Consider the following 144179-nt stretch of genomic DNA (forward strand, 5'->3'; position numbering starts at 1 on the left):
TGAGGAATCTGGGACCCGCAGCCACTGGAAGTGGCACCTTGAAGACTGCTCCAGTCCTGTCCCTGCTGTGGCATTCTGTGCTGCACTTCACACCCGGTGTGATATATCTTTCCTGTCAGCCTTCCAGGCTGCCTTGGGCTGGAAATCTCTTTTACTCTGTTGTTTTATGGCTTTTGCTGCTCTAGAATTTGTTTAGAGTCATTTTTACATGTATTTTATAGGCTGTGGGAGGTGAGTTTCTAGAGATGTATCCTTCTACTCTGCCACCTTGACTCCACCATGAACTATTTTCTTAATGGTTTATTTTTACATTTCAATGAATTTTATTTTATGCACTTAAAAACATTCTGAAAGCAGTCTAGAGATCTCATAAGAGTTCCAGAAGAGTTCACAACATAAAAGCAGTTGAAGAACTGTTGGTTCAGAATCTTGAGAAAATGTTTGAATGAAAGAATCCGTCACACAAGAGGCAAATTTATGGTCACCTTATATGGTCACTAAATATCCTTCACAATGAAAAGAAAACTTAAAGTATAAGTTTTTGAAAACCTGCACACTAACAGCATAAATAACAGAATGATTACCTGAATGAAGGTGACAAACTCTAGCTTCTCTGCCAAAATACAAAACACTACAGCTGAATGAAATTCATAATTATTACCTTTAGCCCTTCACAGTGGATCAGTATGTTATCAGCTTTTTCTCTGATCCCATCTTTCTTCTGAGAAGGAATTTATTACCAGAAGACTAGACCAGTCACCCCTCCAAACGTAGGTCAATTATACATTTACATATGTTACACAAAGCATTTGTGGTTTTAGCACTCAAAAAATCCATAAACTTTAACAAGGAAAAAAAAAAAAAAACATTGGCTGATGAGTAATAAGAGTGTGCCAAAAAGTCGCAGAGATATAAAGAGCAACTCATTATTGATGCAATGATGATGGACGAAGCTATTCAAAAGGTTCATAACCTTGAAACTAACATCATCGACAATTACAAAGTCTTTGACTGAAAAGGACAAAAATATCAAGGGAAATAAGTTTTTAAAAACATGAAAAGGAAAAAGGTGTAGCAGTTTTAGAACTCAAACTAGACTACAAACGAATAATCATTGAAATGACTTGTTACCAGTTAATAATTAGAGAGATTGGTCAGTAGAAAAGATTAGATTTAAAACATACAAGAGAACAAGAAATTAATTGCTTCATGTCTGATAATCCACAAAAGCCCAGCTATTAAGTTAAGAATCACTATTCAATAAACCTGATGGAAACACCAGAATAAGGTATAAAATAAATTAGGTTTAAAACAACATAATACCATATACTAAGAGACATTCGAATTAGATTCATGATTTTCACAGAAAAATCATATTATATACAAATTAAAGAAGTAAAAAACAACTTTTGAGTATAGGGATGAGGAAGTGTTTATGGTCAATTTTTAAATGTATAAACAAAACCAAATGAGGCTTAAATTAGAAGCAAATTGGTGACTGAAAATATTTACATCAAATTTCTCTAAGAAAAATTTAATTTGCAAAATATATGAGAAATTGATTCAAATGTATAAAAAGAAGAGGAACTCCACAAAAAAATAAATGGTCAGCTGATATGAACAGCCAATTGTCAAAGGATAAATTACACTCTAACAGCTATGTTAAAAAATGCTTCAAAGCACTAAGAATTAGAAAAGAAAAGCAAATTGATATAATTCTGAAATTCTATCTCAAACCCATCAGATTGACAAACTGTGGGGGGGGGGGAGGGAGAGGAAAGTAATATGTTGGGTGATTGTAGGAAAACTACAAAAAACAATACATTATAAGTTAATCCATTGTGGAAAATAAATTGGAACTATTTCCAAAATTTTGCTTAATTTTGCTACTTAAGCCTACTATTAAATTGTCCTATACCCAACATGATGCCATTTCCTTTTGATTTTACCTTCTTAAAGTCTCTTGTACATGCTTCCTTCTCTTTGGTGACACTTTCTAGCATGAGGCAATCCTTCATCACCTAATTTCAGGACAATATTTTTACCTTCCTTTCCCACATGTCTTTTTCAGTTTCCTTTTAAGCTTTTTTGATGTCCAAGACTGTCTCTTTTTAGATGATAGATAGACAGACAGATACATACATACTTGCATACATATATAAGTACATAGATATATACATACATAGATACATAGATGGACCTAATCACCTGTTTATAGAGATATTGATGTATATTTCTGTATTTATTAAAAATAAACACTTCTACATATGTATATATGTGTACATGTGTGTATGTACACACAGAAATTTAGACATTTGTATCCTCAGTGTTGGAGCACCTAGGTGGAAAAGTAGAAAGGTCACCAGGCCTAAAGTCATAAAGGCTCATATAACTGAATTTAAATTAATCTCACAAACTGGGTCTGTGACCCTAGGCAAGTTACTTAACGCTGTGTGCCTCAGTTTCCTCATCCATAAAATTACCTCGAGAAGGAAATGGCAAAATATTACAGAATCTTGCCAAGAAAACCCCAAATAGGGTCAGAAAGAGTGGAAATGACTGAAAATACCTCAACCACAAACATCATCAAGAAAAATCTTTATAGTGCCTGTCACATGATACGTGGGTTTTTTAAATTTTTATTTATTTATTTTTAGTTTTCAATGTTCATTTCCACAAAATTTTGAGTTCCAAATTTTCTCCCCATCTCGCCTCTCCCCCCACCCCATAATGCCTTGCATTCCAATTATGCCTTCTCTCAATATACTCTCCTGTCTATCACACCCCTCCCTTTCCTTATCCCCTTCTTCTCTCTTATCTTGTAGGGCAAGACAGGTTTCTATTCTCCATTACCTGTATTTCTTATTTCCCAGTTGTATGCAAAAATAATTCTCAACATTCATTCCTAATACATTGAATTCCAACTTCTCTCCCTTCCTCCCTCCCCACCCATTCCCACTGAGAAGTCAGGCAATTCAGTACAGGCTGTATAAGTGTAGTTTTGCAAAAAACTTCCATAATAGTCATGTTGTGTAAGACTAATGATATTTCCCTCCATCCTATCCTGCCCCCCATTTATTCTATTCTCTCTTTTGATCTTGTCTGTTCCCAAAAGTGTTTACTTGTGATTACTCCTTTCTCCCACTTGCCCTTCCTTCTATCATCCCCCTCACTCCACTTGTCCCCTTCTCCCCTACCATTCTGCAGTGCAACATATACTTTCACATCAAACTGAGTGAGCATGTCATTTCATAAAGCCAAATGTGAAGAAAGTAAGCTTCCCTTTTTCCCGCACATCTTCCCTTTTCTCCTCCACTGAAGCTTTTTCTTGCCTCCTTGATGCATGATAATTTACCCCATTTCATTCCTCCCTTTCTCCTCCCAATATATTCTTCTTTCACCCCTCAATTTTATTTTACTGTTTTAGGTATCATGCCTTCTTATTCACCTAACCCTGTATTCTCTGTCAGTGTGTGTGTGTGTGTGTGTGTGTGTGTGTGTGTGTGTGTGTGTGTGTAATCCCTCCAATTACCCAAGTACTGAAAAAAGTCTCAGGATTTACAAATATCTGTGCATTAATGTAAACAGTTCAACTTTAGAAAGTCTTTTATATTTTCTCTTTCGTCTTTACCTTTTCATGCTTCTCTTGAATCTTGTATTTGAAAGTCAAATTTTCTATTCAGTTCTGTTATGCATGAAAGTTCTCTATATCATTGAACGACCATTTTCTGCCTGAAGTATTATACTCAGTTTTGCTGTGTGGGTGATTCTTGGTTTTAATTCTAGTTCCTTTGACTTCTGGAATATCATATTCCAAGCCTTTTGATCCCTTAACGTAGAAGCTGCCAGTTCCTGTGTTATCCTGATTTTATTTCAACAATACTCAAACTGTTTCTTTCTGGCTGCTTACAATATTTTCTTGTTGACCTGGGAACTCTGGAATTTGCCTATAATATTCCTAGGAGTTTCTCTTTTTGGATTTCTTTCAGGAGGTGATCAGAGGATTCTTTCAGTATTTATTTTGCACTCTGGTTCTAGAATATCAGGGCAGTAATCTGATGAAAGGTGATGTCTAGGCTCTTTTTTTGATCATTGCTTTCAGGTTGTCCTATAATTTTTGAATTATCTCGCCTGGATTTATTTTCCAGGTCAGTTGCTTTTCCAATGAGCTATTTCACATTATCTTCTAAATTTTTTCATTCTTTTTGTTTGGTTTTGTAATTTCTTGGTTTCTCATAAAGCCATTAGCTTCTATCTAATCCATTTTAATTTTTAAAGAACTATTTTATTCAGTGAGCTTTTGAACCTCCTTTTGCATTTGGCTATTTGTGTTCTTTAGAACATTGGTCTCTTCATTCACTTTTGAGGCGTTTTTTACCTTTTGAGTTAGCCTGGTTTTAAAGGTGTTAATTTCTTCTTCATTTTTTGGTCTCCTTTAGCAAGTTGTTGACCTGCTTTTTATGATTTTCTTGTATCACTTTCATTTCTCTTCCTAATTTTTCCTCCACCTCTCCTACTTGATTTTCAAAATCATTTTTGAGCTCGTCCATGGCATGAGACCACTGCAAATTTATTTTGGAGGTTTTGCACGCAGCAGCCTTGACTTCCTCTGATGTTTTGTTCTTCATCATCCAAAAGGATGAAAGAAAATAGCTGTTCACCAAGCAAGTAATCTTCTATAATCTTATTTTTTCTCTCTTTTTGGCCATTTTCCCAGCAGTTATTTGACTTTTGAGCCCTTTGTCAAGTGGAAGGTTTACTCTAGGGACCTGTAAGTTCTCTGTTCCTCCAAGGTGGCACTTTCAAGGGAGAGGAAATTACTCCTCTCCTAGCCTGAGAACTGGTCTGGGAGTAACCGCTAGCTTTTATGCCCAGGATCTATGAGTAGGATTCTGTCTCCAGAGCCTCCACCAGCTCCACCACACCAGTCCTGCTCCTTACCCCAGGACTGTCACCTAGGAGTGAGACTCAGATGAGCAGCCAATTCCCCTAGGGTCTTTATGCTCAGAGCTCCATAAATGGATGCTGCTGCAGCAATCACTTCTGCCCTGGTGCTGGCCCTGTGGCCAAATCCTGTTTCCTTCTCATCCAGGTGAAAGAGCTTTCTTACTGAACTTTGAAGCTGTGTTTGGCTGCAGTTGCTACCAGTGATTCTGTGCCCTGAAGCCTGCTCCAGTCCTGTCCCTGCTGCATCTTGTGGCCAAGGCTAGGCTAGGCTGTCATCTGTTCTGTGCCCAGTGTGATAGACCTTTCCTGTCAGTCTTCCAGTCTGTCTTGAGCTAGAAATCTCTTTCCCTGTTATTTTGTTGCTTCTGCTGCTCTAGAATTTATTTAGAGTCATTTTTACACTTATTTTATGTGCTACTGAGGTATAGGTAGAGCAGGTTCATCCTTCTACTCTGCTATATTGACTCCATCCCCCATCCTCGTCATCTTGTAATGGAGTTGTGTTGCTATACTATGCTATAGTTTGAGTCATACACGTTCTGCTGGGGTTACTGTTTTTTGTGTATGCTGGGTTGTATATTTCCCTCAATCTCTACTTCATTTCTGGTCTTTTTGTGCCATATACTGGGAAATAAGTGTAGCTAGGTGGAAAAGTGGAGAGAGAATTGAATTAATTGTCAGGAAGAACTGAATTCAAATCTTTTCTCAATCATTTATAAGTTGGGGAAACCTACTCAATACATGTAAAATTTTTAAGCTTCAATTTTCTCACCTGTAAAATTAAGATAACAATATTGCCTATCTGTCATAGATATTGTGAGCATCTAATAAGATAGCATAACTCAATTTCCAACCCTTCAGATGCTATATATTTTTAACAGAATTGTCACCAGGAATTGTGCCATATTGACAAAGTCAAGAAACACTCTGTGGGAGAGCTTCAAAAACTACATGGGGATATTACCATCGAGGTTATACTTTAGCTTCCTCTTCCAGTCAGCTGCCATCCTGTATGATTCAGCAAAGTCTTCTTGCTCACAGGCAGCCATTATTGATATCATATCTAATTCTAAGTTACTTATTCTTTTATTTGTCTTTTGCACGTCCCTTTGAGAGAATTAATTAATTTCTTTCTTGCTTTAATATTTTTTTTTATTGTCTTAAAGCACTCTGAATGTTCCTTCAGTTGTTTCATTTTAATTTGTGGAGTTATTGTTCACTTTACCTTCGTGGTACATTTCCTTTTAACTGGAGTTCTCTCTCCACTTAATGTTACTTCATAGTATCTATTCAAAATACTGAGGGCTCCTTTTGGTTGTTTCCTCTATGTCTTTTATTTAATCTTTCCTTCTTCATTTTTTAACACAGTTTATAATAGATAAAACAATTCATACTTTTGGTCAGGTGATATTTTTTTTAAAACATTTACAATATGGACCACAAAAGATTTTTTTTTAAAACATTAACCAACTGAGACACAAATAATATTTAAGTTGCTAACTTCACAAACTCTTGACCTAATTGTCTCCAGAGTATTGCTAAGAATTAAAGGACCCTAACTTATTGTTGTTGGTCTAAAGTCCTATTCCTAATAGCTTAACTTTAGACTTAACCTCGGATATTCCCCTACCAATAATCTATAATTGAGTAGATCTGGTTTTAAGCTTGCAAACCATTTGACTATAGGAAATTACCACCAATTGTAAGGACGTTGCAGGGATACAATATCTCCTCGACTTCATGTCAGTTTCAGGCAGGATTAGATTATCCACTTGCATTCAGGCAGGCTTAATGTCTGGCAGGTGTCAGTGGGGAAATTGAGTCAGGAGAATCCTACCTCAGCCAAGGCTGAACAGCAGCTCTCTCACCCTTCCCATGAGATCACCTTTTGCATTCATACCAGCATCTCACTGGTTTACTGACATCATGGGTTGGAGGCTCAGATAGCGTTTCCTGCTACCCATACCAGGAGTTAGACTCAGGAGAACAATCACTTAATAGTCCCATAGCATCTAAAAAATGGCAAGTTTCAATAACCAGGTTTCAAATGTGATTATAATTTTCACTTTGGCTAAGGAACATCTTTTCAGGCAAGTCTTAAATGGCTTGCATGTCTTTCTATACATGTTCTAGTTGCTGATTAAATAGCAATCATAAAATCAAATTTACCATTAAAACCTTTAACTTTTCCATCAATGCCAAATTTTACCCAAGGCTACCTTCCTCTAGGAAATTTAGACTGAAATTCTTTTCCCCAAACTAAAGATGTCATTGATTTATTCTCAGTAAATAATTCAGTCAATTGTTTTAATACTAATTGCTTTTACCTCACTTTGTAACATGTCCAATTTTTCTCCCCATCACTCCCCTTCAACTCCTTCTTAATACCTTGCATTCTGATTACTCCTTCCCTCAATGTACCCTCCCTTCTATCACACTCCACCCTTCCCTTATCCCCATCCTCCCTCTTTTCTTGTAGGGCAAGATAAATTTCTATACCCCATTACCTGTATTTCTTATTTCCTGATTATATGCAATAAAATTTTTCAGCATTCGTTTCTAATACTTTGAATTCCAACTCCTCTCCCTCCCCCCACCCTGCCCAGTTCCATTGAGAAGGGAAGCAATTCAATACATACTAAATATGTGTTCTTTTGCAAAAGACTTTCATAATAATCACATTGTGTAGTACGAATTATATTGACCTCTGTCTTATTCTATTTCCCGTTATTTTTGTCCCCTACAATTGACCTTGTCCATTCTTGAAAGTGTTTATTTCTAGTGACTCCCTTCTCCCATTTGCCCTCCCTTCTAACAATCCCCTCACCCCACTTGTCACCTCTTTTCCTTCTTTTCTGTTGTATGATATAAATTTTCATATCAAATTTAATGAGCATGTTATTCCCTCCTTCAGCCATATGTGGAGAGAGTAGCTTTCTTTTCCCTCCTCTCCCCTTCTCCCTTATTTCCTACGTTGAATAAGATTTTTCTTATCTCTTTTATGAGTTATAGCCTGCCCCATTCCGTTTCTCCCTTTTTCTTCTGGGAATTTTCCTCCTTCACCCCTTAATGTTTTGTTTTATTTTATTTTAATTTTTATCATCTCTTCTGATATAACACACCCTCTACCATCTGTGTATCTATGTATATCTGTGTGTGTGTGTATGTACCATCTCTCTGTCTACCCAAATACTGAGAAAAGATTCAAGAGTTAAAAATATTTTCTTTCCATGTAGTAAGGTAAACAGTTCAGCTTTAGAGAGTCTTTTATGATTTTTCTTTACTGTTTGCTGTTACATGCTTCTTTTGATTCTTGTCTTAGGAAGTCATATTTTTTCTATACAGATCTGGTCTTTTCCTCAACAAGAATGACTGAAAATCTTATATATCATTGAATGATCATTTTTTCCCTTGAAGTATCATACTCAGATTTGCTTGGTAGGTGATTCTTGGTTTCAATCCCAGTTCCTTTGACTTCTGAAATATCTCATTCCAAGCCCTTCAATCCCTTAATGTTGAGGCTGCCAGATACTGTGTTATCCTCATTGTATTTCCACAGTACTCAAATTGTTTTTTTTCTAGCTGCTTGCAGTATTTTCTCCTTGATCTGGGAACTCTGAAATTTAGCCACAATATTTCTAGGAGTTTCTCTGCTCGGGTCTTTTTCAGGAGGTGATTGGTAAATTCTTTCAATATTTATTTTGCCCTTTGATTCTAGAACATCAGAGTAGTTTTCCTTGATAATTTCATGGAAGATGATACCTAGGCTCTTTTTTTGATCATGCTTTCGGGTAGTCATATAATTTTTAAATTATTTCTCCTGCATCTATTTTCCAGGTCAGTTCTTTTTCCAGTGAGTTTTTTCACATTATCTTCTACTTTTTTTTATTTTTCTTTTGTTTACTAACTGCTTGGTTTAATTCAAAGTCATTTGTTTCCCTGAACTCAATTCTCTCTTTCAACGAATTATTTTGTTCAGTGAGCTTTTGAACCTTCTCCTCCATTTGGCTAATTCTGCTTTTTAAAACCTCCTTCTCTTCGTTGGCTTTTTGCACTCCTTTTTCCAATTGAGTTAACCTCTTTTCAAAGCTGTTATTTTCCTCAGCATTTTTTTGGTTCTCCTTAGTAAGCTGCTGACTTGTTTTTTAAGGTCTTCTATTTCCTGAGCTGAGTTTAAGTTCCCTTTGGAGGCAGGGGCCCTGACATCCTCTGACAGTATGCCTTGTTCTTCCTTATCCAAAAAGATGGTGGCAGAAACCTGTTCCTCAAGAAAGTAACCTTCTATGATCTTATTTTTTTCCCTTTTTGGGTCATTTTACCAGCTGTTTTCTTGACTTCTGAGTTTCCTCTCCACAGTCACCTTGCCTCCTGTTCTGCCAAGCCAGCACTTGGGGACTGAGATTCAAATGAGCTGCTTTCAAGTCTCAGGGTCTTTCAGCGGGGGCAGGGCTGCTATTCAGTGTGAGATTAAGTTCAGCTGCTTAGGTAGGGGCAGGGCCAGCCCCACAGGGCTCAGTTCCCTCAGGGGCTTTCTGATGACACCTTCAACAATGGATGCGGGTTACTGCCTCTTTTGAGAGCCTTGTCTGCTGCTGCCTCTGCTGCTGCCACCTGAGGAAGCCTGAGTTATGAGGACAGCTGAAAAGACCCTCTCACTGACCTTTGGAGCCTTTGGGTTGAGGGATCTGCACTGCTGCTGGAGATTCTGAACCTGAAGCCTGCTCTGATCTGCCCTTCTTGGTGCCGCATGGCCAAGGCAGGTTTGGGCTCTGCTCTGTGTCTGGAGCTCGACAGACATTTCCCATCAGTCTTTCAGGTCGCTCTGGGACAGAAATATCCACTCTGTTCTGTGGCTTTTGTTGCTCTAGAATTTGTTGACAGTTCTTCTTTACAGGTATTTAATGAGCTGTGGTGTAAGAGCCAAGCGCTTATGCTTCTTTCTACTCAGCCATCTTGGCTCTCGTCTCTCCTCTATGTCCTTTATTTGTTTCTAGATACTTCTCTAAAGTTTTCCCTGTGATGAGTTCCTTCTTCCTTCTGTTATATAATCTCTTATGTACAAGTGATTTAGACTTAGTACAAACTACCACTTAGCCACATCTTTCTAGAAGTTGCCTTATAATCTACTTATAAATTCAACATTGCTGCATTAAAAATAGCACAAGGCTGCAAACATGTAAGTCCTCTATAAGAAGAATAGGCACTGAGTATTATAGGAATTCAGAGGGAGTACAGCTATTATTTTAGGATGCACTCGTTAGAGAGGCTTCAACTGAACTTGATTTGGACCTTGAAGGAAAGATTGACTATCACTATTCAAACATTGAAAACTAAGGAACAAAGAGGGCATAAATCAATTGACTGAGATTTGAGTCTATGTCCGTACAACTTAAATGATTAGTTTGTGTCCTTTCAAATAAATGAAATGAACACCAATTCACCTATTACAAAAAAAAAAAAAATTCTGGAGTAGTTGCATAGACGCATGGTTCTGTATATTTGACAGCTCTGTGTGTTCTGAGTTTTAATTGCGTGTTTGACTCTGGTGAAGAATTTTCAAAAATATATCTACTGAAACCATGGCAGACACTTTCCATAAATTGTAAGCAGCCCCTTCCCTGCAAAAATATGTGAAATATTTGAGCCTCAGGAAGAATAAAATAAAAAAAGGAAAGTGTCAAACAGATGCGGAAATTTTGTTAAAAGAATTTATTTTCTTTTTGCTGCTAAGCATGTGCTTCTTATTTCTGTTCCTGGAAAAATGAAATGAACAGACAATTTGATTCTGAAAACACATCGTTAGTATTGTACAGAATTTCTCATTTTATTTCACATTGTTTCTCTTTTCATTAGATTTCTTTCAGTATTCTTGTCCTTCCTAGGCTCTAACTGTGCACAAGCATTATAACTATTGGCTGTTTCTGATCTTTTCAAATTGAATGAGTAATTTTTCATAGGTCAAACAGACATTCTATCATGACTCAATGAAACTTTTATTAATCTGTCATTTGTGTCTTACTTTAACACCTCTCTTCACCTATACTTTGATATTCTTATGAAGTACTCAAATCTGATGCCATCATTTTTAAAACATTATATTCTGTCTGGAAGTAGATGAATGAAACATTGAGTACTACAGGAAGGCTTATAGCTGAAGAGGAAAGAAGTCATTCAGGGAGATACAAGAACAAAAAGAAGCAAATATCTTACCCATGTGCATTTACTGAAGAATACAGGGTCTGTTTGATGAGTTGTTTTTTCTCAGACTCATTACCTTCTGGTGCATCATTTATTGGAACTGAGCATATAAGGAATTCAATTGCCAGGCAGGAGTGTTAAAAACTAGATAAATCCTATTATATTACAGGGTATCTTAGTTTTAAAGTTGTAGTTTATAATTGACAACTGAATTCTAGAAAAAAAAAATCAGTAGAGATTGAAAAAACTCAGAGAAGAAAATAACAAAAAAAGGGTATGATGCATTTGAAGATGGAGAAAAACAAGTTACTACTTCCACATTTGCATGAGGACATACAAGGAATGTACTTATTTCTGCTCTTCACATTCCCTGAATTCACAAGTGGTTCCAGAACTGGAAATTCTCATCTTCTTCTTTTTCAGAGAGCAAAATCGTAGTATTTTTTCAAAGAATTAAAATCATGGTGACAACACATAAAAGGAACACAAGTAACACAAAAAATCAAGGCTACCTGAACTTGAAAGAAAATGATTCATTTTCTTAGACTTTCAAGAGAAAATTAATGAAAGCACAATATTATAATTCCTCCTATTTCTACAGTTCCTCAGCTCACCATCTGAGTGTCATTCTTGACCGCACCCTGTTTTTCACACACAATCCAAGAAGGCCAGATAATTCCAAGGAGGATTTCTTTACAGCTACTCTAAATGACATCCATTAGTCTCTAGCACAATTAAACACCCTGATTAGGTTGTGTTTTTTCACTTGATGACTTTACTTTCCCTCTAAGGATAGCTAACCTCAGCTGTCTTTAACTAGTTAACTTCTAGCTTCTGGAAAAGATTCCTCCAGCAAGCCAGCTGAAAATTTTAGGCAATATTTTTTCTTAAAAATACACACACATACACATATAATTATAGTTATAGAGGTAGACATAGATATAGTTACATAGTGTATATATGTATACACACAAAAATGGTTATTGTAAACTTGATAAAAATAAGAAAAATGAATATGTGCCCATAAAAAGAATTACAAAAAAAGATAGTTTATATGTGAGAGAGTGAATCTCTATCATGTGCCATTTTTATTTGCAATTGAGTGTAATAAATACACTGAACTGTTTTAAAACTATAATGTTTATCTGTGCCTCAATCAACAAAGACAATGAGATTTCTTAAGCTTGGGAAGCAAAGAACCTAACTCATGTTGAAATCTCAGATGGGAGGGTAGAAGTTTTCTCATTCAGCAAATATGCACAAGTCTTAAGAACACTCAGGACAGCAGGAGAGAAAAAGAAGAGGAAGGTGGAGATCAAACTTTGGAAGCAGCCACACTGTGGTACCCAACATTGGAAACGTCTACACTTCCTTTCTTCAAGACTATTTGAGATGGGGTGGAGCCAAGATGGTGGAGTAGAAAGATGATCTGCTCTAGCTCTCCCCCAATAGCTCCTAAAATACCTGTAAAAATGACTCTAAACAAATTCTAGAGAACCAGAAGCCACAAAATGACAGAGTGAAAGATATTTCCAGCCCAAGAAGGTCTGGAAGGCCAACAGGAAAGGTCTATCAAACTGGGCTCAGAGAAGAGTGCAGACCAGCCTTGGTCATACAGCACTGTGGCAGTACTGAAACAGACTTTAAGGCAAGGAATTACAGGTAGCAGCTGCGGTTCCCAGATTGCTCAACCCACAAATGCCAAAGACAGCTTCAAAGGTCAGTAAGAAAGTTCTTTCACCTGGGTGAGAGGGGAAAAAAGTTTGGCTCTGGGGGCGGAGCAAAGATGGTGGAGTGAAAGCAACGACTCACCTAAGCTCCTGGACAAACTCCTCTGGATATCTCTGAAAGGAGAATCTGACCAGACTTTGGAGGTGTAGAATCCAGTGAGTGACAGACTTTGACAGATTCGGAGCCCAGGTTGGACTGGAAGGTCCACGGGAAGGATCTGTTCCGCGGGGGTAAGCCCCCAGCGCACAGCGCAGCACGGTCAGCACAGCAGGGCAGAAGGGACCTGAGAAGCCTGAGAGTGGCGGGCGAAACCAGTGGAGCAGGAAACAGGCCAAACCGAGCCGGTGAGAGCCGCTGAGTGCCAGATATCAGCGCAGCAGCCCTTGAAATCTTCAGCCTGAAGACTAAACTTCGGTAAGTCACCTACTGGAACTTCCGGGAGCTAGGATGGCGGAGAGATCAGTAAATGCACTCTCCTCCCCCCTGATGACCGTGAAAGAACCATAAAATTCTTCCGCAGATAAATCCTGGATCAGCAGGAACAGCAGAAGGGGGCAAATAGTCTCATAACACCAGAGGCTAGAAAAATAGCAAAGGGGGATTCTTCCTACTGTGGCGGAGGCGATCTGGAAGGACAGACGACCCAGGGCAGAGAAAATTCGCACTGAGGCCCAAGCAAGCATCAGAGCTGGGAGACAAGCCCCAGGAGGGGCGGGAACACGCATTAGCTTCTAGGCGTGCCCCAGCCCTCCAGGGGAAAAGGGAAGACAATAGGGAAGCTGGGATCACCATCCCCTGACCTTGCCTTTGCCTCAGGTCAGCTGAGGAGATCTCCTGAGACCAGACCACCCCTCCCACACACCTAACAAGCTAACCCCAGGGTTGATGTGGGAAACAAACAAAAAAAAAAGCCTGCTTTTAGCCTAGACACACATCAGCTCAACTTAAAGATCTGTACCTTCTGACTGAAAGAACCAGAAGCTACAACACTCAGCCAACATCATGAATCGGAAAAAGCAGACGAAAAGTGAAAAAACCATAGAATCTTTCTATGGGGATAAGGACCAAAACACAAACACCAAAGAGGTCAGAGCTGAGACTGTACTTCCATCTGAAACCTCAGATGGGACTATGAATTTCTCGCAAGCACAACTAGATTACCTGGAACATCTGAAGAAGGATATAAAAGAAAAACTGGCCAATGATTTTAAAATTATAAAAAAAGAATTCACTGATGAGAACATCACTCTGAAAAGGAAAATTGAATAAATGGAAAAGGAAGTTCAAAAATTAACTGGAGAGAACAATTCCCTAAAAGGAATAGTTAATCAAACAGAAAAGGAAACCCAAAACCTAATTGGGAAAATTGATCAGATGGAAAAGGAAACCCAAAACCTAACTGGGAAAATTGGACGAATGGAAAAAGAAGTACAAAAATTAAATGGAGAAAATAGCTCCTTAAAGGGAAAAATTGGTCAGATGGAAAAGGAGATGCAAAAGCTAACTGAAGAAAAGAATACGATGAAGATTAGAATTGGGCAAGTAGAAACTAATGACTCAATGAGGCAACAAGAATCAGTCAAACAAAATCTAAAGAATGAAAAGATAGAAGGAAATGTAAAATATTTAATTGGAAAAACAACTGACCTGGAAAACAGATCCAGGAGAGAAAATTTAAGAATTATTGGCCTGCCAGAAACCCATGATGAAGAAAAGAGTCTGGAAAATATCTTCCAGGAAATCATGAAGGAAAACTGCCCATAAGTACTAGACTCAGAGGGCAAAATAGTCATTGAAAGAATCCACTGTTCCCCTCCCGAAAGGGATCCCAAACTCAAAACCCCAAGAAATATAGTTGCCAAATTCCAGAGCTATCAAGTGAAGGAGAAAATACTACAAGCAGCTAGAAAGAAAGAATTCAAATATCAAGGACACACAGTCAGGATCACAGAGGACCTTGCAGCTTCTACATTAAAAGATCGAAAGAATTGGAACCCAATATTCCGTAAGGCAAAGGAGTTGGGACTTCAACCAAGGATCAACTACCCAGCAAAGTTCAGCATAACATTTCAGGCAAGGAGAAAGTCATTCAACGAAATAAGGGACTTCCAGAGCTTCCTGACCAAAACACCAGAACTCAATAGACAATTTGATGTTCAAATGCAGGTCTCCAGAGAATCATAAAAAGGTAAACAGAGGGGAAAAACAAAAACAAAAACTTGCGACTCAATTAGGGCAAACTGTTTACCTCCCTATAAGGGAAGATGATACCTGTTAATCTTGAGAACTGTGCAGCTATTATGATAAAAGGGATATATGTAGAGGGAACGGGCATAAAGTAAATGATGTCATGTCAAAAATATGATTTAAGTATGAGAAGGGATTGTAATAGGAGGTGTGAAAAGGGGGAAGCAGAAAATGGCAAATTATATCACAGGAAGAAGTACAAAACTATAGTAGAGGGAAGGAGGGGAGGGAGATGAGCATTGTTTGAGAGGTACTCTCATCTGATTTGTTCAAAGGAGGGAACAATAATCTTAAGTAGATAATCCTAAGTAGCTCTACAGGTAGTAGGAGGGGAAGGGGGAAGAAAGGGGAGGGTGGCGAAAAGGGAGGAAAGAAGCAATAAGAGTAAAGGGGAGTAAAAGGGAGGGGGGCTAAAAGAAGGAGGGGAAGGCTGCAGGAGGAGGGGATAGAAAAGTGAATACTATTGAGGAGGGGAAGGGAGATGAGAGAGCTAAAAGCACAAATGGTGGGAAAGAGGTTGGAGGGAAATACACAGATTTTAATCATAACTGTGAATGTGAATGGAATGAACTCTCCCATAAAACGGAGACGGATAGCAGAATGGATTAAAAGCCATAATCCAACAATATGCTGCTTACAAGAAACACATTTGAAATGGGGGGATACACATAGGATAAAGGTCAAAGGATGGAGCAGAATACATTGTGCTTCAGCTGATGTATAAAAGGCAGGAGTAGCAATCCTAATCTCAGACAAAGCGAAAGCAGAAATAGATCTAATCAAAAGGGATAAGGATGGAAACTATATCCTGCTAAAAGGCACCATAGACAATGAAGCAATATCATTACTAAACATGTATGCTCCAAGTGGTATAGCATCCAGATTCTTAGAGGAGAGGTTGGGGGAGTTGAAGGAAGAAATTGATAGCAAAACTATACTAGTGGGGGACCTCAACCTCCCCCTCTCTGAACTCGATAAATCCAACCTCAAAATAAACAAGAAAGAGGTTAAGGAGGTAAATAAAACTCTGGATTAGGTAGATATGATAGATCTTTGGAGAAAATTAAATGGGAATAAAAAGGAATATACCTTTTTCTCAGCGGTACATGGAACATTTACAAAAATTGACCATGTACTAGGACATAAAAATCTCACAATCCAGTGTAGAAAGGTAGAGATAATCAATGCATCCTTTTCAGATCATAATGCATTAAAAATTACATGTAAGAAAAGGCCATGGAAAGAGAAACCAAAAATCAATTGGAAACTCAATAATCTAATTCTAAAGAAGGGTTGGGTTAAAGAAGAAATCATAGAAACAATCAACAATTTCATTCAAGAGAATGAAAATAGTGAGACAACATACCAAAACTTATGGGATACTGCAAAAGCAGTTATTAGGGGAAGTTTTATATCTTTGAATGCTTACATAACTAAAATAGAGAAAGAGGAGATCAATGACTTAGGCTTGAAGTTGAAAAAGCTAGAAAAAGAACAAATTGAAAATCCCCAAGTAAATACCAAATTAGAAATACTGAAAACCAAAGGAGAGATTAATAAAATTGAAATTAAGAAAACTATAGAATTAATAAATAAAACCAATAGTTGGTTTTATGAAAAAACTAATAAAATTGATAAACCTTTGGTCAATCTGAGTAAAAAAAAATAAAGAAGAAAATCAGATTACTAAAATTAAAAATGAAAGGGGTGAACTCACCTCCAATGAGGAGGAAATTAAAACAATAATTAGAAACTACTTTGCCCAACTTTATGCCCACCAATTCGATAATCTAAATGAGATGGATGAATATTTTAAAAAATACAAATTGCCCAGATTAACAGAAGAACAGAAGAACAACCCCATCTGAGAAAAAGAAATTGAACAAGCCATCAATGAACTCCCTAGGAAAAAATCTCCAGGGCCAGATGGATTCACAAGTGAATTCTATCAAACATTTAAAGAACAGTTAATTCCAATACTACATACACTATTTTTGAAAATTGGGGAAGAAGGAGTCCTCCCAAATTCTTTCTATGATACAAATACGGTTTTGATACCCAAACCAGGAAGAGACAAAACAGAGAAAGAAAATTATAGACCAATTTCCCTAATGAATATAGATGCAAAAATTTTGAATAAGATTTTAGCAAAACGAATACAGCATCTTATCACGAGATTAATACATTATGATCAGGTAGAATGGATTCATACCAGGACTACAGGGCTGGTTCAATATTAGGAAAACTATTAGCATTATCGATCACATCAACAACAAAGCTAACAAAAACCACATGATTATCTCAATAGATGCAGAAAAAGCTTTTGACAAAATACAACACCCATTCCTACTAAAAACACTGGAGAACGTAGGAATAAAGGGAACTTTCCATAAAATAATAAGCAGTATCTATCTAAAACCTTCAGCAAGCATTATATGCAATGGGGATAAGCTAGATGCATTCCCAATAAGATCAGGGGTAAAACAAGGTTGTCCATTATCACCACTATTATTCAATATGGTACTAGAAATGTTAGCTGTAGCACTTAGACAAGATAAAGATATTGAAGGCATAAGAATAGCCAAAGAAGAAACTAAATTATCACTCTTTGTAGATGATATAATGACTTACCTAGAGAATCCCAGAGATTCAAGTAAAAAATTACTTGAATTAATAAAAAACTTTGGCAAAGTTGCAGGTTACAAAATAAACCCACACAAATCCTCTGCATTCCTATATATTAGCAACAAAGTCCAACAGCAAGAGATAGAAAGAGAAATCCCATTTAAAGCTAGGGTAGACAGTATAAAATACTTAGGAGTCTACCTGCCAAAACAAACCCAGGGATTATATGAACACAATTACAAGACAGTTTTTGCACAAAGAAAGTCAGATTTAAGTAAGTGAAAAAACATTAGTTGCTCATGGGTAGGCCGTGCTAATATAATAAAAATGACAATTCTACCTAAATTAACATACTTATTTAGTGCCATACCAATTAAACTATCAGACAATTACTTTCTAGAGCTGGATAAAATAATATCAAAATTCATTTGGAAAAACAAAAGGTCCAGAATATCAAAGGGACTAATGAAAAGAAATGCTTGGGAAGGTGGCCTAGCGCTACCAGACCTCAAACTGTACTATAAAGCAGCAATTATCAAAACCACTTGGTACTGGCTAAGAAACAGAGAGGTAGGCAAATGGAATAGACTTGGCACTCAAGACGCAGTAGGTAAGGAATATAGCAACCTCCTGTTTGATAAACCCAAGGACCCCAGCTTCTGGGATAAGAACTCATTGTTTGACAAAAATTGCTGGGAAAACTGGATAACAGTGTGGCGGAAATTAGGCATAGACCCATACCTGACACCGTACACAAGAATAAAGTCCAAATGGGTACATGATTTAGGTATAAAGATTGATACCATGAATAAACTGGAGAAGCAAGGAATAGTGTATTTATCAGATCTATGGAGAAGGGAAGAATTCTTTACTAAAGGAGAGATAGAAAGCATTATGAAATGCAAAATGGATAACTTTGATTACATTAAACTGAGAAGTTTTTGCACAACCAAACCCAATGCAACCAAAATATGGAGGGTTGTAGTAAATTGGGAAAGAATTTTTACAGCTAAGCTCAGGGATAAAGGCCTCATTTCTAGAATATATAGAGAACTGACCCAAATGTATAATCATACAAGTCATTCCCCAATTGATAAATGGTCAAAGGATATGAACAGGATATTTTCAGAGGAAGAAATTAAAGCTATCTATAATCATATGAAAAAATGCTCTAAATCACTATTGATTAGAGAGATGCAAATCAAAACAACTCGGAGGTACCACATCACACCTATAAGATTGGCAAACATGACAGAACAAGAAAATGATAAATGCTGGAGAGGATGTGGGAGAGTTGGAACACTAATTCATTGTTGGTGGAGCTGCGAGCGCATCCAACCATTCTGGAGAGCAATTTGGAACTATGCCCAAAGGGCTAAAAAAATGTGCATACCCTTTTACCCAGCAATATCGCTACTAGAACTATATCCCCAAGAGATCATAAAAATGGGAAAGGGTCCCACATGTGCAAAAATATTTATAGCAGCACTCTATGTAGTTGCCAAAAACTGGAAGTCAAGGGGATGTCCTTCAGTTGGGGAATGGCTGAATAAATTATGGTATATGAATGTAATGGAGTACTATTGTGCCATAAGAAATGATGAACAAGAAGACTTCAGAGAGGCCTGGAAGGACTTACATGACCTGATGCTGAGTGAAAAGAGCAGAACCAGGAGAACTTTGTGCACAGCAAAGACCACAAGGTGTGAGTTTTTTCTGGTAGACTTGGATTTTTGTAATAACGCAAAAACTTCTTATAAAAAAAAAAATCCCAAAGGTGGTTCTCAAGGCAAAATGCCTTCCACACTCAGAGAAAGAAATATGGAAGTCACTCACAAAATGTAGCAGATCATGTTTGTGTATGTGTATGTGTTTGTGTATCATGTTCTGATTTGTTATACGATTTCTTTCATTTATTTTAGTCTGACTACATAGCACGACTATAGTGAAAATATACTCAATAGGAAAGTACATGTAGAATCTATACAGAATTGTATGCAGTCGTGGGGAGGGAGGGGGGTAGTGGGGGGTAGGTGGGGGGGATAAAATCTCAATTGTATGGCAGTGATTGTTAAACATTAAAAAATTAAAAAAAATTAAAAAATAGTTTGGCTCTGGTCACAGGTTGGCAACAATGATGGCGACACAAAATCCACTTTTTGAGCCCTCACCCTCAAGACTCTGAGGGAATCAAGAGGTTGATTTGGATTTCAATTCTGAGAGTCAGTCCTGGGGAAAGGAAGAGTACTGGGTGACAGAGCTGGTGGAGGAACTGGAGAGGTGATTCTACTCACAGATCCTGGGCAGAAAAGATAGCTTATGGTTGCTCCCAGACCAGATTGAAGGCCAGGAGAGGAGGATATTCCTCTCCATGATTGTGCCACTTTGGAGGAACTGAGAACTTACATTTCCCTAGAACATTCTCTCCCCTTGCCAAAGGATTGAAAAGTCAAGTAATTGGCTTGGAAAGTGTCCAAAAAAAGGGAAAAATTAAGACTATGGAAGGTTACTTTCTTGATAAATAGGTATTTTATTCCATTATTTCAGAAGAGGAAGAACAAAGCCTAGCAACAGAGAAAGACATCAAAGTCAAGGCTTCTGTATTCAAAACCTCCAAAAATATGCAATGATCTCAGGTCATAAAGAGCTTTAAAAGATGAAAAGACCAGAACTGAATAGAAAATTTGACTTTCAAACACTAGAATCAAGAGAAGCATGGAAAGGTAAATAGGAAAGAGAAAACATAAAGCAGTTTCTAATATTGAACTGTTTACATTCCTATATGGAAATATATTATTGGTAACTCGAGACATTTTTCAGTACTTGAGTAGTTGGAGGGATTATACACACACACACGCACACACACACACACACACACACACACACACACACACACACACACACATGCTTTTTTCTATGCCTGGAATGATCTCTTTATTCTTCTGTATCTCCTGGGTTGCCTGGTTTCCTTGGATAGGGAAAATCTCATTTTTTTGTAATCCTTTCACAATTATGACCATTGTCAGTACCATTTCCCTGAGATTAACTTCCATTTACAATGTCCTCAACCATGGTTCCGAGAAGCTGTGACATTTACAGTGTCCAAATATTGGTATAACTCTCTTGGCAGAAAGGCTAAAAACTGTTGGGGATAAGCAAAGCCATAGGTGAGTTAGGGGAACGTCTACTGCAAGGATGTGAAGACTTCCCACAGAAAATGGGCAGATAAGAACAAAAAGTCAGGAAAGTGGCTGAAGCAGGTGCTGCAAAGTACTAGAGTATAGTCAGACATCAAAAACATCAAAGCCATTCATTGCATTCTTGGTCATTGCCAATCATCTTGACTTTTGTCTTGCCACTGGATTTTGATGACTCTGGAAGAAAGAGCGAGGCTGACAACTTTGTACAACTCTGCCTCTCTTAAATCAAATTCATGACCAAGTCATGATGTCACTATGATGTCACTAGCCTTCTTTGAAAATGAAGAACAAACAATAATATCTTATCCTTCAAGCATTTGGGAAGAACAGATGTTTTAGTAGAAAAATGATATGATCATACTTGTCTCTAGGGATGCTATTTTTAGAATCTATATGAAGGGTTGATTAGGGATAATATATTGTTATATATTAGATTGTAATTTCTATAATCTAGCTCTATATTATCTATGTACAAAATATGGGAAATATTAATATTGGAAGAGAGAATTATGAGAATAGACTACTTATGGTGCATTTTTGGCAGTGTTATCAATTGTTTCATCAATTTTGGAAAACAAGTGGATTTATGCAAAGTAGTTAAAATGTTCTTGTGCTTTGATTCAGAGAATCTTCACCTCTACATGTACCTGAAAGATATTATTGATATCAGGTAGGTTCCATATATACAAAATATTCATTATAGTAGCACTCTATGTGGTAGCAAATAATAGGGAAAAAATACTCATCACTTAGGACAATGGTTAAGCAAATTACAGTCTAATAATGTAAGAAATGACTGATACAAGAAATACAAAGAATCATCAAAAACTTACATGGACTCGTGCAAAATTAAATTAGCAGATGCAATGTAGAAACATGAGCATTGCCTACAACAATGTAAACAGTAAAAAGCATTAACCACAAAAGAACTGAAAATGAGAATTGAAAATTTACGAAGAACAATCTTGGCTCTAAATGAGAAATGTCCTCCTTTCTAGAGATGAAATCTCATGGATGTGGAACACTGAATAGTTCAAACACACACACACAGACACATACACACATACACCTTATTTGGTGGGAGTTTTTTTTCTCCCATTTTATATTTTTGTTTTAATGATTTTTATTTGTTTTGGGGATCCTGGAATAAAGAGAAAAATGATATTCAGTATGCAATAGCCACCTAGTGTGAGGACTTCAGAGAGGAAAAGAGAAAGCAATATTAACATCACAAGAAACAGGTGTCCCCAAAGTAAAGTAGTTGGAGCTATGGGACCCCAGCTAACATAGGCTATATCAAGTTTCCCAAAGGATAGAGAATGGAGAGAAATGTAACACAATTCACCTGTCTGTTGTAGACCTAGAGGGGAGGAAATTGATTCCATCTGTTGGAGAGTTGTGCACTTAATAGCAATAAGGCACAGCTGAGTGAAAGTTGTTGCAAAAGAACCCACAACACTTTCTCAGAGTAGAACAACAATGGGATTTGTTTAAAAAAAAAAAATTCATGATGACTTCAGGAGGTAGCAGCAAATAAAATAGAGTCGCAGAAAGACCTGAAGGGATCAAGAACCAGGTGAGAACTGCTACTCAAAATATGCTATGAGGTCCAAGTGGGAAATAGACAATACCAATTGAAGAAAAAATTAGAAGATTAAAAAAGAAAGTCATATGTGAATTTAGTTTTAAAGAATACTTACGAATTAAAGAAGTATTTGGTGGCATGGTGGATAGAGTGCTAGATTTTGAGTCAGGAAGTCTCAATTTTGAAACCTATCTTAGATTCTCTCTGTGTGACCTTGGTAAGTCATTTAATATCTGACTGACTCAGCATAACCATTTCTAAATAGCAAGGAGATCTACCTCCCAAAGTTGTTATGAAGAGGATGTAAAATAATATGTCCCAAGTGCTTTTTAAAGATTAGAATGCTATATAAATATTAGTTATCATCATTAATGGGGAAAGAGAGAAGGGTATTTTAGACATGTAATAAACAGTGTTTTGGAGACAGAGGGCCTGTTTTTCAAAGTTAGATATTCCACTTTTTACCCATTTGCCCTTGGTCAAGTTGCTTTTCTTCTGTGGTCCTCAGTTTCTTCATTAATAAGATGGGGAGGGGTTAGACTAGATTATCTCTAATGTTATTTTCATCTTTTATTTTATGATGATAAAGAATACATAAATGAATAGAATATATAACACTTTATTGCCTGTATACATGTCTAAATTACCTTAGCTAAGATTCATGATTAGGATGGTAGAGGCACAAAAACAGAGTATGTGATTGGAATATACAACATACAAATGGAAATGAATACTTAAGATAATAAGTGAATGAATTAATGAACAGTAAATTCATGCTATATGAATTCAGAAGACGAGAGGTCTTCATAAAAGAGAAAAGAGTATGAAGGAAATAAGATAGGTTAAACCTTAAGGGGTCATTATGATTTAGAGAGATATATAGATAATGGAGAACTGGCCTTGAAGTTAGGAAGACCTTAGTTCAAATCTTCTCTCTGATGTATTGTGTTACCCAGAGTAAGTCATTTAACTGGTGAATCTTCTAGGTGTATCAGTAAGCACACTGACATATACAGGAGGCCTATTATCACATGTTCTTAGATCTGCATTTCTAAAAGGAAAGGTAACTTTTGAGGGGTCAACAATCATTTTAATCAAGCACATGTATCATTCACTTAATTCAGGGGAAAAAAAACAGCATCATTAACTTCAGAGAAAATATAGAGAAATCTAAATCAGCAGACCAGACAGCACTTCCAAATTGTCTGACAATCAGCAATATTGCATCACAATTGACAGACAGATGCAACTGCCTGACCATACATACCTAGTAACCAGAGAGGGAAACATCAACACCCGGGTTTTCAAAGCCAGGGGCCTCTGTAGCAGCTTCCCAGAGTCTCATCTGGACAAACAAAACATTTCCAGTGAGTAAGCTCCAAAGCAAAACCACACCTTAGAGTCATTATACACTTTGTAGAGGCAGAGGGCATCAAAACTCTTCAGAACCAGTGTCTCATTAACAAAACAAAAACAAAACCTTTTCTACAAGTCTTCCCAGGACCATTAACAGGTGGTGAAGATCTTCTTTAATCACATTATTCAATAAGATGCACTTGATAATACTAAAGCAAAAACAGCAAAAGATTCTACTTTGTTTGTCCTTACGCCAGTCTACTCTCAAGGACTAAATTTTCTGAAGGCACTAAAGTATTTCTCTAGAGATCTTTGTTTGTTTTATCACAGCAAAATAAGTTTCAGACCCTATCCTTGCTCCATCCCTATGAATCATAAAGATTCAATTGACAGAGAAGATGTTTTGGTAAATGGAGGATTGCAGTAAGAGAGGGAGGATGTAAGGAGATGAGCACAATATGACCTAAACTGCGTAGAAAAAAATGGGCACTGTGATCCATGGAATATTTCAGTACAGAGGTGTCAAAAATGTGGCCAGCTGTCTAGAAATATGCAAGCAAAGCCTAAAGCAGATTAATATTTTAATTGAAAAATATTCAAAAGATTAAACAAAGTATATTAAATCATAGAAAATATTATGTTATAAAATGAAGTCAAAATGCAGCCCACAGAGCTTTTATGTATTGCATAAAAGCCCCCAATTCTATTTGAGTTTAACACGACTTGAGTAGTATAGGGATCAAATAAGGTAATATATATATAATTATTCACTGGCAATATTATTAGATCAGATACAAAATAGTACAGTGAGAGGTAATGTTTACAGTGGGGAAAGTATTAGTGATGAAGTTGACTGTGATGTAAAAAAACATGGTGGCTGTAGAAATAGAAAGGAGAAGAAACAAATGATGATCTGATAATAGAGTAAGTCTGAAATAGCTGTCTATGTCTAGCCTCTGTAGAAAAAAGCCACCTGATTACTAAATGTAACTTATATACAATCTGCCCACAGAAATTTCTCATCTAGCTATCCATCAGATTTTGATCATGAGTTCCGATTTCCCTTCTGCCTAATTTGATGGCAACATTACAGTGTAAGAGTTCTTTTATTCATCTCATCTTTAATTCAAGAATTTAAAACAAATCATCATAGCCCTTGGAAAGGCTGGGATAGAAGATATTTTTTCTGGCATTGTGGGCACTAATTTTTCAAAGAATTTAGTATTCTAACAGTCACACACAAAAAAAACTGAAAAAAGGGCTCCAATTTAATACATTTTAATATGTCTGTGGCTAATGCAAAGCCCAGACCTTCAATGAGCCCTTTTTATTTACTTCACTTTATATTTTTAATTCCTTGGCACATCCTTGTTTGGAAAATACCTACAGTTATTTAAGTGGAGTCATATATTTTGTTCTTTCAAAATATCATTCAAAGACATTGTTCACTTGCTACTAAGCTGGAGTATTTAATGTGAGTTAAAGGGAATCATTTTCCTAATATTTTAAGGAGTCTGTTTGGATATTCATCATTATCACTATCACCAGTCATTCTGGTGAGCACCAAGAAAGTTACATGTTAGTCACTCTGAAAGCTGTGAGGGTAAATGATCCATCACCCCTTTGCTTTTAACAGGTTTTTAAATAGGCATTGGTGTCTGGGGAAGACAAAATGGAGAAATGTTTCTTGCGTGTTTGGGAAAGTTGACTAATGCTTACCAAAGAAGGGATATTTTACTTTGATGTCCACAGAAACGCATGCTATGTAGACATACACATCATATTTATTATATCATTAACAATAATGCTTGGCATCTATTAGATGAAATACACACATATGTGTGGATAGATAGATAGATAGATAGATATAGATATAGTTTTTCAGGTTTACAGTTTTAGTTCCATTATACATTTTGTTAAAATGAATAGACAGAATGGTTATCATTAAGGCCTGTTCTAAGGGTTGCAAATCTAATTCAAAATAAGTTTCATTTAAAATGAGTAGCAATTGAAATAAATGCAAATATTCACTCCTGTTAAGATACCTGCATGGCAAGTGCCAAAATTCTGCTTAAGACTTTTTCTTCAAAATCACTCTGACCTTAAACTACGAATGAAAATTAAAACCTACCTAAGAATAAATTTAATGATATTCAAATGCACTCTTTGTAAGTCATACAACCTGTGTTTTCATCAGGAAATCTCCAAAAAGGAAAAATAAATTAGGACTGATTTACAACTTATGATTTTTGGTTATAGCTATCAGTTAAAATTCAGTTCAAGTCTGTTCAACATATATTAAATTTCTCTTTTTTGTAAGGCTCTGGATTAGTTGTTGAGGATGTAGGGACAACAATGAAAGAGATTCTCCTCTCAAGAAACTTAAAGTAACTCAGTTCCCTCAAGAAAGAAACTGGGGAAGGGATATACAGATAAGCAAATGCAAAATAATTTGAGAAAGTAGAGCACTAAAACAAGGAAAAATTGAGGTGTTAAATATTTGTATAGAAGCTTACACCTGATCTTAGCCTTGAGAAAAGCTAAGCTTTTTAAGAGCTAGAGGTGAGGAAGAGTCAACTTCAAAGAACTAGAGATAGCCTATGTGAAGGTATAGAGCTGGGGGATTAAACGTTGATTTCAGAAAATAATCAGAAAATTTGCCTGGAAATACAAAGTATGTGAAGAGCAGTAATAGGAAATAATTGGGAAAGTGGGAGACAGTCAGTAATAGAAGGCTTGTCAATGTCAACTATCAACTTGTCTACAGATATTATCTAAAGATATTTGGTTGGATTTGCAGGAGAATTCAGGCTTGTCCTTGCCTATATTCTGCCATCTGGTCTCTCCTTCAACTGTCAACTTGTCCACAATGTCAAATGTCAACTTCAGGAGCTGCATTTTATTCTTTTGCCAATAGGGAGTCACAGAAAGCTATTGAGTAAGGAAGTGACACCAGCAGATCTGTGCTTTGGAAATAGTGATTTAGTAGTTTTCTGTAAGATATAGTTTGGAAGGGACAGACTGAAAAGAGATACCAATTGGGAGGCTATTGCAATGTATGAGGAGACAACACAGCTTTTAAGAGATATGATACAGGAACAATCAAGGAGATTTGAAAATTGAATATGAGGGAATGGGGAAAGTCAGTAACACTGAAGTACTAGTAACCATAAAATATGGAAGGATAACGATACTGTCAGCAACAACAAAAAAAAAAAACAAAAAAGAAATGTTAGAATTATGATAGACTTTGGGAAAAATATAATGAAATAGATGTTAAGTCACTTTGGGTTTAAAATGCTTATCTAAAGAGAGATGTCCATTCAGGAGTCAGAAATTTTGGAGTGCGGATTAGGAGAAATATTGTATAAATTTGAAAACAATATGTGATTCTATAAATACAGTTTATTCACAAGGAAGAATTATTTCTTTTGAAAATCCCATCAATAACTTAGTCTATAATTCCTAGATTGTTCCCAAAGGAGAATAATTTTTAAATAACTTGATCAGGTCCACCTAGATAGTATGAGATGTGGGCTTTCACCAGATCTTCCTGAATCTAGCACTTTATTTCCCTATAATATACTGTTTCTTTTATGAACAACAGGGATGAATTTTAAGAAGATATTGGAAGTCATTAATTAAAGAGTACAATTATAGCCAAGGGAACTTATAAGATATCACACACACACATCCATCTATCTATCTGTCTTTCTGTCTATCATCTGTCTGTCTATCTATCTATCTATCTATCTATCTATCTATCTATCTATCTATCTATCTATCTATGTAATTACATTGTCACTATTTAATACAATAACAGAACAGCTACTTAACATTTTCTGAGGAGCTTCTCAAAGGAAAGTAATGATTTTTAGTACTAACTGAAGTTATGAAATTGGAACAAAAAACAATGGCAATGTTTCTGGACACTGTGGTGTAAGAGGAAGAACAAGGAACTGGGAATCAGAAAGCCTAATTTTAAGTGTTGGTTTTGCCATTATCTCTGATCTTTGGGAAGCATCTTTGAGCTTCTTTTGCCAGCAGAATGGTAATAATATTTGTACCAGAAATCTCTCATTGTAAAAAATAAAAGTTACTCTGCATATTCTTAAGTGTTACATGCATATGAAGAATTGAAATATAATTTATACAATTATAAAATTTCAGAGTTGGAAAGACCCTTAAAGAGCACCCCTGGATATGTGATACATTCTGGGTGTGTCTCCTCTCCAGCCATCTTGGGCATGTACTGCTGTTGAATGTAACTTGAGTCTAACCTACAAGATTCATATACGAATAATTTACTAGTGCAGATGTATGAGTAAAACTCTGATACTTTCATCAGTCACTTATACCTCATACCCTCTGCTTTTGGAGTGTCATGAAATTAAGAATACAACATGACATCATCACTAAGTTTAGTCATTACAGGATCCAGTGAATTGACTTTTCCCTGATAAGCAAACTCTCATCCCCTTTTGTCTTTATGTCTATGATTTAGGGTCAATGTTTGCTGAAACTAAAATTCTTTCTGAATGCTACCTACCTCTCCTTGTACTATGATTCCTATGTACTAAAAATGTACTTGCCCATAGTCCACATGTTCCTGTGCTTTTTTCATAGCCTTATGGAACCCCATTCTATTGTTTAAACAAGAAAACACCTCCCTTTCATCATTGATAACTTCAGTTCACACATTACCAGCTTCTGACAGTATTGTGGAAGGTACTGTATGACAAGGTATGCTCTCCCTTACTGGGTGATTCTTCTCTCATTTCTGTCTTTCCAGACTAGGACATGGCAAGGATCAAAAGATGGTCAAAGAGCTTTCTTCTAATGCCATTTCCATGACTTCCCTTGAACTCTGAAACTCTTCTCCTACTAGCTTCTCTCTGTTCATTTCTAATTCCTGGTCAAGATCTGTCACAGTTTCCTAGTGTCCTTGACTTCACCTATCTCTGCTTTCTGAAGTAACTCAGTTCCAGGGTTAACTTTACTTTTAATCTCAACCTCTGAGTTCATGCTTAAAGCCTTCAGTATACATACAGGCACTGCCTTCTCTCCAAGTTCATCTCCCTCAACTCTCATGGCCTACACTTCCACTTTATCTCAGTTATTTAGAGGGTTAGGTGTACCCAGGGTATGTTAGAGTCAGCTACTGTAATTCTCCCTTCCAGAGGCAATTGTTAAATTTTTATGTGAGCATTTACACTTCAGAAATTTTTAAATAATATAAATCAAGACTTGAGTCATTATTTTGTTGATTTCTAGACTTAAGAAAGTGAGAGGGTAACATGTTAATAATAAAGATTAAACTTAAAAGTGGATCAAGTGTACTTTTTTTCTGAGAGCCAATTTTTGAATAGTTGCCAAAATAACACTAGTCTTACCCTAGATCTCAACATCACCCATAACTATCCTAACTCTATAATGTAGAATTCTGACATTTCCCTCTCTGGCCTTTATTTTCTACAGCACTAATGGAAAAAGTCACAAAAGCATGTTGACTTAGTCCACCACAAATTTGTGTTATCTAATCTCAATTAGACATTTACTGATGCTTAGTAATCATTTTCTTCTTCCATGATTTGTTCTTTATCTCAATTTCCACAGTAGTTGTACAAAACTTTCTTTTTTAAAATTAAAGCCATATTTTTTACATGAACCATATCATACAAAATTCTCCACTGTACATCTCAGCAAAGGACCTAATACTTTTTTTCCTGAGCAGAAATTTTCGATTCATCACAAATTAAATTAACCCCTACTCCCCTTCTAATTTAAGCTCCTTTAGCATAGGAGCTATTTCTGTTCATTTTTATCATCAAGTCAGCACAGTGCCAGTCCCATATAACAAAAGAAGGAAGAAAAGAAGGAAACAAGTGTAGGGAGAGGAGAGAGGAAGGAAAGAGGAAAGGAAAGAGAGAGAATAGGGAATAAGCATTTATTAAGTACCTACTTTGTGTTAAGGGCTTTACAAATATCATCTCATTTGATCTTCACAATATCACACAACATCAGAACAACCCTGGGATATAGGTGATATATTATCATCATTTCACAGTTGAGGAAACTGAGGAAAATAAAGGTCAAGTGACTTGCCCAGGATCACATAGCTAGGAAATGTCTGAGCCCAGATTTGAACTCTGGTCTTCCTAACTTCCACTCCAGCATACTATGCACTGCACTACCTAGCTATCACCAAATGGCTATAAACCCCTTATCTATTTTCACACAAAGAAAATCATCTCCAAATAACTGGAGAAAAATATCAGTAAACCAAGTTAATATAATAAAAATAACAATTCTACCTAAATTAATTAAGTTGTTCAATGCCATACCAGTCAAACTATTAAAAATATTTTATAGAGCTTGAAAAAAAATAACTAAATTCGTCTGGAAGAGCAAAAGTTCCAGAATATCAAGGGGATTAATGAAAGTAATACAAGAGAAGGTGGCCTATCTGTACCATATTTAAAACAGGAAAATAGTATGACAAAAGTTAGGCATAGGCCAACATTTTACCATATCTTATGTATACCAGGGAAAGATTAAAGTGGGTACATGATTTAGATAGTAAGTTAGGAGTAAAAGGAATCATGTACCTGTCAGATTCATGGAGAACTGGTCAATTTATGACTAAATAAGTGATAGAGAATATTATGAAATGCAAAATTGATTATTTCAATCACATTAAATTAAAAAGTTGTTCCAAAGAGATCCAATGCAATCAAGATTAGAAGGGAAACAGAAAATTGGGAAAAATTTTACAACCAGTGTCTTAGATAAAGGCCTCATTTATAAAATATATAGCGAACAGAGTCAAATTTATAAGAATACAAGTAGTTCTCCAATTGATAATGGTTAAAGGATATAAATAGCCAGTTATCAGATGGAAAAATCAAAACTATTTATAGTCACATGAAAAACTGCTCTAAATAACTATTGATTAGAGAAATGCATATTAAAATAGCTCTGATGTACCACATCAGAACTATCAGATTGGCTAACGTGACAAAATATGAAAATGATAAATGTTGGAAAAGATATGGGTAAATTGGAATACTTATGCATTGTTGGTGAAGTTGTGAATTGATCCAACCATTCCAGAAAGCAATTTGGAACTATTCTCAAAGTCCATTCAAACTCAAAGTCTATTCTCAAAAGTCCATTCTCAAAGTCCATGCATATCCTTTGATCCAGCAATAGCACTACTATGTCTATATCCCAAAGACATCACAAAAAAGGGAAAAACGACCCTCATGTCCAAAAATACTTATAGCAGCTCTTTCTTGTGGTGGAAAAGAACTGGAGATTATGAGGAAGTCCATCAATTGAGGAATGGCTGAACAAGTTGCGGTGTATTACTGTAATGGAATACTATTGTTCTGCAAGAAATTATGAGCAGTCTGATTTCAGAAAAAAACCCAGAAAATATTTCATAAATTGACACTGAGTAAAGTGAGCTGAACGAGGAGAATACTTTACATAGTAACAGCAACAAGGTGTGATGACCAACATTGATAGACTTTGCTCTTCTCAGAAATACAATGATCTAAGACAACTCCAAAAGACTAGTGATGGCAAATATTATCCTCATCCAGAGAAAAACTATGGAGTCTGAATGCAGAGCAAACCATATCTTTTCTCTTTATTTATTTATATGTTTAATCCCTCATGGTTTTCCCTTTTAGTTCTGATTCTTCTTTTACAATATGACTAATATGGTAATATATTTAATTTGACTGTAAATGCATAGACTATATCAGATTACAAGCTGTCTTTTGGAGGGGAGGGGAGGGGCGAGTTTGGAGCTCAAAATTTTATAAAAATGAATATTGAAAACTAGAAATTAAAGTATAAAATTGCTTTATCTATCTAGCTATCTACCTACTCTCATTAAGGACACATCAATCTCAAAAATCTCATAGGTCCCCATTTTTTTTCTTTCTCTATAGTCATTGAGATTTCATCAGTTCTGAAAATTTTGATTATTTTTACGTGCAGACAATTCCATCTTTCAGCTCTATCACTACACAATAAATAACTTGTTCAATATCTATATCGGGATGTCCCGTGGAATTGCAAACTCAATTCATCTAAACTGTAACTTACCATACAACACAATCCATGTATTTGCTGGGTTTTTTTGTTGTCATTTTAAGATTAATTTTACTTTTGCCTTCTCATTAATTAAATATTTCATTGATAACAGTCTATAGTCTTACCTGAACTGATTTGTTTAACTGGAAGCACAGCTTTTGAGTCTTAATAGCTAACAGTTCCTCTCACCTCGGGTTTTCTCCTACTTCCCTGAGAATGAATTGTGTGGCTCTTTTCAGAGACTGATGCAATCTGTTGGCCTTGGTCTAGGTTTTAGAGAATGAGAAACCCACAGCATAAGGTAAATTCACTCTAAAATGCCACATACACACTCTGTTTATATTTATCTTTAAATATGATGTAATGTCCCAACAAAATATAACCTATTGAGGTGCTGGTACTATTTTTTTTTCTTTTTTCCTCATGCCTGACATAATGCCTTGGAAACGAGAAATGTATAATAAATGCTTATTCATTTGGAGACAGTGAAATTATTAAATAAAGATAAATAAATACCTGTTAAAAAATCTTTTATAAAATCCATGCTCCCACTATGGTCCCCAACTATTGTCTTTTATGCCCAATGAGGCAGCTGGTTTCATTTTTGGAAGCTATTAAATTAATGCGCTTCTTTATAAATTCCAGGAAAACAAAGTATTGCAAAATAGATGCTATCTAGTTATGGTGCTGGAGAAGATTCTTGAGAGTCATTTGGACAGAAAGGAACTCAAGTAAGTCTAAATTAAAGAAACTATTACAGATTTTCTCATTGGATGGAGAAATGCTGAAGTCGATGCTAAAATACTTAGGGTACATAATGAGAGACTAGAACTCATTGGAAAAGACCCTGGTGTCAAGAAAGATTGAAAGTGAAAGGGAAAAGGACCAGCAAAAAAAAAAATGAGGTGGATAGTCTCATGGAAGCAATGAACATAATCTTGAATGCATTTCCGAAGATAGTAAAGATAAAAGGACCTGATACCTAATGCACTATGGTCCATAGGGACATGAAGAGTGGGAACAAATGAACACAGTAACTTCCATCCATGTGCTTGGCAATTGGGATCATAAAGCTAGACTTTGAATGGGCCTTCAAAAGCACCCAGCTTAATTCCCACATTGTACAAATGAGGAAACTTATCCCCAGAAGATAATGGGATTTATTTGCTGCTCATGTATTTGTTGAATAAGGCTAAGGAGAATGAGTCTATTTCCCCCACATAATAATCTTCCACCTACTTTCTTATTTTCTTCACCTTATCCTCATATAGCAGAATTTCCTTTTCCTTACCAGAATCTTCATCCTCTTATACCAGAATTTCCTTCCATTGGACATTATCTCCCTTGTCAGTCTCACTTAAAATATAATTGTTAGTCTTCTCACATTAGTGTCATCTGAAATTAAATAATCATCATAATGGATGTTTGCCTTCTTTCCCCATTAGTGAACACTGAATTGTTCTTCTGGTTCTTAATCAAAATCCTAAAATAATAATTAAAAAGTAAACCTGAGAAAGTAACCAATGTTAAGCATCATGACATTTTGGATGCAAAATCATGAACAATATTATGTGAGCTATTTGTTTCTCTGCCCATTGTATATCATTATTTTCAATTTTTATGGTGGTGACTGAATCTAAACCTCTATATATTAATGTATTTCATAAATAATAGCTTTCATTAAGAGTGCTTTTAAGAGGCATTTCATGCATGATTTCATTTGGTCGCTATGAAGGAGAGCTGGGAAAAGTGATACTATCTCTTTTTAATTATGGGCAAACAAAGTCTCAAGTGTCGCTTTTTTAGAGTCAGATGGCTAGCAAGTGCCAGAGTAGGAGTTGTATCCGAGTCTGTCAGACTCTAAATATATTGTTTTTCCCGCATGATACCTTTGTGAATTTGATAACACAAACAATATTAATATAATTTGGCAAATGAGAAAAATAAAGTTTAGAGAGATTTGGTGCTTATTTGCTCAGTCATAGAATTAATAAATGAGGAAATTAGACTTTTAAACCAGGTTGTCTACCTCCACTGCATCATTCTGTTACTCTTCCTTCCAAACCCTTTTGTCTCCTTTCCTTTGAGCAGTTATCATTACTAAAGCAAAGGCTAAGACTAAGTACAACCATGAAGACTGACAAGTCTCCGGGCCAGTTGAAAACAAGAACTATATAGCAACTAAATATTGTACCTTGCCTTGAAAACAAGACAAAGTGATTGATTCTAGGAGTACAAATTTCTAGGAAATCCTAACGAAAGTCTTAATGAGGCACAATTGGAAACATGATGGATTTGTGCTCTAGTGAAACTGCTGGAGGTCATATTCTCCCCCTCAAAATAAAGTGATCTAAAAGAAGGATTTGTGCTTCATGAACCCTTTGACATTTTGGTGCAACGTATGTAATGCTTCTGAGAATCTTTATAAATACATAAAGTAAAGTATGTGACATTACAAGGAAAACCAATTATACTGAAATTCATTTATCAAAACATACTCAAAAAAACATCAAAAAATATTTCACGAACTCCAAGTTAAGGACCCCTACCCTAAAAGGATGATAACCGTACGTCCAAAGTTTCCTACATCTATAGTAAGCAACATTGTCCTCACAACTGCTCTTGAGTTCAACCTCGGCGTCATACGTGTCTTCTACCTCTTATCATCATGTAAATTTTACTCCATAATATCAAGCAAATTTATATCCTATATATTCATAAAGTTGCTACCTTGGTTTATTGTTATAGTCCATCTAATTCTCTTATCATGTTTCTTTTTGTCTCCAATCAAAATCCTTCATAACAATCAAAGTGATATTTCTAAAGCATAATCTGTCCATGTTACTCTCCTACTCAATAAAGTCAAGTGGCTTCCTATTATCTCTAGGGTCAAATTCCAATTTCTTTATATTCAACATTTAAAGTCTTTCCTGATATTGCTCCAAATTATTTTCCGAGACTTTTATTTTATTCTCCTTCACATACACCCTATAGTTCACTTTAATTGAGAGACAACTTGTCTCTATATGGCCCTGCACATCTGTGTACAATTAAGAGAGATCTGCTACCTTATTAACAAGTCTTATAGAATACAGATGGGTGTCAAGAAATCTGTTATCTATGTTTGACTAATGAGCAGATTGACTCTATCAATCAACCTTTCCTGATAGCAGGATGGAAGGAGGGATTGTTGATAACCACAAACGTCCAGTCAAACATATTGTTTTTGCTACCTAAGATATGATGCTGAAGGATTTCTGCACAGGAGCCTTCAGCCATCCCATCCTCAGTCTCAATCTTTTCTGAACTAACATAAGCCCCTGCACAGTTGGGGAAGTTTCAGCTGTGTATTTTTGACTTGCTATCTGTGTTAAAATAGGACTAATTGGTCATAAGTGGTCAAAGAAAACTCAGGAAATCTCCTTAATATATTCCTTCAAATGATATTCCTAGTTTACGCAAAGAGGGATGGAAGGGTAAATCTGAATGCTTGCAGAACTTTCTCTTAAACAAAGACTCCCAGGTTAAGTTGTATGATAAGAAAAGTCTCTCTTGTCACCAGGGATAATTTTACCCAAATTACTCTGTGCCAGGAGGGTTAAAACCCTTAGAGGAATATTTCCTACTTCAAGGGGGCTACTAGTCCAAGTCAAAAGGGAGGCATGTTTGAAAGGAAACTGGACATCTTCCAGTTGTTAAAAGTGGATGACTTAAATTAAAGCAAAATTAGTCTAAAATATATGACTCCTAGAATTTGACCTAGATATGAAACTTTAATTTGAGCATGCCAATATTATTTAGTATAATTCAATCTGTCTTGTCAAATCTGGGGCATGATGATTCAAAAAAATAAATGCCCCTTAAAAAGAATGTTTCTTTTTGAAGCTTTTTAACTTTAGCCAAATTAGAAGCGAAACAAGAAACACAGACGAGAAAGACATTATCTCTTGCCCAATTTACAGAAATTCATGACATCATAAACTAATTAGAAACTGAGTTTGTGACAAAAATATAATTTATCTAATGTGAATTTTTCAAGTGTTATTTGAACACTTTTTTTAAAAAGTAAAAGTTGAAATATTCTCATGAGTTTTGGATTAATATTTTTTAGAAATTATTTAAAGGAAATTGAGAACATAGCTGTGACTGTTACATGAATATATCAACATTCTTCCACTGCAAAGTGACAGATTTATTGTTTTAATGCAGGGGGAAAGTAATTTCATTGATTAGAGAAAAGAGAAACAAGCTAGTTTGAAATTGATACAAATGAGATTCCAAAGTGAAAAGAAAAGATAGGTTGGAGTTTGAATGGTTTTGCTACTTAGGAACTTTTTCTTGGTTCATGAAAAAGAGAAAAGTTTCTGTAAATCAGGGAACAACTAAAGCATAACTAAATGCCTTTGCCACCACCCTAGAAGCTTCTATAAAGGAGCAATTTGGAAATACATATTATTTTATTTTGAAAAATGCTTTGTGTTACTTCTGTGAATAATATAACAGTGCTTACTTGTTAGTTGGATACATCAGAAATTTGTAAGTTGTTAACTAGGGCTTGGAACATTATGGTACTCTCCCCTGTGCCTCAGCAAAAGAAACAAGCCACTACAGGCTTCCTGCCTTGTGATCTGTGTTATAGAACTACTAGACTTCTGGGTTCCACCATCTTTGCCCTACATTCTTACTGCTCCCAACTTAAGGGAAAAAAATTCTGAAGTGTCGTTATACATATATTAGAAATTGGAATTTGTAACTGAAGTGTAAGATCAGTATAATTAACTTCACATTATAGTTTAAAAGTTTTTTATAACTGCTAGAAATATTACTGGATTTTTGCAAGCTTGCAACTGAGATTAAGTTTAAAAACAAACAGCACAGATCGCTCTCCCCTTACTGAATGTGATGGGTTTATTGTTCTAGTTGAGGAGGCAATTTTAACTACTAGAGAATAAAGAGAATTGAAGCTAGTTTAAAATATTTGTCTGAGCAAATGAGTGTATTACTTGCCTGAGCTGTGATAGACCATGCAAATCAAGACGTGAACATTTCACAATTAGTTAGTTATCCATAAGGGAATCAGTCAAGGAAAAGTTCAGTGAGTTGAAGATGGGTTTTATAGTTAGTCTGTAGTAGGAAAAAGAAGTAGAAATCAAGTAGAGGCTGAAAGTAAAAGGAAAGGTGTTTTGAGCTTTGCAGAGAGGTTTGAGTGTTTTTTTTTTTTAATCTTTTGAGATACAAAGGAGATGAGAAACATTATATGGGTATTCTTTGCGATATGGAAACTACATTGAGGTATTTGTAATATAGAATAATTTGAATGTAGTATACTATACTCCTATCCTTTGGCGACCATTAGAAGGCTATATTTTAGTTGTTAAGGGAGGAATATAATATCCTCACGGATGCTAAAAAGTGGGATGGGTATGCAAGATTGACATTTTAAAGGTTTTCCAGTAGACAGAGTAGCAAGCCCCATAATATGAGGTTCTGGAAGTAAATTGTCCTTGGGGAAATTGAGGTTTTGATTTTGTAATTGCAAATCCAAATTTGATGTGGTACAATTTTATCTTGAAACTAAATTATACTGTAGCTGTCTTTTAAGGCAAAATGTTGAAAGAGCATGGATTAAAGAGAATAGTCATTAAGGTCCTAAATATGTATAAATGGGGGATGGGGCATGGGGTGGGGGACAGAGAAAAGATGTTGGAAAGAAGCCAGGAAATTGCCTGAGATCTCTCCAGTTTCCATCATAAATAATGAAAAATCAAGACTCTAATCAGATTCCAAAACAACAAAACCCACAAAAAGACAGTGAAAAAAAATTCCAACTTAAGATAACTCAGGGAATTTCAGAAAAGATCTGTCTCTCTTGGGTGAAAGGGGAATACAATCTGGTACAGATGGTGTCTGGACAAGTCAGCAGGAGGCTCTTAGTCACAACATACATTAGCAAATGACACCCCACAATCGTGACTCAATAGACTACAGGCACAACAGGCTAGCTAGGACGATTGCAGTCCCAATGGACAAGGCAAAGTGCCAGCCCAAGAACCTCATACAACAGGCATGACAAGAATGGGCCACCCTACCTCTGTGAATACACTGCTGGTACCTGAGGCCCCAAACTGGAAAGTGGAAAACCAGTGACCAGGCCCCTGGTTCTCAGCACAAGCAACTTGGGAAAGTGCCCCTATGCCACAAAAGTGGAGCACAACTCTAAAAATGAACAGCAACAACCAAAAAAAAGAGCCTCAAACAGAGAAATCTGCTATTATGACAAGGAAAATCTAAGCATAAACTCAGAAGATGACAGCATGTCAAAATGCCTATTTGTGAAGTCTCAAAGGGGAATACGAATTGGACTTTAGGTCAAAAAGTTCTCTTGAAAGAGCTCAAAAAGTTTTTTTTTTTAATGAAGTAAGAGAAGTAGAAGAAAAATTGGGAAAAGAAATAAGAATTTTGCTGGAGAATTATGAAAAAAAGAGTTAATGGCAGGGGAAAAGAAACACAAAAATTGACTAAAGAAAATAATTCCTTAAAAAATACAGTTACCTCAACATAAAAAAAAAATCCACTGAAGAACCAAGTGCTTTAAAATTAGAATTGGACTTATGGAAAAGAAGATAAAAAAGCTAAGTAAAGAAAATAATTCCTTAAAAATTATTATTGAGCAAGTGGAAGCCAATTACTGTACTGAACATAAAGAATCAATCAAACAAAATCAAAAGAATGAAAAAAGAGAAGGAAATATATAATGGATTATGGGAAAAGCAACTAACCTGGAAAATAAATCCAATTCAGGAATTACTAGGCTAACTGAGGATCAGAATAAAAAAAAGCCTGTACAACATCTTTCAAGAAAATATCAAGTAAAAGCTTCCTCAATATCCAAAAACCAGAGGCTAGAATAGTCACTCAAATAATCCATTGATCACCTCCTGATCCAATCTCCAGAATTATCATGTGAAGAAGAAAATACTACAAATAGCCAGAAAGAAACAGTTTGAATATCAAGGAGCCATTGAAAGGATGGCACTGGACTTAACAACTTCTATTTGAAAGGGAAAGAAAGAGTAGAATATGATATTCTGGAATTCAAAGGAGCTTAGATTGCAACCAAGAACAAAATACCCAGCAAGACTGAGCATAGTATTTCAGGAAAGAGTATGGAAATTCAATGAAATAGTGGAGTCTCAAAACTTCCAGATGAAAACACAAGAGTTGAACAGAAAATTTAATCTTCAAATGCAAGACTCAAGTGTAAATAGGTAAAGAAAAAAGATAATAAAAACATATTTTATTGATTTAAAACATTTCCCCTAGCGCTTGAGTACCATATCTACTGAGGCAGTAAGAAGGAGTACACAAGGCAGAGAATATGGGTGTAAGTTGAAGGTGACGTGATGTTATAAAAAATAAGGAATCAAATAAAAAGAATTGTACTGGGAAAAGAGGAAAAGGAGAGGCAGAAGATGGTGAACTGCATCACATAAAAAATCTGTTACAGTAGAGTTAAAGTAAGTACAGGGCTGAGCATTGTTTGAACCTTATTTTCATCAAATTTCCCTCAAAGAGAATATGCAGACCCAGTTGGGTACATAAATTTATCTGCCCCTATAAGCAATTAGAAGGGATAATTAGAACAAATGGGAAGGGAGACCTGGTGGAATGGAAGGCAGAGGTAGGGGGGAAAAGAGGAGAGAAAAGGGGGGTACTGATAGAAAAGGGTCATAATGCAAAAGTTGGTGGTCAGAAGCAAACCTTTAGTGTGGAGGGATAGGGGAAAGTAGAGAGGAAATTATAAACAAGCAGAAAATAGGATGGAGTGAAAAACACAATAGGTAATCATAATTCTAAATATGAATGGGAAGAACTCACTATAAAACAAAACCAGATACCAGAGTGGATTAAAAAAACAGAATACTTCAACATATACTTTACAAGAATCTCATCTGAAATAGAGATACACTCAGAGTAAACATAAAATACTGATAGAGTATACATAGTGTTTTGGACAAAGTGTTAAAAACAAGGTTATCATTCCTTATATCAGATGAAGCAAAACAAAATTACACCTAATTAAATGAGATAAGGAAGAAAACTGTATATTGCTAAAAGTTAACAAAGATAAAGAAGTTAATATAAACACTAAATATGTATTCACCAAGTGTTATAGAATCCAAACACTTAGAGAAGTTAAGCAAATTACAGGAAGAAATAGACAGCAAAACTATATTAGATGGGGACCTCAAGCTTCCCCTCTAAGAATTCGATAAATTTTGCCACAAAAATAAACAAGAAGGAAGTTAAGGAGATGTATACAATATAAGAAAATTTAGGTATGATTGACTCTGGGGAAAATTCAATGGGGATTGATAGGCATATACTTATGTTTCAGCTGTGCATCTCACACACACACACACACACACACACACACAAACTCATACACACCAAAAATTTTACCATGTTTTAGGTCACAAAATCTTCACAGCCTATTACAGAAAGGCAAAAATATTAAACTTACCATTTTCAGATTATGATGCAATAAAAACTAAGTGTAATAAATGGCCATAGAAAGATAACCTGAAATAATTTGAAAAATAAATAATCTAATGTAAAAGAATGAATGGATAAAACAAGAAATCATAGAAAATTAATAACTCCATCAAACAGAAAAATAAAAATGAGACAACATACTAAAACATATGGAATGGAATAAAAGCCGTTCTTAGGGGAAATCTTATATCTCAGAATGCTTTTATGAATAAGATAGAAAAAGAAAAAAAATCTCCCACTAAATAAAAAATTAGAAATTCTGAAAATCAAAGGAGAGATTAATTGAAATTAAGAAAATTAATGAAATAATAAGTAACACTAAGAGCTGTTTTTGTGGGAAAAATATCAAATAGATAAAAACATTAGTTGAGCAGATTTTGTAAAAAGACAGAAGAAAGCCAAATTACTGTATCAAAAGTGAAAAGGGTGAATTTGCTACCATGGAAGAAGAAATCAAAACAATGATTAGGAGCTACTTTACCCAACTGTATAATAATGAATCTGACAATCATAGTGAAATGGACTCGTATTTAAAAAATTTGATTTCCCAGATTAACAGAAGGGAAAAATCAATACTTAAATAACCCCATTTCATAAAAAAACACAAAACAATTGAACAGGACATCAATGAACTCCCTAAGCAAATGAATGGATGAAACAAGAAATCATAGAAAATTAATAACTCCATCAAAGAGAAAAACAAAAATGAGACAAAATACTAACACATACGGAATGCAGCAAAAGCTGTTTTAGGGGAAATCTTATATCTCAGAATCCAGGCCCAGATGGATTTACAAGTGAATTCTACCAAATATTTAATGAAAACATCAAATCCAATACTATATAAACTGTATGGAAATATGGTCAAAATCCTACAAAATTCTTTCTTTGATACAAATATGGTGCTGATACCTAAATAGGGAAGAGAAACAAACAGAGAAAGAAAAAAATCCCTAATGAATATAGATGGCAAAATTCTAAGTAGAATATAAGGAAAAACATTGCACAAAGTTATCAGAAAGATAATATATTACAACCAGGTAGGATTTTTATTAGGAATGCAGGATTGGTTCAATAGGAAAATTATCAGCATGATAGATCTTATCAGTAATAAAATTAACAGAAATCATATGGTTATCTCAATATATGAAAAAAAAAACCTCTTTTCACCAAAAGCAACATCCATTCCTGTAAAAACACTAGGAAGCACAGGAATAAATAAAGTTTTTCTAAAAATTATGAGGAGCATATATCTATAACCAACAGCAAGCATTAAATGTAAAGAAAATAAGCTAGAAGCATTTCCAATAAGACCAGGAGAGAAACAAGGATGCCCATTTTCACCACTGTTATTCAATATCATGCTAGAAATGTTCATTTTAGCAAAAGAGGAGAAGGAGATGGAGCCAAAATGGTAGAGTGAGAGCAACTACTCACCTAAACTCCAAGACAAATTCCTTCAGATACCTCTAAAAAGAGAATCTGAACAGATTTTGGAGGGACAGAGTCTAACTGGAGATAGGCAGTGGCAGATTTCCAGCCCAGGACAAACTGGAAGGTCAATGGATAGGATTTATTATGTGGAGTTTGAGGAGAGCACAGCACACAGACTGTACCACCACGGTCCCTGCCATAGCAGGGCCGAACAGGAAGCCCCAGGTGGTCTGAAGCTGAAGATTTGCTGTGGATTCTCAAACATATCATTTCAGGACCAATGTCCAATGGAACCAAGGGAGAGAGTAGCGTGAAACTCTAAGTAATTGCAGCAGCCACTCATGAGAATATCAGCCAGCAGATTAAATGTCTGTAAATCACCTACTTGAACTTCCGGGAGCCAAGATGGAGAAGTGATAAGTAATCATTATCTCCTTCCCCATCTTGATTTTGATGGGCCCAGGGAATATTTCCCCGGGAATAATCCTGGAACAGTGAGATCAGCCAAAGGAGTAAATGGTCTCTTAGCCCATGATGTTAGGAAAATCGCTAAGGAGGGTCGCTCTTACTGTAGTTGAAGAAGATCAGTGCAAGAGGGGAGCTGTCCCAGATAGTCCCACTTCAGCAAACCAGGAGTAGATCCTGAGCCCCAGGAGGTGGAGCCCTCAACTACCAACATTAAGATCCCAGGCATTTCTCAAGCATGCCTCCCGAGAAATCTAGAAAGACTTCACCTGGCCTATGCTTTCAAACACCAGCCAGCTCAGCACCATGTAAGTTGCAGGATTTTAGTTTCTACCTGGAAGAACCAGAAGCCATAACACAGAAAGCCTCAAATTCTAAGCATAAGATCTATTGGAATAGAGGCCCCTGTGTCCCAAAAACAGAGATCCACTTTGAAAGTCAGGTAAAGGGTGCTCACCATGAGTAAGAAGGAAAGCAGAAAAGAAGAAACAATAGAATCTTTCTATGAGGAGAAGGACCAAAACAAGAATACCAAAGAGGTCAGCATTGAGACTGTACTCCCCTCTCAAATTTCAGAAGGGAATATGAACTGGTCTCAAACCCAAACAGCATTGTTGGAAGAGCTCAGGAAGAATTTTAAAAGTCAAACTAGGGAAATAGAAGGAAAAAAAAATGGTCAATGATATCAAACATATGAAAAAAGAAAAATTTAAAAGGAAAATTGGACAAATGGAAAAAGAAGCACAAAACCTAACTAGAGAAAATAACTCCTTAAAAAGAAATATTAGACAGATGGATAAGTAGATGCAAAAGTTAACTGAAGAAAACAATTTGATAAAAAATTATAAAAAGGCGAGTAGGAGCTAATGACTCTATGAGACATCAAAAATCAATCACAGAGAATCTAAAGAATGAAAAGATAGAAGAAAATGTAAAATATCTAATTGGAAAAACCACAGACCAGGAAAATATATTAAGGAGAGGACATCTAAGGATTATTGGTCTACTGGAAAGCTATGATGGAGAAAAAAGAGCCTGGCTATTAGCTTGCAAGAAATCATCAAGGAAAATTGCCCAGAAATCCTAGATCCAGAAGGCAAAATAGACAAAAGAAGGATCCACTGTTCACCTCCTGAAAGGGATCCCAAACTAGAAACACCAAAGAGTATCATTTTCAAATTCAAGAACTATCAAGTGAAGGAGAAAATACTGAAGGCAGCCAGGAAGAAGCAATTCAAATCCTGAGGAACTGCAGTCAGGATCAAACAGGACCTTGCCCTTTCAGCTTTAGAAGATCAAAGGGATTGGAATATGATATTCCATAAGACAAAGGAACTGAGAATAGAAACAAGGATCAATTACTCACCAAAACTGAGCATAATATTTCAGGAAAGGAGATGGACATTCAATGAAATAAGAGATTTCTAGACCTTGCTAATGAAAAAGTTACAACTCAAAAGAAGACTCAATCTTCAAACAGAGGTCTCAAGAGAGATATAAAAAGGTAAACGGCAAAAAAAAATTGTTATTCAGTATGGGCAAAGTGTTTACATACTTATAATGGAAGATGATACTTGTTGAGAATTGCATAATTATTATGATACATAAAAAGGATATGCATAGATAGAGGGAGTGGGTATAAAGTAAATAATGTCATGATAAAAATATGATTTAAGTGTGCAAATGAATTTTAATGGGAGATGTGAAAAGGAAGAGGCAGAAAATGTAAATTACATCACAGGAAGAGAAACAAAAATATATTACAGTAGAGGAAAAGAGAGGAGGGAGATGAGCATTGCTTTAAAGTTACTCTCATCTTATTTGGTTCAAGGAGGGAACAATAAACTCAGTTAAGTATTCAAATATAAATAGCTCTATAGTTGGTAGTGGAGTGAGCTCTCCCATAAAATGAAGATGGATGGCAGGACCATAGTACAAACATATGTTGTTTACAAGAAATATATCTGAAATGGGTGCATACAAACAGGGTAAAGGTAAAAGGTTGGAGCAGAACATATTGCACTTCAACTGATGTAAAAAAAAAAAGCAGGATTAGCAATCTTAATCTCAGATAAAGCAGAAGCAGAAAGATGTCTAATCAAAAGAGACAAGGAAGGAAACTAGTGGGAGACCTCAACCTCACCTCTCTGAAGTTGATAAATCTAATCTCAAAATAAACATGAAGGAAGTTAAGGAGGACAGTTAAATTCTAGATGAGGTAGATATGATAGATCTCTGGAGAAAACTGAATGGCAATAGAAAGGAATGTTCATTTTTCTCAGTAGTACATGGCACATATACAAAAATTTAGCATGTACTAGGACATAAAAACCTCACAATTTGTTTCAGAAAGGTAAAGAAACCAATGCATCCTTCTCAGATCAAAATGCTATAAAAATTATTTGTGATCAAAAGGCATGGAGACATAAACCAAACATGAATTGGAAATTAGATAATCTAATCTTAAAGAATGAATGGTTTCAACAACAAATCATAGAAATAGTCAACATCTTCGTGCAAGAGAATGACAATAATGAGGCAGCCTACCAAATCTTATGGGGTAATGCAAAAGTAGCTCTTAAGGGAAGTTTTACATCTTTGAAAGCCTAAATGAATAAAATAGAGAAAGAGGAGATCAATGAATTGGCTATGCACCTGAAAAAGTTAGAAAAGGAAGAAATTGAAAATTCCCAAGTAAATACTAAAATAGAAGTACTAAAAACTCAAGGAGAGATTAATAAAAATTGAAATTAATAAAACTATTGAGCTAATAAATAAGACTATGGTTAGTTTTATTAAAAAAACAATAAAATTTATAAAGTTTTGGTCAATTTGATTAAAAAAAGAAAGAAAATCAAATAAATAATATCAAAACTGAAAAGGCTGAACTAACCTCCAGTGAGGAGGATATTAAAAGAATAATTAGAAATTAATTTCCCCAACTCTATGCCCACAAATTTGACAGTATAAATGAGATGGATGATTGTTTTAAAAAATATAAATTGCTCAGATTAACACAAGGAATTTGAATACTTAAATAATCCCACCTCAGAAAAAGAAATTGAACAAGCCATCAATGAACTCCCTAACAAAAAATATCCAGGGCCAGATGGATTTAGAAGTGAATTCTCTCAAACATTTAAAGGACAGTTAATTCCTATGCCATACAGACTACTTGGGAAAACTGGGGAAGAAGGGGTCCTATCAAATTCTTTTTGTGATTCAAATATGGTTCTGATGCCTAAACTAGGAAGAGCCAAAGCAGAGAAAGAAAATTATATACCAATTTCTCTAACAAAAATAAAAGCAAAACTTTTAAATAAATATTAGCAAAAAGAATATAGCAACTTATCATGAGTATAATACATCATGATCAGGTCAGATTTATACCAGGAATGCATGGCTGGTTCAATAACAGGAAAATCATTAACTTTATTGGTCATATCAACAAAAAAACCAACAGAAGCCACATGATTATCTAAATAAATGCAGAAAAAACTTTTGACAAAATACAGCAGCCATTCTGATTGAAAACACTGGAGAATACGGGAATAAATGGAACTTTTCATAAAATAATAAGCAATATCTACCTACAACCATCAACAAGGACTATATGCAATAGAGATAACCTAGATAGATTTTCAATAAGAGCAGGGGTGAAACAACCATGTCCATTATCAGCAAGGTTATTAAATGTGGCATTAGAAATGCTAGGTGTAGCAATAGGAGAAGAAAAAGAAATTGGAAGATTTAGAACAGGCAAAGAAGAATCTAAGTTATCACTCTTTGCAGATGATATGATAATATACTTGGTGAATTCCAGTGAATCAGTGAAAAACAAAACGAAAAAAAACTACTTTAAGTAATAAACAACGTTGTCAAAGTTGTAGGCTACAAAATGAACCCGCATAAATCATCTGCATTTCTATATATTACTAACAAACTCAACAGCAAGTGATAGAAAGAGAAATTCCATTTAAAGGTACAGTAGACACTATAAAATATCTGGGAGTCTACCTGCCAAAACAGACTCAGGGTATATATGAAAACAATTAGAACACACTTTTCCCAAAATAAAGTCAGATCAAACTAAGTGGGAAAATATGAGTTGCATGTGGATAAGCTGAGCTAATATAGTAAAAATGACTATTCAACCTAAATTAATTAATTTATTCAGTGCCATACAAATCCAGATACCAGACAATTATTTTCAAGAGCTAGAAAAAATAAAATTAAAATTCATCTGGAAGAGCAAGAAGTCCAGAGTTTCAAGAGAACTAATGAAAGGAAGTGCTAGGGAAGGTGGCCTAGCCCTACCAGATCTCAAATTGTATTATAAATCAGCAATCATCAACACTACTTGGTATTTGCTAAGAAACAGAGGAGACAAGTACAATAGGTTAGGTACTCAAGACACCGTAATCAATGAATATCACAATATACTGTTTGGTAAATCCAGGGACCCAGGGACCCCAGCTTCTGAGGTAAGAACTCACTGCTTCACAAAAATTTCTGGAAAAGCTGGATAACAACGTGGCACAAACCTGATGGAGATCAGTGCCTGACACCGTACATGAGAATAAAGTCCAAATGGATACATGATCTAGATATAAAGATTGGTACCAAAAACAAATTAGGGGAGCAAGGAATGGTGTATTTGTCAGATTTCGGAACAATGGAGATATTTTGATACAACAAGAGATAGAGCACATTATGAAGTGCAAAGTGGATAATTTTGATTATATTAAATTGAAAAATTTTTCCACAAGCAAATCCAAAGCAATCAAGATTAGGACGGAAGCAGAAAAGTGGGAAATAGTTTTTGCAACTCGTGTCTGTGGTAAAGGCATCATTTTTATCATATGTAGAGAACTGAGTCAAATGTACAAGCATAAAAGTTATTCCCCAATTGATAATTGATGAGAGAATATGAACAAGCAGGTTTCAAAGGAAGAAATAAAATCTATCTGTAATCATTTGAAAAAATGCTCTAAATCACTATTGATTAGAGAGATGCAAATACAAACAACTCTGAGGTACTACATCCCACCTATCAGATTGGCTAACATGACAAACCAGGAAGATGATAAAAGTTGGATAAGATGTGGGAGAGTTGGAACACTAATTCATTGTTGGTGGAGTTGTGTGCCATACCATTCAACCTACCAAAAGTTACTTTATAGAGCTAGAAAAAAAATCATAAGAAAATTTATCTGGGAGAGCAAATATTGCAGAATATCAATGGAATTACTCAAATGAAATGGAAGGGAAGGTGCCTAGCCATACTACATCTAAGACTAGATTATAAAGCAGCAATTATCAAAATCACTAGATACTGGCTAAGAAATAGGGTAGTCCATCACTAGAATAGGTTAGTTACACAAGACACAGTAGTCAATGACTATAGTAATCTACTGCTTGATAAACCCAAAGACTCCATCTCCTCGGATAAAAAAAAAATCAGCATTTGACAATACCTGCTGGGAAAACTGAAAATAATATGATACGAACTAGGCATAGACAAACATCTTATACTGTATTAGTTTAAGTCAAAATGGGTACACAATTTAGGTATAAAGAATGACACTATAAGGAAATTAGGAAAGCAACAAATAGTTTACCTCTCTGATCTATGGAGAATGGAATAATTTATTACCAAGCAAGAGATAGAGAACATAGCAAAATCCAAAATTTATAATTTTTATTACATTAAATTGAAGACTTTTTTCAAATTTATTTATTTAAGTTTTCAACATTCATTTCCACAAAATTTTGAGTTACAAATTTTCTCCCCATCTCTCCCCTCCCTATACCCCACAATGCCGAGCATTCTGATGAGCTCTACCACCAATCTGCCCTCCCTTCTAATATCCCTCCCTTCGCTTATCCCCATCTTCTCTTTTGTCCTGTAGGGCAAGATAAATTTCGATACCCCATTACTTGTATTTCTTTTTTCCCAGTTGTATGCAAGAACAATACTCAACAGTTTTTCCTAAAACTATCAGTTCCAACTTCTCTTCCTTCCTTCCTCCCCACCCATCTTCATTGGGAAAGCAAGCAATTCAATATAGACTATATATGTGCAGTTTTGAAAAAGACTTCCATAATAGTCATGTTGTGGAAGACTAACTATATTTCCTCCCATCCTATCCTGCCCCTCACTTCTTCTATTCTCTCTTTTGACCTTATCCCTCCCCAAGAGTGTTGACTTCTAATTGCTCTCTCTTCCCATTGCCCTCCCTTCTATCATCTCCCCATGCTGTTTATCCCCTTCTTCCCCACTCTTCTGTATTGTAAGATAGGTTTTCATACCAAAATGAGTGTGCATTTTAATCCTTCCTTGAGTCAAATGTGATTAGAGTAAACTTCACGTTTTCCCTCTAACCCCTCCCCTTTTTCCCTCCATTGAAAAGCCTTTTTTTGCCTATTTTATGAGAGATAATTTGCCCCCATTCCATTTCTCCCTTTATCCTCCTAATATATTCCTCTCTCATCTCTTAATTTTACTTTTTAGATATGATTCCTTCCTATTCAACTCACCCTGGTCTCTCTGTCTCTCTGTCTCTGTCTCTGTCTCTGTCTCTGTCTCTCTCTCTCTCTCTCTGTGTGTGTGTGTGTGTGTGTGTGTGTGTGTGTGTGTAATCCCACCAACTACCCAGACACTGAAAAAAATTTCAAGAGTTACAAATATTGTCTTTCCATGTGGGAATACAAACAGTTCAACTTTAGTAAGTCCCTTATGATATATCTTTCCTGTTTATCTTTTCATGCTTCTCTTGGTTCTTGTGTTTGAAAGTCAAATTTTCTTGTCACCTCTGGTCTTTTCATCAAGAATGCTTGAAAATCCTCTATTTCATTGAAAGATCATTTTTCCTCTGAAGTATTGTCCTCAGTTTTGCTGGGTAGGTTATTCTTGGTTTTAGTCTTAGTTCCTTTGACTTCTGGAATATCATAATCCACGCCCTTCTATCCCTTAATATAGAAGCTGCTAGATCTTGTGTTATCCTGATTGTATTTCCACAGTACTCAAATTGTTTTTCTCTAGCTGCTTGCAATATTTTCTAGAATTTGGCTACAATGTTCCTAGGAGGGTCTCTTTTTGGATCACTTTCAGGAGGTGATAGGTTCTAGAATATCAGGGCAGTTCTCCTCAATAACTTCATGAAAGATGATGTCTAGGCTCTTTATCGGTCATGGCTTTCAGGTAGTCCCATAATTTTAAAATTGTCTCTCCTAGATCTATTTTCCAGGTCAGTTGTTTTTCCAGAGAGATGTTTCACATAATCTTTCATTTTTTTCATTCTTTTTTTGTGATTTCTTGGTTTCTCATAAAGTCATTAGCCTCCATCTATTCCATTCTAGTTTTTAAAGAACTATTTACTTGGCTTTTGAACTTCCTTGTCCATTTGGCTAATTCTGCTTTTTAAAGCATTCTTCTCCTTTTTGGCTTTTTGAACTTCTTTTGCCAATTGAATTACCCTATTTTAAAGGTGTTATTTTATTCAGCATTTTCTTGGGTGTCCTTTAGCAAGTTGTAAACTCACTTTTCATGATTTTCTTGCATCTCTCTCATTTCTCTTCCCAAATTTTCCTCCACCTCTCTTACTTGATTTTCAAAATTCTTTTTGAACTCTTCCATGGCCTGAGACTATTGGATATTTATTTTGGATGTTTGGGATACAGAAGCCTTGACGTTTATGTTTTTTCCTGATGGTAAGCATTGTTCTTCCTCATTTGAAAGGATAGGAGAAGATATCTGTTCACTAAGAAAGTAACTTTCTATAGTCTTATTTTTTCCCTTTTGGGGGCATTTTCCCAACCACTTACTTGACTTTTGGGTCCTTTGTCAAGAGCAGGTTATACACTGGGGATCTCTAAGATCTCAGTTCCTCCAAGGTGGCACAATCAAGCATGTACACTGGTCTGGGAGCAACAAGAAACTTTTGTGCCCAGAATCTGGAGTAGTAGAGTTTCCTCTCCACAATCACCTGGCTTCCAGTTCCACCTATTCAGCACTGGGGACTGAGATTCAGAGAAGTTGCTCAATTCCCCACTCCTCCCCCCAGGGGCTTTCATCAGGGTAAGGGCCACCATTGAGTGTGAAATAAAGATCAGCTGCTCAATCCCTCCTGGAGTATTAGGTGAGGGCAAGGCCTCCACACAGGACTGAGGTAAGCATCAGCTGTTCAGTGCACCCATGGGTTTTAAGATCCAACAATGGATGTGGGCTAATGTGGGGGCTGCTGTGAGAGCTGCTGTGGGAGCTGCTGCTGCCGCCCTATTCGGCTTTTGCTGTGGAGGAAGGAGACAATCTAGACAGTAAAACACAAGTTGACTTTCTTGCTTTTTCCCTCTACTGCAAAAGGTGTCATTTTATGTGATGTGATTTACCCTATTCTGCCTCCCCTTTTTGTCTTCTCCCAGTTCAATCTTTTTTTACCCCTTAATAAAACATTTTTTGTCATCACACAAAAATCAATTTATATTCACACCTGCTGTCTACATATACCCCTTCTTAATGCCACAGTAAACATATAGTTCTTAGGAGTTACAATATCATCTTCCCATGTGAATATGCAAATGGTTTAAACTTATTCAATATTTTTTTACTGTTTACCTTTATTTCTTCATTTGAGTCTTGTATATGAAGATCAGATTTTCTGTTCAGCTCTGTTTTGTTCCTCAGGAATGATGAAAATTCCCATTTCATTGAAAGTCAATCTTTCTCTGAAAGATTACACTCAATTATGCTCAGTAGTTTATTCATTTTGATAGCTTTCCCCTCAATTCCATGTAAAGAAAATTTTGAACATTCCCTTTCAAAAGATTTTATTTTCTCGAATTTTTTTCTTCTGTCCCCAAGTTGTCAAGCATTCTATAATAGGCTACAGATGTACTATCCTATTAAACACATTTCTATATTAGTCATGTTGTGAAGCAAAAATATGAATAAAAGAAAAGAAAAACAAGAGAAAGAAAAAACAAAAAAGGTAAAAATTTTGTGCTTCGGTTTGCATTCAGACTTCAATGATCTTCCTCCAGATGTGGATAGTATTGTTCATCATAAGTCTTTTGGCACTGTCTTAGATCATTGTATTAAGGAGAAGAAACAAGTCTATCAACTTTACAATATGTTATTGTTACTGTGTACAATGCTCTGATTCTACTCACTCCACTCAGCTTCAGTTCATGCAAGTGTTTCTCTACATAGCATATATTTTAAGGGGTTGGGTTTCTGTCAGATGTTGAGAAGTGTGTATTTTAGTTAGTTATTCCCTCAAGGGCCTATGGGCTTGATAATTTAGTTTATACTATACTTTGCGTTTAGGTAATCAAGGTTGTGACTTTCACAGTGTCACATAGCTAATAAGTTTCTGAGGGCAGACTTGAACTGAGGTCTTCCAGACTCCCCAGCCAGACCTTTATCTACTGTGTCACCTAACTCTTCCTTACTCGCATATTTCTTACTGGACTACAAATCCCTTCATAAATTCTTAAGAGTCTCCATTGCATAGCTCCCCAGGACAAAGAGAGAGGCAGTTTGGGATAGTCAATAGAAAAACCAACTTTAGAGTATTCTTAATTGTGGTTCAAATTTTGATGACATATAGTGGTTATTTAGCTCTATGATTTTCCCCTTTTTCTACCTCCTGACTTCCTAGATTTCCTTCAAGTTTCACCTAATATTCTAGTTTCTAAAGAAATTTTTTCTAATCCCTCTTATTTCTAATATCTGTCCTCTTTTGATAACTTCCAGTTTGTCTTAGATATAGCTTATTTATTCATAGTTCTTTAAGGTATCACCCCCATTAAGTTGTGGACTGCTCGAAAACAGGATTTGTTGTTTTGTTTTTTAAATTTTCTTTGTATCTAGCCCTTAATATATTGTCTGGCACACAGAAAGTAGTTCCTAAAGGACTTAAACCTCTCAGTTCCCCCACAGGGGAGGCATCTATTTGTCTCTTGTTCCTCCTCCTTTTCCTCATACTCTTTCATTTCTGCCTCCTCAATAAAGAAATTTTTAATCCTTCCAGTTTAGTTGTCTGATCAGCTAATTATACTTGTCAATATTTTCTGCCAGGAACTTCCAAATATATACCTTCAATACACTTAAGTAATCTAATATCACTTACAAAAGATGAATCTATGTTTGGTAGATCACTCTGTTCACTTACTGAGATAGCTGATGGCCTGATAATTAGGCAAAGTAAGACTTCCTTTAAGGAGAATGTAGTATTATGTCTCAGAAAGATTTATTTGGCTTTGTTTGTTGAGGAGATATATTTTTCCCCATCAACTTCCTTTTCGAACAGCACAAAAATAGAGGAAAAAAACGTTTTTGTTCCCTAGTGATTGCCTTATGTTAAAGGAAATAATTTAAAGTGAAAGGAGCTAGACCATTTTCCAACAAAGTCACCACAAACGCTTGTTATTTTCCTGCAGATCTCAAGTAAATGCTTTCAAAAATACTTTAAAATTTATTTATTTTTGTTTTCAACATTCACTTATTTTCACCAAGTTATGAATTTCAGATATTCTCCCCATCTCCTCCCTCCCTTCACACCAAGCAGCACATATTCTGATTACCCTTTTCTCCAGTTTGCCTTCCCTTTTATCAAACCATCCCCTTATTCACTTCCCTCTATTTTCCTGTAGGGTAAGACAGAATTCTATAATCCATTGTCCAAAAATATTATTTCCTACTGGCATATAGAAACAATTTTTAACATTCATTTTTAAAGCTTTGAGTTCCATAGTCTCTCCTTCCCCCCTTCCCATCCATCCTCATAGAGAAAGCAAGCAATTTGATGTAAGTTACACATGTGTAGTCAGGCGAAACACTTCCATAACAGTCATCTTGCCAAAGACTGCATTTCCCTCTCTTCTGTCCCATCCACCATTTATTCTACTCATTCCTTTGACCTGTTTGTCTACAAAACTTTTTGGTTACAATTATCCATTCCACCAATCTTCCATCCCTTCTATTATTCCCCCTCTCTTATCCCCTTCCCTCAACCAATTTTCCCACAAGGCAGGATAAATTTCTCTACCTAATTGAGTGTGTATATTATTCCCTCTGAAGCCAAATCCAATGCAGGTAAAACGCACTTATTCCCTCACATCTTCTCCTTCTTCCCCTCCATTGTAAAAGTTTGTTCTTCCAACTTTTATGTGATATGATTATTCCACCTTTCCATTTCTCTTTCTCCTAGTACATTCCTCTCAGCTCTTAATTTTCTTTTTTCAGTATCATCCCTTCCTATTTATCTCCTCCTTTGCCCTCTGCCTGCCTTTCTCTCTTTCTCTGTCTCTCTCTGGATGATATATACATATAGGCAAATACGTATATAGGCATATATGTATGTATATGTGTATATGGTTTGTGTGTATGCATCCACATATATACACACACATATATGCATGTGCACATATATGCATGTGCACATAAACATGTGTATATATTTATGTATATGTATGTACACAGGTATATGTTTATATATGTATATGTTTGTATGTGTATATATGTTCACATGTGCATACACATAATGCATATACACACATATACATACATAAATATGTATGTGTACATGCATATATCTATAGACATCTGTATAACTATATTAACATCTATCTATATCTCTATATCTATCTATCTATCTATCTAAATATCTGTGTATCTATACATATAGATCTGGATCTGCACATATATTGTAGATCTAGATAGATAGATATAGATAGATATCTATATATCTCTCTATATGTACATATATACATATATATCTAGATATAGATGTAGATCTACTTCTTTGTTTATTTATTTATAGATAGATAGATAGATAGATAGATAGATAGATAGATAGATAGATAGATAGACAGATATATCTGTCTATCTAGATTTCTCTGGATAGATAAATCTATCTATATCTATAGATATATCCATATCAATATATAGTACTAGATATATAAGTATATATGTATATGTAGATCCATCTAGATCTATCTGTATATATGCATATATCTATATATCCATAGACATATCTATATATCCATCTCTATATCCATATCTACATCTATATATCTGTATAAATTTTATACACATTTATATGTATATATATATGTAATATACATCTATCTATTTATATCTCTCTATAGATAGATAATTACATAGATATGTATGTATGGATGGATATATATTATATTTATAAATAAATAATTTGTGTGTGTATATATACATATATACATTTATATATATATGCATATATGTGTGTATATATGTATGTATACTATGTCTATGTATACATATATATGTATACTATGTCTATATACTCATCAAGAGAGACAGAGACAGAGATAACGGCAGGATGATGGCACAGGGTGAGCTGAATATGAAGGCATGATATTGAAAAAAGAAAATTATATAATCCTGTTATACTGATTCTATTTCTGTAGTATTTGAATTGTCTCTTTCTGTCTGCTTATAATATTTTCTCATTTGGTGACAATTTCCCTAGGAGTTTTCTTTTGGAGATCTCTTTTGGGAGGTGATTAGTGGATTCTTTTCGCTTCTATTTCACTCTCTGATTCTCAATTATCAAGACAACTTTCCTTGATAATTTCTTGAGGGATGTTACCTAGGATCTGTTTTTTTGTAAGATTTTTCAGGTAGTCCAATAATTTTTTTAATTCTCCCTCTTGGATCTATTTTTAGGTCAATTGTTTTTTCACTGAGATACTTTACATTGTCTTCTATTTTGTAATTCTTTTGGTTTGTTTCATAATTTCTTGATTTGCCCTAAAGTTATTAGTTTCCATTTGGTCCATTCTAATTTTTAAGGAATTGTTTTCTTCAGTAAGCTTTTGGACTTCTTTTTGCATTTGACCTTTTCTGCTTTTTTAAACATTCTTCTTCTTATTGATTTTTTGGACCTCTTTTGCCATTTGGGTTAGTCTAATTTTAATGCTGTTATTTTCTTCATCATTTTGAAATGTTTCCTTTAGGAAGTTATTCACTAGAATTTCATGGTTTTCTTGCATCTCTCTCATTTCTCTTTCTCATTTTTCCTCTACTTTTCTTACTTGATTTTCAAAAATCCTTTTTGTACTCTTCCATGGCCTGAGATGAATTCATTCTTTTCTTTTAGTCTTGGATGCAGGAGCTTTGTCTTTGTCTTCTTCTTCTGGTTGCATGTTTTACCTTCCTCATCACTAATGATGTAGTAACATACTTCTTCACCACAAAAGTAAGAATTTGTCATCTGTTTTTCCCCATTTGCTCATTTTCCCAGACAGTTACTTGACTTTTGAGCTCTTTGTTATATGGAGGGCTCCAGAAGCAGCTGCCTCTTCTGCAGTAGCTACCATCATCCTGTGACTGGGGTCACAGCTGGGATTACAGCTAGTACTGGGATGGGGGCTGGGGTGGACTGTACCTGGGGCCAGATCATACTCCCTTTTCAGTCAGGAGAGGGACCCTTTCCACTGACCTTAGAAGCTATCTTTCACATTTGTGCTTTGATAAGTCTGGAAACCACTGCCATCTGCCAGCGATTCAGTCCCTTAATACCTGTTCCAGCACTGTCTGATCTTGTGCAGCCCATGCCAAACTCTACTCCCAGTCCAGTGCTATAGACCTTTCTTGATCATCTTCCAGATTGTCTTTGACGGGAAATTTGCTCCCATCTGTCATTTTGTGGCTTCTGCTGTTCTAGAAATTGTTTAGAGTCATGTTTTACAGGTTTTTTAATTGTTTGGGGGGAAAAAGCTCTAGCAGGTCTCTGTTTGTACTCCACCATCTTGTCTCTGCCCCCTCTCAACTAAATTCTTGTTTGATAATTTGAGTTGCATTACTGAAATGAATTCCACCTATTGTATTATAGTAGAAATCAACATAATTTACAGCAAATAAAACTGATTCCATATTTTCCTGATTAGATGACTAATGTGTTAATGCTAATTCTGGATGAAGTTCAAATCAGTAGAGAGAAAGGATGTTTCACACTCACACTTTAGCATTACATTTACTTGGTGATCCAAATGCAGAACTCAGAGGACACCTTGTCTTACATATGAACCACATCTTCTCTTCGCCATTGTGCCAAGCAGCAATAGCACAGCAGTAAGAATTTGCAGCCCTATGCTGATCTTGTGGAATAGTAGCTCTGCCTTGAATTGGTGATATTTTGTTAATTTGACTGACGTCATTCTTTTAGCAAGCTACTTATCCTAGATAACATTAACCACAAACCTGATAACTACCATAGTTGAATGAATGAGGGAAACTAAAACTCACTATCTTTTTTTTTTTTTTATTTACTAGCTGCCACTTCCATTTTCATGAAAATTAATTTTGGCTTTCTTTTGCTGTATTTTTTTCCCTTAAAAACAGCACATAATATTGCAGTTTGTGAAAAAAATTCTGAACATGGCTAGGTGGCTGTTGTTGAAATCTAAGAAGGTAGAATAAGAATATTAAATACAAGTATTTTGATTGACATCTTTGAATAATTAAATACTTCAAAAATCTGTGATTTTCTCAGTGAGAGAACTCCATCCACTAACAGAAAAAAACAGCCTCTCCATTTTTACTGACTGGTTAATGAATTCCTATGGAAGGGAAAATCATCATCCCATAGCTCATAGTTCAGCGTTGGGATTTTTACTATTTTATAGGTCTTTGACTGTATCATGAAGCCCATAGAACCCCTACGAATGATATTTTAAATGTTGAAAGAAAATATGTAGGATTATAAAGGAAATAAATTAAAATACAATCATTTTTAAAAAGAAGCATGGTAGTCAGGTGTCACATGATCTGTTTACATTTCCTTTCCTGATGACTTTTTATCTTGGCAAGACATGCCCCAGCCTGTCTTCTTTAGGTAAGGTTTTGAGAACTCAAGGAAACAGCCATGCCGTAGGGATACATGAGAGCAGAACCTCAGAGTTGTATTGAAATTATAATACAGTAGAAAGAGTACTGGCTCTGGAGGCAGGTATGATATGTTCAAATCCAAATTATTCACCCTGTTCAAACTTAGAAACCTCCTTGGGCTTCTGTTTACTCATTGTTAAAATGAGAATGTTAATATAAATTGCCATTGAGGTCCCTTCTAGTTCTACACCTGTGATCCTATGACTCCGAAAAAAGATAGTTCTTGCTCATGGTCACAGAACAAGTAAGTATCAAGACTGAGACTCTGATTCATAGGCAGTGGTGCTTCCATAACTACATGTTAAAGTTATGAACTTTTATTTTTCTGAAACATGATGGTATAATTAGATAAGTTGTACTTGTGCTCCATAACCAACTTTCAGATTATCTGCTTCTCTACAATGAGTACAATCTGCCGAGGTGTTCAGAGCTCCCTAACATTCTCATATGAAATACTTCTCTGTAGATAAAAGAGAATGGAAAGCAATTAGTAATGTTGGAGTTTAGTTTTGTGATTGGGACACATTGAGGTATATTGAAAATGTATATTTTCCTTATTCTTAATGTAATTTTGCTTCTTAATGGGAAGATCTTTCCAATCCATTAATAGGCCCATGTCACCTGCTTAAGTCACATGGAAACCTGTATCCCATAAATGAAGTCACATGGACGAAGCAGGGTTTGGACAGGAATGGTGGAACAGGAAGAGATAGAGCTATAGTGGAGCTCAGAGGAAATTAGTCAGAGAACAGTCAGAATTGAAGGACACAGGAAAGCAGGCAGCTGACTGAAAATGAGGAAAGGGCATTTTGTTTAAGGGAGCTTGTTTGTGATTTGTTTAAGGGAGCTGGTTTGTGGGAAGCCTAACAGAAGGAAGTCTTGGGGTTAGTGTTGCCCTCGGCATTGCTTCTGTGTATAGATTTCTTTGGTACTATGATGGATTTGGCTTTCTGATGTCAGGATTCAACTTTCTCTATTCTGAATAAATATTTTTCGTCCCTATCTTCCATGTGGAGAATCTGTTGTATTTCACAAATGAGAATTGTGCAATTATATTCATGGCTCACACAGGTACTGTGAATATCATAATGGTGCTACATGAGGTAATAATCTTGGTCTTTGTACTGCCATCCATGTAGTCTATGATTATTGTTTATCATTCATTTTCAAAGGGGACCAATGAAATCATGGTTGATGTCTTGACTCATATATGAACTGAATCTGAGTGAGGCAGAGTTGCTCAAAGTCATCAGGCTAACCTGACAAAAGTCAAGATGACTGAGTATGGCCAGGACATAGTGGATGACCTTGATGTTTCTGATATTTGACCAAGCTCTAATCACTTCACCATGCTTCCTTCAGTCATTTTCAAGGCTGTTTGAAAAAAAAAATGTTCTTGCCTGTTCATTCTGGATGGGGAAGACTTCATATGGTTACAGGTAGACATCACCCTAATTGATCAATAGGTTTGGGGACTATTGGTTATTCTAAATCTAGTTTGTCCCATCAGCTGATATAGTTTTATTTGAGTGTGACCACCGAACACGTTACAGTTTCTTCGAGGTAAAGGTGAGATTTAAGTGCAAGTCACACACCAAAGGTGGCTGAGCAGCTCTGAATAGGCTCTGCAAGCCCTCACAGCAAAAGTGCTAGTACTCCCTGATCACCCCATGCATCCCACTAGGCTATGATTAGTTATACCCCATTTGGCATTAGAAATGAGAGGGACTAGTGTAGAATAGCTCAAATGCCAACTAATATACAAATATCAGAATAAAATAGCTTCTTTCTTGTGTAATTGATTGCATTTTCAATTCATGGTGTTCTCAAATAAGTGTTGAATCTTAGATTGCCTAACCTAAGACAGAAATATCACAGACAAGCCTCATTACAAATAATCAATCTTCTGGTAGCTAGAGTAGCATAAGAATAATCACAAAGGATTCTTGAAATATAGTATACAACTTACAATAATGGTGCCCCAGAACAGGATGCTTACTCTTGGGGATAAAGATAAGTATTCTGAGCCAAGGACAGAAGCTCCAGACCTTGGGCAAAGCAGATGAAAATCACACACCAAGGAAAGAAGGCTTAAGTTTCCCCAAACCACATGGATGGTGACCAATAGAAGCTTAACAATTGGTTTCATTTTGATCATACTGCAAATTTAATACCGCATAATAGAAAACCCCAAGAAATTGTGATTATCAAATATATGGTGAAACCTGCTCCTCTGTCATGTTTAAAGACTCACTGTACTGGAATACATAAACAAATACAAGCAAAAATACAGATTCTTCATGCCAACGAGGAGCATATAATGCAATAGGGGAAGATGCAGTCCTGAAATATAGGAACATTAATAACAATCCTAACGAAAATAGGCAAATATAACTTCTTTAGCCTTTGTCCTACAGAAAGCCTGAATTTTAGAATATTTATACCTTTTACCTCAAACCTTAAATGAAGCATATCACAATTTCTAGAAAGCCAGCCTTAAAGTCAGGAAGTATAGAATTCATATCCCATCTTTGATATAGATTAGTTGTGATCTCTTAAGCTAATAACAACCTCTCCATTCTAGTTGTTGTTGAGTTGTTTCAATCATATTTGACTCTCTGTGACTCTATTTTGCGTTTTCTCAGTTTCTTCAATTGATGCAAAGCTACTGAGCTTAGCCCATGTCCAATATCAATGAAGACTTTGAAATGTGGAGATACTTTTCATAAGATAATTTTTTCTTGACTTTATTTAATTTAGATAGTTACATTGGAACCAACACTTATACTGCTTGGAGTGCATATTTATTAGGAAAAAATGGACTTCTCAAACATTTGAGCAAAGTGAAAGCACAAGGAAGAGTTATTATTTATTTTATAACATCAAGCACTAGCAGACAGATGCCAACAATTTTAATAAAAGTATACATACATTTTAAAGTGGGGGATAAACCAATATGTCCTTCAGAGGAATAAGTATCTTCAACACATTTAGTTTAAAAAAGATTTGCACAGGTATTTAGCTGCCCAAAAAGCTAATTATCCTCAGTATTGACACTTTTAGCTTAAGTGTCTCCAGGAATAAACATAAATAGGTGACTAATGTTTGAGAAATAAAAACATAAATAAATAAATGAGAGGAGCAAAGAAGGTAGAAAAAATGCAACGAGGAACCTGAGTTCACCAAAATTCCCCTTCAAATAACTTTATTTTATTTGTTTGTTTTAATTTTTCAACATTCACATTTATACAATTCTGAGTTCCAAATTTTCCCCCTCCTACCTCTCTCACCTCCACAAGATGATATGCAATCTGATATAGACTAAGCATGTACAGTCGTATTAAACATATTTCCATATTAGTGATGTCAAAGAAGAATCAGAACAAAAGGGAAAAACCGTGAGAAAGAAGAAAAAAGAAAATAGTATGTTTTGATCTGCATTCAGACTCCATAGTTATTTCTCTGGATGTCAGTAGCATTTTCAGTGAAGAGTATTTTGGAATTGTGAGATCACTGTATTTCTGAGAGGAGCTAAGAATTTGAAAAGTGGTCATCATGCAATGTTGCTTTTGCTGTGTACAATTGTCTCCTAGTTCTGCTCACTTCCCTCAGCATCAATTCATGTAATGTATTTCTGATATGTGCCTACTCATCATTTCTTATCGAATAAGAGTACTTCATTACACTCATGTGCCACAATTTGTTCACCCCTTTCCCATCTAATCCTAAAGAATGTATGGTTCAAACAACAAAACATAGAAATAATCAGTAACTTCATCCAAGGGAACGAACATAATGGAACAACATACCAAAGCTTAGAGGATGCAGCCAAAGTAGTTTTGAGGGGAAGGTTTATATTTCTAAATGCTTCGATGAATAAAATAGAGAAAGAAGAGATAAGTGAATTGGGCAGGCAACTAAAAAAGCTAGAAAAATAAAAAAAATTAAAAATACCAACTATATCACCAAGGAGATACCCACAGTGACAACTATTAATATGACAGCATATTTCTAGGTGTGAATTGCAATATATAACAGACTCTTTTCATTGAAGATAGAACCAAGATATTTATTCATATAGCAGGAAGGCAAATCCATCATAGTAACCAAGAAATCTATACATATTATCACTGCAAGGAGCACCACCATCCGCAAGCCATCCCTCAATCAGGCAGTTTCCCCTAAGCAAAATGACCTATCACCCATCCTAGTTGCTCTCTGTCTCTCTGCTTCCTGTCTCCCTATCCCCACGCTCCAACTCAGAGCAACCTCCTGCTCCACCCCGTCCTGCTCCTTTTGACTTAAACTCATGTGACTCTGGCTCCCATGTGACTCAAGCAGATCATATAGGCCCATTGGTGGATGGGAAAGATCTTCCCACTCCATTAACAATACATTAATAATACATGAATTAAACATCAGATTGGAAATTCTTAAAAAGAAAGGAGAGATTAATAAAATTGAGATTAAGAAAACTATTGAACTAATTAATAAAACTAAGACTTGGTTACATTTTAAAAATTAATAAAATAGGTAAACATTTGGTCAATTTGATTTTTAAAATGACAGAAGAAAGCCAATTTACCAGCATCAAAAATGAAAAGAGTGAATTCACCACCAATAAGGAGGAAATCATAACAATAATTAGGATTTATTTTAAATAAATGTATGTTCATAAATATGACAATCTTAATGAAATGGATGAATATTTACCAAAGTATAAATTGCCCAGATCAACACAAGAAAAAGTTTTAAAAACGCTTTTCAGAAAAAGAAGTTGAACAAGCCATCAATGAACTCCTTCAGAAAAAATTTTTTAGGGACAGATGGTTTTAAAAGTCAGTTCTATCAAACATTTAAACAAGAACAAATTCCAATACTATATAAACTATTTGGGAAAATAGATGAAGAAGGAGACCTACCAAATTCTTTCTCTGATACAAATATGGTGCTGATACAAAAACAAAGAAGAGCAAAACCAAAGAAAATTATACACCAATTTTCCCAGTGAAAATAGATGCAAAAATTCTAAATAAAATGCTAGCAGAGAGATTTCAGCAAGTTATGTTGAAGACAATAAATTATGATCAGGTCGGATTCATACCAGGAATGCAAGACTGGTTCAATATTAGGAAAACTATCAGTATAATTGACTGTATAAACAAAGAAACTAACAGAAATCATATGATCATCTCAATAGATGCAGAAAAAGCAACTGACAAAATACAACCGCATTCATATTAAAAACACTAGAGAGCATAGTAACCAGTGAAGTCTTCCTTAAAATGACAGGTAACATCTATCTAAAAGCATCAGCAGACATCGTATGTAATGGGGATAAGCTAAAAGCAGTTCCAATGAGGTCAAGGTGAAACAAGGATGTCCATTATCACTACTGTTATCCAATGTTTTACTATATATAATAGCTTTAGTAATAAGAGAAGAAAAAGAAATTGAAAGAATTAGAATAGACAAAGAAGAAACAAAGCTATTGCTTTTTGCAGATGATATGATTATATACTCAGAGAATTCTAGAGAATAAAATAAATACAACACTTGAAATAATAAATTTAGCAAAGTTTCAGGATATAAAATAAACCCACATAAATCATCAGCATTTCTATATATAATTAGAATAGCTCAATAGCAAAAAGTAGACAGAGAAATTCCATTTAAAGTAATTGCAGACATTATAAAATATTTTGGAGTCTAGCTGCCAAAAGAAATACAGGAACTATATGAACAGAATGACAACATACTTTTCACACATATTAAGTCATATCTAAAAAATTGGAAAAATACCTTTTGCTCATGTTTAGGCCGAGCTAATTTAATAAAAATGACAATTCCACCTAAATTAAATTTTTATTTACTGCCATTGCAGTCAAACCACCAAGCAATTATTTTATAGAGCAGGAAAAATACAAAATTAATCTGTAAGAATATAAGGTCCAGAATACCAGCAGAATTAATGAAGAGAAACACAAGGGAAGGTCACCTACCTGCATCAGATCTAAAATTGTATTGTAAAACAGCAATCATCAAAACTACATGGTACTGGGTAAGAAATAGAATCATGTATTAGTGATATAGGTTAGTTACATAAGACACAACAGCCAATGACTATAGTAATCTACTGTTCAATAAACCTAAAGACTCCAGCTTCTGACATAAGAACTCACTATTTAACAAAAACTAATGAGAAAACTGGAAAACACTATGGCAGAAACTAGGCGCAGACCAACATCTTACACCCTATAGTAAGATAAAATCAAAATGGATACAAGATGTAGATATAAAGCCTGATACTACAAACAAACTGGCAGAACAAGGAATAATTTACCTGTCAGATCTATAGAGAATGGAAGAATTTATGGCCAAACAAGAGATAAAAAACATTATGAAATTCAGAATGGATGATTTTGATTAGATCAAATTGAAAAAGTTTCTGCATAAACAACATCAATGCAAACAAGATTTGAAGGGAAGCAGAAATCTGTACAGCCAGTGTCTCTGATAAAGGCCTAATCTCTATAATATACAGAGAACTGAGCCAAATTTATAAGAATGCAAGTCGTTCTCCAATTGATAAAATTGAAATAATATAAACCTTCAGTTTCCAGATGAAGAAATTAAAACTATAGTCCTATGAAGAAATGCTCTAAATCACTATTGATTAGAGAAACAGAAATTAAAACAACTCTGAGATACTACATCCCATCTATAAGATTGGCTAACATGAAAAATATTAAAATGGTAAATGTTGGAGAAGATGTGGGAAAACTGAAACACTAATGCCTTGTTCATGTTGTAAAACATTCTGGAGAGCAATTTGGACCTATGCTCAAGGAACTATAAAATTAGTCATTCCCTTTGACCCAGCAATACTGCTTCTAGATATGTATCCCAAATGGATTATAAAACTGGAAAAGGACCCACATGTACAAAAATATTTATAGCAACTTTTTTGTGGTGGCACATAATTGGAAGATGAGGGAATACCTATCAGTTGGGGAATGGTTGAACAAGTTCTGATATAGAAATGCAAAGGAATACTATTGTGCTAGAAGAAATAATTTGAAGACGGAATTCAGAAAAACCTGGAAAGACTAATATGAACTGATGCAGAGTAAAAAGAACAGAACCAGGAAAACATTCCACGCAGTAACAAGGACATCGTTTGATGACTGACCTTGATAGAACTACCCATTCTCAGCAATGAAAGGAGCTAAGCACATTCCAAAAGTCCAATGATGGAAAATGTTATCCACATACAGAGAAAGATCTCTGGAGTCTGAATGCAGATGGAAGCATACTATTTGCTGTCCTTTTCTTTTGTTGTTTTGTTTTGCTTCTACTTTCTAATGGTTCCCCCCATTAGTTCTAACTCTCCTTTACATCATGACCAATATGAAAACGTTTTTAATATGAATACATAAGTAGAGCCTATTTCATATTACACACCATCTTGGAGAGGTGGGAGAAGGTTGGAGAGAAAATTCAAAACTCAAAATCTCATAAAAGTCAACGTTAAAAACTAAAAATATGTATTTTTTTAATCTTCCACCTTCTCTATTCTCTGTTTTCTTTCTTTTTTTTTGTTTTTTCTTCAATGATTTTTTTCCATTTTATCAATTTTATTTTTAAAATAACTTCAATTTTCTCGTGCCTCTGTAATTTGACTTTTAAAATCCTTCTTAAGCTCATAAGAATGCCTTTTGGGCTTAAGACCAGCTCATATTCTCTTTTGTGGTTGCAGATTTGGGTATAGCAATACTGTCATCTTCTAAATTCCTATTTTGATCTTCCATATTTCCATAGTAAAAATCTATGATCTTTGCTTTTCTAATTTCCTTTTTGCCTATTGTGAATGCTTTTTTCCTCACTTTTAAAATGTATCTCTGCTTATGGGATACAGGGAGCTCTGTCCTATGCTTCTTCTGCTGGGGATTGAAGCTCAGGCATGAGGTGAGGGGTGGTATGATCACTAGTTGTCTCTTAATCCTCTAGGCCTGTGCTGGATCACAGGAAAGTTCAGCCCCTGGTAGATGCTTGTTAAGACTTCTCTGTGCCGATTGCCCTGTCTGTGCAAAGCTATGCCTGTATTGGTATCCTGGTATTGGTGCTTGGCAGCTGTAGCACTCCAGGACTCAGGATCACCCACTGGTTGGCTGAGGTGGGGCTTGTTGCTAGTGTGCTAGTATAGCTACCGTCCTGTTCTTGTTCCCTTCAGCCACAGCAAGAGATTTATCTCCCTAGCCTCCCAAGATGAAAGACTGCCATGTCATTTTGATCAGTTCCACTATTCTGGGGTTTCTCAATCTCAACATATAGGGCTAAGTGCAACTACAGTTTACTCCACAAACTTGGTTCCCAGAGGTTTAAATAGGTGACTATTAAAGATTTAATCCTTTGGCTGATAGAGTAGCTGTTGCTGCTGCCACGAGAACAGGCCAGGACATATTTTCTGTTATGGTTGTGTTTTCTTTTAAGAGAGAGACTGTGATAAGACTATAAAGGCAACTAAAATGCTTTGTTTTCTTTTCCTCCTACTCTATCCCATTTCATGTTTGTCCTTGTAATTAAAGTAGATGCTTCCCGTATGATGTGAATTTTTTTGTTTAACTAAGTTCACTGAAATGCAGAAGTTGTTGGAACTGAAGAAGTATTTCTTAACGAGTTAAGTTTCAAAAGCACATAAGCTAAAAACTGCATTTAATCTCTTTGTACTTTACTATAATTACCCTTCCCATGAAAATTCCTACCCTGGTTTTTCGGACATGAAATCCCAGTAATCTAATATTCACTTTCCTCTTTAGGTTATATAAAGTGTTGTTCCTTTTTTTCTGGATTGCATACAAAATGGACATTGTAAGTAACAATTGACATGTAATATTTCTGTAAGAGAAATAGATGAATAAAGAAAAAAAAAACAAAATAAAAAATGGAAAGATTTGATCAGTTTACATCACCACCAAAAATGAATCAGTGTTCCAATTTTCACACATCTTCTACAAAATTTTGCTGTTTTGTCATGTTATCCAATCTGATAGCTGTAATGTGGTACCCCAGAGTTGTTTTGATTTGCATTTCTCTAATCAATACTGTTTTGGAGCATTTTTATATGACATTAGATAGCTTTAATTAATTCATATGAAAACTGCCAGTTCGTATCCTTTGAACATTTATCAGTTGGCTAACAACTGGTATTCTTATGAATATGACCCAGTTCTCTATATTTTTGAAATGAGGCCTTTGTCACAACACTGGCTGTGAAAAAAAAAAGTGTTCCCCACCACTGTGCTTCCATTCTAATCTTAGTTGCATTGACATTGTTGTACAAAAAGTTTTAAACTTCGATTTAATCAAAATTGTCCATTTTACATTTCATAATGTTCTGTATCTGCTATCAGGTAATACATTCTTTTGTTCTTCATAGATTTGAAAGGTAAACTATTACTTGCTTTTCTAGTTGGCTTATAGTATCACCCTTTATGTCTAAATCATGTATTCATTTTGACCTTATCTTGTTATATGGTGTAAATGTTGGTCTATGTCTAGTTTCTGTCATGCTATTTTCCAGTTGTCCCAGAAGGTTTTGTGAAATAGTGAGTTGCTACCCCAGAAACTGGACCTTTTGAGTTTATCCATTTTTGGAATTTTCTAAGAAATTATCAGTGGGTACTTTCATTTTTTTAAATTTTATTTAAATTCAGTGTTCTACAATCACTGCTATATAACTTAGATTTTTTCCCTCCCTACCCCTCCTTCCCACTTACTTCCCCTTTCCCTACTGTAGATGGGGTACAGTTTTATACAGGTTCTACACATATATCCCTATTAAATATATTTTCATCATAGTCATGTTGCATAGAAGAATTAAAATTAATGAGAGCAATCACATAACAAACCAAAAAGTAATACAAAAAAAAAAAATGATCTGCTACATTCTGAGACAGAATTCCATACTTCTTTCTCTGGATATGAAAGGCATTTTGCCTTAAAAGACCATTGGGAAGTTTTGAAGTTCTTCAATTGCAGAGAAGTTCTAAGTTTACCAGAAAAAATTCTCGCACACTGTGGTTGTGGTTGTGTACAAAGTTCTCCTGGTTCTGTTCCTTTCACTCAGCATGAGATCATATAAGCCTTTCCATGCCTCTCTGAAGTCTTCCTGTTCATCATTTCTTATGGCACAATAGTATTCTGTCGCATTCACATACCACAATTTATTCAGTCATTCCTCAACTGATGGGTATCCCCGTTATTTCCAGTTTTGGGTTACCACAAAGATTGCTTCTATAAATATTTTTGTACACCTGGGGCCCTTTCCCATTTTTAGATCTTTTGGAGATACAGTTCTAGAAGTGGTGTTGCTGGGTGAAAGGGTATGCACATTTTTGTAGCCCTTTGGGCATGGTTCCAAATTACTCTCCAGAATGACTCAATAAGCTCACAGCTACACCAAAAATGAATTGGTGTTCCAACTCTCCCACATCTTCTCCAACATTCATAGTATTGTTTTGTCATGTTAGCCAATATGATAGGTGTGATGAGGTATCTCAGAGGTGTTTTGATTTGCATCTCTCTAATCAATAGTGATTTAGAACATTTTCTCATATGAGTATAGATATCTTTATTTTCTTCCTCTGAAAATTGCCTTTTCATATCCTTTGACAATTTATCAATTGGAGAATGACTTGTATTCTTGTATATTTGACTCAGTTCTCTATATATTTTAGAGATGAGGCCTTTATCAGAGATACTAGTTGCAAAAATTCTTTCCCAGTTTTCTGCTTCACTCATAATCTTGGCTGCATTGGATTTGGCTGTGCAAAAACTTTTCAGTTTAATGTAATGAAAATAATCCATTTTGTACTTCATAATGCTTTCTATCCCTTGTTTAGTCAAAAATTCTTCCCTTCTCCATAAATCTGACAAATACACTATTTCTTGCTCCACTAATGTACTTATAGTATCAATCTTTATACCTAGATCATAAACCCACTTGGACTTTCTTCTTGCGTACAGTGTCAGGTATTGGTCTATGTCTACTTTCCACCACACTGTTACCCAGTTTTTCCAGCAATTTTTCTTGAACATTGAATTCTCATCCCAGAAGCTGTGGTCCTGGGTTTATCAAAGAGTAGCTTGCTATATTCACTGACTACCGTGTCTTGAGTACCTATCATATTCCACTGCTCTACCCTTTTGTTTCTTAGCCAATACTTAGTGGTTTAGATAATTGCTGATTTATAATACAATTTGAGAGCTGGTAGAGCTGGGCCACCTTCCCCAGCACTGATTTTCTTGAGTTCCCTTGATATTCTAGACCATTTTTTCTTCCACAAGAATTTTGATATTATTATTTCTAGCTCTACAAAATAATTATTTGATAGTTTGATTGGTATGGAACTGAATGAGTAAAGTAATTTAGGTGGAATTGTCATTTTTATTATATTGACTTGGCCTACCCAGGAGCAACTGATGTTTTTTCCACTTACTTAGATCTGAATTTATTTGTGCGAAAAGTAACTTGCTATTGTGTTCATATAGTCCCTGGATTTGTTTTGGCAGGTAGACTCCCAGATATTTTATAGTGTCTACCATAACTTTAAATGGGATTTCTCTTTCTATCTTTTTCTTTTGGACTTTGTTAGTAAGAAATGCAGAAGATTTCCGAGTGTTTTTTTTTTTTTTAACCTGCAACACTTTGCCAAAGTTGTTTATTATTTCAAGTAGTTTTTTACTTGATTCTCTGGGATTCTCTAAGAATATCATCATATCATCTGCAAAGAGTGATAACTTAGTTTTTTCTTTGCCTATTCTAATGCCTTCAATTTCTTTTTTCTTTTCTTATTGCTACAGCTAACATTTCTACTGCCATATTGTATAACAGAGGTGATAATTCACATCCTTGTCTCACTCATGATCTTATTGGAAATGCATTTAACTTATCTCCATTGCATATAACACTTGCTGAAAATTTTATGCAGATATTCTTTATTAGTTTATGGAAAGTTCCATTTATTCCTATACTCTACAGTGTTTTTAATAGGAATGCATGCTGTATTTTTTCTTTTTCTTTTTGCTTGTCATTTTAATTTATTTATTTAACTTTTAACATTCATTTTCACAAAATTTTGGGTACCACATTTTCTCCCCATTTGTCCCCTTTCCCAGCCCAAAAACACCGAGCATTCTGATTGCCTCTATCACCAATCTGTCATCTCTTCTAACATCCCTCCCTTCCCTTGTCCCCATCTTCTCTTTTGTCCTGTAGGGCCAGATAACTTTCTATACCCCATTACCTGTATTTCTTATTTCCTAGTAGTAAGAACAATACTCAACGGTTGTTCCTAAAACTTTGATTTCCAACTTCTCTTCATCCCTCCCTCTCCACCCATTTCCTTTGGGAATGCAAGCGATTCAATATAGGCCATATCTGTGTCGTTTTGCAAATGACTTCATAATAGTCATGTTGTGTAAGACTAACTATATTTCCCTCCATCCTATCCTGCACCCATTGCTTCTATTTTGTCTTTTGATCCTGTCCCTCCCCAAGAGTATTGAGTTCAAATTGCTCCCTCCTCCCATTGCCCTCCCTTCCATCATCCCCCCCACTCTGCTTATCCCCTTCTCCCTCACTTTCCTGTATTGTAAGATAGGTTTTCATACCAAAATGAGAGTGCATTTTATTCCTTCCTTTAGTCAAATGTGATGAGTAAAGTTCACGTTGTTCTCTCACCTCCCTTCTTTTCCCCTCCACTAAAAAGTCTTTTGCTTGCCTCTTTTATGAGAGACAATTTTCCCCATTCCATTTCTCCCTTTCTCCTCCCAATATATTTCTCTCTCACAACTTACTTTCATTTTAAGATATGATCCCGTCCTATTCAATTCACTCTGTGCTCTCTGTCTCTCTCTGTGTGTGTGTGCATGTGTGTGTGCGTGTGTGTGTGTGTGTGTGTGCAATCCCAGCAACTACCCAGATATTGAAAAGTTTCAAGAGTTACAAATATTGTCTTTCCATGTATGAATGTAAATAGTTCAACTTTAGTAAGTCCCTTATGACTTCTCTTTGCTGTTTATCTTTTCACGCTTCTCTTCATTCTTGTGTTTGAAAGTCAAATTTTCTATTCAGCTCTGGTCTTTTCATCAAGAATGCTTGAAAGTCCTCGATTTCATTGAAAGATCATTTTCCCCCTGAAGTATTATACTCAGTTTTGCTGGGTAGGTAATTCTTGATTTTAGTCCTAGTTCCTTTGACTTCTGGAATATCATATTCCATGCCCTTCTATCCCTTAATGTAGAAGCTGCTAGATCTTGTGTTATTCTGATTGTATTTCCACAGTACTTGAATTGTTTCTTTCTGGCTGCTTGCAATATTTTCTCTTGACCTGGGAACTCTGGAATTTGGCCACAATGTTCCTAGGAGTTTCTCTTTTTGGATCTCTTTCAGGATGTGATAGTTGGATTCCTTGAATATTTATTTTGCCCTCTGATTCTAGAATCTCAGGGCAGTTTTCCTTGATAATTTCATGAAAGATGATGTCTAGGCTCTTTTTTGACCATGGCTTTCAGGTGGTCCCATAACTTTTAAATTGTCTCTCCTGGATCTATTTTCCAGGTCAGTTGTTTTTCCAATGAGATATTTCACATTATCTTCCATTTTTTCATTCTTTTGGTTTTGTTTTGTGATTTCTTGGTTTCTCATAATATCAGTAGCCTCCATCTGTTCTATTCTAATTTTGAAAGAACTGTTTTCTTCAGTCAGTTTTTGGACCTCCTTTTCCCTTTGTCTAATTCTGCTTTTGAAAGCATTCTTCTCCTCATTGGCTTTTTGAACTTCTTTTGCCAATTGAGTTAACCTATTTTTCAAGGTGTTATTTTCTTCAGCCTTTTTTCAGGTCTCCTTTAGCAAGGTGTTGACCTGCTTTTCATGCTTTTCTTGAATCTCTCTCATTTCTCTTCCCAGTTTTTCCTCCACCTCTCTTACTTGATTTTCAAAATCCTTTTTGAGCTCTTCCATGGCCCGAGCCCATTGAATATTTATTTTGGATGTTTGGGATACGGAAGCCTTGACTTTTATGTCTTTCTCTGATGGTAAGCATTATTCTTCCTCCTCTGAAAGGATGGGAGGAGATATCTTTTCTCCAAGAATGTAACCTTCTATGGTCTTATTTTTTCCCCCTTTTCTGGGCATTTTCCCAGCCAGTTACTTGACTTCTGAGTTCCCTCTCCACACCCACCTGGGCTCCAGTTCTGCGACAGCTAGCACTTGGGGTCTGAGATTCAAATGCTGCTTTCCAGCCTTAGGGCTTCGGCAGGGGTGTGGCTTCTATTCAGTGTGAGATTAAGTTGAGGTGCTCAGGTGGAGGCAGGGACACCACACAGGGCTCATTTCCCTCAGGGAATTTATGCAGGGACCCTCAACAATGGATCTGAGCTCCTGCCTCCTTTGGGAGCCCTTGTCCACTGCCTCCTCCACTGCTGCCTCCTGAGGGGGCCTGAGTTATGGGGACACCCCGCTGCCCTCTCAGTCGAGCTGAAAAGACTCTCTCACTGACCTTTGGTGCCTGTGGGTGGAGGGACCTGTGTGGCGGGTGCAGATTCTGTCCCTGCAGCCTGCTAGGATCTGCTCCTCCTGGAGCCACGCAGCTAAAGCAGGGCTGGGCTCAACTCCGGGTCCAGTATGAAACAGACTTTTCATGCTGGTTTTCAGGTCTCTCTGGAACAGAAATCTGTTCCACTCCGTTGTTCTATAGCTTCTGCTGCTCCAGAATTTGTTGGGAGTTTTTCTCTACAGGTATTTCATGGGCTGTGATTTTGGAGCTAGCCTATGTGTATCTTTTTACTCCGCCATCTTGGCTCCTCCCGCCTGTATTTTTTTCAAAAGATTTTCATGCATTTATTGAGAAAAGCATGTGGTTTCTGTTAGTTTTTTTGTTGATATGTTCAATAATGCTAAGAGATTTCCTAACATTGAACCAGCCCTTCACTTCTGGTGTGAATCATACCTGACCATAATGTATAATTCTCATGATAAGTTGTTGTATTCTTTTTGATAAAATATTATTTAAAAATTTTGCATCAATATTCGTTAAAAATAATAGATCTATAACTCTATTTCTCTGTTTTGGCTCTTCTTGGTTTAGCCATCAAAACCATATTTGTATCATAAAAATAATTTGGGAGGACTACTTTCCCAATTTTTCCAAATATTCTATATAGTATTGGAATTAACTGTTCTTTTAATGTTTGATAGAATTCACTTGTAAGTCCATCTGGGACTGGAGATTTTTTTCCTAGGACGTGTTCAATTTCTTTTTCTGAGATGGGATTATTTAAGTATTCAACTTCCTCTCCTATTAATCTGAGCAATTTGTATATTTTTAAAATAATCATCCATCTGATTTAGATTGTCAAATTTATGAGCATAATGATGGGCAAAATGATTTCTAAATATTGTTTTAATTTCCTTCTCATTGGAGGTTAGTTCACAGCTTTCATTTCTGATACTGGTAATTTTGCTTGCTTCTTTCTTTTTTTTTTAAATCAAATTGACCAAGGCTTCATCAATTTTATTTGTATTTTTCATAAAACCAACTCTTGGTTTTATTTACTAGCTCAATAGTTTTCATAATTTCAATTGTATTGATAATTTGTTTGATTTTCACTATTTTTAATTAGTTTTATACTTGGGAATTTTCAATTTGTTCTTTTTCTGGATTTTTCAGCTGCATGCCCAATTCACTGATCTCCTCTTTCTCCATTTTATTCATGTAGGCATGCAAAGATATAAAACTTCCCCTAAGACTGCTTTTGTAATATTCTCTAAGATTTGGCATGTTGTCTCATTATTGTCATTCTCTTGAATGAAGATGTTGATTATTTCTATAATTTGTTGTATAACCCACTCTTTCTTTAGGATTAGATTATTTAGTTTTCAATTAATTTTTGATCTATCTTTCCATGACTTTTTATTACATGTAATTTTTATTGCATTATGATCTGAGAAGAGTGCATTGACTATTTCTGCCTTTCTGCACTGTGTTGTGAGGTTTTTATGCCCCAGTACATATCAAGTTTTGTGTATGTGCCTTGTACCACTGAGAAAAAATTATATTCCTTTCCATCCCCATTCAATTTTCTCCAGACATCTATCATATCTACCTCATTCAGAGTTTTGTTCATCTCCTTATCTTCCTTCTTTATTATTTTAAGGTGAAATTTACCAAGTTCTGAGATGGGGAGGTTGAAGTCTCCTGCTAGTGTAGTTTTGTTGTCTGTTTCTTCATGTAACTCCCTTAACATTCCTTCTAAGAATCTGAATGCTATACCAATTGGAGCATATGTGTTTAATAATGATATTACTTCGTTGTTTATGATGCCTTTTGGCAGGATATAGTTTCCTTCCGTATGTCTTTTGATTAGATCTATTTCTGCTTTGCTTTATCTGAGATTAGGATTGCTACACCTTCTTTTCTGACATCAGTTGAAGCACAATATATTGTGCTCCAACCTTTTACATTAACCCTCTGTGTATCTCCCCCATTTCAAAAATGTTTCTTTTAAACAACATATCGTTAGATTATGGCTTCAAATCCATTGTGTAATCCATCTGTCTTATGAGAGAGTTTATCCTATTCACATTCACAGTTATGATTACTGTCTGTTTCATTCCCTCAGTCCTCTTTCCCACCATTTGTGCTTTTAGTTCTCCCTTCTTCCTTCTACTCCACAATAGTTAATTTTTGACCACCACCTCCCGCAATCTTCCCTCCCTTGTTTCAGCCCCCCTCAATTTGCTCCTCTTTACTCTTACTACTTCTTCCATCCCTTTTAACCTTCCCTCCTCTTTCCTCCCCTTCCCCTCCTACTGCCTATAGAACTAGTTAGATTTATATAGTTAAGATTGTCGTTCCCTCCTTGAACCAAATCATGAGAGTACCTCTCAAACAATAATCATCTCCCTCCCCTCTTTCCCTCTACTGTAATATAACTTTGTACTTCTTCCTGTGATGTAATTTACTGTTTCCTACTACCTCCTTTTCACATCTCCTGTTACAGTCCCACACCCTTAAGTCATATTTTTATCCTCACATTGTTTACTTTATACCCGCTCCCTCTATCTGTATATATCCTTTTATATTTCACAATGAATATACAATTCTCAAGATTAACAAGTATCTTCTTCCCTTTTAGGGAGGTATACAGTTTGCCCATATGGAGTAGCAAGATTTTCTTTTGCCCTGTTTAACTTTTTATGCCTCTCTTGAGATCTGCATTTGAAAATCAAATTTTCTATTGAGTTCTGGCCTTTTTATCAGGAAGGTCTAGAAATCCCGTATGTCGTTGAATGTCCATCTCCTTGCCTGAAATGTTATACTGAACTTTGCTGGGTAAATGATCCTTGATTATGGTCTTAGCTCTTTTGCCTTATGGAATATCACATTCCAATTCCCTCAGTCTTTCAGTGTAGAAGCTGCAAGGTCCTGTGTGATCCTGACTGTAGCTCCTTGATATTTCAATGGCTTCTTTCTGGCTGCCTGTAGTCTTCTATCCTTTCTTTACTTAATAGTTTTTCAATTTGACAACAATATTTTTTGGTGTTTTCAGTTTGAGATCCCTTTTGGAAGGTGAACGTTGGATTCTTTTGATGACTATTTTGCTCTCTGCATCTAGTACTTCTGGGGCGTTTTCTTTGATGATTTCATGGAAGATATTGTCCAGGTTTGTTTGTTTTTTTTCATCATGTCTTTGTGGTAGGTCTATAATTCCTAAAATTTATCTCCTTTATCTGTTTTCCAGGTCAGTTGTTTTTCCAATTAGGTATTTTACATTTTCTTCTATCCTTTTCTTCTTTCGATTTTGTTTGACTGCTTCTTGATTTCTCTTAGGATCGGTAGCTTCTACTTGCCCAATTCTAATATTTATCAAATTGTTTTCTTCAGTTAACTTTTGCATCTCCTTTTTCATCTGTCCAATTATTCCTTTTAAGGAATTATTTTTTCCAGTTAGCTTTTGTGCTTCCTTTTCCATTTGTTCAATTTTCCTTTTTAAAGAGCTGTTCTGTTCAGTGAATTCTTTTTTTCATACTTTTAAAATAACTGGCCAGTTTTTTTTCTTTTATTTCCTTCTTCACCTCTTCCAGGAGTCTTCTTTGTGCACACAAGCAGTTCAAAGTCTCTTCTGAAGTTTCAGACGGGAGTACAGTCTAAATACTGACATCTTTGGTGTTCTTGTTCGGGTCCTTGTCCCCATAGAAAGATTCTATGGTCTTTTTCATTCTGCTTTGCTGTTTAATCATAATGATGATCCTTTGTGTATTGTGGCCTGTGGTTCTTTATGCTAGAAGCTAAAGAACCTAGTGTTGAGCTAGCTGGTGTGAGAAAGCAGGGTCTACGTGAAATCCTTTTTGTGTTTCCCTGAATTAGCCCTGGAGTTAGCTTGTTAAGTGTGGAGGAGTGGTGGTTTGATCACAGGAGTTCTACTTAGCTGAACTAGGGCCAAGGCAAATTCAGCAGCTGGTGACCCTGGCTGCCCTAGTGTCTTCCTGTTTCCCCTGCAGTGCTGAGGCACAAGTGGAGTTCTGGTGTTCGTGGTTGTGAGGCTCCACTACCCCTGCAACTCCAAATCTCCTCATGGTTCACTGAGGTGGGGCTGTCTGGCAAAGCTCCTGTCCTCTACCACAGTAAGTGGAATACTCCTTAGTCATCTTCCTTGCCTCTCGTGCTATGAGACTGTTTGTCTCTTCTGCTTATCCCACTGTTCTAGGATTTTTAGGGGGAATACTTTTATGGTTCTTTCAAGGTCAACAAGGAAAGGTGGAGAGAGCATTAACTGATCACTCCACCATTTTTGCCCCCAGAAGTTCAAGTAGGTAACTAACAGACATTTAATCAGAAGGTTGATTGTCTTAAGAGCAGCTGCTGCTGATACCTGGGGCATCAGGCTTTCCTTCACTTGGCTGTGCTGGACTCCTGCCCTGGGATACTATTCCAATGTGTTGCTGCTGCCTCAGACTGCCCCACGGCTTTCTTGCTCAGCCTTGTGTGACAGGATGCACTTCACTGTGTGCTGTCTGCTCCTCCACCCCTCTGGAACAAAGTTTTCCTGTCGACCTTTCAGCCTGTCCTGGTCTGTGAATCTGCTGCACCCTGTCTCCTTTTGGATTCTGCACCTCCAAAATTTGGTCAGATTCTTTTTTTAAAGGTATCTGAAGGAGGTTTTCTAAGAGTTTAGGTGGCTAGTTACTCCGATTCTACCTTCTTCACTCTGCCCTTAGATTCTTTCAATTATTATTTTCCCCTCTGGTTCGAGGATAGCAGGGCCATTTTCTTGAAACGTGACTCGTTTTTTATCATGTATTTTAGGTACTCCAACAACTCTTAAATTATCTCAATTGCATATATTTTCCAGGTGTTTTCTTTCCAATGAATGTTTTACATTTCCTTCTCTCTTTCCATTCTTTTGATTTTGTTTGACTGATTCTTAACCTCTCATAGAGTCTTTACATCCCAGTTGCTTAATTCTAATTTTTAAGGAATTGTTTTCTTCAGTTAGCTTTTGTATCTATTTTTCTTTTTGGTCAATTTTACTTTTTAAGGAGTGTTTTCTTCAGTGGATTGTTCCCATTTGACCAATTGTATTTTTTAGGGAACTCTTTTCTTCTGTCATTTTTTTTCCTACCTCTGTTAGTCTGTTCACTGTCTTGCACATCTCTCATTTTGCTTGCTTTTTTTTTTCTGCTACATCTTTTATTTGACTTGTAAAATCATTTTTAAGCTCTTCTAAGAAGGCTTTTTGGGCTTGAGATCAATTCTAATATTCCTCTTTGTGGTTTCGCATATGAGCATTATGACAATGTCCTCCTCTTCTGAGTTTGTGTTTTGCTTTTCTGTGTCACCATTGTAGCTCTCTGTGGTTAAGGATTTCTCTTTTATTTTTGCTCTTTTTTGCCTATTTCATTCTTTTTGAAGTTTAACTATTCTCCTGGGCACAGGGGCCACTGTCCACAGCCTCTTGTGACTGAGTCAAGTTATCTGGTCACTGGTTTTGTGAATTGGGGCTTATTGTGCTAGGAGCTTGCTCACTGTACTGGGGTGACCCATCTTGGTTGTGCCTGTTGTTACTTAGATTCTGGGGTTGCAAATATTCCTTCTTTAGTGGCAATATAGGCCTCACAGCCGTCCTGCTATGCCACTGATCTGTTTATCCAGAGTCAAGGGGCTTCATTTGCATCTCTATGCTATGGCTAAGATCCTTCCTTTGGCTTGTCCAGACACAGTTTGTGCTATGATGTGTTCTCCTTTTTTCCCAAATGAGACATACCTTTCCTAAAGTCCATCTAAGTTATCTTAAGCTGATAAAGTGTTTCACTTCAACTTCTTTATTCTTTAGGTTCTATTGCTCCAGAATCCAATTAAAGACTTGATTTAATGTTGATTCTGAGAGAAACTGAGGAGAGCTCAGAAAATTTCCTGGTTTCTCTCCACCATCTTTGCTCTGCTTCCTCTCCCTCCTTCCCCATCACAGTTTCACAGGTTAAAAAAAAAAGACTTCTTGTGGTTCCTTACAGATGAGAGCATAGGCCAGGAGACTAAAAAACATACCTCACCTTAGATCATACCACTTGGGAAGAACTGAAAATTTACAGACACCCACACTTATCCCTCAAAACAGCTACACAAAACACCATAAAGTGACACTCCAACCCTGGAAGAGAACCCAAGTTTAACATAAAATTAAGTCAGAGAATAGGCTGCAAAATGAAAAAAAAATTAACTTGAGTATTGAAAGTTATTATGGTGACAGGAAAAATCCAAACACAAACTCAGAAGAAGACAACAAAGTGAAAACTACTACATTCAAATACTCAAAGAAAAACTGTAAAGATCATTCAGGCCCAGGGCATACCTGGAAGAATTCAAACAGAATTTTAAGATTCATATAAAAGAAGTAGATGAAAAAATTAGGAAAAATGACAATGATACAAGAAAATCATAGAAAAAGAGTAAAGCACTTGGTAAAGGAAGCGCAAAATAACTGAAAAAATAGAATAGGAAAAATGGTGAAATCAAAAATAAAGCACAAATATAACTTTTTACAGGAAGTGTCTCTGATAGAGGAATCATTTCTAAAATACAGAGAAAACTGAGTCAAATTTATGAGTATACAACTCATTCCCCAATTGATAAATGGCCAAAGGATGTGAATAGGCAATTTTCAGATGAATAAATTAAATCTATCTAAAGTCATACGTAGAAATGTTCCAATTAACTCTTGGTTAGAGAAATGCAAATTAAAAGAACTCTGAGGTACCACATCACACCTATCAGATTGACTAACATGACAAAACAAGAAACTGATGAACGTTGCAAAAGATGTGGGATAATTGGAACATCAATGCATTTTTGCTGGCGTTGTGAACTGATCCAACCATTCTGGAGAGCAATTTGGAACTATGACCAATAAGTATAAATTTTTGTATACCATTGGAACCAGCAACACCATTTCTATATCTGTATCCTCAAGATATCATACAAATTGGAAAACAACCCCCATGTACAAAAATATTTATAGCAGCTCTTTTTGTATTGGCCACGAACTGGAAATGGAAGAGATGCCCATCAATTAGGAAATGGCTGAACAAGTTGTGGTACACGAATGTAACAGAATACTACTCTTCCATAAAAAATCCTGATTAGGCAGACTTCAGAATCTGGAAAGGCCTACTCGGACTGATGTTGAGTGAAATGAGGAGAACCAGGAGAACATTTTACACAGCAAGAGTAAAATTTTGTGATTAACAGCTTTGATAGACTTACGTCTTTTTAGCAATGCAAGGATCTAAGAATATTCCAAAACTTTCTTGATGGAAAATGCTGTCCACAACCAGAAAAAGATCTATGGTATCTGAATGCAAATCTAAGTATAATATTTTTTCTCCATCTTTTTTGTTTCTCTTTTCTTCTGTTTCTTTCCTTTTGGTTCTAATTCTTTACCACATTGATAATGCGGAAATACGTTTAATAAGATTGCTCATGTATGACCTATATCACATTACATGCTGTCTTGGGGAGGGGGTAAAGAAGGAGGGGGAGAAAATTCAAAACTTAAAATATTATAAAAGTAAATCTTGAAAACTAAAATTAAATAAAAATATTTAAAAAGTAAAAATCAGACCTGCACTTTTATGACAGAAAAATCAATTAATTTTAAAGCTTTTATAGCATTTAGGGGAAAATAGCTGATATTAAAATTACTCAATAAAGATAATCAAGGAAATAGCAAGGATAATCATTTCATTTCCCTACTCTCTAATATCTAATAAAATAATGAAAGCTAATATCTATGTGGTACTTAAAAATGAATACGACTACATACCTTATTTCATTTGATATGTTTAACATCCCTCTCAGGACCATGCCATTATTTCATTTTTATTGATGTGGAAATCAAATCTAAGAAATCCCAAGAGACTTGCAGTCACATATGAAGAAAGTGGTGTCCTAGGTCCGCTTTGCACCTATTTTATCCTGATTTAAAGTTCAAAGATTTGTCTACTATGTCAAACTACTTCTGTATGAGAGCAAATTGCACAACTGGAAATTTTGTAATGAAAACTGGAGCTCAGATTTCATTAATAATAATTTTTTCCCATCTTAACAGTCACATGATGGATTAAAACATAAGAGGAAATACAATATCTCAATGTATTTATTGTTTGTTAATGATAAGCATTTCATTTTATAAAGAAAAATACACCCTTCTCTTCTCCAACAATGTTTTCTATAAAATAGTTCAAGATTACATGATTTATTAAAAGATGTTACAACAATTTGGTTTGATTACCCTTTGATTATTAATATCAAACACAACATAAATATGATGACCTTAGTTTACCAAAGTGCTGGTTGGACTCCAGTTGCTCAGCTGCTTTAGAAGCACTTCTCTGAAGAAAACCGAAAATTGTGTAGACTAAATCAAATGCTGACATAAAAGAGGTAAAACTCCTTAAAAGAATTTTGCCAGCATTCAAAAGAGTTTAACTTAATTATTTCACAGAAAGGGAAAAATTGTTGGAAAAGTGAATGACTACTGCCACGACTAGTAGAAAGAATTATTTCTAGAGCTTGCCCGTGTGTGTGTGTGTGTGTGTGTGTATGTGTGTGTATGTGTGTGTATGCATGTAGGCATGTGTCCAGAAAATCATTGATGTATTTAATCCCTACTCTGTGCACAAAATTATGGTAGCATTAAAGGGGATTGGGAAGATCACCTTCTTTAGAAGGTGATCTTTTATCTAGAACTTGAAGGAAGGCAAGGAAATCAGGAGAGAGAGAGAGAGAGAGAGAGAGAGAGAGAGAGAGATATGAATAGTGAAGAAATTATAAGAACGGTGGAAAGTACAGACTCAGAAGCAGTGTCTTGTTCAATATGTGCAAGGAGGCCACTGTCAAAGGAGGGGAGTAAGGAATAAGAACACTAGAAAGGTAAAAAGGATAAAGGTTTTGAAAGAATTTAAACGTCTATCAAAAATGTTACACCTGATTGTGAAGTAATTAGTGAGCTAAGGAATTTTGTTATATTTTAGGAAGACAAATTTGTAGGCTAAGTTGAAGATGGCTTGAAATAATAAGTTAAGGTAAGAAGAATAATAGGCTATTGTAGTATTCTAGGCATTAGGTGATGAGGACTTGAACCAGGATGATATTTTATGTTAGAGGAGAGAAAGGAGTGCATACGAAAGGTGCTAAGAAGATAGGATCCAGAGTTTTTAACAAATAATTTTATATGGAGCGTGAGAGAGAGTGGAGACAGGAGGATGACAATTGGGTTGCAAGCTGGGATTAGTGGGAGAATAATGGTGCTGTGAATATTTATCAGAAAATTAGCTAGAGGGGAAGTTTGGGGAGGAAGTAGTTAAGGTAATGAGTTCAGTTTTGGACATGTTGAACTTGACATTCTTTATGAGATTCAATTATCTGTTAAATAGTTGTAAATGTGAGACTAGAATTGAGGATTAATGTTTTGACTGAATAAATAAATAAAGTTGAGAATCATCTTCATAGAGATGATAATTGAATCTCTGAAAGCATATGAGTTCATCAAATAAAATAGTAGAGGAGAAAAGATAAAAGTGCTGAGGAAAGAGCCTGGGAGACACCTATGTTTAGCTGGCATGAACTAAATGAAAATGCATGAAAAGAGTGTTCCAAAAAGTAGGAGGTGAACCTTATAGAGCAGTATCCTTCAACCCTATGGAGAAGAGGGTAACAACAAAAGAGAATGATTAATAGTATGAAATTCTACAGAAATATCAAGAAGGATAAGGACTGAGAAAATATCATTAGACTTGTCAGGTAGAAAGTGTCCATTGGTAACTTTGAATTAAGCTATTTTTGTTGAATGATGAAATTGGAAGCAAGACTGCTTAGATTTAAGAAGGCAGAGAGGAGAAAGGAAATGTAAACTCCTTTGTAGACTTTCTTCTCAATACTTTCAATCATCAAAAGGAAGAGAGAGTTATAGAACAATAACTCTCAGAGGTGGATTGATCAAGTGAGTGTATTTTGAAGATGTGGGTGGTATGGGCATGTTTGTATGTAGTAGATTGGGAGAAAATGAATATAAGTAAGGTATTGGAAATTGTAGAGGGGAAACACATCCAGAGAATATGGGACATAATGGAATCAAGTGGGAATGAGTTTGATTTGGCAAGAATAAGGGTCACCTCATGTGAAACAAAAGTGAAAGAGACAATAGGGGAAGGCATTCTAGTGATATAAGTTATGATGAAATGTATATGTGTATATGCACATATATGTATATATGCATATATATGCATATGTGTGTATATATGCTATGTACACACATATGTATGCAAAAATATATATGTACACATATCTACATATGTATGCATATATGTGCGTGCACCTGTGTTTCTTTGGTGTTAATTATTAGGTCAAAATTAGCATAGGCAGCAGAGAATTGATCCATACTTTGTTACATCTCAGCTTCAGAGAAATGACCTGGAAAAACAGGATGGGATTGATGGTATTTGGGAAATTCATATTTTTTTTATTCACCATAATATTGTCACTCCAACAAAAGTACAGATTACATTTTTTCTTCTCATGATGATACAAATTGCAAAATATAGCAGTTTATTTTTTTTAAGTTCTATGTTACCCAGAAGGAAATGGAGATTCACAAGATGGGCATGAGAAAACTGAAATATTTTACTAGTAAATGAAATGAAGAATTGCAAAGTAGAAGTAATATGAAAAAAATACTCAGGTAGAAGTTTGACCAGAAGAGAACGTGAGCCAGTAACGTTGATAGAGAAAGAGGTACCTAATGAATATGTAACTCATATGCTGTTTTGATCCAGAAAACTAGATGCTTTCAGTTTGTGTTTGTCCTTCATTCTCAAAAAGTATCATAACATCAGGGAGGTGATGACATGACTTACAGCTGACTTTAATTAGAATGAAGGAGGATTGGGCAAGGTCACCAGATTCACTTTCTCCTCCAGAGTCATCTGGATCCAGTGGCCCAATATTCATCAGGACATCAGGAGATGGTCTAGGATGCAATGGGACACCCCTGGCCCTTTTAGGCTAAGGTCTTTTCAGATTCTCATTTTGAGTGAGGTAAAGCCCATTCAGTGAAGAGGTATCTTTAAAAAGTGATTCAAGGGTGGCTCCTTGAATAATAATATTAATAATAAACATCAGACTAGATGGAGGAGACCCTCAGGTTTGTTGGCCAAAAAGAGAAACAGTAACTATTGACATTCACTCCGACCAGGAAGTCATAAAATAGCCATTAAGTGGTGATTGAGCAAAGACCTATTGTGGTACAATCTATGAGCTCCAGAGTGAAATGTGTTTAAGGTTTGGTCTTTGCAAAAAAAGATCTAGCCAGTAAACCACAACTAGGTAGGTTTTTCATTTTAGGTGAACCAGATATTGACTAATGATGGTAACTTATGGACAAGAGTTCTACAGGAAAAGAAAGTATGTACTCCTTTAAGGAATTTTCATCTAATATGATTGTGTGATGCCTTGGACTATCAACCTGAAATGAAGTTGCCATGAGGCAATCAATATAAGAATCAATCAATCAATAATTTTAGGTAAATTTTACTTTTATATCAATTTAGCAACCGGTCACTTACCTCAGACCTCTCTTTCCTCCAGTACCATCCTATGACACCTTTGTTAATCTGAGATCCCATCTAGGTTTACCCTTGGTCTCCACCCCTGAGCTTTACTTGAGAGCTTTACTAGTCCTATGTCAGCACATGATCCATCCACCCAACTCCAGCCTCAGTCTTTCATCCAGGGCCTTTCTAGCAAACTCTAGCTTTCCTAAGGAATTCTGGAAGCCTTTTATCAATGCAGATTCTCTTTTCATCAAAGCGTCTTCTCTAGTGCCATTCACAAACCAAATCTACTTCCCATTACCACTATCTGCCTCCTAAACATACCTCACCAGGCTATACCTTCCACTCTTATGTACTGTGAAATATGCCTTGTGTGTTTCACAGGATGCACCACCATGTACCATGAGATTTGCTCCACAAAGAGATACTTACAAATTCTATAATCACCCCTCTGAGTGACCTCTTTCTATACAGAAATACTCTGCCAAGTTAAATTTCTGAATAGTCTGGATACTTCCTATCTCCTCATACTTTCCTCATGGCATTGATTATAAACACTTGGATATTGATGGACAAACTTTTCTTCAACCCCAGCAGCCTGGACCCTTAATTGTACACTTCTCAATCATATGCAATACAATCTCTCCAGTTTTAAACACTCTTTTTATGGTACTGTCTACAAAGTGATCTCCATAGTTAGTAAACTTACTTTCATATTACATCTTTTCTTTTTTCAGTTATATATTCTGGGGTTCATTGAGAACTGGGTCCCATCAAATTTACAGATCACTTTTTTCAGTCTATCTAGTACTGATTGTCATTTGACTTGTAGCTCTCTGACTCACTGGTTATGGTAGAGAAGTTGGGATAATCCTTGATCCCTAACTTCCCTTAAAGAGTCTCTTTTAGCAACTCATCCTTTGATCCTTTGATATACATAGTATTCAGAGATATCACCTAGTTCACATAGAGGTGGTGACTGAAACCCAGCATATTCATCTCTCCTCATTTAATTCATTGTTTGGCTCACAGTCTTTCAGTCTACCACAAATTCTGTGTAGGGGGCTTGAAGTTGCATATTGATGTTCCCACTACAACTTTAATTTTCCTGTTCTCAGTCCACTCAGTTTTCAATACATTCTTCAATATCTACCTCATCTCTGCATTGAGTTTATCATATCCTTGATCTTGCCATCTTCCATAGTTATACTACTTCTCTGTTTATGCTCTGAAAAACTCTTCATATTGTCATAATATTTATCTTTTCATCTTTTCCTCTGTGTAAAAACCCTGAACCATGTTTTTTGACTTTACGATTACCTCCCAAACCTCCACCTCTCAGTTCTTCCCCAGGACATCATCCTCTCTGAAGTGTTTACATTTATTTTTCCTTCTTACCTCTATTGTTTGGTTAATCAAATTAATTCTACACTGCATTTTACACTTAAATCGCTTGCCTTAATTTCTTACTGCTGATTGCACCTTAGTAAAGATCAGACCTGGATTATGCCCTTCATCCAATTTCCACTCAGCTGCTGAAATCTACAACATAAATCTGACTTTATGAATATCCTACTCTATTCCATCATCTCCAGAGGTTTCCTATTATCTTTGAGTTTCAACATAAAAGGTTTTGGTTTTCATTTAAAAATTTTCAACACTTGATTTTTTCCTACCAGTTCAGTCATTGTATAGCCTATTTTCCTCCACAGACTGTACTCTAGGCATTCTGGCCTCCAGGCTTCCCTTAATATTCAACTCAAATTTTGATTACAGCAAAATATTTCCCCATGCATCTACTTCTGTGTCTGTAGACACGTCCTCACTCATGTGGACATTGCTGTCACCATCCATTTCTATTGTATGCATTGTGTATTGCCATAATTATTTTCATGTTATTTCCCACACTAAAATGTGAATTCCAAGGGATCAGAGGCCATGTTTTGCCTTTCCTTGTTTTCCCCTAACTTAGAAGGCTTGCTTTCTTGTACTTTGTAAGCATATAATAAATGCTCATTGACTGATTATTTGTCATTTCATATCATACTCTAATTGAAAAATCACTGATTTTTGTCAAGTAAGCACATTTCATATTGTGGTTCAAAATACTTCCATAAACCTCCATAAGACAGATACAGAGAAGGATAGCATAAGAAATGATCAAAAGAATGATGTATAAAAGGGAATAAACAACTCAAAAACTCTCATTTTTCAGAAATTGTAGGAAAAGACAAAGCAGTGTATCCTTTAATAATGAAATAAAATATACTAATTATAAATAATAACTAATTCCAAAGGTTAATCTAAATTTAAATATATTTGGGATAATGGTCTCAATTAACTGGAACAAAATTATTCTCATTAGAAAACAAAACAGACTTGCTGATCTCTTTTCTGGCTCTCAGTTTTCCTAACTTAACAAATGCTAAAATATTAAAACCCAGTTCATGATCAAGTCATAATTTAGAAGAATGAATGCATAATAACACTTGAGACTTTAATGGCACCTTACCAAAAAAATACATGTTTCCACCCTGGATGGTGATAATTTCACTGTCAGTTAGCTCAAACTATTAAAATCATTGATTGTCCTATGCATAGTGAAAATTTACTAATAATGAGATTGATTATATTCTATTTTGGCACTGACAGTCAAATTGCAATTGTTCATTGTGACTTTAAAGTAGGGAAACTTAGAAACATTCTCGGGATAGGATCTCCTGACTGCTCTTCACTAAGCTGTACAAAAGAGATTTAGTTTATTGGACCACTATAGCTTTAAGGGAGCAGTGTATGGGTAAGAAACTAAAGACCTTTCTATGACAGAAATTTATTATTGAAAATCATTTTTTGCACCACTGTAACCTCAAATTTGTAGAGGCATGCAGCTAACTGTGAGAATCCCAAAGAGGAAAAAATACACAAACAAAAAAACCCAAGAGAATTAAACTCGAATATTGCATGATAGTGCCTCTCTTGCATAGGAAAAAGCTTCCCATTGGTTTATCAACAGTCTTAAAACATCCAATACACCTCCAGTTATGTTAATAGCATGCCTAGGGCAGATATATGGTGCAGTGGATGGAACTCCAGTGCAGGAGTCAGGAGGACCTGAGTTCAAATCTCACCTCAGACACTTGACACTCCCTAGCTCTGTGACCTTAGGCAAGTCACTTAACCTCAACTGCCTCATTTTGGGTCATTTCCAATCATCCTGATGAATATCTGGTCACTGGATTCAGATGGCTCTGGAGGAGGAGTAAAGCTGGTGATCTGTATAGCCCTCCTTTACTCAAAACAAAGTCAAGTGCAAGTCATGTCATTATTTCTCTGATGGCATGATCTTTGACAACAAAGGATGAACACACAGACACACACAATAGCATGCCTATGGAGTCTCTTTTACTTCTTCCAAATATTTCTCAATGTGTATGTTCAGGTCTTTGGAAAGGTCATCGTTACAGCTATCATAGCTTGTAGCTTATGATTTGAAATTAAGAGTAAACATAAAGTTTATAATTTGTAGAATGTGAGATCTCATAAAAATATTCAATCCATGATCATACATATCTACATACACACACACACACACACACAAGTGTGCATGTGTCTCCGTGTATCTATCTATCTATCTATCTATCTACCTATCTATCTATCTATCTATCTATATATATATATATAGACATATATCTATGTCTGTGTATCATCTGGCTAGCTATCTGTGTATGCATGTGTATGTAACTGATGTTTCTAATGACAGAGTTGCAAAGAAGTTTATATAATTCTAATTTTTTGTAAGTAGAGAAAACTGATCATGGGAGTCAATATTTGATGAAGTTGAATTCAGCTTAGTCTCTCACAGCTTTATACAAAAATATTTCCTTTCCTCCTACAAACTACCTACTTAAAGGGGATATTTGGTAATATATTAACTTTATACATCAATAGTTTTATTATACTATATATTCATATACCAAAGCTTGTTTAGCCATTCCCCAATTGATGTGTATTCCCTTAGTTTCCAATTCTTGGCCATCACAAAAAGTGCTGCTTGTGGGATCTTTCCCCATTTTTGTGATCTCTATGTGATACAGACATAGTGGTGGTATTGCAGGATTAAAGGATATGTAAGCACAGTTTTATGGCTCTTTGGGTATAGCTCCAAATTGCTCTATCAAAGGTTTGGATCAATTCATAACTTCGCCAACAATGCATCAGTGCTCCAATTTTTCTGCATCTTCTATAACATTTATCATTTTCTTAGTTTGTCTTGTTAGCCAATGTGATAGTTGTAATATGGTACCTCAGAGTTGTCTTAATTTGTATGTCTCTTATTAATGGAGATTTAGAGAAATTTTCATATGACTATAGGTAGCTTTAACTTCTTCATCTGCAAAGTGCCTGTTCATATCCTTTGACCATTTATCATTTGAGGAATCAATAGTAGTCTTATAAATTGGACCATTATCTATATATTTTAGAAATGAGGCCTTTATCAAAGATACTGCTTGTAAAAGTTGTTTCCCAGCTTTCTGCTTCCCTTCTAATCTGGGTTGCATTGGCTTTGTTCACATAAAAACTTTTGAATTTAATGTAATTAAAATTATACATTTTTCATTTCATAATGCTCACTATCTCTTGTTTGATGGTAAATTCTTCTGTTCTCCATAGATGTGACATATACATGATTCCCTTTTCTCTTAATTTGCTTTTGGTATCACCCTTTATATCAAAATGGTGAAAGCAATTTAAAATTATCTTGTTATACAGTGTAAGATATTGGACTGTGCCTAGTTTCTACCATAATATTTTCTGGATTTTCCCAATATTTTTTGTAAGTAAGTGGTAATCCCAGAAGCTGAAGTCTTTGGGTTTATCAATCATTGGATTACTATAGACATTGACTATTGTACTTTGTGTATATAACTTATTCCACTGATCTATATTTCTATATTCCACTGATATATATATATATATATATATATATATATATATATATATATATATATATACATATATATACACATATATATATGTATATATATATATATATATATATATGTATTTTTTGTCAGTGTGAAATAGTTCTGATGATTTATGCATTATAAAAATGTTTTAGATCTGGTATGGTTAGGGCACCTTCCTTTTCATTTCTTTTCATAAATTCTGTTGATATTCTCGACTTTTTCTAGTTGAATTGTTATTATTTTTTTCTAGCTCTAGGAAATAATGTTTTGGTAGTTTTATTGGTATGAAATCAAATAAGTAAATTAACTGAGGTGTTATTGTCATTTTTATATTATAAGCTCAGCCTACCTAACAGAAACTGATGCTTTCCAGTTATTTAGATATGACTTTATTTGCATGAAAAGTGTTTCACAATTGTCCTGACAAGTAGACTTTCAAATATTTCATATTGTCTGCAGTTACTTTAAGTGGAATTCCCCTTTCCATCTCTTGCTACTGGGCTCTGTTAGTAGCACATAGAAATACCAATGATTTATATAGGTTTATTTCATAACCTACAACTGTTCAAAAGTTGTTAATTATTCCAAGTACTTTTTTTTGTTGCTCTAGGATTCTCATATCATCCATATAGAGTGTTAGTTTTGTTTCTTGAATTTTCTGATTCCATCAATTTATTTTTCTTTTTGCTAAAAGTAAAATTTCTAGTAAAAATTGATTAAAAGTTGTTATTATGGGTATTTTGGTTTCACCCCTGATTTTATTGGAAATGCTTCTAGTTTATCCTCATCAAATGTAATGCCTTTTGGTGGTATAACATGAGTGTGACTTACCATTTTAAAGAAAACTCCTTTGATTCCTATGTGCTCCAGTGTTTCTAATAAGAATAAATGTATTTTCATTTTATTTTCTACAGGAACTATTTGGTTTGAAGTAGTATTTTCCATGTCAGTGTATCTGTCACATAGATTTCCAAATAAATGGTGACAGAATTCGAGTGACCTTGGAAGGAGAATTTCAGGTCATTTCTGTGACTGTTCTTTGCAAAACTCCTAGATGAGTGTTGTCTCATTGAGAGTAACATAACCTATATATTTTTGTGCCACCAAATGCAGGAAAATTTATCAGTTGTGCAAATACGCTATTTAAACTGGACCATATTTGCCTCCTTGGTCCTACATAGAAGGGCTAATATTTTAAGTAGAAAATTTTGTTGTAAATTAATCCACCTTAAAAAGACTTTTTGTTCATTTGAATTTAAATTTGGTTATTGTACTTGTTAAATGATTTAAAAAAATAAAACTTAAAATTACAAAAGAATATATTTTATTAAATGCTTCTTCTGCTTCTATTGAGATAATCAGATGAATTTTGTAATTTTTTTTATTCTTATGGATTATGATGTTAGTTTTCTGAATGTTTAACTATATCTGCATTCCTGGTATAAATCTCACCTGGTTAAAGTGCATTATCCTGGTGAATAATTGCTATAATCTCTTTCCTAATATTTAACTGAAAATTTCTGCATCTATGTTGATTAAGAAAATTGTCTATAATTTTCTATCTCTGTTTTGGTTCTTCACATTTTAGGTATTAGCACCATATTTTCATCACAGAAAGAATTTGTAGGACTTCTTCCTTGCCTATTTTTTCATACAATTTATGTAGTACTAGAGTTAACATTTCTTTAAATTTTTTTTGTAGAATTCACTTGTAAATCCTTCTGATCCTGGAGATTTTTGCTTAGGGAGTTCATTATTTTTCTGAAATAGTGTTATTTAAGTATTTTATTTCTTTTTCTGTTAATCTGGGCAATTCATATTTTTTTTTATTTATTTTTAACACAGTTTATAACAGATAGAGCAATTCAAACGTTTGGTCAGGTGATACATCTTTTTAAAGCATTTACAATATGGACCACAAAAGAATTTTTTTTTTAAACATAAGCCAACTGAGACACAGATAATATTTGTGTTGCTAACTTCACAATCTCTTAATCTAATTGTCTCCTCAGTATTACTAGAATAAATAGACCCTAACTTGATGTTGTTGGTCTAAAGTTCTATGCCTAATAGCTTAATTTTGGACAGCCTCGGAAGTTCCTCTACCCATAATCTATAATTGAATAGATCTGGTATTAAGCTTACAAACATTTTGACTATAGGGAATTGCCACCAAGAGTAGGGACATTGCAGGGAAACAATATCTCCCCAAATTCATGTTTATTCGAGGCAGGAGTAGATCGGCCACTTATATTCAGTCAGGCTTAAAGTCTGCCAGGTCTCATTGGGGAAACTGAGTCTAGAGAATCCCACCTCAGCTCATGCTGAACAGCAGCTCTCCCACTCTTCCCCTGAGATCACCTATGCAATTCATACCAGCATCTCATGAGCATACTAGCATCATATAACTGAGGCTCGGATCACCTTTCTTGATTCCCATACCTGGAGTTAGACTCAGAAGAATAGTCATTTAATAGTCCCACATCATCTAAAAATGGCAAGTTCCTATAACCAGGCTTAAAATATGATTATAGTTTCACTTTGGCAAAAAAACATCTTTTAAGGCGAGTCTTAAGTGGCTTACATATCTTTCTATACATGTTCTAGTTCCTGATTAAATGGCAATCACAAAATCAAATTTACCATTAAAACCTTGACTTTTCCATGAATGCCAAATTTTATCAGAGGTTACCTTCCTCTTGGAAAGTTAGACTGAAATTCTTTTCTCCAAACTAAAGATGCCATTGATTTATTCTCAGTAATTAATTCAGTCTATTGTTTCAATACTAATTGCTTTTACCTCACTTTGTAACATGACGAATTTTTCTTCCCACCACCCCCCTCCCCCCACTTCCTAATACCTTGCATTCTGGTTGCTCCTTCCCTCAATGTTCACTCCCGTCCATCACACCCCACCCCTGTCCTATCCCCGTCTTCCTTCTTTTCTTGCAGGACAAGATAAATTTTCATAACCCTATCCCGGTAATTCTTATTTCCCAATTATATGCAGTAAAAATTCTCAATATTTGTTTCTACTACTTTGAATTCCAACTACTCTCTCTCCCCCCCTCCCTCACCAGCCCCACTAAGAAGAGAAGCAATTCAATACAGACTAAACATGTTTTGTTTTGCAAAAGACTTCCATAGTAATGTTGTGTAATACTAATTATATTGCCCCCTGACCTACCCTATCCCCCTTATTCCCCCCCCTACAATTGACCTTGCCTCTTCTCAAAAGTGTTTATTTCTAGTGACTCCCTTCTCCCATTTGCCCTCCCTTCTAACATTCCCCTCATTCCACTTGTTGCCTTCTCTCCTACTTTCCTGTGGCGTGATATAAATTTTCATATCAAATTTAATGAGCATGTTATTCCTTCCTTCAGCCACATGTGGGGAGAGTAGCTTTATCACCCCCCTCCCCTTCTTCCTTATGTCCTCTATTGAATAAGATTTTTCTTTTCTCTTTTATGAGTTATAGACTGCCCTATTTCCTTACTCCCTTTCTCACCCCTTAATTTTTATTTTATTTTATTTTGTTTTTTATGTGTATGTGGATATCATCTCTTCTGATATAACACACCCTTTACTCTCTTTCTGTCTATGTGTATGTGTGTGAGTGTGTGTATACAATCTCTCCAACTACCCAAATACTGAGGAAAGATTCAAGAGTTAAAAATATTTTCTTTCCATGTAGTAATGTAAACAGTTCAGCTTTAGAGAGTCTTTTATGATTTTTCTTTTTCCTTTTTTTCCCTGTTTACCTTTTCATGCTTCCCTTGATTCTTGTCTTAGGAAGTCAAAATTCTAAATACAGATCTGGTCTTTTCCTCACCATGATATCTTCAAATTTGTCTCTATCACTGAATGTCCATTTTTTCCCTTGAAGTATTATATTCAGATATGCTGGGTAGGTGATTCTTGGCTTCAATCCCAGTTCCTTTGACTTCTGGAATATCCTTCTCCAAGCCCTTCAATCCCTTAATGTTGAAGCTGCCAGATCCTGTGTTATCCTGACTGTATTTCCACAGTACACAAATTGTTTCTTTCTAGCTGCTTGCAGTACTTTCTCCTTGATCTGGGAACTCTGAAATTGGCCACAATATTCCTGGAGTTTCTCTGTTCTGGTTTCTTTCAGGGGGTGATGGATGAATTTTTTCAATATCCATTTGTCCTCTGTTTCTATAATATCAGGGCAGTTTTCCTTGATAGTTTCATGAAAGATAGTGTTTAGGCTCTTTTTTTGATCATGGCCTTCAGGTAGCCCAATAATTTTTAAATTATTTCTCCAGGATCTATTTTCCAAGTTAGCTGTTTTTCCGAAGAGTTCTTTCACATCATGTTTTATTTTTTTAAATTTTTGTTTTGTTTACTAACTCCTTGGTTTAACTCATAGTCATTCTTTTCCCTCGACTCAGTTCTTTCTTTCAGTGAATTATTTTGTTCAGTGAGCTTTTGAACCTTCTCCTCCATTTGGCGGATTCTGCTTTTTAAAACCTCCTTCTCCTCATTGGCTTTTTGGACTTTTTCCAACTGAGTTAGCCTCTTTTTAAAGCCACTATTTTCCTCAGCATTTTTTTGGTTCTCTTTTAGTAAGCTGCTAACTTGTTTTTTAAGGTCTTCTATTTCCTGAGCCAAGTTTAAGTCCCCTTTGGAGGGAGAGCCCTTGACTTCCTCTGGCAGTATGCCTTGTTCTTCCTTATCCAAAGGGATGGGGGGAGACACCTGTTCCCCAAGAAAGTAACCTTCTATGGTCTTATTTTTTCCCCCTTTTCTGGGCATTTTCCCAGCCAGTTACTTGACTTCTGAGTTTCCTCTCCACACTCACCTCACCTCCAGATCCACCCAGCTAGTGCTTAGAGGCTGAGATTCAAATGCTGCTTCCCAGCCTCAGGGCTTTGGGTGGGGGTGGGGCTGCTATTCAGTGTGAGATTAAGTTCAGCTGCTCAGGTTGGGGTAGGGCCTCCACACAGGGCTCAGTTTCCTCAGGAGGTTTATGCAGAGACCTTCAACAATGGATCTGAGCTCCTGCCTGCTTTGGGAGCCCTGTCTGCTGCTGCCTTAGCTGCTGTCTCCCCAGGGGGTCTGAGTCATGGGGACACCCCTCTCCCCTCTCAGCCAGCCAAAAAGACTCTCTCACTGACCTTTGGTACCTGTGAGTGGCGGGACCTGCGCTGCTGCTGGAGATTCTGTCCCTAAAGCCTGCTTGGATCTGCTCCCCTCAGTGCCCCACAGCCAAGGCAGGGCTGGGCTCTGTTCTGGGTTGGGTGTGTGACAGACCTTTGGTGTTGGTTTTTCAGATCTCTCTGGAACAGAAATATCCTCCACTCTATTACTGTGTGGCTTCTGCTGCTCCAGAATTTGTTGGGAGTTCTTCTTTACAGGTATTTTATGGGCTGTGGGTTAGGAGATAGCATATCTGTGCCTTTCTACTTCACCATCGTGGATCCTCTGGCAATTTATATTTTTGTAAGTATTCATCCATTTTCCTTAAATTGTCAGATTTATTTGCATACAGTTGTACAAAGTCATTAGAAAATGATTTAATTTTCACTTTGTTGTGGGTACATTCATGTTTTTCATTTTTGATGCAGGTAATTTTGTTTTCTTCTTTTTATTTTTAATAAAATTAACCAAAGATTTTGTTTTATTTTTTTTTTTGTTTTCAGAAAAGCAGTTCTTAGTATTATTCATTAGTTCAATAGTTTACTTAATTTCCATTTTATTAATCTCTCCTTGGATTTTCATTATTTCTAATTTGGTATTCAATAGGCTAGAGTAGGTTAATTTGTTCTTTTTCTAGCTTTTTAGTTTCATGCCCAAATCATTGATCTCCACTTTCACTATTTTATTCATGGAAACATTCAGACATATAAAATTTTCTCTAAGAACTGCGTTGATAGTGAGCTTGGTCAGGTAAGAGGAGAGAGGATTCAGGCAGGCAGACAGGTGCAGCAAAGCTCAGGCTCATGAATGTTTGCTTGTGAGAAGGTCCCAGCAGAGGGTGGGGAGACTTAAGAATGACTTTGTACTCTATAGTGATCATGTTGATTAAATTCTTGGTCACCAGGACGGATTTAGCTTTCTGGTTCTGGAATTTGGCATTCTGGTGTCTAAATAAATGTTTTTCTTCTACCGTCTTAGAAAAAAAAGAATTATTTTGGTTATATCTCATAAGTTTTGGTATGCCATATTGTTATTGTCATTCTGTTGGATGAAGTTATTGCTTTATTCTTTGATTTTTTTTCTTTGACCCACTCACTCTTTAGGAATATATTATTTAGTTTTCAATTAATGTTTAGTCTGTCTTTCCATGGCCCTTTATTACATGTAATTTTTATTGCATCATGATCTGAAAAGGATGAATTTAGCATTTGTGCCTTTATTCATTGGATTGTGAGGTTTTAATGTCCTAGTATATGGTCAGTTTTTGTATAGGTGACATGTACCACTGAGAAAAAAGATATATTCCTTTCTATTCCTATTCAGTTTTACCCAGAACTCTAAAATATCTACTTTCTTCTAAAGTTCTATTCACCTCCTTAACATTTTTTCTTGTTTATTTTGAGGTTAGATAGTTCAGAGACAGGGGGGTTGAGGTCCCCCACTAGTACAGCTTTACTGTCCATTTCTTTCTGCAACCCACTTATATTCTAATAATTCAGATGCTTTCTGACTTGATGCATACATGCTTAGTATTGATATTATTTTATTTTCCATAGTACCTTTTATCAGTTTGTAGTGTCCTTCCTTTTCTCTTTGACTTAGATCTATTTTTACTTTTTTTTGTTCAAGATCAGGATTGCTTCCACTGCTTTTTTTTTTTACTTCAGCTGAAGTATAGCATATTCCACCCTAGCCTTTTTCCTGTTGTTTTGTGTATGTCTTTGCTTCAGATGTGTTTCTTGTAAACAGTGTATTGTAGGATTATGCTTTTGATCCATCTACTATCCATTTTTGTTTTATGGGAAAATTTATCCAATTCCCATTCCCAGTTATGATTACTAATTGAGCTTTTCTCTCCTTCCTATATTTTCCCCTATTTATACTTTTTCTCTCCTTTCTCCCTTTCTCTTCTCATCTGTGGTTGGTTTCTGACTGCCACCTCCTTCAATCTGTCCTGCCTTCTATCATTTCCACTCCCTTTTCTTTTCTATTTCACCTCCTACTTTCTATAGGGTAAATAAAGTTCTATACCCAATTTAGTATGTGTGTTATTCTCTCTTAGAGCCAAATCTGATGAGAGTAAGGACCAAACAATACTTGCCTCCCTCCCTTCTTCTTCTCTACTGTAATAGGTCTTTGGGCCTGTTCCTGTCATGTAATTAACCATATTCTGCCTCACTATTTCATCTTCTCTCAGTACAATCTTTTTTCTACCCCTTAATTAATTTAATTTTTTGTCACCAAATAGTCAACTCATACCCATACCCTCTATGTATGCCCCTTCTAAATGTCATAATAAAGATACATTTCTCAAGCGTTACAAGTATCATCTGCCCATGTAGGGATGTAAGAAGTTACACCTTATTGGATAATACTGTTTTTCTTTTCTTTTCTTTTCTTTTCTTTTTTTTTTTTTACCTTTTTAATGCTTTTCTTAACACTTGTATTTTCAATCAGTTTTTCTGCTCAAATCTTTTATTTTTCACCATGAAAGTTTAGAAGACTTTTGTTTCATTGAATTTCCATCCCCCCCCTCCAAAAAAAAAAAGATTATTCTCAGTTTTGCAGAGCTGTTAATGGTTGGCTGTGATCCAAGCTTCTTTGTTTTTCCTAATGTCAAGCTGCCAAGTCCTGCCTAATCCTGACTTGCAGTTCCACGATATTTATATTATTTCTTTGTGGGTGCTTGCAGTATTTTCTCCTTCACCTGATAGTTTTGGAATTTGGTTACAATATTCCTCTGAACTTTTATTTTGGGGTCTCTTTCAGGAAGTGATCGGGGAAAACTTTCAATGCCTATTTCACCCTTTGGTTTTCAAATTTCAAGTAAGTTTTCCTTGATATTTTCTTTTAAGATGCTGTTCATGTTCTTCTTTATAAAAAACATTTTTTCAGATAGTATCTCTCCTGAATCTTTTTTTACAAGACAATTGTATTTTTTCCCAATGAGTTATTTGATTTATTTTTTCCTGTTTTTTTTTTTTTCATTCTTTTGATTTTGTTTGACTGATGCCGGATGTCTCATAGAGTCACTAGCTTCTACTTGCCAATTCTAATTTTTAATGAATTGTTTCTTTAGTTAGCTTTTGTATATCTTTTCCCATTTGGGCAATTTTAATTTGTAAGAAGTTCTCTTCTGTGAGCATTTGTGACTCCTTTTTCCATTTGACCAATTGTATTTCTAAGGGATTTGTTTCTACAATCAAATTTTGCCCTTCCTTTTTGAAACTGATTACTATCTCTTGCATACCTCTCATTACTTTCTTCAATTTTTCTCCTACCTCTTTTATTTGACTTTTAAAATCCTTCTTGAGGTGGAGCCAAGAAAGTGGAGTAGAAGGATGGACTTGCTCTATCTCTACCCTCAAAGTCCATAAAATTCCTATAAAAGTGACTCTAAACCAATCCTAGAGCAGCAGAAGCCACAAAACGACAAAGTGAAAGAGATTTCCACAACAAGGCAGCCTGGTAGGTCAAAAGGAAAGGTTCATCACACAAAGCATGGAGTGGAGTGCAGACCAGCCTTGGCCAGGCAGCATGGCAAGGACAGGACAAGAGCAGGTTTCAGGGTGTGGAATTATGGGCAACAGCTGTGGTTCCCAGATTCCTCAGCATACAAACTCCACAGATGGCTTCAAAGGTCAGTAAGAAAGCTCTTTCACCTGGGTGAGAAGGGAACAGGGTCTGGCAGTAGCCCCATCACCAGGGTGGTATAAATCACTGCAGTATCATCACCTTTTAGAGCCCTCAACTTAAAGACCCTGGGGGAATCAAGCAGATGATCTGCATCTCAGCTCTGAGCAGCAGTCATGGGGTGAGGAGCTCAGGTGTGGTAGAGCTGGAGGCAGTTGTGGAACAGGAACCTAACTTGCAGATTCTGGGCAGAAAAACTTGTGGTTGCTCCCAGACCAGAGCACAGGACAGGAAAGGAGTAAACTCCCCTCCCTTGCTTGTGTCACCTTGGAGGAACTGAGAACTTACAGGTCCCTAGAGCATACTTTCACTTGACAAATGACTCAAAAGTCAAGTAACTGGTTGGGAAAATGCCCATAAAAAGGGAAAAATTCAGACTATAGAAAATTACTTTCTTGGTGAACAGGTATTTTCCTCCATCCTTTCTGATGAGGAAGAATAAATCATCCGATCAGAGGAGGACCTAAAAGTCAAGGCTCCTGCACCCAAAACCTCCAAAATAAATTTGCAATGATTTCAGGCCATGGAAGAGCTCAAAAAAGATTTTGAAAATCAAGAGAAAAGGAAGAAAAATTGGGAAGAGAAATGAGAGTTACACAATAAAATCATGAAAAGTGAGTCAACAGCTTGCTAAAGGACACCCATAAAATGCTGAAGATAATAACACTTTTAAAAATAGGCTAACCCAAATGACAAAAGAGGTCCAAAAAGCCAATGAGGCGAAAAATGATTTAAAATTCAGAATTAGCCAAATGGAAAAGTAGATTCAAAGGCTCACTAAAGAAAATAGTACTTTAAAAATAAGAATGGAGCAGATGGAATCTAACGATTTTATGAGAAACCAATAAGTTACAAAGCAAAACTATAAGAATCAAGACATAGAAGACAATGTGAAGTATCCCATTGTAACAACGTCTGACCTGGAAAATAGATCCAAGAAAGACCATTTAAAAATTATGGGGCTACGTGAAAGCCATGATGAAAAAAAGAGCCTAGACACCATCTTTCATGAAATTATCAAGGAAAACTGCCCTGATATTCTAGAACCACAGGGTAAAATAAACATTAAAAGAATACACTGATTACCTCCTGAAAGATCCAAAAAGGGAAATTCCTAGGAATATTGGAGCCAAATTCCAGATTTCCTTGGTCAAGGAGAAAATATTGCAAGCAGCAAGAAAAGAAGTAATTCGGGTACTGTGGAAATAGAATCAGGATAACAAAATCTATCAGCTTCCACATTAAAGGATCGAAGGACTTGGAATATGAGATTCCAGAGGTCAAAGGAACTAGGACTAAAACCAAGTATCACCTACCCAGCAAAACTGAGTATAGTACTTCAGGGGAAAAAGTGGTCATCCAATGAAATAGAGGACTTTCAAGAATTCTTGATAAAAAAGACCACAGCTGAACAGAAAATTTGACTTTCAAACACAAGATTCAAGGGAGGCATGGAAAGGTAAACAGGAAAGAGAAATCGTAAGGGACTTACTAAAGTTGAATAGTTTATATTGCCATGTGGAAAGATAATATTTGTAACTCGTGAGCTTTTTCTCCATATGTAGGAAGTTGGAGAGATTATATACATATAGATAGAGGGCACAGGATGAATTGAATATGAAGGAATTATATCTAAAAATATAAAATTACAGAGTAAGAGGAATATATTGGGAGCAAAAGGGAGAAATGGAATGGGGCAAATTTTCTCTCATAAAAGAGGCAAAAAAAGCTTTTTCAGCAGAGAGGAAAAGGGTGAGGTGAGTGGGAAAAAGTGAAGCTTACTCCCATAACATTTGTCTTAAGGAGGGAATAACATGGACACCCAATTTGGTCTGAAAATCTATTTTACAATACAGGAAAGTAGGGGAGAAGGGGAAACATGGGGTGTGGGTAATAATAGAAGGCATGGCAAAGGGAAGGGGGAGTAATTAGAAGTAAAGAATTTAAGGGAGGGACAAGGTCAAAACAGACAATAGATTGAATGGGGGACAGGATAGGATAGAGAAAAATATTATTAGTCTATCACAACATGACTATTATGGAAGTGTTTTGCATAACTACACACATATAGCCTACATTGAATTGCTTACCTTCACAGTGGGGATGGATGGGGATGGAGGAAGGGAGAGAAGGTGTTTTAGGAAAGAATGTTGAGAATTTTTTTCTGCGTGCAACTGAGAAGTAAGAAATACAAGGTAATGGGGTATAGCTTTCCCTACCAACAAAAATAGAAAATGGAGATAAGGGAAGGGAGGGGTGTGATACAAGGAAGGGTGGATTGGGAGAAGGTGTATTTAAAATTCCTCTTGTCTTGGGGTGGGGGGAGGGGAGAGATGGGGAGAAAATTTGGAACTCAAAATCTTGTGGAAATGAATGTTATAAACTAAAAATAAATAAATTTAATTTTAAAAATCCTTCTTGAGCTCTTCCATGAAGACTTTTTGTTTTGAGACCAGTTCTTATTCCCATTTGTGATTTCAGATAAGCATATATTGATGGTGCTATCATCATCTGAATTTGTGTATTGATCATTCCTGTCTCCATAAAAAGAGTCTATGGTTATTCTCCATTTCTGCTTTTTGCTCATGATATTTTATTATTTCCTTGCTTTTAAAGTTGGGCTCTTCTGCTAGAGTACATGGGACACTCTCTTAAGCTTTTTGTGCTGAAAGCCAGTGATCTGGTAACTGACTTTGTGTGCTGAGGCCTCAGGTGCTAGCACCTGGAAGCTATAGGTGTATGACAGCTTATTGCATGCTGAGCTATGGTCCTAGTTGTGGTATGTAGTGCGTGCTGCAGTCAGGTGGGGTATTTTTGCATTTCTCCATGGCTACACTTATGCTTTCAGAGAAGAGGTAAGGGTCTGGCCCAGAAAGATGCATGGGGAGGTTTACTTACTGAAGAATGCCTGCCCACCTGGATTTGATTTGATGTATGGAGAGATCCAAACTGCTGGAGGATGTCTTCCTGCCAGTACATGTAGTGATTCACCATGCTAGAGTCTGCCAGTTCCTCTGGCTGTGCCATGGCACACAGTAGTCTCAGTGTTGACATTTACCTGCTCCACCATCTTGTGTCTCAGGATCTCCCACTGGTTTCCTGAGGTGGCAGTTGCAACTAACCAGGACATGTCCCATCCTATACTCTCCCCTTCACCAGAGCAAATCCTTTCCCCTTTAATTTACCAGTGTTCGCAGGATAAAAGACTGCTGCACCCCATCTTTCTGCTGGCTTTATTTTGTAGGATTTTTCCTGTTACATCATTTTCTTGGGTTTTTGAGTTCAGTAAGGGAGAGTATCAGTGACTTACTGGTTATTCCAACATCTTGGCTCCTAGAAGAGTAATCTACTGTTCAATAAACCCAAAGCCTCCGGCTTCTGGGATAAGAGCTCATTATTTGACAAAAACTGCGGGGAAAACTGGGGGAAAATATGACAGAAACTAGTCATAGACCAAAATTTTACCCTATGTGCCAAGATAACCTCAAAATGTGTATATTGATTAGACATAATGGGTGATACCATAAGAAAATTAGGAAACCATGAAATAGTTTGTCAGATTTGGGGAGAATGGAATAGTTTGTGACCAAACAAAAGATATCATATATTATATAATATAAAATGGATAATTTTGAATGCATTAAATTTAAAAGGTTTGACACCAACAAGCCAATGCCACCAACACCATAAAGGAATAGAAAGCTGGAAAACATTTTTCAGGCAGTTTCTCTGAGAAAGATTTTATTTCTCAAAGATATAGACAATTGAATCCAATTTATAAGAATACAAAACATTCCCAAAATAATAACTTGTCAAAGGATATGAACAGGCAGTTTTCAGAGGAAGAAATTGAAGCTATCTATAATCATATGAAAAAAATATTCTAAACGACTATTGATTAGAGAAATGCAAATTAAAACAACTTGGAGATAACACATCACATCTATGTGATTGGCTAACATGACAAAACAGGAAAATGATAAATTGAGATTTGTCAGAATTGGAAAATTAATGCATTGATGGTGGAGTTGTTAACTAATCTACCCATTCTGAAGGGCAAGTTGGAGCTATGCAGAAAGGGTTACAAACTCTCCATACCCTTAGACTTAGAAATAATATTTCTAGCTAGGCCTGTATGCCAAAGAGATCATAAAGAAGGGGAAAGGATATTTACATTTATAACAGCTCTTTTTGTAGTAGCAATGTGTTGGGAACATAGGAGACGACCCTCATTTGAGGGATGGCTGAAGAAGTTGTGGTATATGAATGCAACAGAAGATTACTGTTCCTAAGAATTTATGAGCAGGAAGATTTCAGAAAATCTTAGACTTGAATGAACTTATGCTGAATGAAATGAACAGAACCAGGAGAATATTGTACACACTAATATTGTTTGGTAAACTTTGATAGACTTAGCTCTTCTCAGCAATATTGTTACAAATCTGTTGCAATTCCAAAAGACTCACAATGGAAAAGGTTTTCCACATCCACAGAAAGAATTGTGGAGTCTGAATACTGATCAAAGCATACTAGTTTCTCTCTCTCTCTCTCTCTCTCTCTCTCTCCCTCTCTCTCTCTTTCTCTCTCTCTCTCTCTCTCTTTCTCTCTCTCTCACTCTCGCTTTCTTGTCATTTTTTCCCTTTTTCACAACGTGACTAATATGGGAATATGTTTAATATAATTATACATATGTAGCTTATATAAGATTGCATGTGACTTGGGAAGATGGAAAGAGAAGGAAGGGAAAAATTGGAACTCAACATTTTATAAAAGTGAATGTAGAAAACTAAAAATAAATTTAAATATGATTTTTAAAAGGAAAAAAATTGAATCTGAAGTGAAGTCAAATACCAACCGAAAGTGATTATTCTATATTGAGATAACATCATTAAAAGTCTAAATTTGACACTTCACCAATTCAGCCCATTATTTCCATTTCTCTTCTAGTGCAAGAAGCACATATTTCAGCTCTCTTCTATACTATATTTCTTCAGTTCTTTGAAAATAGCTACAAAGTGATCTTCAGATTGAACTTTCTAAGTACCTATTTTGAAATAACATCAAAACATTTGTTTTAGAAATCAAATACAACCATTTAATAGAGATATTGAACACTAGAGAAAGCAGTAGTCAAAAATAGTTTTAAACATCCTTTTCTGATTGCTTTTTAACTATTAAGTTAGATCACATATATTTATGATAATTTGAATGATGAAGAAATTAGGGACAAGGATAAACCAGAAGACCTCAAAAAGTTTGTTCAATTGTTTAGGAAGAGTCCATATTTAAAAATACTTTAATATTCACAAGATGCATTACAATTTCTTTTTTTTTTTATTTAACTTTTAACATTTATTTTCACAAAATTTTGGGTTACAAATTTTCTCCCCTTTTATCTCCTCCCCCCCAAACCCAAGCATTGTAATTGCCCCTGTAACCAATCTGCTCTCTCTTCTATCCTCCCTCTCTGCCCTTGTCTCCGTCTTCTCTTTTGTCCTGTAGGGCCAGATAGCTTTCTTTACCCCTTAACCTGTATTTCTTATTTCCTAGTGGTAAGAACATTATAGTTGATCCTAACACTTTGAGTTCCAACTTCTTTAGCTCCCTCCCTCTCCACCCCTTCCCTTTGGAAGGCAAGCAATTCAATATAGGCCAAATCTGTGTAGTTTTGCAAATGATTTCCATAATAGTTGTGTTGTATAGGACTAACTATATTTCCCTCCATCTTATCCTGTCCCCCATTACTTCTATTCTCTTATGATCCTTTCCCTCCCCATGAGTGTCGACCTCGGATTGCATTCTTCTCCCCATGCCCTCCCCTCTATCGTCCTCCCCACCCTGCTTGTGCCCTTGTACCCCACTCTCCTGTATTGTGAGATAGGTTTTCCTATCAAAATGAGTGTGCATTTTATTCTTTCCTTTAGTGGAATGTGATGAGAGTAGACCCCATGTTTTTCTCTCGCCTCCCCTCTTTATCCCTTCACTAATGAGTCTTTTGCTTGCCTCTTTTATGAGAGATAATTTGTCCCATTCAATTTCTCCCTTTCTCCTCCCAATATTTCTCTCTCACTGCTTGATTTCATTTTTTTTAAGATATGATCCCATCCTCTTCCATTCACTCTGTGCACTCTGTTTCTATGTATGTGTGCATGTGTGCATGTGTGTGTGTGTACTCCCACCCAGTACCCAGATGCTGAAATGTTTCAAGAGTTACAAATATTGTCTTTCCCTGTAGGAATGTAAACAGTTCAACTTTAGTAAGTCCCTTATGACTTCTCTTTGCTGTTCACCTTTTCATGGTTCTCTTCATTCTTGTGTTTGAAAGTCAAATTTTCTTTTCAGCTCTGGTCTTTTCATCAAGAAAATTTGAAAATCCTCTATTTCATTGAAAGACCATTTTTTCTCCTGAAGTATTATACTCAGTTTTGCTGGGTAGGTGATTCTTGGTTTTAGTCCTAGTTCCTTTGACTTCCGGAATATCCTATTCCATTCCCTTCTATCCCTTAATGTAGAAGCTGCTAGATCTTGTGTTATCCTGATTGTATTTCCACAATACTTGAATTGTTTCTTTCTAGCTGCTTGCAATATTTTCTCTTTCACTTGGGAATTCTGGAATTTGGCCACAAGGTTCCTAGGAGTTTCTCTTTTTGGATCTCTTTCAGGCGGTGTTCTGTGGATTCCTTGAATATTTATTTTGCCCTCTGGTTCTAGAATCTCAGGGCAGTTTTCCTTGATAATTTCATGGAAGATGATGTCTAGGCTCTTCTTTTGATCATGGCTTTCAGGTAGTCCCAAAATTTTTACATTGTCTCTCCTGAATCTATTTTCCAGGTCAGTTGTTTTTCCAATCAGATATTTCACATTATCTTCCATTTTTCCAATCTTCTCACTATGTTCTGTGATATCTTGCTTTCTCACAAAGTCCTTAGCGTCCATCTGTGCCATTCTCGTTTTGAAAGAACTATTTTCTTCAGTGAGCTTTTGAATCTCCTTTTCCATTTGGCTAATTCTGCTTTTGAAAGCATTCTTCTCCTCATTGGCTTTTTGAACCTCTTTTGCCAATTGAGTTAGGCTAGTTTTCAAGGTGTTAATTTCTTGAACATTTTTTTGGTTCCCCTTTAGCAGGGAGCTGATCTGCTTTTCATGCTTTTCTTTCATCCCTCTCATTTCTCTTCCCAGTTTTTCCTCCACCTCTCTAACTTGATTATCAAAATTCTTTTTGAGCTCTTCCATGGCCTGAGCCCATTGGGTGGGCTGGGACACAGAAGCCTTGATTTCTGTGTCTTTGTCTGATGGTAAGCATTGTTCTTCCTCATCAGAAAGGAAGGGAGGAAATGTCTGTTCTCCAAGAAAGTAGCCTTCAATAGTTTTATTTCTTTTCCCTTTTCTGGGCATTCTCCCCAGCCAGTGACTTGACCTCTGAATATTCTCCTCACACCCACCTCGCCTCCTGGTCCTCCCAGCCAGCGTTTGGGGACTGAGATTCAAATGCTGCTTCCCGCCTTAGGGGTTTTGGCGGGGGCAGGGCTGCTATTCAGTGTGAGATTATGTTCAGGTGGTCAGGTTGGGGCAGGGCTGCCTCTCAGGCTCAGTTTCCTCAGGGGGTTTATGCACAGACCTTCCACAATGGATCCAGGCTCCCGCCCGCTTAGGGAGCCCCTGTCTCCAGCCGCCTCTCAGCTTCTACCTCCCGCCCCAAATCATGGGGGCACCCCACTCCCCTCTCGACCAGCCAAAGAGATTCTCTCACCGACCCCCGTCACCTGTGGGCGGAGGGACTTGTGTGGCTGCTGGAGATCCCGTCCCTGAAGCCTGCTCGGGTCTGTTTCTCTTGGTTCTGTGGCCGCAGCAGGTCTGGACTGGGCTGGGCTCCGCGTCTGCAGCATGACGGACCTTTTGCGAGAGGTTTGCAGGTCCCTCTGTGGGTGGAGGGACCCACGTGGCTGCTGGAGATCCCGCCCCTGAAGTCTGATCGGATCTTTTCTTCTCGGTGCCCGCGGCCGCTGCAGGGCTGAACTCAGCTCCCAGTCCCGGCGCCCAGTCCACAGCGTGAAGGACCCCCCGCGAGAGGTTTGCAGGTCTCTCCAGAACAGAAATCTCCCTCGCTCCAATATTCCATGGCCTCTGGGTGCAGAATTCACCGTGAGTTGGTCCCCTGTAGCCGTTCTGTGGGTTGTGGGTTTGGAGCTATGTGTATGTGCATCTTTCTACTCTGCCATCTTGGCTCCGCCTCTACAATTTCTTTAAAACAACATTTCACTACAAGTCCCCTGGCAATACACAACACTTATTACTTTAGGGCATTAAGATTCTATGCTTTAAATTACCTGACATTACTGGAGCATTTAGTGACTTAGTAAGGAAGAAAAAGAAGATATTACTGTCATTACTGATTATCCAGATAAAAATAGATACTACAAGAAGAAAAAAGTCATTTTGATTGAAACTGTTAGATTGGTTTACGTGTTACCAGGATCTGAGCATGAGCAGAAAATATTCGCTAGCTTTCTATTCAAAGATGTTCCTAAGTTACTTTTTAGAGAGACAAAGGAAATAACTACCTTTTCTATATTTTACTTTTGATAGTCGCTGATAGTTAAATTTGTTTGAAACAAGTTAAATGGGTGAATAGAATAGATATTTGGAACTGATGTCAATCCAAAAGAATAATGAGAATGATGGGTGAGATATTGAACTGTCACATGAGGGGAATAGAAACAAATTAAAAGGCTAAGCTCATTATGTTCTTTTTCTCAAAACAAAACTTAGTTTAACAGAGGATGAATAGAGTATATCCCTTTTTAATGTAAGTAGTCTTGGCTACCAAAAGAAATGTATGCTTTCAAGTTCTTAAAACAGTGTGTATGTGTTTGTATATGTATGTATATATATATATATACATGTATGTACATGTGCGTATGTGTATATGATTCTGTGTGTATGTATATACGCATGTGGATATATGTACATATGTGTTCATATATATGTTGTATGGGTATGTATGTATGTATAAGTATAATATGTGTGTATGTATATGGGTAGGCATGTATGGGCATATGGGTATCTGTGTGTGTGTGTGTGTGTGTGTGTATTTGTGCAGATAGACAGATAGATTGATGGATAGCCAGACAGACAGACAGAGGGCACAGGTTGAGCTGAATATGAAAGGATGATATCAAAAAAATAAAATTTACTCTTGAGTGGAATGTACTAGGAGTAAGAGAAACAAAGGTAGAATGTACCAAATTATTTCACATAAAAGAGGAATGAGAGTTTTTACAATGGAGGGGATAAGGAGAGAGATGAAAATGAATCTTACTCTCATGGCATTTGGTTTATGCAGGGAATAACACAAATTCAATTTGGTATGGAAATCTATGTTACAAAGCAGGAAAGTGGGGGAGGGGTGAAGCTATAGGAGAAGCAACATAATAGAAAGGATGGTAGATTGGGGGAACTAGTAAACAGCAGGAAAGACTATTGTGGGGGGGACGGGTCAAGGGAGAGAATGGAATAAATGGAGGGCAGGAAAGGACATAGGGAAATGTGATAAGTTTTTCTCAACATAACTGTTATGGAAGTGTTTTGCATGGCTGCACATGTATGACCTATACCTAATTGCTTGCTTTCTTAATGAGAGTGGGTGGGGAGGGAGGAGAGGGGCCAACAGGTATCATTTTTGCATGCAAGTGGGAAATTAGATGTACAAGCAATGGAGTATAAAATTCATTTTGCCCTACAGAAAAAAGAAAGGATGGGGATGCAAGAAGGGGGACAGAATGGAGGAAGGGGTGGATGGGATGCAGGCTGTCATAGGAGGGGAGATATGAGGAGAAAATTTTGAATGCAATTTCTTGTGAAAGTGAATGCTGAAAACTGAAATTAATAAATTTTATGCATTTTTAAAAGAAAATTATTAGGAGAAAAGTGATGAAAAGGACAAAGTTAGATGATAGTCTTTTTAAAATCATTCCTGTTTTCTGATTTGTGAAATCACATGATATACTTGGCCAGCTCCTGCCTAAGTTCTTAAGTAGGCTGAATATCTGTGGGGGCTGGAGTGAAGTGGAGACAAAACAACAGGTGATTCTTTGGGAGGAATGACAGTTGGACAACATAATCCAATGTATTTGTTGGGAGTTATAGAATTTGTGAGAATATATTGAATTATTATTAGTAAAATATTACTACAATCTTCAATGCCTTTTACTTTTGACTACAGAGCAATTTCTATTGAAGGAGTAGGAGAGACCATAAGATTTTGTTGAACTGAAACGTCATTCTTAGTCACTAGTGTGATATGGCCAAGAAAAAATAAAGTATTGCAGCATTAAACAATACATGCATAGTAAGGGCACCCAGGATGAAGAAGGGAGAAATCTCTTTGTACTCTGCTCTGGTCAGCAAGGATATTGACAAACTTTAAATAGATGCAGGGCATCCAGAATGGTGAAAAGCTTCATGTTCATGCCATAAAACAACATAAGAGAAATGACTGAAGTAACTAAGAATGTTTAATGTCGTAATGTCTAAGGGAAAGAATGGGAGGTAATGCTTGATGAGATTCTGTACTAGGAAGCTATATTCAGGCTAGGAAGCTAGCCTCTCTCCTGAGCCTCAGTCCTATAGTATTAAGGCACTTTTAGCCATCTTAAACTGGATATAAAATAGGCATCTTGAGTTAGCCTGGGATTTCAGGTTCTGGGAGCCAAGATAGTGCAGTGATCAGTAACTGCTATCTCCCTCCTCTTGTTGACCTTGACCAACCCAGAGATTAAAAACCCTGGAACAGTGGGAGCAGCAGAAGGGGTAAACCAGACCCTCAGCACAGGAGGCTAGAAAGATCGCTATGGAGCATTGCTCTAGCTGTGGTCAAAGGTGACCAGTGCAGGATCAGAGCTGTCCCAGACAGTTCCACCTCAACAAACCAAGAGAAGATCCTGAAGTTACCCTGGATGTAGCATATTAAGTGTGGGGGAGGGGTGGTCTGGACACTTGAGGCTTCTCTGCTGAGCTAGAGCATAAGCAGGCTCAGTTTTCTGGGCTAGTGGTTTCCTGATTTCACTGGCGTGCTGAGGCAGTTGCTGGCTTTACGCCTCTGGGGTTCAAGATCTTCTTCCAGCAAAAGGAACCTTCCTTAGCAATCTTTCTAGCCTCCTGTGCTGAGAAGCTGTTTATCCCTTCTGCTACTCCCATTGTTCCAGGTGTTTTTCAGCGGAAATAATCTCTGGGCTGGTCAAGGTCAACAAGGGAAGTGAGATAGCAGTTACTGATTACTCTGCCATCTTAGCTCCTGGAACCAGAAAATTCTCAAATTGTATTATAAAGTAGGAATTATCAAAACCACCTGGTACTGGCTAAGAAACAGAAAGGTAGACCAATGGAATATGTTAGGTACCCAAGACACAGTAGTCAGTGAATACAGGAATCTACTGTTTGATAAACCTAGGTACTCCAGCTTCTGGGATAAGAACTCACTGTTTAACAAAAATTGCTGGGAAAACTGGATAACTGCATGGTGGAAACTAGGCATAGACCAAGGCCTGGCACCATACACAAGAATAAAGTCCAAATGGGTACATGATCTAGGTATAAAAACTGATAATATAAACAAATTAGTGGAGCAAGGAGTAGTGTATTTATCAGATTTATGGAGAAAGAAAGAATTTTTGACTAAACAAGAGATAGAAAACATTATGAAATGCAAGATGGATAATTTTGATTACATTAAATTGAAAAGTTTTTGCACAAACAAACCCAATGCAACCAAGATTGGGAGGGAATTAGAAAACTGGGAAAGACTTTTTGCAACTAGTGTCTGTGATAAAAGCCTCCTTTCTAAAATATATAGAGAACTGGGTCAAATGTACAAGAATACAAGTCATTCCCCAACTGATAAATGATCCAAAGATATAAACAGGCAGTTTTCTTAGGAAGAAATAAAAGATATTTATAGCCATTTGAAAAAATGCTCTAAATCACTATTGACTAGAGAGATGTAAATCAATTTAACTCTGAGATGCCACGTTACACCTCTCAGATTGACTAACATGACAAAACAGGATGATGACAAATGTTGGAGAAGATGTGGGAGAGTTGAAACACTAATTCTTTTTTGGTGGAGCAGTGAGCTGATCCTGCCTTTCTGGAGAGCAATTTGGAACTATACCCAAAAGCCTACAAAAATGTTTATACTCTTTGACCCAGCAATACTGTTTAGCCTAGGCCTGTATTCCCAAGAGATCATAAAAATGGGAAAGGGTCCCACATGAACAAAAATATTTATAGCAGCAGTCTGTGATGGTCAAAAACTGGAGATGAAGGGGACTCCCATGAATTGAGGAATGGCTGAATAAATTGTGGTATATGAATGTAATGGAATACTACTGTGCTGCAAGAAATGATTAACAGGAAGGGTTCAGAGAGGCCTGGAAATGCTTACATGATCTGAAGCTGAATGAAAGGAAAAGAACTGGGAGAACTTTATACACAGCAACAACCATAGTGTGAAGATGTTTTCTGATAGACTTAGAACTTCATTTCAATGTAAGGACTTGAAAAATTCCCAGTGGTCTCTTAAGGCAAAATGCCTTTCTCATCCAGAGAACAAACTACGGAATTCGATAACAGAATGTAGCAGAACACTTTCTTTTGTATTATGTTTTGGTTTTTTTTATTATTTCTCCCACTCATTTTGATTCTATGCAACATGAATAAGGTGTAAATATGTTTAATAGGAATGTATGTATAGAGCCTATATAAAATTTTTTGCTGACTTGGGGAGGGAGGGCGAACGGAGAGGGGAAGGAGGGGGAGGGAGGAGGAAAAATCTAAGTTATATGGAAGTGACTGTAGAACACTGAAGACAAATAAAATAATAATAATAAAATAAAATAAAATAAAATAGGCATCTTGAACTAAATATGTTGAAATGGCAATAATTGTTTCTACCTTTTCTAAGTAAACTATACTCTATTTTTAGCCTCTCTAGCACCATCCCAATGGTCATGACAATTTCATGAAGAATTCTGCATTTCTACAATCCTACTCTTGTGCCTCATGATGCCACATTAGTCACCCTGGGTTCTTAAAGGTTATGCCAATAGAACACATGCTCTCGAAGGTTCATCCTGGCTAGATTCACGTCAAGCTTTGGTGCAGCAACACATTCAATTTGTTTTCCATGGTTAAGAGTAGGACTATGCATCTCTAGTTTCTCTCCTGAGCTCCAGCCCCATATCAGCAAATGTTAGATGTCATGTATGTATCAAAAATTCAATCTAGATAAATGTAAAATGATAATCATCAGTGTCTAGTCACTCGGTGATGAATTCTTTGGTCACGTAAATCCAATATGAAATAAATTAGAGAGAAATAAATCAATACGAAATTACTGCAGTATCTAAATATGAAATATTAATACAGTGTTATTCCAAGAAAATATATAGAAAATATGATTACCCATATACGACAAAAAATCACTCTCTAAATATTACGTTCTGGATCTACTTCCTTGGATTATGGATAAACAAAACCAATCTGTGAAACAATGAAGATTTATCACTCAGCATTAAGAGCTGAAGTGGATAAATGAGTCAATTTAACCAACATTTTACTTACAAAACTATAAGTTTAATATTCATCAATAATGTTCAGTATTTGCAAGATAACCTTAATTGCAATTTTTTCACATTATGCTATTAAAATTCCTATTAAAAGGGCATTTTTATAATGGCTTGGAATCTAAGGAAAGATAATGATTCTCTGATTTTATGCCATACATAAATAATGCCTAGAAAAGTTAGTATTTTAATATTGTTCTAAAAAATCCTGAACACAAGGCCATAATTTTGTTTGCTATTTCTGCTTAGTGTCTGATTGACAAGTCCTGAGAATTTAATAAATATTGGGAATAGTGAATATTAGTCATATTAATAATAATGTTAATAGTGTTTTTCCATCACAGTGGGGTTTGTTTTTCTTCAAATTTTCTTTACAGTGCTGCTTCAAGTTGAACAAGAAGTGTATTCATTTAATCATCTCCTTTTTAATTCCCAATTCCTATATTCATGTCTAAACACATAAACATTTTTCAATTCAAAGTTTTAGAGCAATCAGACTTGGAACATAATCAGGGCTTATGCTTAAGCTGTGTCCTTCTTCATGTGTAACTGATATGTGTGTTTGGGGGAAGAGAGAGATTGACTGAGTGATTAAGTCATTCTATACATATACGTGCTAGTACTGTCTGCCATCCCCTCAGTATCATATTAAGAACAGCTTTTAACGTATCAGTGCCCTGTAGCATCAGCAATAAGGTGATTGTTAAGTCATTATACCATCAAAGCTTTGATATAACCACAAATTTTATCATCCTCATTTCTCCTTTATCTCAACCTACCTTTCATTTATTCCATACTATTTTTAAGCCCTATGTGTAATACAAAGTCCTATAACAAATGCTCTCTGCCCTAAACGTCTACATAAAGCACACATACACGTATAAAACGTTGGATAACACATAGAATAGCATAAATGTTCTGACAAGTAGTGTGTGATTAAATAATTAATGAAGAGTACAATGAGTTCCATGAATTTTGGAAGTCAGAGAAATTGCAATGTATTCACAATAGTCAGAGAAGATTTCATAATGGTAATGATAGTAAGATCTTGAATGATGGATGTCTTGGATACACAGAAAAGAGTGAATTCCACGTTAATGCAATCTGGGTAAAGACACAGAAACCCAAATGACTATAAAATTCTTTAGAGGGTAATTTTTCCTATTAAGTCATAATTCAGAGTTTTGGGAGAAAAATGAGATATATCTTCCTTATCATCAAAGAGCATTTGTTAAATCACATGTAAAATGTGATGCAGACTGTAAGCTCCTTGAGGATAAGTCAATGCTTTTCCATCTTTACATGTTCCACAGCACCTTGCACAATGAGTTGTACAGACTAAATCTTTATTGAGTGAATTGCTAAACAATGTACTTGTAAAACAGCATTCATTATCTGTCTTCTAGAAATTAACAATTTAGTTTGTATTCATTCTGTAATTTTTGCTTAAATATCTGCATTTTAAAATTGGCATAATTTTTTTTAACGTTTAATTAATAATTCACAATCATGGAGTTATACCTTCCTCTTCGAAATCACACTTCATGAGTATAAGTAACATGGTTAGTTGATAGAAACTGACCATTTTTTTTTTCTGATCTGGTAGGGACAACAGGCACATGTCATCTTTCGAGCATTTCTTAGCAGGAACCTGACAATGAGATAACATTAATGTAGATGGGCATCTGGCCCTGTTTCTCACAGCTCCAAGCAGTAGCAATCATTTGTCCAGAGACGAGTACTATAAATTTGCAGTTATTTATTATGGTGTGGCATCATCCAAACAGCTAAACTCCTTCCTACATTACTGACTTTCTCAGGATATTCCTATATAGAGAAGTTAGAGTTGCAGAACATATCAGAACCCTTTGTACACTAAAATGTTCATATTGAAAGTCAAGCTCATCTGAAATATGGGGTTATGACAAAATATAGTTGTTTGAAACTGATGTTTGATCATTTAACTAGGGGTTGTCCAATATGGGACAGAAATAAAAGCAATTCTATTTTTGTTCTGTCTTGTAATAGTATATGTACTGTTTATTATGAGTGTGTGAGTTCTGGGTTTAGGTAGTGGGAAACAAAGATTTTTTTCATGTCATTTCAGAGTTTCTACTCACTTGACAAATTTAATCCTAGAGGGAAAAAAATCTGGATTAAAGAAAGTGATTTTAGTAGCAGGATGACTATAGCACAGTAATTCCCCTCCACTCTGGACTAGCATTTCTGAGGCAGTGAGTGAGCTTTTACAGACATTGATGTTTTCATTTGCCTCATTAATAAAGAAGACTTTTATGTAGTAATTTCAGATAGGCCAGCTTTGCAAATATTTTGCATTATTGAGATAGGCTGATAGAGCTCAGTAAGAGAGGGAGGGAAAGTGTTTAGAAATCTAATTAACAACTGGTATTGGAAGCTATCTGATTAAAAATGGACACCCAAATATAGGAAGGATACTACTTCAACTGAGAATTCACATAGCCTCATTTGCAAGGGGAAGGAGGGTGGTAACATTCTGAATTGGATTATTTTTCTGAGGTTCGAAGAATTGTAGTGACTATATTAAATGGGAATGAGATGGGTCCATACAGAGGAAAATGTTACTGCTCTGTAAGGATTCACATGAACAAGAAGACACACACAATCATGATCTTATTATGTGTTATGCGCTGTGCTTAGCCCTGGGGATATAAAGAAAATCAGAGAATGTTGTCTCTGCCCTCAAGGACCTCACATTTGAATAAGACAATATATAAATATCCATGTACATAAATAGAATAGATGGAAGATAATTTCAGAGCAAGGCATTACCATTCTAGGAGTAGGAAAGGCCTCTGGCAGAAGGTAGAATTCTGTTATACTCCCATATCAGTAGCAAAATGAGACCTAAAGTGAAGTATACCTAAAGTGTATTTCACAGCAGAAGGATCTGGGCAATGAAGAAATGATCTGAGGAAGAATAAAGTTAGCCATATTCCCACAAAAATGTCTTAGAGGATATTCTCCGTTGAAACATTTTGATTCATTTATGTGAAAAAGCCTTTGTGTAATGTCAATGGAAGGAAGTTGCAAAGTAACATGGCGATGATTATAATTGGGCATCAACATTATGTAGAGTGGATAGTTAGCTAGTCTCAGAGTCAGATAGACCTTTCCTCAAGTATTGCCTCTGACACATAATGGCTGTGTGATATTGGACAGTTAACTCAGCCTCTCAGTTCCTCCAGGAAGCTCTCTAAAAGCAGGTGTACATCTGCATTTGTAGAAGTAACATCTTCACTAATTTCTCATAAAAATTAATTTAAAATATTTTTCTTCCTCTTTCCCTCCTGCTTTCTTTCTCTTTCTTTCTTTTTTCTTTCCTTCTTTCTTTTCTTCCTTCCTTCCTTTCCTTCTTTCTTTCTCTTCTTTCTTTCTTTCTTTCTTTCTTTCTTTCTTTCTTTCTTTCTTTCTTTCTTTCTTTCTTTCTTTCTTTCTTTCTTTCTTTCTTCCTTCCTTCCTTCCTTCCTTCCTTCCTTCCTTCCTTCCTTCCTTCCTTCCTTCCTTCCTTCCTTCTTTCTTTCTTTCTTTCTTTCTTTCTTTCTTTCTTTTCTTTCTTTCTTTCTTTCTTTCTTTCTTTCTTTCTTTCTTTCTTTCTTTCTCTCTTTCTCTCTTTCTTTCTCTCTCTCTCTTTCTTTCTTTCTTTTCTTTCTTTCCTTCTTCGTTTCATTCTTTCTTCATTTCTTTATTCCTTCCTTCCTTCAATACTTAGTACTTAGGAAAATATCTGCCCATAATAACTTAAAAGTGTTTATTATTAAATGATATTATGACACTATTATCTAAATGTGAATTTTAATGTAATATAATATGAGCGGCATAGACTTATTCAGTGAGCCCTATCAAATAATTCCAGGTATGATGTTTCTGTTCATATCTAAAGGTTCAACTCTGAACTGAGGTCTGGAAGGAAAGGTGAGAATTATCTCAAGCCATCAGAAACAACAATGTGTGGGAGAGTATATCACATTTATGTACCTATACCTACTTTTTTCCTCCCTTCATTGCTGATTTCTCTTCGTAGGCCTCCTACATGAACTAGAAGATTCTACGGTTCACTTGAGGTACTGAAACAAAATAATATTTTGTCCCTTCTCAGCATAGATTTGAGTTTCTGAACAAGGAGTAGGGTGGCATGATCCACACTGAAGAAGTGACTGACAAAACTTTATGTTACTCACAGAGAGGTACAGGCAGACTTTTATTCTGCTTGATGACTTTTGTAGCTTTGAATCAGGTCCTAGCTGGTACCTTAAAGAAACTGTCAGTTAAAGACTAATCCTTGAGAGGAATGTGTCTTCTGAATAGTCTTTTCTGCATCCCAAAATAAAATTCAATGTGTCACTGAATTATACAGAATACGTGATCAAATATTGTTTGCAAGCTGAATAACAGGGTGAAAAGAAGAGTTCTGATTATTTTTAGAATGATATTATTAGTTCTTGAAATCTGATCTTCTAATTGGTAAGTTTCAGGTGAATATTTACCACAGTTGGAGAATAACAATATGGAAATATTTGCAAACATGTGGCTGTTTATGCATCTTGCAGCTTGGCAAAATCAAAAACAGTTCCTTAAAACAGCATTTCTGACTTTACAAATCCATATTGAGGGAAAATCTACTACAATATAATTCAGAAATCATTGATTCTTAAGATGGAAGGAGTTTTATGGAATTATATAGTTTAGTTTTCTGTCTGTGGGCTTGTCTGTAATACTTGTATTGATTTTTCAAATGAGATAGTCAAAAGTTAAATACTACTGGTGTTTAACTTGTAAACATCCTCACATAATTTTGGTAATTAGGAAGAAATAAATCCCCCCCCCCCCCCAAATGGTACAGCAGAATTGTCCAATTCATCCCCCTGAGGTTGATGACTTCTTTGTAGAATTTCGTACATGAAAATAAAACAAATATGAAGGGAAGTGGGGAAATCTATTATCAGCTGATGTGATGCATTTTGAACAGTAACCTTACTGTGAATGACCTTTATTGCTATGAAAATCACTTAACCTCTCTGAGTCACCATTTCCTAATCTAGTAGAAAAATGTAAGATTTTGGGGATTATGCCATTTGGAAAAGTCGGAAATGTTTTGCAAAATTAGAACATTCTCTTAGACCCAATGGGGGGGGAAATCATAAGCAGTTAACAATTTATACAATAGCATTTTTAAAAGATATTACAACTCTTTTTCCATTACATTGCTGAATTCTAGCTAGTATCCTTAATCAGGTTTGCTACTAATATTTGAAAGATATGTCTGCATATATTGTTACGAAGTATAATTCTTGTCATCTCTAGGGATCCTAGAGAATTGAAATCATAAAATCTCATAGGAGTTAGTAAAAGAAATAAATATATGTAATATCATATGGGTGAGTATATATTCAAACTCAAAAAGTGATAGTTATGTATATATGTATGTATGTATGTAGGCATAGGTATGCATACAAGTATATGTGTATGTGTGTGCACATACACACTATATATATATACATATGTATATATATATATATATATATATATATATATATATATATATATATATATATATATATATACATACAAGAATACATCCATCCATACATACGTATATACACATATATTTCCAGAGCTCACAGTGAAAAGAAGTATTCTATCAGTGCTGAAGTGTGGAAAGTGCACTGGGGTTGGAGTGAAAAAGACATGTTTCAATATAATCTCAGATAATTGTTTCCTTTGGCAAGGCACTGAATCTCTTTGAAATTCTCTTTCCTCTTTATGATGGGCATAATAACAGAAACCTTGCAGGGCTGTCGCAAGGATCAAATTAGATAATGTCTGTAAAGCATTATGTAAGGTTTAATGAGCTATATAAATATAAATGTGTATTTCCTTGCAAAAATCTGTATCCATTAGTAAGTCTAAGTTCCTAGAGAATTACATTTCCACATTATATGGTGTAAGTGTGTTGTTCTTGCATTGCTGCCATAAACTCCTCGATGTCAACTCAAATGTTAAGTTGGCACTTCTTTAACTGACATATTATTAATATATTCTTAGAAATATTACCCATGTAAGACCTGTTGGTTCTGATCTTGGCCATTTCATAGATTTTATCAGGAGATAAAACAGTATTGCAAATTCTTGATAAGTCTAGTATAGTATGTGTATTTCTGATCTTTACCATGTTTTAAAGATTAACTGAATGAATAAATTAATACATGAGCATTTTTTGTCTTTGTTATTATCCTCAACTTTTTTTGTAATCATTTTTTATAGCAGTTCAGTAGCAGTCATTCAAGGACAAATATAATTCGACTTTTGTTCTTTTATATTTAGTGTTCTGAAGATACGTGTGTGTGTGTGTGTGTGTGTGTGTGTGTGTATCTGTGTGGATAAAACTTTTCCTTCCCTCCTTTCTTTGAGAAATGTCTCCTGAAATAATTTCGAAGTTACTTCCTTTAATTGTCTCTCTTTTTGTTTTAATAATGCAAAATGAACCAATAATCCATCTACAGTCTTTTTCCTTACAGTTGTCATGGAAGGGAAAAGTGTTGATATTGTGGGTCTTTTCCCTTTCAAAGTGTTTCAGAATAGTACAGAATACATATATTTCAGTCTCTTGTTGGTTTGTTTTATGAAACCCGACTTGATTTTTTTTATTAATGTGTTCTGTTTTGCTTCCTTTGATATATTTTAGTTCTTTTCTTTGAGATAGTTTTGTAAAAGGAAATGAATGTTACTAGTAATTTGCATACAGTTATATTTTACTAGAAGTCTGTCATCCTCTTTTATTGTTCAGATGAGAACATACATGCAGGTTTGGTGAAATGCTAGTAACTCAATGGTAGCTAGTAGAAGAGATAGTTCTCTGCTTTTAAATTCAATGATATTGTCACTACATTGTAACATGAAAAATAATTAATACTTAACTGGCATTTCTCCATCTCCAATTAATACTTAACTGGCATATCCTCCTCTTGAAATATTGCGTTCACTGTAAAAAATATTCAATAAAATTGAATGTATATGGAATGAGATTGGATTGGGGGGAGCAGAGAAGGAACAATAAAAGGAATGAGCTGAATTCTACTAAGCCTTTTTTTTTTTTTTTTTGGCACATGAACCAATTATAATATAACAAGCTCAGAGACATCCTCCTGTTAAGCTGCTTCAGCACCTCGTCAGCACACTAAGCAAAACCAAATTCAGGAATGTTTGACTGGAACGATTGTACCTGGAAGTGCCAAGTATAACTAGTTTTATGGTCACTCCTGTAATAGTATCAAACCCTAATAGGAAAAAGGAATTTTAAAAAATGGTGGCATTCAAGACTGAAAAGCCTGAATGGCATTTTTTTGTAAATCATTTACTTCCAAAGCCAAATTGAAGCAATCACAGAAGGAAAATAAGAGCTTCCAAAAACAGGGATAAACAAAGCTATATGCGTGCTGCTCCCACTTCCCTTACTCCTTATGGGTCTCTTTACCTATTAAATGTTTAATTTTGTACAGGATACTATACTGGGCCCATATAAATATGTTACTTTTTCATCTAAAATCAATCATTTACCACACAATGTTACAGAAATAATGAGAAAAAGCCACCTCTGACCTTCATTACTTTCTTTACTCCAGTCCAAATGTATCTTCCTCACTAACTCACAGCACTCTGCAATTACATCCTTGAAAAACGACATTTTTCCAAAGCAGAAGAGAGAAGTCAAACTTAGTCAAAATGATACCCTAAAAAGATATTAAGGGAGAATTTTTAACTTCCTAGATTAGGGAATTATTTTGGTTCACCTTCCAAAGCATAAAGGCCAAACCCTAGGAATAATTATCTAGGCTTGTTCTTCCAAAGAAACTTAGTACTTCACTTTCCAAACAGTTGTAGTTTCATTTTTCAAGAAGTTTCCATTGATAACATATCATGGTTTCTAAGTCCCAATAATTTGCCCTATTTATTAAATTCTGTATAAATTATGACATAAAACATGATCTTTGTTTACTTATCTAGATGCAAGTTGCAATCCATGAAACTCACAGATTATATTTATTATTTGGTTTCCCTAAAGTAATAGAGTATTCCATAATTTGTGTGTAATGGTAAAATTATATAATTTTTAGATGTGGAAGACTGTACTTTAGCTTGTTTTGTATGACCTTCCATTAAAGAGAAATATAAGCGTGGATTACAGAAAGGCTAACATGAACACTCTATATTAAGCTCTGCATTTTTTGTTTCATGCACTAAATTGAAAACATCTGTTGTTTCCAGTGTTCTTAAAATCACTTGCTCATAACAGGGAGTCAGAAACTCTACACTTTTTCAGGTAAAAAGTGATACTTCTAAATAATTTATAATAAATCAATGCAATGTTAGTGGATATTTGTCAGTTTTAGCAACAGTCACACCAAGTATCTTTTTTTCATTGATGTGTATTGATTGAGACCTGTACTTCTCCGTATCTTTCATCTATTAAGAAGTTATTCAGTGGATGACGACATATGATATGTAATGAAATATTGTCTAGTTTAACATCTACTTAAATTCCTTTTTTATACAATTGGAATATATTACCTGTCTTTTTAAATTATCATTTTGGCTTTATATTTCTAGTCAACAGCGCCACAGAATTTCTGTTTCTTCTCTATATAAATACATGCTGACTGAAGGAAAAGATAAACCAGTATTTCTGACTAAGATAAAGATAAATTCTAAGCATATTCTGTATGGTAATAAATAAAATACTCTGCCTTAATATTTATATATAATAATTTTGAATATAGAAATTTTACTTTCAATATAACACCTCTCTAAATATAACTGATTCAGAGGAAAGTCACTATTAATATATTAGTAATTTAAAGAGGATAAAAGGAATGCCAATGTTTTATTGTCAAATACATAGTAGTATAGTACTGCAAAAGTATAATCTGTCTTCTTTGACTAATAGAAATGTTCATTTGAAAATAAGAACATGGATTTTCTGTATGACAATATCCTCAAATAAATAAATTCATTGATTAAGTAAGAAAAAGTGCTCCATCTCCACTATATTTATTTTCTATTTCCTTAGCAAGTCTATTTACATAAAAAGTGCAAAAGTTAATGTCCACTCAATGGAGTCAAATAAGCCCTAATTCAAAATCAGAAATCTTAGCATTTACTTATCTTCTCAATACAATAGGGTATAGCAGGTTAAAGTATAAAAGCAAACTTTTTTTTCACAAGCAGTGTCATGAATTATTGATAATCATTTAAAAGAATGCTCAACCTCACTAGCAATCAATGAGATGAAGACTACAAAAACTCTGAGATACCACCTCATACCATTAAATACACAACTTGATGATACTGTGAACCAGCAGATATACTAGTTTACTGCTAACAGAATTGCAAAGTTGTAGAATTTTTTTTTGTGAAAATATGCCCTGAATGTGCTGTGATAAAATAAAACAAACTTTAATAACAAAATAAATATTTGCTTGAAGATTATCAAAGCATTACTACTTGTACTATTAAAAAAATGGAAGTACTGAAAACACTAAAGCAAACAGAATAGTTGAATAAATAATGATATAACAGAAAACTATCATAACTAAGACCAATAACTAAGGGAGCTATAGAAAAATTATAAAATTAATAATGTATATTTAAAAAGAAGACAAGAGAGTGCAAAAAGAGCAAAGTTCATATAAGGAAGAAAATATGGCATATTTTGGAAAAGCAATGCATCTGACCTCAAACACTTACTAGCTGTATGACCCTACCCAAGTTGTTCAACCGCATTTGACTCAGTTGTTAGTCTGACAAATGAGCTGAAGGGAAAAAAAGACAAAACATTTCATTATCGTAGCCAAGAAAACCCCATATGGAGAGATTTATCATTGTTCAGTCATTTCAGTTGTGTCCAACTCTGGGACCTCATTGTTGGCAAGAATACTGGAGGGTTTTGCCCCTTCCTTCTCTAGCTTATTTTTCACTTTTTTTTTCATTTTAGATACTAGAAATTTGATTTTCTTTTTCTTCTTTAAAATAAAATTAACCAAAGGGTTAACTATTTTATTTTTTTCAGAGAAATATATTGGGAGGAGAAAGGGAGAAATGGAATGGGGCAAATTATCTCTCATAAAAGAGGCAAGCAAAAGACTTATTAGTGGAGGGATAAAGAGGGGAGGTGAGAGAAAAACATGAAGTTTACTCTCATCACATTCCACTAAAGGAAGGAATAAAATGCACACTCATTTTGGTATGAAAACCTATCTTACAGTGCAGGAAGATGGGGGAGAAGGGGATAGGCGGGGGAAGGGGGATGATGGAGGGGAGGGCAATGGGAGGAGGGAGCAATTTGAATTCAACACTCTCGGGGAGGGACTGGATCAAAAGAGAGAATGGAAGCGATGAGGGGCAGGATAGGTTGGAGGGAAATATAGTTAGTTTTATACAACACGACTATCATGGAAGTCATTTGCAAAATTACACAGATATGGCCTATATTGAATTGCTTGCCTTCCAAAGGGAAGGGGTGGGGAGGGAGGGAGGAAAAGAAGTTGGAACTCAAAGTTTTAGAACAACTGTCAAGTACTGTTCTTGCCAATAGGAAATAAGAAATACAGGTAAAGGCGTAGAGAAAGTTATTTGGCCCTACAGGACAAAAGACAAGATGGAGACAAGGGCAGAGAGGGATGATAGAAGAGAGAGCAGACTGGTGATAGGGGCAATTAGAATGCTCGGTGTTTTGGGGTGGGGGGAGGGGACAAAAGGGGAGAAAATTTGGAACCCAAAATTTTGTGAAAATTAGTGTTAAAAGTTAAATAAATAAAGAAAGAAAAAAAAGGAAAAAAAAATCCACCCCCTATTTTTATATCATCACACTAAAGTCAACTTATAGCCATGTACACCCTTCTAACTGCTTTAATAGAGATGCAGTATTCAAGAGTTATAAGTGTCATCTTCCTCTGTAGGGAAAAAAGTTAAATCTTATTGAATAATGTAAGGCGCCTACACCAGCTGCTTCTCTTAAAATATGCTTTGGGATTTTAGTTGATTGCACTTCCCCTGTTGTAACTCAGCCATTTAGTTTCATCTTTGTTTTATTTGATGCCTCCCTTTGTCAGTTGTGCTAGCTGCAGATTTCTGTGTGAATGAAGTCTTGTTGTAAGGTACTCATATGCTAAAGGCCTTCCTAATCCACTCAGCCTCCAGCCACTGTTTGCTCTAGAGCCAGGTGCGCTCCGCGCATAACAAAGAAGGGGATATGTTGGGACTGGAAGCTCAATCCGTGTGGACAGTCTCGGGCAGGTAAAAGTGGGACTTCTAAATCTTAGAGTCTTACGAGGCCCTCCATGAACAGCGGGGGTTCGAGAAGGTCAGACCGAGCTAGCTCGGCTAGCTCGGGTATTTCCGCCTCTCCCCCGGAGATACCTGATGGGTGGAGTCTCCCTGCCCTCGAGGTCGTCCCGGATTGGAGCACACCTAGTTACCTAACAGCACGGTATTGAGATGCAAACTGTGTGGCTGAAGATTAAGTAGGATTGAGGAAGCCTAAAAGCTCTTAGCACGTGTGGAGCCAAAGAGAAAAGTAGGGCTCCGCTTCTTTTCTTTCCTCTCTCCCCTCCCCCTCTCTCCCCCGCTTGTACTTCTACTTCCATTCCCTTAAGCTTAGCCTTCTTAGGAAATCTCCCCCTCTTCGTCCTAAGAAAGAAGAGCCCCTGCACTTGTAACCGAAACCCTGTAATAAAGCTCAACCCCTGTTTGACTCTGGAACGTCCTTTCTCTCATATGTGCATCCGGCGTGGCCAGCCGAAGACCTGGACAGGTAAGAAAGACTCGGGTAGCCCAATACAGGCCTCTAGGCTTGGCAGAATAATATATTTTTCTTATTTATATTTTGGGGGTTTTTCATTAGTCGTGTCTTTGAAGATCAAATTTTGTTTTGAGTTCTGAAATTTTCATCAAGAAACTTTGAAAGTACCCTATTTCGTTGAATACCTGTCTTTTCCCCTGAATATTATGCACAATTTTGCTGGTAGTTGATTTTTAGTTGTAATCCAAGCTTCTTGGCCTTCTGACATATTGCGTTCTAATCTCTGCAATCCTTTAACAATGAAGCTGCAAAGTCCTGTATAATCCTGACTACGAATCCTTGATATTTGATTTTTCTTCTGCCTCCTTACAGTATTTTCTCCTTGGTATGTTAGTTCTGGGATTGGATACAATATTCCTTAAAGTTTTCATTTCGGGATCTCTTTCAAGGGCTGATTGGTGGATTTTTTTCAATCACTATTTTATCCTCTGGTTCTAGGATATCAGGGAAGTTTTCCTTGATAATTTCTTCAAAGATACTCTCCAGCCTTTTTTTTTTTTGATTCATGACTTTCAGGTAGATTAGTAATTGCTAAATTATCTCTCCTGTGCTTATTCTACACCAGTTGTTTCTCCCATGAGCTATGTTAGTTTTTTTTTCTATTTTTCCCTTCTTTTAATTTTGTTTTATTGTTTCTTGATGTGTTATGAAGTCATTACTTTCCAATTGTTCAATTTTAATTTTTAAGGAATTATTTTCTTTTGTGAGTTTCTGCACCTCCTTTTTTCTGTAATCAATTCTATTTTTAAGGAGTTCTTTCCTTTTTCAAAATCATATTCATTTATTATTAATTTTCAACATTTGATTTAAACAAATTTGGAGTTCTAAATTTTTCCCCTCCCTGCTCTACCTTTCTCCATGGTGGTATGCAATTTGATATAGGCTATATATGTACAATCATAATAAACATACTTCCACATTAGTCATATTTTGAAAGAAGAATCAGAACAAAAGGAAAAAACTGTGAGAAATAAAAATAAACAGAAAAGGAAAAGAGAAAATATTATGCTTTGATCTGCATTCAGATTCCACAGTTCTTTCTCTGAATCTGGATAGCATTTTCCATCATGAGGCTTTGAAATTGCTTTTAATGATTGCATTGTTGAGAAGAACTAAATGTATTGAAAATGGTCTTCTCACACTGTAATTGTTACTATATACAATGTTCTCCTGGTTCTTCTCACTTCACTCAGCATCAGTTCATGTAGGCCTTCCAGGTTTTTTTTCTGAAATAATCTGTATGTTCATCATTTCTTATGGAACAACAGTTTTCCATGACATTTATATGCCACAGTTTGTTCAGGCAATCCCCAATTGATGGACATTCCCTCAATTTCCAATTCTTTTCTACCACAGAAAGAGCTACTATGAATATTTGTGTATACACGAGTCCTTTCCTTCTTTGTGTGACCTCATTCTGGCACACATCTAGCGTTGCTATTGCTGAATCAAAGGGTGTGCATAACTCTTTGATCATAGTTCCAAGAATGGTTGAATCAGTTCACATCTCCACCAACAATGCATTAGTGTTCGAACTTTTCCACCTCTTCTCCAACATTTATAATTTTCCTGTTTTGTTATGTTAGCCAATCTGACAAGTGTGATGTGATACCTCAGAGGTGCTAAGGAGTTCTTTTGTTCAGTGCATTTTTGAACTTATTTTTCTATTTACCCAATTTTGCTTTGCAAGGCATTCTTCTCTTCTCTTGATGTTTTTTTTTTTAACTCTGACCTGTTTTTAGGAGTTATTTCCTTCAATTGGGTATGTATCCTTTATTATGTTTTTGACTCATTTTTCATGATTTTCTTGCATCCCTATCATTTTTCTTCCTTATTTTGATGCTACTGCTCCTTTCTTTTGTCACTCAGGCTTTAACCTTAGCTTTATCATACACTCCTCAGTTTACTGCACTCTGTGTGTCTTATCCCTTGAAGCATCTTCTGGTTTCCAGTTGTGCAACATCTCTCATATTTGTCCTCTTGCTTCTTTATAAACTGCAATCACTTTTATTCAGGTTCTCTTCACCTTTAATCTGAATAAATGTCATACCTTTCTGCTGGCTATTTCTGCTGTATTTCTCTTTCTTCTAATATAGGATATTAACCTTATTTTCTTAAAATACAAATAATTTTGTTGTTGAGCTGTGTATGGACTTTTGTAAACACATTTGGAGTTTTCTTAGTGGTTTATTTCTTTCTCCAGTTCATTTTGCAGATGTGGAAACTGAGTCAAACAGATTTAAATGTCTTTCTTATGATCACACAGCTATTAAGTGTCTGAAGACAGATTTGAACTCAGCAGGATGATTTGTCCTGACATTCAACTCACCAATCTATCCGCTGTGCCATCTAATTGCCCTCATGAGCATGTTACTCTTCTACTTAACAACGAAGCCTCAAGTCTTTGAGCTGTCTGTAGGAGAAAATATGGACTTCCCTTCATTTGAATTTAAAACTCACAACCTAGGTGTAACACAAGATGTGCAAAAACATGAAATATTTTATTGGATTACAATACACTGAAGAGTATTTTGAAAGTTAAATGAGATAATGGATGGGAAGATTTTGCTAACCTTAAAGAGATATATGTATGAGAATTTTGATTGTTGATAATAATAGAAATTAGATAGATAGATAGATAGATAGATAGATAGATAGATAGATAGATAGACAGACAGACAGACAGACAGACAGGCAGATGGTACAAAGAAAATAGATAGATTCTATTCATGTAGTCAGGAAGACTGGAATTGAAATCTGACCCCAGAAATTCCTAGTTGGATGATGTAGGCAAATAATTCAAATTTTGTTTGTCTCAGTTCCGTTAAGAATAAAATGAAGATAATAATTATGATACCTACTTAACAAGGCTATTAGAGGATTGAATGAGACAATATTTGTAAAATGTCATAATCATAGTGCCTGGTACTTACCTCATGTGGAAAATGAGGATAAAAGGAAAGGTGAAAGTTAAAAAGAAATATTAATAATTCTAATAAAAACTTATAATTTCATTGACCTAGGGCAAATCTTTTAACATTTCAGGCTTTAAACAACTCTCTATGGTTATAAATTACAGAGAAGATTACCCCCTTCCCTTTGGATCTCTTTTACCATGTTACCTAGTCTGTTTTTTAATATGATATTTTCTTCAGTAATTTTTGTGTCTCTTTTAACAAACTGATGACTTGTTTTTCATGATTTTCTTGTATCACTCTCATTTCTCTTTCCAATCTTTCCTCTACTTTTATTACTTGATTTACAAAATCCTTTTTGAGCTCTTGAATGGCCTGAGACCAATTCATATTTTTCTTGGAGGTTTTGAATGTAGGAGTATTTACCTTGTTGTTTTCTTCTAAGTGTGCTTTAATCTTCATTATCACCATAGTAACTTTCTAGAGCCAGAGGGTTCTTTTTCCTATTGCTTGCTCTTCTCTCCAGATTATTACTTGATTTTTAACTTTGAAACTTGGGCTCTCCTTCCTGGATGGAGGGCATAATTTCTCAAGATTCAAGGCTTTTGTGTAGCTGTTTTCCAAGATACTCCTAGGGGCATCTAAGTTTCCAGTTCTTCAAAGGTGGTATGATCTAAGGAGAGGAGTTTACTCCTCTTGTAGCCTGTCCTGTAGTCTGTGAGTAACCACAAACACTCTTTTCTGCCCTGGCAGTCATGAGGAAGGTTTTCCCTTTATTGTGGCTTCAAGCTCTATTATGCTAATATTCCTCCTTGACCTGGGACTGCCACCCAGTACTGAAACCTGGATCTGAGTATGGGCAAGGCGACAGATTACTATGATAGCACTAGCAAAAAGGACCCCTGTAATATCCTTCTGATCCCCTTACAGTCTGTGGGCTGAGAGCTTAGGAAGCTGCCACTGCTGCTGCTGATTCAGTCACTACTAAGGCTTGCTCCTGGTTTTCTGGAGCTGGGGTTATTTTGGGGTTTGGGCTATGTTGGTGTGGCATGAACTGCACTGTACTCCACTCTCACCAAAAGAAGGGCAGACTTTTCCTGTTATCCTTCTAAGTTGTATTTAGCATCTGTTGACTGAGAGGTCTGGACACCACTGACATTGATTCAGTTGCCCTGAGGCCTTATCCAGCTTTACTAGGGCTGGATCTGCCATGGTGCAACCTGGGCTGGACTGTATTCCTCTCTCACCCTGATGCAACAGATATTTCCTACCAACCTTCCAAGTAGTATTGGACTGGAAATTTGTTTTATTCTATCTTTCTTGTATATTGTCCTGTTCTAGCATTTGTTTGGAATCATTTTAAGAGTATTTGGTAGGTTGGAGGGAGAGCTCAGGTGAATTCTTGCCTTTACTCTGTCATATTAGCTTCACTCCAAAAATAAAATATTGTTTTTAAGTGGTAAAGGGAATAGGAAGAAAGGTTCTAGTCCTATCTCTATCACTTACTCACTGCATGACTCTAAAGAAGTAAAATTTCTTGTAAAATAAACAAATTGTACTAGAAAATTTCTAACATCTCTTCCCATTCTCAGAGTTGGTGATACTAAAAGCTGGATTACAATTGTTTTTAGTTTTTTTTCTATGTAAGCATTGAAACAAATACTCCTTTACTGGGTTCCCACTAGATAACAAAATATATTTTATCAGATGCAATCAAAACTTTGAAAGAGCCAAAGAAAGATTTTTTATGGGTTTTATTTTCAATTGCAGGTGAAATTCTATTTAAAATCTAATTGTTATTTTTTAGTATTTTATACTTGTGGGATCAAGCTTTTGTATTCAAGCTCCTTTAAAGTGCTGAAGATATTTTTAATTATATGATTTATAGAAACTATTTTAAATGAAACTATTTCAACACTAAATACCCATTAAAACTAAGTGAGACCTGCAAGGACAAAGAAATAACTTGGGACTCATTTACAGAAATTCCTTATAATCAGACTGCTCTAGCAACATTTATTGTTCTTTCTCAACAAAAATGGGAATTTTGTGAAGAGAAATTTTCTAAAACAAGACCACAGGCCATATGTCACACTTTCTTAATGCTTTCACTAAACCAATAATGCTTACACTGTTTCAGAAGATGTTAACCACATTAATCCAACTTTTCCATGAAGTTGATGGATGTTTTAAACTAGACTTCCTCTATAGACTAATGATTATAGTCAATTGTTATTTGATTCTAGTTATTAATCAGACCATATAGAGTTAATTCAGTTCTTAGATACATTAATTACCATTACATGCAAATATATGTATGTATTATGTGTGTACATACATGTGAGTGTAGACACACATATATACATATACATATATGTGTATATATCTATATGTATACGACTATGTATATATTGTATATATGTATATTTATGTGTATGTGTGTATACACACAAATGTTTACTGTCACAAAGTGATTGTTTTATTTGAGCCAGTGCTAACATAATAACAATGTGAAAGAATTATCCTATCTAGTTTGCAGATGAGTAAACTGAGACTACAGATCACTGTTGATACATTTTCAGCAAAAAAGGAAAAAAAATACAAAGCCTCTGATATTGAATAATGCTTCATCTATTTTTTTTATTAAAGGGAGATTCTAGATATTCTTTGTCCAAATTGTTCTCCTTATTGTAACATGATTAGTTAACCCCACTGATGTTTAGTTCAATGTCAGATAATAGAGAACAAGTATAATATGGAGAAACCTACACAAAACATATATCTATTTATATAATCTGAATGTACTTATAAATAAGTTTGAGTGTGTATACACATGCATATTAATCAGTTTTACTTGGGGAACAATGTCCCTAAGCCAATACAAGTCATCATCTGCTCATCAATCTCTAGGCTAAATTTTTGCCAGCAGCATTGAGAAACTAAGTGACTTGCTCAGAGTCATGCACCTATTAAGTGTCAAAGGCAAGTTTAGATCTCATATCTTTCTTAATCAGAATGGCTTCCTATCTGCTTCCTTATGCTCAATCTCTAGACCTAGAATATGACTAGGAGCTCTCATTGCCTTACATTAATGTACAGAAAATGAATTATGGTTATTTATTTTGCAACTACAAATAATAATGCCAAACAATTAACTAGTCATTAGGCATTTTAAGTACCTCCTATGTGCCAGGTATTGTGTTAATTTGGGTTTGGGAGGAGATTAAAAAGACAAAAATATCAAAATATCATCCTTAAAACAGTTCCATTTTTATAACACACATAAATAAGCAAATGTAGAATAAATGGAAAATTATTACAAAGTAGTTCATGGAGGGTTACACTAGTAACTTCTGGGATCAGGAATCTCGTGCATATAAACTTAAATTCGTATCAAAATCTCAAAGGAAGGATTCTTCAAGGTGTGTTTAACAGCATATTTACATTCCAGCATGGTTGAAAAGACGTTGGTTTGTATATGTGTGTATGTCCATATTAAACTTGTTCTTTGCTAAGAGTGAGCTGAAAACCAAGGAAGTGAGCTAAAAGCCAATGAGGTAAGAAAATACGGATCCTCAATAACTCTTATTGGAAGAAAAAAAAAACAGTTTGAATGCAAGTAAATATTAGTTCTGCCTGCAACAAAGAAACAGAGGAAGCACTAATATTAGGATCTTTTTATTATTTACTTTTTTGCTTGTGGAAATCAATCAAGGAGATGGAATTTGCAAGGAACAACATGATTATTTTGGCTAGAATGTTGAGTGCAGAAGGAAGAGTAGTATATTTAATAAAGCTGGAAGGTTTGGCAAATATGAGAAGGGTTTGAACATGTAAACAAAGGAGTTTATATCTTTCTTAAAGGCAATAGATAGTCACCTGTATTTTGTAAGAAAATGATGTAGTTAGACTTTGTGCTTAAGGAAAATCACATTGGCAGCTTCTTGATGGACATTCTGTTACTAAATAGCTTTAGAATTTTTCTTCTCTGAACCTCACTTCATCTATAAAATGAGATGTATGAAGTAAAACATTTCTAAAATACCTCTTCACATAAAATCCTGGAATCACATAGGACAACTAGACCACAAATATAGTGCTATCAGAAGCATTATTTCTACTATACCTAGGATAACAAGTGTAGTGTAATGTTAATTTAAATGGGATGATCTTTCCCATTCATTAATAGGCCCATGTGACCTGCTTAAATCACATGGAAGCCTAAGTCTCCTGTGGTGGGAGGAGCTAGCTAAAAGGGTGGAACAGGAAGGGTAGAGCAAAGGTGAAAGGAAGCTGATCAGGCTAGTCTCAGCTCAGAAGGACATAGGTAAGCAGGCATGGCCAGGCTCCTGAGTGTTTGTTTGTAGGAAGGCCCCAGCAGGGAGGTTGTGGGGAAGTCTTGGAAATTCCTTAGTTCCCTGCAGTGCAAATGCACATTGACTTTTTGATTACTATGACAGACATGACTTTCTAATGTTAGGATGTAGCTTTCTGATATGTGCATAAGTGTTTTTCTTCTGCCTTCTGTATGAAGAGTCTGTTTTATTTGGTGATTCAGAACTCTGTTGGCGTGTTCACAGTCACCCATGGAGATGTGAATATTGACTGAGTATTACAAAAGGGAAAGGAATTTAAAAGCCTCCAATTAAAACCAAAATGAAAATGATTTGTGCTCTACGGTACCATTGTAATTAGGTTTCATTTGTAGGACCAACCTGGTCCTACATATGTGAGTAACATCAACTGTTATTTTGATGATATTTTCAAAAACACATGAAGTGCTAGTAATTATCATTAGTATAACTATAGCAACTAATACAACTATGGCTACTACTACTTTATCCAGAAAAATGACATTATCATTGTTTTGAAACTCAACAAACCTAGACAATTGCTAGTTTTGTAAAACATCTATTTCCAAAATTAAAATGATCATTACATTTGTTCATATATATATATGTGTGTGTGTGTGTGTGTGTGTGTGTGTGTGTGTGTTTGTGTGTGTATGTATATGTATGTATGTATATATATATATATAATTGCTTTCTAAAATTATTCATTTTAAGCAAAACACATAAAGACAAAAAATAACATTTCCATGTACCCAACATAGCCTAAAAAGAGGATTCTCTATAAAACTATGAATTTGCATTTCATACTATTTAAAAAAAAACTATATAAGTACTACTCATCTTTTTTAAAGATAACGTTCTTTCTATTCTTCCTTCTACATTTTCCTTTATTCTCTTCTGGGCAGTTTTTACATTTTCCTTCTCCCCTGCCCTAGAGATATTTATCATTAGACACAAATTTGTATGTATGTATGTATGTGTATCCATATATATCTGTGTATATATATATATATATACATATATATACACATATATGTATGTTTATATATATGTGTGTGTATATATATGTATATATATACAGAGAAATATATACAGATACATACACATACATATGCATATGTGTGTATCCATGTATATATATATATATGCATATATATCTATAATCATGTTTATATGTGTGTGTTTGTATGTGTATATATATATGCATACACACATACATATACAAAATAATTTTATACATACTTCTATTTATCACCTCTCTGGAGGCAGATAGTAGTAATTAATTTGGGTTTTTGCAACATTCCGAAGTGACTTAGTTCCTCAAAGTGGTTAAAAAATTATCACTATATACTTTGTTCTCTTCCTTCTGCCCATTTTACTTTACATTATTTTATGTAATATTTTCGTGTTTTGTCTTCTAAAAGCAATGAGTTCATCAAGAAATAGAGAGAATTGTTATGTATGAAAGGGATAATTTCAATTACATTAAATTAAACAAGGTTTTGTACAAATAAAACCAAAATAGCCAAGATAAGAAAGAAAGAACTAAACTGGAGCAAATATTTTAAACAGTTTCTCTACTAAAAGTCACCTACCTCAGATACATAAATGACTTTGTCAAATCCATAAACATATGAATCATACCTGTATTGATAAATGGTTGAAGGATTTGAACAGGCAGTTTTCAAATGAAGAAATCAAAACACTATATGGCCACATGAAAAAAAATGCTCTAAATCATTATTGATTAAAGAAATGCAAATTAAAACAGTATTGTGATATCATTCTCCTCTTATCAGATTGACTAAAATAATTGAAGAGAAAATTCACAAATGTGGAGCTGTGAATGAGGCCAACCAGTTTGGAGAACAATTGGAAATTATGCTTAAAGGGTTACTAACCTGCCTCTACCCTTTGATCCAGCAATATCACATTTAAGTCTGTTTTCCAAGATGACTGGGGAAAAATGGAAGAACATATATGATCTAAAATATCTATAGTAGCTCTCTCTTTTTTTATATTATGAAATATAAAAGGGATATACATAGATAGAGGGATTAGGTATAAATTAAGTGATACGATGATAAAATTGTGATTAAGGGTGTGAAGGGATTATAATGGGAGATGTTAAATGGACGAGGCAGAAAAAAATAAATCACATCGCAGGAAGAGGCACCACAATATATTACATTAGAAGGAAAGAGGGGAGGGAGATGAGCATTGCCTGAGAGGTACTCTCATCTGACTGGATTCAAGGAGGATACAACATACTCAGTTAAGTGTAGAAATACAACTACCTCTATAGGCAGTAGGAGGTGAAGGAGGAAAGAAAAGGGAGGGGAGGCTAAAAGGGAAGGAATAAGCAGTAAGGGAAAGGGGGATTAAAAGGGAGGGGAACTGAAAGGGAGGGAAGATTGATGGAGGGAGTGGTAAAAAAAATTAAAACTCTATTCTAGGGGAGAAGGGAGAACCACAATCATAAATGGGGGAAGGGGATGGAGGCAAAGACACAGATAGTCATTTTAACTGTGAATGTGAATGGGATGAACTCTCCCATAAAACGGAGAGTGATAGCAGAATGGATGAAAAACCATAATCCAACAATATGTTGCTTACAAGAAACATATCTGAAATGGGGGCATACACACAGCATAAAGGTAAGAGGCTGGAGGGGAATATTTTGTGCTTCATATGATGTAAAAAAAAAAAAAAAAAAAGCAGAAGTAGCAATCCTATTTTCAGACAAACCAAAAGCAGAAATAGATCTAATCAAAAGAGATGAGGAAGGAAACTATATCCTGCTAAAAGACACCATAGAAAATCAAACAATTTCATTACTAAACATATACGCTCCAAGTTGTATAGCATCCAAATTCTTAGAGAAGAATTTAAGGGAGTTACAGGAAGAAATAGACAGGAAAGCTATACTAGTGGGAGACCTCAACTGCCCCTATCTGAACTTGATAAATCTAACCTAAAAATAAGCAAGAAAGAGGGTAAGGATGTGGATTATACTCTGGGTAAGGGATATGATAGATCTCTGGAGAAAACTGAATGGGAACAGAAAGTAATACACCGTTTTCTCACTGGATCGTGGAAAATGTTCAAAAATTCACCATGTACTAGGTCATAGAAACCTCACAATCCAGTACAGAAAAGCAGAGATAGTAAATGCTTGCTTCTCAGATCATAATGCAATAACAAAATATATGTAATCCAATGCTATGGGAAAATAATGCAAAAACTAATTGAAAAATAAACAATCTAACCTTAAAGAATGAATGAGGTAAACAACAAATTATAGAAATTATGGAACAACTTGATTCAAGAGAACGACAGCAGTGAGACCTCCTACTAATCTTCTGGGATACTGCAAAAGTAGTTCTTAGGTGAAGTTTCATATCTTTTAATGCCTACATGAATAAAATAGAGTTAGAGCATATCTGTGAATTGGGCATGCTGCTGATAATGCTAGAAAAAGAACAAATTGAAAATACCCAAGTAGATACCAATTGAGGAATATTGAAAGCCAAAGGAGAGATTAATAAATTTGAAATTAAGAAAACTATTGAAATAATTCATAATAATATTATATAAATTATTAAAATTATTATAAATTATTAAATTATATAATAAAATAATAAATTCATAATAATAAGGATGATAAATAAATCAATTTCATTTAAAAAAGAAAGAAGAAATCCAAATTAACAATATCAAAAATGAATATAGTTTTTCTAATATTGAACCACTGTACATTCCTGGTATGAATACAAGGCTGGTTCAATATTAGAAAAACTATTAGCATTATTGATCATATCTACAACAAAACTAACAGAAAATACATGATTATCTCAATAGATGCAGAAAAACTTTTGACAAAATACAACACCAATTTTTATTGAAAACACTAGAAAGTATTGAAATAAAGTAGCTTTCCATAAAATAATAAGCAATATCTACCTTACACCATCAGCAAGCTTTATATGTAATGAGGACAAGTTAGATGCATTTTCAGTAAGATCAGAGGTGAAACAAGGATGTCCATTTTCACCACTGTTATTCAATATAGTATTAGAAATGCCAGCTGTAGCAATAAGAGAAGAAAAAGAAATTGAAGGAATTAGAATAGGCAAAGAAGAAATGGAGTTATCTTTGCAGATAATATAATGATAAACATAGAGAATCCCAGAAAATAAAGTAAAAACTACTTGAAATAATAAACAAATTTGGAAAAGTTGTAAGTTGCAAAATAAACCCACATAAATCATCTGCATTTCTATATATTACTAATAAAGACCAACAGTATGAGATAGAAATAGAAATCTAGTTTAAAGCTATGGTAGAAACTATAAAATATCTTCGAATCTACCTGCCAAAACAAAATCCGGAACTATATGAACACAATTACAAAACACTTCTGGCACAAATGATGTCAGATCTAAGTAAATGGAAAAACATCAATTGTTTGTGCATAGGCCAAGCTAATATAATAAGTATAACAATTCTACCTAAATTTATTTGCTCATGCAGTGCTATACCAATCACAGGATAATTATTTTCTAGAGCTAGAAAAAATAACATCAAAATTCATCTGGAAGTACAAAGGTCCAGAATATCAAGGGAACTAATGAAAAGAAGTTGGCTTAGGCCTACCAGATCTCAAATTGTATTATAAAGCAGCAATCATCAAAACTAGTTTGTACTGGCTAAGAAACAGAAGGGTGGACCAGCGGAATTGGTTAGGTCCTCAGGGCACAGTAGTTAATGAATATAGTAATCTACTGTTCATTAAACCCAAGGACCCCAGCTTCTGAGGTAAGAACTCACAAAAATTAATGGAAAAACTGGATAACAATGTGGCTGAAACTGGGCATAGATCAATGCCTGACACTGTACACAAGAATAAAGTCCAAATGAATACATGACCAACGTATAAAGATTGATACTATAAAAAAAATTAGGGGAAAAATAATAGTGTATTTTTCAGATTTATGGAGAAATCTATGATCCAACAAGAGATAGAGAACATTATGAAGTGTGAAATGAGCAATTTTGAATGCATTAAATTTAAAAGTTTTTAAAGAAACACAATGCAACCAAGATTTGAAGGGAAGCAGAAAAGAATTTTTTTCAACTAGTGTCTGTGATAAAGGACTCATTCTAAAATACACAGGGAACTGAGTCAAATGTACAAGTCATTCCCCAATTGCGAAATGGTCCCGGCATATGAACACGGAATTTTCAGAGGAAGAAATTAAAGCTATCTATAATCTTATGAAAAACTGCTCTAAATCACTGTTGATTAGAGAGATGCAAATCAAAACAACTCTGAGGTACCACATCCCACCTATCAGATTGGCTAACATGATAAAACAGGAAGATGATAAATGTTTGAGAAGATATGGGAGAATTGGAATGCTAATATATTGTTGGTGGAGCTGTGATCTGATCCAATTATTTTGGAGAGCAATTTGGAACTATGGTCAAAGGGATACAAAAATGTGCATATTCTTTCACCCAGCAATATTCCTTCTGCAACTCTACCCAAAGAGATCATAGAAATGGTCAAGGGTCCCACATGTACAAAAATTTTTATAGCAGCTCTCTTTGTGGTGACCAAAAACTGGAAATCAAGGGAATGGCCATCAATTGGGAAATGGCTGAACATGTTGTGGTATATGAATGTAATGGAATCCTATTGTGCTTTGAGAAACGATGAACAGGAAGACTTCAGAGAGACCTGGAAAGACTTATATGAACTGATGTTGAGTGAAAGGAGCAGAACCAAGAGAACTTTGTACACAGCAGACAACCACAGTGTGGAAGGAATTTTTCTGGTGGACTTAGTATTTCTTTGCAATGCAAGGACTTAAATAATTCCCAATGGTCTCTTAAGGCAAAATGCTTTCCACATCCAGGCAAAGAAATATGGAATTCATTTCCAGAATGAAGCAGATCAATTTCTTTTGTATTATGTTTTGGATTGTTTTGTGATTTCTCCCATTCATTTCAATTCTTCTATACAACATGACTAAGGTGAAAATGTATGTAATAGGAATATATGTGTAGAACCTATACAAAAATGTATGCTGTCTCAGAGAGGGAGTGGGGAGATAGGGGGAAAGGAGGAGAGAGGGGAAAAATCTACGATATATGTAAGTGATTGTATAACACTGAAAATAAATAAAATAGGAAGAAAAAAAGAAAAAGAAAAAAACATGATGCCTTATTTTTAAACTGTATTTTCTTGCTTTTGAAAAAAAATTCCCATTTTAAACAATGATCTAATAGATAAGGAAAAAAGTTATATAAATTGAAATAATTTTAATATGTAGTTCAATACTTTAAAAAATGTAATTCTCACTATTTTATAGCACTATCTTATATCAATTATTTGGCATAGCTGTTCATGGGATAATTGATGTGTTTGAAATAACCTGAGAGATCATTTCAGCATAGAATCATAGAATTTAAGCGTTGAAAATGATTTGAGAGGCTATCTTTTTCAACCCATGCATATTGAAAAATCTCCTTTAAAGCTTTTCCAACCAGTGTTCATCTAAGTTATGCTCAAAAACATCAGATAAATATTCTTACTAACTCCTGGAGCAAATGGATTTCTTCTTTTTTTAGCTTTAATCGTTCTCAACTTTTTCTGACGTTATAGGTAAGTTTATCTGCTTTCATTTTCTACCACTTGATTCTAGTTCTTTCATCTATGGACAATCCAATAGAATCTGATGAACATGATTAATCATTTACTATTTGTAAAACACTATGGTAGACTCTGAAAATATAAAGACAACATTTTATGAAGAATGATCCCTTAGGACTTTGGATGGGGTGGGGCAAGGGACTAAGTCATGTAAATAGATATATCTCTTCAGAATGATTTAATTAATGAAAGGATATATAGAAAAGAAAGTTTTCTCATTTGAGTTCCTGCATGAGCTGAGTCTTGAAGGAAGCTAGACATTTTAAGAGTTAAATAAAATTATTAACTATCCCAGATTGCTTTCATTATTCATTGAGCCTTATCGTTTATCCAATTCAAAAGTCATATAGTTTTATTAGCAGCTAATCCACACCTTCCCATCTTTCTATAAGTGAATTAGATAAGGGGATTTTTTGAATATTTCAATTAAATCTAAGGGCATTTATTTAACAGCAATCCCCTGATCATCCAATTTAGTAATTCCCATTTTACCAATGAAGAAACTGAGGATTAGAAAAGCTAACTTACCCAGAATAAATTGGTATAAATTTAACAATGTCAAAATGTGAACCCGTTTCCTTCTATTGTAAAGTGCTTCCACCATACCGTGAAACATTACATTACTTATAAGGTTCTTGAAGGGTTAAAAGTATATCACATTTTTTAATACGGAGCTCCACTTTACCTAGTGGATGGCACATAAGAGATGATAAATACTTGATTGAATTTTAATACACATTTTAATTAAATTGAACGTTTTTGACCATGCTGATTCTAAAATAAAATTGTAATACTAAATTACAAAGATAGTTAAGTACCTGGGGAAAATGTCTGCTAATGTATGTGACCTTGCTCAACAGAAGTACAGAGAGAAGCAGGCTGCTAATTAACAATTTTCAAATTGATGTATCACCTCCATGTGGTTCTCCCTTAAAAGTCTACAGCAAAGGTGAAAGCTAATGACAATATGACCAGAGATGAATGGTAGCATAGATCACAAATGCCATTTGCTGTTCACAAAAACAACGTCATCAAAGACTGCTATGAAATTTGAGGAAAAAAATGAAACTTTGCAAGTCTTAGAATTTCTATTCATTATGTGCTTAACTAAACTACACGACCGGGGTGAGAGGAAACTTTAGAGATAATAAATCATAACTTGTAATTATTTCCTTACTTGTTTTTAAAAGCATTATGGAAAAATAAATTTATTTTATGAATATTTTTATAAAGTGCGAGTAAAATTGATTGTTAAAAGAATACACTGATGAGGGTTTCTCCTAGATCCAGTAGGCAGAACAAGAACTCTCCTGATTGATAGATGATCTGGAAGATAGTTTTGCAAGTCATCATTTAAATTATTGGAGATTTCTTCCAAAAGTGGGGTTTGTTATAGAACCAGGTGAACAGATTGGGAGTTGTATGAATACATTTCCATTCCTGTTTTATTATTATTTCTCTCTTTGCCCTTTTCCCAGCAGGAGTTGAGGAGGTAGAGCATTCCAGTCATGGAGGACAGCCAGAGAAAATGCACAGAATTAAGAGATGGAACATCTTGTCCATGAAACATCCAGGAGGCCAGTGTGACTAGATGGAAGTGATGGTGAGGAAAATGTATGATGATTTGAAATGTCTTCTAGTACACATCAGTGTAGTAGAAAATTTCTTCTTGTGTAGTTATTTGTAAAGATGATGTCACAGATCTGGATATCTGTTTTGCTTTTTCTTTCCTGTTACTTTTTGAAAATATTTTTCTTTAATATAAAATTTGTTTTTAATTTTACGGTCTTAACATTCACTTCCAAAAGAATCTGAATTCAAAATTGTATTCCCATCTCTCAACAACACCCATCCCACAACATCATCCACCGCATCCACCCCTTCCTCCAGTCTCTCCTCCCTTCTATTACCCACCCTTCTTCCATTCCTCTTCCCCTCCATTTTCTTGTAGGGCAAAATAGATTTCTGTACTCTATTGCCTGTAAAGCTTAATTTCCAGCTGCATGCTAAAGCGATTTTTAACTAACATTCATTCTTAAAGCTTTGCATTCCATAATCTCACCCTTGCTCCCCACCCACCCTCATTGAGAAAACAAGCAAACTAATACAGGTCTTACATGTGTAACAAGGCAAAACACTTCCATAACAGTTATGTTATAAAAGGTTAACCACATTTCCTTCTGTACTGTCCTGATGTTCATTTATTTCACTCCCTCCCTTGTCCTGTCTTGCCTCAGTCATGTTTGCTTTTGATTATCTTTTCCCCCAAATTGCTGTCCCCCCTATTATCTTCCCTCTCCAGTCTCCTTCCCCCTTGCTTTCCTGCAGGGTAAAATAAATTTCCACTTCCAGTTTCCTGTGTGTTATTACTTCCTTACCCAAATCCCATGAGAGTAAGGCTCAGTTATGTCCTTTTATCTTGCCCCTCTTCCCCGCCATTGTAAAAGCTCTTTTTTCCTTCTTTTTTGTGAGAGTATTTTCTACATTCTACCTCTCCTTTTCTCATACTCCTAGTACCTTCTATTCAACAGTAAATTTTATTTTTTAGCTATTGTCCCTTCATATTGAGCTCACCCTGTGCCCTCTGTCAATGTACACCCCCCCACACACATATACACATTTATAGATATATAGATATACACACATATGCACATACAGCCATGTACATATACGTACTTAGACATATATTATATGCACATACATACATACCCTCACACACGTACACATGTATATTCCCTCTGACTAGCCTAATACTCAAAAAGGTCTCATGAGTTACAAATAAGATCTTTCCATGTAAAAGTGGAAGCAGTTCTAATTTAATGATTTCCTCAAGGTATCACTTTCCTGTTTACCTTTTCATATTTCTCTTGATTTTTGCATTTGACAGTCAAATTTTCTATTCAGCTCTGGCTTTTGCAAGAAGAATGCTTGAAAGTTCTTTATTTCATTAAAATTCCATTTTTTCCACTAAGGTATTATACTCAGTTTTGCTGGGTAGGTGATTCTTGCTGTTAATCCTGTCTCCTTTGACCACTGGAATACCATATTTCAAGTCCTTTGATCCCTTATTGTAGAAGTTGCTAAATCTTTTGTTATCCTTCTTGTATTGCCACAATAATTGAATTATTTCTTTCTATCTGATTGGAATATTTTGGCCTTGACCTGAGAACTCAGAAAGTTATATACAATATTCTTAGGAGTTTTCCTTTTGGAATCTCATTCAGGACGTGATCAGTGAATTCTTTCCCTTCTTATTTGGCTTCCTGGTTCTAGAGTATCAGGGCAATTTTCCTTAATAATTTCTTGAAATATGATGTCTAGGCTCTTTTTTTGATCATGGTTTCAGGTAGACCAATAATTTTAAAATTATCTCTCCTGGATCTATTTTCCAGGTCAGCTGTTTTTCTTTTCTTTTTTTTTAAATATTAATAATTTTATTTATTTTCAGTGTTCTACAATAACTGCCATATAACTCAGATTGTTATTTTCCCCTCCCTCCCACCTACCTCCTCCATCTCTCCTTCAGATGGCATACAATTTTGTAGAGGTTCTACATATACCTTCCTACTAAATACATTTTCACTATAGTCATGCTGTGTTGATGAATGAATATGAGTAGAAGAAATCATCTAACAAACCAAAACACAATACACACACACACACACACACACACACACATACACACACACATACACACTCAAATGATATGCTACAATCTGTGATTGAATCCATAATTCTTTCTCTGGATGTGGAAGACATTTTGCTTTAGAAGACTATTGGGAATTTTTTTAAGTGCTTGCATTGCAACGAAGTTCCAGGTGTACCAGAAAAGGCTCTCACACACTGTGGCTATGGCTGTGTACAAAGTTCTCCTGGTTCTGCTCCTTTCATTCAGCATCAGATCATATAAGTCTTGCTAGACATCTTTGAAGTCTTCATGTTCATCATTTCTTATGGTGCAATACTATTCTATTATGTTCATATATCACAATTTATTCAGCCATTCCCCAGTTGATGGCCATCCCCTTGATTTCCAGTTTTTGGCCACCACAAAGAGTGCTGCTATAAATATTTTTGTACATGTGGGACCCTTTCCCATTTTATGATCTCTTTGGGATATAGTCATAGAAGCACTATTGCTGGGTCAAATGGTATGCATAGTTTTGTAGCCCTTTGGGCATAGTTCCAAATTGCTCTTCAGAATGGTTGGATCAGCTCACAACTCCCCAACAATGAATTACTGTTCCAACTCTCCCATATACTGTCCAATTTATCATCTTCCTGTTCTATCATGTTTGCCAATCTTATAGGTGTGATGTGGTATCTCAGAGTTGTTTTGATTTGCATCTCTAATCAAAAGTGATTTGGAACATTTCTTCTTTGACTATAGATGTCTTTAATTTCTTCCTTAGAAAATTACTTGTCCATATCTTTGACCATGTATCAGTTGGGGAATGACTTGTGTTTTCGTGCATTTAACTCAGTTCTCTATATATTCTAGAAATGAAGCTCTTATCCCCAAGATTAGCTGTAAAAATTCTTTCCAGTTTTCTACATCTCTCTGGACTTTGGTTGCATTGGGTTTGGTTGTGTAAAAACTTTTCAGTTTAATGTAGTCAAAATTATGCATCTTGCAATTCATAATGCGTTCTATCTCTTCTTTAGTCAAAAATTCTTCCTTTCCCCATAAATCTGATAAATACACTATTCCTCACTCCACTCATTTGTCCATGCTGCCCATCTTTACACCTAGATCGGGTACCCATTTGGATTTTAATTGGCTCTCCTGTATCTATTTTCCAGATCAGTTGTGTTTCCAATTAGATATTTTACATTTCCTTCTATCTTTTCCTTCTTTAGATTTTCTTTGACTGATTCTTGCTGTCTCACAGAGTCATTAGTTTCTACTTGCCCTATTCTAATTTTTATCAAATTGTTTTCTTCAGTTAACTTTTGCATCTGCTTTTTCATCTGTCCAATTTTTCCTTTTAAGGAGTTATTTTCTCCAGTTAGTTTTTGTACTTCTTTTTCCATTTGTCCAATTTTCCCAGTTAGGTTTTGTGCTTCCTTTTCCATTTTTTCAATTTTCCTTTTTAAAGAGATGTTCTCATCTGTGAATTCTTTTTTCATACTTTTAAAATCATTGGCCAGCTTTTCTTTTATTTCTTTCTTTAGCTGTTCCAGGAGAGCTGTTTGTGCATGTGAGCAGTTCATGGTCCTTTCTGAAGTTTCAGATGGGAGTACAGTCTCACTACTGACCTCTTTGATATTCTTCTTTTTGTCCTTGCACTCATACAAAGATTCTGGTTTTTTTTCCACCCTCGTTTTGCTTTTTCTTGCTTATAATGATGATTTGTATTGTGTCTTCTGATTCTTTCAGTTAGAAGCTGCAGAACTTGGTGTTGAGTTGACCAGTGTAAAAAAGCTAAGGACAGATGCCTCTTTATCTTTTTTTTTTCCCAGATCAGCCCTGAGGCTAGCTTGGTAAGTGTGGGGGAGAGGTTTTCTGGTCCTGGGAGATCTCCTCAGCTGAGCTGAGGCAAAGCAAGCTCAGTGTTTGTTGATTCTGGCTGCCCTATTGCCTTCCATTTTCCCCTGGAGCACTGAGGCATGCCTGGGTCCCAGTGAGAGTTTTCACCCCTCCTGGCGTTCCTCACCTAGTAGTGAGGCATGTCTGGGTCCTAGTGCAAATTTCCACTGCCCTGGGGCCCCTCTCCTTCTGATTTGCCTCTGCCACAGTAAGAGGAATATCCCTTAGCTATTGTCCTAACCTCAGGTGTTATGAGAATGTTTGCCCCTTCACAGTGTCCACTGATCTGGGATTTTTCTGGGGAAATATTTTATGGTTCTTTTGAGGTCAACAAGGGGGAAGGAGAGAGTATTTACTGGTCACTCTGCCATTTTAGCTCTTGAAGGTTCTAGTAAGTGACTTACAGATATTTTATGCGTGGGCTGAAAGTCTCAGGAGCTGGGGCTCAGTGGCTGTCACTTGCTAGGCTCTGCTGATCTCTCATTCTGGGCTGCTGCTCAGCTGATACCACCTGCTGCTGCCTCTGTTGGGGCCCTCGTCAGTTGTTTTTCCAAGGAGATATTTCACATTGTCTTCTATTTTTTCATTCTTTTGGTTTTGTTTTATAATTTCTTGTTTCTTATAAAGTCATTAGTTTGCATCTGCTCTATTCTAATTTATGAAGAATTATTTTCTTCAGTGAGCTTTTGAACCTCCTTTTCCATTTGGCAAATTCTACTTTTTAAAGCATTCTTTGCCTCATTGATTTTCTGGACATCTTTTGCCTTTTGTGTTAGTCTATTTTTAATGGTGTTATTTTCATCAGGATTTTTTGGGTCTCCTTTAGCAAGCTGTTAACTCGCCTTTCATGATTTTCTTTATTGCTCTCATTTCTCTTCCCAATTTTTCCTCCACCTCTCCTACTTCAGTTTCAAAGTCGTTTTTGAGCTCTACTGTGTCCTAAGACCACTGCATTTTTTTGGAGGTTTTGGTTGGAAGATTTGACTTTAATATCTTCCTCTGATGGTAAGCTTTATTCTTCCTCATCTGAAAAGATGGAAGAAAATACCTTTTCACCAAGAAAGTGATCTTCTATAGTCTTATTTTTTCCCTTTTTCTGAGCATTTTTTCAATCAGTTACTTGACTTTTGAGTCCTTTTTCAAGTGGAGGATATACTCTGGGGACCTGTAAATTCTCAGTTACTTCAAGGTGGCACAATCAAGGGAGAGGAGTTTACTCTTCTCCTCACCTGCATTCTGGTCTATGAGCAAGCACAAGCATTCTTTTCTGCCCAAGATCTTCGAGGAGAATTTCCTCTCCACAGCCACCACCAGCTCCACCATGCCAGCTCTCCTTCTTTCCCCAGAACTGCCACTCAGAACTGAGACCCATATCAGTTTCCCCATTTCCTGAGAGTCTTTAGGCAGAGGACACCAAAAGTGAAGGCTGCTACTGTCCTGGGGCCAAGACTGGAGCCAGAATGCACTCTCCTCTTACCCAGGTGAAATAGTTTTCTCACTGACCTTTGAAGCTGTCTTTGGCATTTGCGGCTTTAGTAATCTGCCAACCTGCTACCTGTGATTCTGCGCCCTGAAGTCTGATCCAATCCTGTCCATGCATTGCAGTGGGGCAAAGACTGGACTGTACTTATCTCTGAGCCCAGTGTAATAAATCTTTCCTGTCCAGGCTATTTCTGGCTGTAAATCTCTTTCACTCTGTCTATTTGTTACTTCTGCTGCTCTAGAATTTGTTGGGAGTCATTTTTACAGGTATTATATGGACTGTGGG

This window comes from Notamacropus eugenii, chromosome 1 (assembly GCF_028372415.1).
Source record: "Notamacropus eugenii isolate mMacEug1 chromosome 1, mMacEug1.pri_v2, whole genome shotgun sequence".
Lineage (NCBI taxonomy): Eukaryota > Metazoa > Chordata > Mammalia > Diprotodontia > Macropodidae > Notamacropus > Notamacropus eugenii.